This window comes from Leucoraja erinacea, chromosome 19 (genome assembly GCF_028641065.1).
Source record: "Leucoraja erinacea ecotype New England chromosome 19, Leri_hhj_1, whole genome shotgun sequence".
Classification (NCBI taxonomy): Eukaryota; Metazoa; Chordata; class Chondrichthyes; order Rajiformes; family Rajidae; genus Leucoraja; species Leucoraja erinaceus.
In genome coordinates this window covers 2,681,931-2,826,109 of record NC_073395.1, presented here as the reverse complement: position 1 = coordinate 2,826,109, position 144,179 = coordinate 2,681,931, and the positions used below count along the sequence as shown (strand labels likewise).

Here is a 144,179-nt window from a genome sequence, read left to right as displayed (position 1 = left end):
GTGGAAACAGGGCCCTTCGGCCCAACTTGCCCACAACGGCCCACTATGCCCCAGCTACATTAGTCCCACTTGCCTGTGTTTGGTCCCCTAGTTTAAGGAAGGACATTTCTTGCTATTGAGGGAGCCCAGCGTAGGTTCACAAGGTTATTTCCCGGGATGGCGGGACTGTCATATGCTGAGAGAATGGAGGCAGCTGGGCCTGTACACTCTGGTAATTTATAAAGATGAGAGGGGATCTTATTGAAACATATAAGATTATCAAGGGTTTTGACACGCTAGAGGCAGGTAACATGTTCCCGATGTTGGGCGGAGTCCAGAACCAGGGGCCACAGTTTCAGAATAAAGGGCAAGCCATTTAGAATGGAGATGAGGAAATACTTTTTCACACAGAGTTGTGAGTCTGTGGAATTCTCTGCCTCAGAGGACGGTGTAGGCCGGTTCTCTGGATGCTTTCAAGAGAGAGTTAGATAGGGCTCTTAAAGATAGTGTAGTCAGGGGATATACAAGATACAAGATACATTTAATTGTCATTTGGACCCCTTGAGGTCCAAACGAAATGACGTTTCTGCAGCCACATAGACCCAAGACACAACATAATTTACATAAACATCCATCACATTGCTGTGATGGAAGGCCAAATAAACTTATCTATATGGGGAGAAGGCAGGAATGGGGATGATCAGCCAAGATCACATTGAATGGCGATGCTGGCTCGAAGGGCCGAATGGCCTCCTCCTGCACCTATTGTCTTGTCTATTGTCTATCAGAGGCATAGATGGGGTAGACAGTCATATTTTTTTATCCAGGGTGGAATTGCCAAAGACTATGTGAGAGGGGCAAAGTGTAAAGGTGATGCCCCCCTCCTGCACCTCTTGTCTATTGCCTATTGTCCATATCCCTCTAAACCTGTCCTATCCATGTACCTGTCTCACTGTTTCTTAAATGTTGGGATAATCCCTGCCTCAACTACCTCCTCTGGCAGCTTGTTCCATACACCCACCACCCTTTGTGTGAAAAGGTTACCCCTCAGATTCCTATTGAATCTTTCCCCCTTCACCTTGAACCTACTGTATATCCCCTTTTGCAACTAGGACTATTAGTAACGTAACGTAACCTAGAACGTAAATAATGAACTATACAGCAGATATTCTCTCAATCCCCCTGTCGTGTGTATAAACAATCTAGTAAGTGGCTTAGCAGTGGGTGCAGTCCACACCTCCTGAGACCAGGAGTAGCATCGGCATGGGCTTTGTGGAGATGAGATCAGCAAACTCATTACAGATCAAGCTTATAGCCTGATCTCCCCGCACTGTGACTTTGTGCAGTGGCCAGGAACGCATTTACTCAGCTGTGTAATTACATTGCAACATCTATTTTGTTTTTAATAGCAACGGAGTTTGATCAGATATATACGAACAGGAATTTCACATCCGTCTGCAATTCCTGCAGCGATGCTGATGCAGCAGAGTGGTGTAGCGGTAGAGTTGCTGCCTCGCGGCGCCAGAGACCCGGGTTCGACCCTGACATAGAAACATAGAAACATAGAAATTAGGTGCAGGAGTAGGCCATTCGGCCCTTCGAGCCTGCACCGCCATTCAATATGATCATGGCTGATCATCCAACTCAGTATCCCGTACCTGCCTTCTCTCCATACCCTCTGATCCCCTTAGCCACAAGGGGCCACATCTAACTCCCTCTTAAATATAGCCAATGAACTGTGTGGCCTCGACTACCCTCTGTGGCAGAGAGTTCCAGAGATTCACCACTCTCTGTGTGAAAAAAGTTCTTCTCATCTCGGTTTTAAAGGATTTCCCCCTTATCCTTAAGCTGTGAACCCTTGTCCTGGACTTCCCTAACATCGGGAACAATCTTCCTGCATCTAGCCTGTCCAACCCCTTAAGAATTTTGTAGGTTTCTATAAGATCCCCTCTCAATCTCCTAAATTCTAGAGAGTATAAACCAAGTCTATCCCGTCTTTCTTCATAAGACAGTCCTGACATCCCAGGAATCAGTCTGGTGAACCTTCTCTGCACTCCCTCTATGGCAATAATGTCCTTCCTCAGATTGGAGACTAAACCTGTACGCAATACTCCAGGTGTGGTCTCACCAAGACCCTGTACAACTGCAGTAGAACCTCCCTGCTCCTATACTCAAATCTGACTGCGGGTGCTGTCTGTACGGAGCTCGCACGTTCTCCCCGTGACCTGCGTGGGGGTTTTCTCCAGATTCCTCCCTCAGATGTACAGGTTTGTAGGTCAATTGGCTTCTGTAAATTGTAAATTGTCCCTAGTGTGTAGGATAGTGTTAAGTTTAAGAAGGGACTGCAGATGCTGGAAAAATTGAAGGTAGACAAAAATGCTGGAGAAACTCAGCGGGTGCAGCAGCATCTATGGAGCGAAGGAGTGGGTGACGTTTCGGGTCAAGACCCTTCTTCAGACTGATGTGGGAGTGGGGGGGCGGGAAGAAGAAAGGAAGAAGAAACTGCACTTGAATTTGGTGGCCTTGCACCCTGCTTGAAGAGGGGGAGAGCTGGGAAGGGATGGAGAAGGAGGGAGAAAGCAAGGATAGTGTTAATGTACGCAGTGATCACTGGTCAGCGTCGACTTGATGGGCCTAAGGGCCTGTTCCCAGGGCTGTATCTCTAGAGTCTAATGCAGTTTCTCTCACGATGAGTGCACATGCCTCCACTTTAATTCCTACTTCTTTAGTTGTACACTAAACGTTAAGGAAGCGAGCTCTGGCAAAATCTCCAAAGGAAACATGAGGCAATTACTCCACATTGCCAGTGACAGCTATGTGGTGACACGTTTTCCTAACATACTGTAAGAAACTGATAGAAAATAACAAATGCTTTTCATGCCCGTCAAATACAGATGGTGTTTGCACAGATTGCAGGCCAGCGCTGTTCATGCTGAACGACGGCTCAGTCTCCACCTGTGTGGAGTTTGATTGCATCGCACGCATCTCGTTCGAGTGTTGCACCTCACTTCCACATCCCAGCGATGTGCTGGGCCATTACTCAGCCGATGCAGATGAAGTCTCAGCGTTGGCTAGTGGTGAAAGAATCAAAGGGGAAGATGTTGGATGGAGGATAGGGTGTACGTTTCCTGGGTGTAGGGGGGGAGGGAGCAAGACAAGGGGGGGATGGGACTGATGGTGTTGCGGTGCTGGCAGCTGCCACCGTCTCAATGGGCCGAGTGGCCTCTTCCCATGTCGTATTAACCACGTTAGTGTGAGGAGGTTTAGGAAGTGGACTTTGCCAAGGGAGGGAAGGGGAGGAGAACTTCTCTCCAGAGATGCCGCCTGTCCCGCTAAGTTACTCCAGCATTTTGTATCTATCTTGGGTGTAAATTAGCATCTGCAGTTCCTTCCCACACGTTTCATCTGCTCCACTGTGAAATCTACTCAAGGTGGGCCCACTTTGACGAAGTTCTCCTCCTCTCTCCGGCGAGTCTGAAGAAGGATCTCGACCCGAAACATCACCTATTCCTTCGCTCCAAAGATGCTGCCTCACCCGCTGAGTTTCTCCAGCATTTTTGTCTACCTTCGATTTATCCAGCATCTGCAGTTCCTTCTTAAAGCTTATAAAAATGTAATTATTACATCAGAGCTAGTGAAATTAAACCTCTACTCTGCATGGAAGCTAATAAGGCTTGATGAAGGAAGGCATAACCCTCAAAACAAAAAAGTACGAGTTTAATAAACAATAGAAATGCAAATAGTTCTCAAATATGAGGTGGGGCCTCATGATTTTACAGGGAGCAACACTCGGTGAGTGTCCAATCTGGATGTCTGGTAGTTTTCCCTATTCCTGCTTATATTCCCGGGATGGCGGGACTGTCATATGATGTTAGAATGGAGCGGCTGGGCTTGTATACTCTGGAATTTAGAAGGACGAAAGGGGATCTTATTGAAACATATAAGATTATTCAGGGTTTGGACACACTAGAGGCAGGAAACATGTTCCCGATGTTGGGGGAGTCCAGAACCAGGGTCCACAGTTTAAGAATAAGGAGTAAGCCATTGAGAACGGAGACGAGGAAACACTTTTTCTCACAGAGAGTTGTGAGCCTGTGGAATTCACTGCCTCAGAGGGCAGTGGAGGCCGGTTCTCTGGATACTTTCAAGAGAGAGCTAGATAGGGCTCTTAAAGATAGCGGAGTCAGGGGATATGGGGAGAAGACAGGAACGGGGTACTGATTGGGGATGATCAGCCATGATCACATTGAATGGCGGTGCTGGCTCGAAGGGCCGAATGGCCTACTCCTGCACCTATTGTCTATTGTTTATTCTCGTGTCAACCGTTGAACCTTGAACGGCAAGGCCCGCGATGAACTCACAGATTCTCAAACCCACCCCTCCACCCTTGCTCCTGTCCGCTCGTCATAGTAAATAACCCTGTGGACAACATTTTAAATGATTTTTCTTCAAACAACCGAAGGAAGTGAGTTACTGTGTTGTTGCTTCTGGAGTAATTTCCTGCCAAGGTTTATGTGAATCTAAGAGAGATAAGGGGAAGTTTCTAGGCCACACTCATTCAACCGTGGGAATATAACATGACTCAGAGAAACTTCAAGTGATCTAGAAGTACATTTGAGTTGACACATTTATTATTTAAGAATGATGCAGTCGTCTCCAGTGTTTTTATTTTTACTTTTCCACACAGGCAATAAAGCAGAATATTGCGGATCCTGTAAATCTGGAAGAAAAGCTGAAATTGGTGTAAGGACAACTAGAGCAGGGCCGACGGAATCTGTGATGAGAGGAATGATCCGGGTCGATGAATGCTTATATATACTCTATATGAAACGTCCATGTAGGCAAACACACAGGCAGTGAGGAAGTGAGGTGGGGTGGCGTGGGAGGGCAAAGAAATCACTGTTAAAGGCTTAAAGGATAAGGACATAAATACAGTGCAGGTAGGAACTGCAGATGCTGGTTCAAACTGAAGATAGACACAAAATGCGGGTCATAAATGATAGTAGTAGTATTAGACCATTCGGCCCGTCATGTCTACTACACCATTCAATCGTGGCTGATCTATCTCTCCCTCCTAGCCCCAATCTCCCCGCCTTCTCCCCATTCAATGCGATCATGGCTGATCATCCACAATCAGTACCCCGTTCCTGCCTTCTCCCCATATCCCCTGACTACGCTATCTTTAAGAACCCCATCTTAGGATGTACATGGTAAATGGTAGGGAATTGAAGAATGTAGGTGAACAGAGGGATCTGGGAATAACTGTGCACAGTTCCCTGAAAGTGGAATCTCATGTAGATAGGGTGGTAAAGAAAGCTTTTGGTGTGCTGGCCTTTATAAATCAGAGCATTGAGTATAGAAGTTGGGATGTAATGTTAAAATTGTACAAGGCATTGATGAGGCCAATTCTGGAGTATGGTGTACAATTTTGGTCGCCTAATTATAGGAAGGATATCAACAAAATAGAGAGAGTACAGAGGAGATTTACTAGAATGTTGCCTGGGTTTCAGAAACTAAGTTACAGAGAAAGGTTGAACAAGTTAGGGCTTTATTCTTTGGAGCGCAGAAGGTTAAGGGGGGACTTGATAGAGGTTTTTAAAATGATGAGAGGGATAGACAGAGTTGACGTGGATAAGCTTTTCCCACTGAGAGTAGGGAAGATTCAAACAAGGGGACATGACATGAGAATTAAGGGACTGAAGTTTAGGGGTAACATGAGGGGGAACTTCTTTACTCAGAGAGTGGTGGCTGTGTGGAATGAGCTTCCAGTGAAGGTGGTGGAGGCAGGTTCGTTTTTATCATTTAAAAATAAATTGGATAGTTATATGGATGGGAAGGGAATGGAAGGTTATGGTCTGAGCGCAGGTATATGGGACTAGGGGAGAATATGTGTTCGGCACGGACTAGAAGGGTCGAGATGGCCTGTTTCCGTGCTGTAATTGTTATATGGTTATATTATATGGTTATCTAGTGCTCTCTTGAAAGTATCCAGAGAATCGGCCTCCACCGCCCTCTGAGGCAGAGAATTCCACAGACTCCAACTTCTCCCTGTAAACTAACACCCCTTTAATTCCATTAGCATCCTGCATTATAAAATGGCGAAGGTAGAGAAGGGATGCTAGAAACATAGAAACATAGAAATTAGGTGCAGGAGTAGGCCATTCGACCCTTCGAGCCTGCACCACCATTCAATGTGATCATGGCTGATCATCCAACTCAGTATCCCATCCCTGCCTTCTCTCCATACCCCCTGATCCCTTTAGCCACAAGGGCCACATCTAACTCCCTCTAACTTATAGCCAATGAACTGTGTGGCCTCAACTACCTTCTGTGGCAGAGAATTCCACAGATTCACCACTCTCTGGGTGAAAAATGTTTTTTTTCTCATCTCGGTCCTAAAAAGATTTTCCCCCTTATCCTTAAACTGTGACCCCTTGTTCTGGACTTCCCCAACATCGGGAACAATCTTCCTGCATCTAGCCTGTCCAACCCCTTAAGAATTTTGTAAGTTTCTATAAGATCCCCCCTCAATCTCCTAAATGCTAGCGAGTACAAGCCGAGTCTTTCCAGTCTTTCATCATATGAAAGTCATGACATCCCAGGTATCAGTCTGGTGTTTTTGGTTGGACTTTGTTTGGGACTGAGTTGTCAAGCACAGGGTGGCTTGGCTGAAGGCTCATTATAGAGCATTCTTGGATGGATGGATTTAATATGTGCAATATGTACAATAGCCTTTGGATCTCGCATCTAATGAATCCTCCCAGTAGACACAAGGGTATTACAGTTCTACTCACCTAATACGCTTGGACTCACTGAGAAGATTACAACCATTCTTCATTAACCAGTGGCGGAAAACACTTACACCATTAGTTTAAGAAAGAACCGCAGATGTGGGAAAAATCGAAGGTCGGCAAAAATGCTGGAGAAACTCAGCAGGTGAGGCAGCGTCTATGGAGCGAAGGAATAGGTGACGTTTCGGGTCGAGACTCGACCCGAAACGTCACCTATTTCTTCGCTCCATAGACGCTGCCTCACCCGCTGAGTTTCTCCAGCATTTTTGTCCCCCTACATCATTAGTTTAGTTTAATGTAACTTATTGTCACGCGTACCGAGGTACAGTGAAAAGTTTTTTGTCACGTGCTAACCAGTCAGCGGAAAGATTATACATGATTACAATTGAGCTGTCCACAGTGTACAGAAACTGCATGATAAAGGGAATAACGTTTAGTGCAAGGTAAACCCAGTAAAGTCCAACTAAAGATACAGCCTCAAAGCCCTGTCTCACGGTACGAGTTCATTCCAAGAGCTCTCCCGAGTTTGCCCTGATTCGAACTCGGAGATTTACGGTAACGGCCACTCGTCGGTACTCGGGGCTCTCGTGGACATTTTTCATCATGTTGAAAAATCTTCACCAGTCTTCCCGTGCTTACCTGCCGTTAGCGAGTCTTCCCGAGTACCTTCCCGAGTACGTCCCCGAGCTCCGACGTACCCGCTACGTTCATTCTCCATGCTTACCACGAGTTTGATTTTTTAAAAACTCAGGAGAGCTCTTGGAATTAACTCGTACCGTGGGACAGGGGCTATTACGCCAGAGCAGTAGGCATAAATAAGTCTCCATCCTAGCTTTGATCTTAACTGTTAGCCTCTGATTATAATATTAGCATTTTATACCTTGAGGAATGTCACACACCACTGTGCTGATTGCAGAACGGATATTACATTGCATGATTCAAAGTTGCGTGATTCATTCTTGCTATTGAGGGAGTGCAGCGTAGATTCACCAGGTTAATTCCCGGGATGGCAAGACTGACGTATGATGAAAGAATGGGGCGACTTGGCTTATAGTCGCTGGAATTTAGAAGGATGAGAGGGAATATCTTGTAGAGACATATAAAATTCTTAGAGGATTGGACAGGGTAGATGCAGGAAAAATGTTCCCGATGTTGGGGGAGTCCAGAACCTGGGGTCACAGTTTAGGAATAAGGGGAAGGCCATTTAGGACTGAGATGAGGAAAAACCTCTTCACCCAGAGAGTGGAGAATCTGTGGAATTCTGTGGCACAGAAGGCAGTGGAGGCCAATTCACTGGATGTTTTCAAGAGAGAGTTAGATTTAGCTCTTAGATCATATTGAATGGTGGTGCTGGCTCGAAGGGCCGAATGGCCTACACGTGCACCTATTCTCTATGTTTCTACGTTGCAGTAACCTGCTGGTCCTTTCGTCAATGTGTAGGAAGGAACTGGAGGTAAACGATAGACACAAAATGCTGGAGTAACTCAGCGGGACAGGCAGCGTCTCTGGAGAGAAGGAATGGGTGACGTTTCAGGTCAAGACCCTTCTTCGAACTCAATCTCATTCTTCAGACTCATTCAGGTCCTTTACTCAATCTCATCGGCCATTACTGTTGATGAGTGTGCAATGAAACAGACTTTGCTATCAGGATGGAACAAGCTGAGTCCTACAGGACTTTCATATGAAGAAAGACTGGATAGACTCGGCTTGTACTCGCTAGAATTTAGAGGATTGAGGGGGGATCTTATAGAAACTTACAAAATTCTTAAGGGGTTGGACAGGCTAGAGGCAGGAAGATTGTTCCCGATGTTGGGGAAGTCCAGAACAAGGGGTCACAGCTTAAGGATAAGGGGGAAGTCTTTTAGGACCGAGATGGGAAAAACATTTTTCACACAGAGAGTGGTGAATCTGTGGAATTCTCTGCCACAGAAGGTAGTTGAGGCCACACAGTTCATTGGCTATATTTAAGAGGGAGTTAGATATGGCCCTTGTGGCTAAAGGGATCAGGGGGTATGGAGAGAAGGCAGGGATGGGATACTGAGTTGGATGATCAGCCATGATTATATTGAATGGCGGTGCAGGCTCGAAGGGCCGAATGGCACCTATTTTCTATGTTTCTATGTTTCTACTGGTTTCCAAAGTGGAGGCAGCAGAATTTGAGTTAACATTATAAAAGCTGGGTCCCTCCGTTCAACCATGTTCTCTCCGTTTGCTGCTTACAGTCAGGCAGAGATCCACCGAGACCTGGGGATGGAAATTACATTTTAATTGCTTCTGTTACGGCATTATGTTCTCCATGGCTTACTCTGAAACTAATCTGTTGTATCCTGGGAATCTGGCTGTGGTGATTAAGCTAACTGTTTACTCAAGGGAGACACCGTCTATGACTGTGTTCTGCGCACAGAGGCTTTAGAGGTCAGATAGACAGGTTTTCATGCCTTTGTTTTAAATTCAGCGTGTAAAAGAATGGGGGAGATAGATGGAAACATAGAAACATAGAAAATAGGTGCAGGAGTAGGCCATTCGGCCCTTCTGAGCCTGCACCGCCATTCAATATGATCGTGGCTGATCATCCAACTCAGTATCCTGTACCTGCCTTCTCTCCATACCCCCTGATCCCTTTAGCCACAAGGGCCACATCTAGCTTAAATATAGCCAATGAACTGGCCTCAACTACCTTCTGTGGCAGAGAGTTCCAGAGATTCACCACTCTCTGTGTGAAAAATGTTTTTCTCATCTCAGTCCAAAAAGACTTCCCTCTTATCCTTAAACTGTGACCCCTTGTTCTGGACTTCCCCAACATCAGGAACAATCTTCCTGCATCTAGCCTGTCCAACCCCTTAAGAATTTTTGTAAGTTTCTATAAGATCCGCCCTCAATCTTCTAAATTCTAGCGAGTACAAGCCGAGTCTATCCAGTCTTTCTTCATATGAAAGTCCTACCATCCCAGGAATCCCAGTCTGGTGAACCTTCTCTGTACTCCCTCTATGGCAAGAATGTCTTTCCTCAGATTAGGAGGAAGCCTTTTCTTGGATCCTCCTATTTCTTTCCCCAGGTCAGGGCTTCTGTAGAAGCCGGCTTCAAACTCAACCTAGACTGGTACTAGAGTGGAAACAAGGAACTGCAGATGCTGGTTTACAAAAAGAGACACAGAGTGCTGGAGTAACTCTGCGGGTCAGGCAGCATCTGTGGAGAACTTGGATAGGTGACGTTTCACAGAGTGCTGGAGTAACTCAGCGGGTCAGGCAGCATCTATGGAGCTAAGGAAATAGGCAACGTTTCGGGCCGAAACCCTTCTGGGTTTCGGCCCGAAACGTTGCCTATTTCCATAAGGATTTTGGCCCCGAAACGCTGCCCATTTCCTTAGCTCCATAGATGCTGCTGCACCATAACTCAGTGGGTCAGGCAGCATCTGTGGAGAACATGGATAGGTGACGTTTCACAGAGTGCTGGAGTAACTCAGCGGGTCAGGCAGCATCTGTGGAGAACATGGATAGGTGACGTTTCACAGAGTGCTGGAGTAACTCAGCGGGTCAGGCAGCATCTATGGCGCTAAGGAAATAGGCAACGTTTTGGGCCGAAACCCGTAAGGGTTTCGGCCCGAAACGTTGCCTATTTCCAGAAGGAGTTCGGCCCGAAACTTGTTGATGAGATTGTGTGAGAGAGAATGAGTTGCGGGGGTGTCAGGGAATAGGAGAGGGGAGTAAAATTAATGCAATGATACCCCTGGCAGCTGACATGGACCAGATGGGCCGAGTGGCCTTGTATGCAATTCAATGAAATGGTGAAGCATCTTTCACATGAAGGTTGATGGGAATCTGGAGTCCGTTCTGTGAAAGGCTGTCGATTCAGGTGAGACAGCACCGTTCCGTTTTGGATTGATGGATACTGATACTGATAAATTGAAAGGACGTCGAACTTCTGGGCAGATCAGTCACGGTCGGACTGAAGGCAGCCAAGTCGGAGCAGCTTTTCGGGTTGATTTAGTGTGCTCAAGTGGACAGAGATCAGGCGCAAGATATTAGAGGAGCAGAACTCCATTTGCGAGAGTGATTAGTGCCAAGGAGCAGAGGATAGATCAATCTGAGAGAGGGCTAATGGTTTATTAAAAGCATATTTATTGCAAATTTAATTGGAGCTTCCTGAAGTTTGCCAAATGAACACAGAGAAAACAATGAACATCCCGAGAGCTGGGAGGTCTCGGCAACGTTATAAAGGAACAGATCAAAAACAAAAGGCAGACGCAACGGGTCAGACTGCATCACTGGAGCATCTCTGGAGCAAAGGAATAGGCGGCGTTTCGGTTCTTGCTATTGAGGGAGTGCAGCGTAGGTTCACCAAGTTAATTCCCGGGATGGCGGGACTGTCATACGTTGAATGAATGGAGCGGCTGGGCTTATATACGCTGGAATTTAGAAGGATGAGAGGGGATTTTATTGAAACAAATTTAAGATTATTAAGGGTTTGGACACACTAGAGGCATGAAACGTGTTCCCGATGTTGGGGGAGTCCAGAACCAGGGGCCACACAGTTTAAGAATAAGGGGTAAGGCATTTAGAATGGAGATGAGGAAACACTTTTTCGCACAGAGTGTTGTTAGTCTGTGGAATTTCCTGCCTCAGAGGGCGGTGGAGGCCGGTTCTCTGGATACTTTCAAGAGAGAGCTAGATAGGCTCTTAAAGATAGCGGAGTCAGGGGATATGGGGAGAAGGCAGGAACGGGGTACTGATTGGGGATGATCAGCCATGATCACAGTGCATGGCGGTGCTGGCTCGAAGGGCCGAATGGCCTCTACTCCTGTACCCATTGTCTGTTGTCTATTGTCTTCACTATTATTTTTCTCCAGAGGTGCTGCCCGACCCGTCTAGTTACTGCAACTGTTGTGTCTATCCAGGAACTGCAGACGGTGTAAACCAGTGTCTGCAGTTCCTCCCCTCCAGATTATAAACTCAGTTTGCACACTGCCTTAACATGGGGACTCTGAAGAACACCGGTGAACCTCCACTGACAGAGACATTCTGGCTCCATCATGAAGTATTGTTTTTACCTGGCACTGTTCACCACGCTGAGCACTTTGATTAAAGATTGAAAGGGCTTCCTGCGAGAATCTTCCTCGCCATCTGTTCGAGAATAACTGGGTTTACGCGAGGAACTGATAACAGCTGCGCTGTTTCACCCACGTGGATGGAATTCAAGAGCGTTGGAGTGTTGCAAAATTAATTTGCTATTCTTCCTTTCAATATTGGGTTGCGTTAGGTTCCCACACCATTCATTACAAAGATCCTTGCCATGGATATCCACAAGATCCCTCATCAATATGAATAACAATGCTGTCACTCTGTAAAGATGCCTTTTACTGCAGGGGAAAACGCCGACCTAATTTAAGAACAAATAAGAGTTCTCTGCTACCTTGCTTTAGGCATGGTTTACAAATTGCAGTTCGATTATTCCACAGAATCTCAGTGTATTTGAACGCTCTCGTCTCTGGACACTCTCCCTGTGGTTCCACGAGAAGAGTTAGTGTCACAGAGTTATACAGTGTGGAAACAGGCCCTTCGGCCCAACTTGCCCATACCGGCCAACATGTCCCAGCTACACTAGTCATGGAGTGATACAGTGTGGAAACAGGCCCTTCAGCCCAACATTTGTCTATTGTCGAATGTGCGGGGATCGCTGGTCGGCATGGTCCCGATGGGCCGAAGGGCCTGTTTCCGCGCTGTATCTCTAAAACTAAAACTAAAAAAATTAACACTATCCTACACACACTGGGGACAATTTTTACATTTCTACCCAGCCAATTAACCGACAAACCTATGCTTCTTTGGAGTGTGGGAGGAAACCGAAGATCTCCGAGAAAACCCACGCAGGTCACGAGGAGAACGTACAAACTCCGTACAGACTGCGCCCGTAGTCTAGGCAGCAACTCTACCGCTGTGCCACCGTGACCTGCCCAGTTTGTGGCAGACGTTATACAGAATGCAGAGGTTTATTGGCATGGACATTGTGGGCCAAAAGGCACGTTCCAGTGAGGAACTGTGAACAGCTTCAGGAAACAGAGGGCTATTGACTGATGCCTACATTGCCTGTAGTTGACAGGCCTTATATGCTAACCAAATCCAACTTCCGTGGGAAGATTTGATCTATACACCTTGAAGGAAAATCAGGCGGAGAAATTCAACTCAAGGTTTCCAAGTTAATGCCCACAGACATCTTGTTTTCCTGTTGCAACGAATGTGGCGCTGCAGCTGGCAAATTGCAGTTGGCAGTAGCCTTAGACATGGCAGCGGTGGCGGGTGGAGAAGAGGTACCGTGCTGGCAAGCGGATTTGGGGGCTCACCACCTGTAACCTCGGAGACGCCTGGGGTTCAGAGGTTGGCAGCGGGAGGTGCCCGCGGACACGGAGTCTGAGCGGTGGAGCGTCACAACGGCTGGGAAGGCGGATGAAGGGTCTCCAGTCGTCTTGGACTCCACGCCACTGGATCCTGACCCAGATCTGTCAAGGACCGTGTGTGTGTGTGGTGGCTGTCTGTGCACCAGTCTCCCCACGTTAAACAAAGTCACGCACAGGCCTCCTCCAACCCTGGGGACACCCACAGCCAGCTAATAGACAATAGACAATAGGTGCAGGAGTAGGCCATTCGGCCCTTCCATCCAACACCGCCATTCAATGTGATCATGGCTGATCATCCCCAATCAGTACCCTGTTCCTGCCTTCTCCCCATATCCCCTGACTCCGCTATCTTTAAGAGCCCCATCTAGCTCTCTCCTGAAAGCATCCAGAGAACCGGCCTCCACCACCCTCTGAGGCAGAGAATTCCACAGACTCACAACTCTCTGTGTGAAAAAGTGTTTCCTCATCTCCGTTCTAAATGGCTTACCCCTTATTCTTAAACTGTGTGTGGCCCCTGGTTCTGGACTCCCCCAACATCGGGAACATGTTTCCTGCCTCTAGTGTGTCCAAACCCTTAATAATCTGATATGTTTCAATGAGATATCCTCTCATCCTTCCATGACCGAGGTGGGGGGGGCTAAGAACAACACTGCCCCAGAGCCCTACGATCCACCTTAAACCTATGTTCTCTGGCCCTCGTTTGCCCTACTCTGGGCAAGAGATTGTGCATTTAGTTATGTCAGGAGCAGAGCTGTGGGGCCAATGCTACACTCCACGTTGACAGTCTACTATCGGGTTATGTTTAAACCATGACAGCGCTCTGTGGTATAAGACAGAATGACGTGGGGACTGTCCAATCTGCTGCATACAATGACTAAAACTCAGTCACCAAGGCAGCTGAGTGGTGGAGTACAGACTACAGACGCACGTGCTTGTGAATGTGGAAACAGCTTCATTATATATCAGCAGCTATTGATGAAATAGATATTTTTTGTTTAAGAGGGAACTGCAGATGCTGGAGAATCGAAGGTTACACAAAAAAGCTGGAGAAACTCAGCGGGTGCAGCATCATCTATGGAGCGAAGGAAATAGGCAACGTTTCGGGCCGAAACCCTTCCGGGTTTCGGCCCGAAACGTTGCCTATTTCCTTCGCTCCATAGATGCTGCTGCACCCGCTGAGTTTCTCCAGCTTTTTTGTGTAACCGATGAAATAGATATCATCCTCTGTCTAGTGAGAGGCGATTTTAGTGATGTGGTTTGGCAGAAACATGCTTTTCAAACTTTCAGACATTGTACATGAAACATAGAGAATAGGTGCAGGAGTAGGCCATTCGGCCCTTTGAGCCAGCACCGCCATTCAATATGGTCATGGCTGATCATCCATAATCAGTACCCCGTTCCTGCTTTCTCCCCATATCCCTTGATTCCGTTAGCCCTTAGATCTCTATCTAACTCTCTCTTGAAAACATCCAGTGAATCGGCTCCATCTGCCTTCTGTGGCAGAGATTTCCACAAATGTATATATATATATATGTATATATTTATACAATGGTATATGGACACACTGCCCTGTTCTGTATTCATGCCGTCTATATTCTGTTGTGCTGAAGCAAAGCAAGAATTTCATTGTCCTATCTGGGGCACATGACACTAAACTCTCTTGAATCTTGAATCTTGAGATTCACAACACTCTGGGTTAAAAACCTTTTCCTCATCTCAGTCCTAAGTGGCCCACCCCTTATTCTGAAACTGTGACCCCTGGTTCTGGACTCCCCCAACATCGGGAATATCGACAATATCAAACTGTGACCTTCACAAGGAGAACGTGCAGACTCCACATGGATAGTATTTTGAGCATCAGGGTAGGGCAGCTGGTGGAGCCGCTGCCTAACAGCGCCAGGGACCCTGATTCACTCACTTCACTCGCCCCCCTGCAGGAACTATACAACAGGAGGTGCAACTCCAGAGCAAATAAAATCATGGGAGACCTCTTCCACCCCTGCAACGGACTGTTCCAGCTGCTACGGTCAGGCAAACGCCTCCGTTGCCATGCGGTGAGAACGGAGAGGTTGAGAAGGAGTTTCTTCCCAGAGGCAATTCGGACTGTAAATGCCTATCTCACCAGGGACTAACTCTACAGAACGTTTTTCCTTCCATTATTTATTATGTAAAAGAATATGTGTGTTATGATTGTGTTTATAATTTGTTTGGTTGTTTTGTTGTTTGTCTTTTGCGCAAAAGTCCGCGAGCATTGCCACTTTCATTTCACTGCACATCTCGTATGTGTATGTGACAAATAAACTTGACTTGACTTGACTTGACTTGACTTGATTCGATCCTGACTTCGGGTGCTGTCTGTGTGGAGTTTGCACGTTCTCTTTGTGACCACGTGGGTTTCCTCCGGGTGCTCCGGATCCCTCCTCTCCCCATCTTCAAGACGTAAGGGTATGTCGGCCTTGTCGGCACTCTTGACTCTGCAGAGACCAGTGGAAATGAGCCCAGACTTAGCTCAGATTATCATTGGTATTATTTAATTATAATGGCAATTAAACTCTGCCACCGACCTTTTGCCCAGACTCGGAGAAAGTGGCAGTAATTGTAATCATTTTATGGTCGGAAGCATATGGAGAGAGGCTGCTTTCTTGTTCTCCACATTTCCAATTTTAGTTTTCATCGCCAGGGGTTACAGGTAAAATTGGGAAGGATGTAAAAATGTCTGCAATATGATCCTATCTGTTTCCTTGCCAGAGAAAAGGAGATTAAAAACGACTTCCACATTAATATATTCAAACGTGCTGCTTGAGCTTATACCTAACGCTTCTTCATGTGCCACTCCACGTGTTGCAACTGCCTGCCACAATTATACACTGATCCTCGTGAATCAATGAGGGAATTGGTGAGGAAGCTGTAGCCTGCCACCGTGTGAATTGTCTAAGATAGACACTGAGTTTGCTGGAGTAACTCAGCGGGTCAGGCAGCGTCTGTGGAGAACATGGATAGGTGACGTTTCACAGAGTGCTGGAGTAACTCAGCGGGTGCAGCAGCATCTATGGAGCTAAGGAAATAGGCAACGTTTCGGGCCGAAACCCTTCCGGGTTTCGGCCCGACACGTTGCCTATTTCCAGAAGGTTCAACCCGAAACGTTGCCCATTTCCTTAGCTCCATAGATGCTGCTGCACCATAACTCAGTGGGTCAGGCAGCATCTGTGGAGAACATGGATAGGTGACGTTTCACAGAGTGCTGGAGTAACTCAGCGGGTCAGGCAGCATCTGTGGAGAACATGGATAGGTGACTTTTCACAGAGTGCTGGAGTAACTCAGCGGGGGTCAGGCAGCATCTGTGGAGAACATGGATAGGTGACGTTTCACAGAGTGCTGGAGTAACTGTGTTGGTCAGGCAGCATCTCTGTGGAGAGAAGGAATGGGTGATGTTTCGGGTGGAGACTCTTCACAGTTGCTGGTTTACCAAAGAAAGATATAAGGTGCTGGAGTAACTCAGCGGGTCAGGCAGCATCTGTGGAGAACATGGATAGGTGATGTTTCACAAAGTGCTGGAGTAACTCAGCGGGTCAGGCAGCATCTCTGGAGAACATGGATAGGTGACGTTTCACAGAGTGTTGGAGTAACTCAGCGGGTCAGGCAGCATCTGTGGAGAACATGGATAGGTGACGTTTCACAAAGTGCTGGAGTAGCTCAGCGGGTCAGGCAGCATCTGTGGAGAACATGGATAGGTGACGTTTCACAGAGTGCTGGAGTAACTCAGCGGGTCAGGCAGCTTTTCTGGAGATAGGTGACATTTCGAGTCGGGACTTTTCCCTTCCGAATATAAAATCATGTTTGCTGTGTATAAGAAAGAACTGCAGATGCTGGAAAAATGGAAGGTAGACAAAAATTGTGGAGAAACTCAGTGGGTGAAGCAGCATCTATGGAGCGAAGGTGGCATTTTGACCCTATTCCTTGCTCCATAGATTCTGCCTCACCCGCTGAGTTTCTCCAGCATTTGTGTCTACGTTGTGGGGGCATTGATAGGGTAAAGGCACAGAGTCTTTCATCCAGGGTAGTGGAATCATAAACACGAGGACACATGTTTAAGGTGAGAGGGGCAAGTCTCCAGTCTGAAGAAGGGTCTCGTCCCGAAACATCACCCATTCCTTCTCCCCAGAGATGCTGCCTGTCCCGCTGAGTTACTCCAGCATTTTGTATCTATCTTCGGTTTAAATGCATTTTGTTGTCTCTGTACTGTACACTGACAATGACAATTAAAATTGAATCTGAATCTGAATCTGAAACCAGCATCTGCAGTTCCTTGAATCCGCTGTAATTACTGTTTAGTTGATCCCTCGGTTTTGGACGGGAAATTGCTTCCATTTTACAATAAAGGGCCAAGGGGAAGAAATAGCACGAACAAACAGAGGTGAATTATCCTGACATCTCCTTTCAACTCCCATGACTGGTCTCCCTTTAACCCTCTGAATTAATAGAGCCCCTGTCCCACTTAGGCAATTTTTTCGGCGACTACAGGCGACTAGGCCACATGGTGCGGGGTGACGCCTGTATGGTCGTGAGTCGTCTCCTCAAGTCACCTAAAGAGTCGTAACGTTTCTCTGGTCCCCGCTGGATTTTGAAATGTTCAAAACCTTTCGGCGACTGTGAGCTTGACGGAGCTTGTCTTCCCCTGTCGTAGGTTGTTGCATTTTGTGTCTATCTTCGGTGTAAACCAGCACCTGCTGTTCATTCCTGCACTGTTACTAAAGCCCCGTCCCACTTTCACGACCTAATTGGCGATCTCTGCCCTTGACACATACTCGCAGCATGGTCGCCACGAGGTTGTAGGAGGTCTTCGTAACTCTTCCTCGTGAGTGGTCTCCGCTAACGCCTGGCCTCAAGTAGGTCGCGGCGTTTTTTTCTAGCCTGATAAAAAAGGTCCACGAGTAAAAAAAAGGTGGGCATGGAAAAATGTGATACTTACTAAACAGGCCCCTTCTCTAGCTGTTTTTAAATCACTCCTGAAGACATATCTATTCTCCATGGCCTTTGTAGACCAGTGAGGTGTTGAATTGTTTATTAACTTTATTTGCTTGGTTTTGCTGCGTTGTTCGTACTTGTGTTTTATGTTTTTTAATTTATTGTTTGGATTTTTGTATGTAATTTATGCGCCTCGTGTTAGTTGTATGTTCTGTTGTTCTGCCTGTTTTATGATGTCTTGCTTGTTTTCTTTTTTCTGTACAGCACTTTGGTCAGCTTTGGTTGTTTTTAAGGTGCTTAACAAATAAAGTTATTATTATTATTATTATTACTACTGGTAGGTAGGTCGGTCGTGATGGTAGTCGGAGGTCGATAACTGGCCCGAGAAAAAAAATGCAAACATGACATCATTTTATCTTGTGATAATTTTCCACTCGTAGCCAGTCGTAGTTGGTCTTAGGTGTGAAAGACTGAGGTCGAGGGGAGGTTGTAGACATAGTCGTCGGAGGTCTTTTACTTCGGCAAGTCAACACAAGTTTGACATTTTTTTCAACCTGTCTAGGATCTTCTAAACTCGTGTAAGTGGGACAGGCCGTTAACAACGTGCGTGTCACCTTTATATTTTATTTTTTGTTGCAGTAACGAAGCCATCTCTCCCGGAGGCGACTCGGTGAACTCCGAGGCAGACGGCCCAGTGAAGAGCGCAGGTGAATGTGAGATGATGGTCGTGGCGACGGAGGCTGCCGGGCCGGACAGCGCCGGCGACCCGGTGAAATGCCCGTCGGCCGAGGCCAAGGCTTGCCGCATGGTCCCCCTCTCCAGCGCAATGCTGCAGAAAGCCAGCTTGCACCACACCGCCTCACCCATGAGAATGCAGCGTGGCAAAGGGACAGCAGCCTGCTCACACCAGCCGGCCTCCGACTACGAGTTGTCCCTGGATCTGAAAAACAAGCAGGTATTACCCCCGGCATCGCACACAACGCACCTGCACTACAAAAACACGGGCGGCACAAAATAATAGTGCCAGGAAAATGTCACGCTGGGCACAAGAACTAAATTTGGGCACAAAGAGACCTCTTTCATTTTAAGAAAGAGGCATCTTTTTATAAAGTCAAAACAAGGAACTGCAGATTACACAAAAAAGCTGGAGAAACTCAGCGGGTGCAGCAGCATCTATGGAGCGAAGGAAATAGGCAACGTTTCGGGCCGAAACCCGGAAGGGTTTCGGCCCGAAACGTTGCCTATTTCCTTCAGGATTTCGGGCCTTAAACATTGCCTATTTCCTTCAGGGTTTCAGCCCGAAACGTTGCCTATTTCCTTCAGGGTTTCAGCCCAAAACGTTGCCTATTTCCTTCGCTCCATAGATGCTGCTGCACCCGCTGAGTTTCTCCAGCTTTTTTGTGTAACCTTCGATTCTCCAGCATCTGCAGTTCCCTCTTAAACACAAGGAACTGCAGATGCTGCTTTACAAAAAAACAAGATGCAAAGTGCCGGAGTAACTCAGCCGGTCCGGTGGAATACCTGCCGGCAAGGTATCAGGTCAGGACACTTCTTCAGACTAAAGAAGAAGGGTCCCGACCTGAAACGTCACCTATTCATTTTCTCCAGAGATGCCGCCTGTCCCGCTGAGTTACTCCAGCATTTTTTTTGTCACCTTTTTTATGGAATTATCTCCCCAAATGCTGTGACCTGTCTTAGTATTGTACTGCACTCAGGGCATAGAGATGTACAGACACAGGGAAACAGGCCCTTCAGCCCACCTCATCCATGCCGACCCAGTTGGCATCCTGGGTTGGTCACATTTGCTTGCAGTTGACCCATGTTCCTCCAAACCCTTCCTCATCCCATCCATTGTGTTCATTAAGCTGGAAAGAGTGCAGAGAAGATTTACGAGGATGTTGCCAAGATTCGAGGGCCTGAGCTATGGAGAGAGGTTGTGCAGGGCTATATTATCTAAATGGTGGCCGACTAGGAAAAGGGGAGATGCAACGAGACCTGGGTGTCATGGTACACCAGTCATTGAAAGTAGGCATGCAGGTGCAGCAGGCAGTGAAGAAAGCGAATGGTATGTTAGCTTTCATAGCAAAAGGATTTGAGTATAGGAGCAGGGAGGTTCTACTGCAGTTGTACAGGGTCTTGGTGAGACCACACCTAGAGTATTGCGTACAGTTTTGGTCTCTGAGGAAGGACATTCTTGCCATAGAGGGAGTGCAGAGACGGTTCACCAGACTGATTCCTGGGATGTCAGGACTGTCTTATGAAGAAAGACTGGATAGACTTGGTTTATACTCTCTAGAATTTAGGAGATTGAGAGGGGATCTTATAGAAACTTACAAAATTCTTAAAGGGTTGGACAGGCTAGATGCAGGAAGATTGCTTCCGATGTTGGGGAAGTCCAGGACAAGGGGTCACAGCTTAAGGATAAGGGGGAAATCCTTTAAAACCGAGATGAGAAGAACTTTTTTCACACAGAGAGTGGCGAATCTCTGGAACTCTCTGCCGCAGAGGGTAGTCGAGGCCAGTTCATTGGCTATATTTAAGAGGGAGTTAGATGTGGCCCTTGTGGCTAAGGGGGTCAGAGGGTATGGAGAGAAGGCAGGTACAGGATACTGAGTTGGATGATCAGCCATGATCATATTGAATGGCGGTGCAGGCTCGAAGGGCCGAATGGCCTACACCTGCACCTGCTAGAGGTCTGGTTTAGATCCTGACCTCTGGTGCTGTCAAAGTGGAGTTTGCACGTTCTCCCTTAGGTTTCCTCTGGGTGCTCCAGTTCGCTCCTATGTCACAAATACGTGCGGGTTTACAGGTTCATTAGGCCTGCAAATTCACAGGGGCAGAGCAAGGAGGGAAGAGACAATGACTCTGGGACTTTAAACTGTGTTGAGTGTTTGTTTTGTTATTGCTCTATGTTATGACTGCAGGCTAAACCATTTTGTTGCACTGAAAAGTGCAATGACAATAATATTGACAATAATATCCAATCCAATCCAAATTGCCCCAAGTGTGTAGGGAGTGGATGAGATAGTGGGATAACACAGAACTAGTGTGTTTTTCACACAGGGAGTTGTGAGTCTGTGGAATTCTTCGGAGGTAGGTTCTCTGGATGCTTTCAAGAGAGAGCTAGATAGGGCTCCTAAAGATAGCGGAGTCAGGGGATATGGGGAGAAGGCAGGAACGGGGTACTGATTGGGGATGATCAGCCATGATCACATTGACTGGCGGTGCTGGCTCGAAGGGCCGAATGGCCTACTCCTGCACCTATTGTCTATTGTCTATTGTGTGGAAACAAAGAACTGCAGATGCTGGGTGTTGCAATCTGAAGAAGGGTCCCGACCCAAAACGTCACCCATCATTTTCCTCCAGAGATGCTGCCTGACCCGCTGAGTTATTCCAACACATTGAATCTATCATTTTATAGAACTAGTGTGAATGGGTGAATAATGGTCAGTGCCGGACACAGTGAGCCGAAGGGCCTGTACCATCTTTCAATTCAATCTCACTGCTTTCTTCACATTCCCAATTTTCCCGCTTGTATTATGCATCCAGATTGCAACTGAAGTTATTTTCTCTGAGTTGGTGATTTTTAGGGATTAGCAGAGACAATTCTCCCCTGGGCAACTGAACCATCCCTATCAACATCTAGAGAGTGGCTCTGAGCTACTATCCACCTCATTGGAGACCCTCGGTCTCTCTTTAGTCAGACTTGAATCTTGCACTAATCATTATTCCCTTCGTCATGTAACTGTGCACTGTGAACGGTTCGATTGTAATTGTATTTGGTCTTTCCGCTGACTGGTTAGCACGTAAATAAAAAGCTTCTCACTGCACCTCGGTACACTGGACAATAAACTAAACTAAACTAATTACACTGGCAATTTTTCACGGTACCTCGGTACTCATAACAATGAACAAAACTAAATTAAATTCACAATGCAACAGCAGTCCGACTGTGGAATGAGAGTCAGTGGATTTGTAGCAGTGTGTATGGCCATTTGCTGAATGGCTGCTCTCTTCATGTCCTGCATTTGGGTCAGTTTTGCTCTGTGTGTTAATATTTCATGCCCAGCCATGGGAAACTGAGGACTTGCGCTGTGCTAGCCGTCGATTCTCTACCCTCTCTTTCCTCCTCACAGTATGAATATCAGGAAGGGAAAGACTGTGTTTAGCAGCTTTGATGATCAGCAGTAGTTCTGCCTGAGCTGACAGCGCTGCCTGCGTGTCCGACATCGCCTCCTCTCACTGCAGCTGCGTGGGATCGGAGCGCTCCAATTACCCTCTCCTCCTGGCATGCTCCTGGCCAAATCTCCGCTGCTCCTCCTCCACTCCTTCCCTTCAATTATCTGTGGCTTCTTGCATGAACAGACTGCTTGTCATTTGCATTCACCTCCTGACTTATGCGACTGTCTATGGGACATCCAAACCACTTCTTTAAACCGCTCACAGGGAGAAAATTGCCCTGTGATGGTGGCATGAAATGGTGCGAATTAATTGAACACAAATCCACGCTCATTTATGTAGGAAGGAACTGTAGATGTTGGTTTAAACCGAAGATAGACACAAAAAGCTGGTGTAACTCTTTGTATCTCTGGAGAGAAGGAATACAGTCAGTGACATTTCGAGCCTCTTCCCCCCGACTCTCAGTCTGAAGAAGGGTCTCGACCCGAAACGTCACCTGTTCTTTCTCTGCTGCCTGACCCGCTAAGTTACTCTAGCTTTTTGAGTCTATCTTAGTTTAGTTTAGTTTAGGGATACAGCGCGGAAACGGGCCCTTCTGCCCACCGAGTCCGTACCGACCGTCGATCCCCACACATTAACACTACCCAATACACACTAGTGACAATTTACATTTACACCAAGCCAATTAACCTACAAACCTGTGTTTAAAAGTTAAAAGGGAACTGCAGATGCTGGAGAATCGAAGGTTACACAAAAAAGCTGGAGAAACTCAGCGGGTGCAGCAGCATCTATGGAGCGAAGGAAATAGGCAATGTTTCGGGCCGGAACATCTACAAACCTGTACGGGTTTGGAGTGTGGGAGGAAACCAAAGATCTTGGAGAAAACCCTCTGGGAGAACGTGCAAACTCCGTACAGACAGCGCCCGTAGTCGGGATCGAACCCGGGTCTCCGGTGCTGCAAGCGCTGTAAGGCAGCAACTCTACCGCTGCGCCACCGTGCTGCCCCACACTCATTTGATTTAAACCTCCAGTTTAAATTCCATTTGGAATATTTTGGAGGACCAAGAAACCAAGAAACCAAGAGTCCGCCATCTAATTTTCTTCTTCATTGAATCCTTGTTTGAAATATTTTCTGACTCCAAGAAATATCATTGCATGGGAACATTTAATCACATTTGCAACTTTCATTTGAATTTTAAATCCGTTTATATTATGCTAGGTTTTGGTTCTCAGCTGATGGATAACTTAAGACAATTTAATTGCTTTTCTTCCCTTTCTTCCCTCACTACCAATTTAGATTTTGAACAATGATTAGTGTCCACACATGTAACATGAATTGTTCATTTGTACCTGGGTCAGTCATTTAGATTATGATCTTTTATCAATTCTTTTATAAATATGAAAATTAACTCAATCTGCGGTTAATTGAATAGATGCAGCGATGATTTTGCAGCAATTCCTACGTGTAGTTTGTGGGGCAGTACGGAAACAGGCCCTTCGGCCCGCTGCCGCCCTGCAAGCCATCGATTACCCGTTCACACACCAGTTCTACCACATCCCACTTTTTCGTCCATTCCCCCTACACACCAGCGGCAATATAAATACAAGCCCACGCATCTTTGGGACTTGGGAGGAAACCCATCCGGACACGGGGAGAACGTGCAAACTCCACACAGACAGCACCCGAGGTCAGGATTGAAGTCGCGCCTCCGGTGCAGTGATGCAGCAGCTCCACCCACATGCGGCATAGTACTCGTACAATCGATTAATACATTCTTTGAATGTCCCTTCTTTTATGTCTCTTTACTGGTCTGGAAATACAGTTGCTCGTTTTTGATAATTTTATTTACCCGCAGGCATTGTCTTGTTATTGAGGCAGCAGTTCAGCACGCGGCACTATTTGCTGCCTGGGATGTGTTCAACACTAGGCTGGAGACTCTTGCTCCGTGGGGTGATTCAAAGCTGCAACTTTTACACTGCATTTGTTTGCGTGTAACCCAACTCACGTTCGAGGGTCAGAGCCAGCTACAACCTTCTGGCAGCATTGCTGGGATCATGAAATTCAAGACCACACATGCAGCTTATTTTCTCTCGTTATCCTCTCTATGGTCTGAACCGCTGAGTTACTCCAGCACTCTGTGAAACGTCACCTATCCATGTTCTCCACAGATGCTGCCTGACCCGCTGAGTTACTCCAGCACTCTGTGAAACGTCACCTATCCATGTTCTCCACAGATGCTGCCTGACCCGCTGAGTTACTCCAGCACTCTGTGAAACGTCACCTATCCATGTTCTCCACAGATGCTGCCTGACCCACTGAGTTATGGTGCAGCAGCATCTATGGAGCTAAGGAAATGGGCAGCGTTTCGGGCCGAACCTTCTGGAAATAGGCAACGTTTCGTGCCGAAACCCTTCCGGGTTTTGGCCCGAAACGTTGCCTATTTCCTTAGCTCCATAGATGCTGCTGCATCCGCTGAGTTACTCCAGCACTCTGTGAAACGTCACCTATCCATGTTCTCCACAGATGCTGCCTGACCCGCTGAGTTACTCCAGCACTCTGTGAAACGTCACCTATCCATGTTCTCCACAGATGCTGCCTGACCCGCTGAGTTACTCCAGCACTCTGTGAAACGTCACCTATCCATGTTCTCCACAGATGCTGCCTGACCCGCTGAGTTACTCCAGCACTCTGTGAAACGTCACCTATTCATGTTCTCCACAGGTGCTGCCTGACCCACTGAGTTATGGTGCAGCAGCATCTATGGAGCTAAGGAAATGCACAACGTTTCGGGCCGAACCTTCTGGAAATAGGCAACGTTTCGTGCCGAAACCCGGAAGGGTTTCGGCCCGAAACGTTGCCTATTTCCTTAGCTCCATAGATGCTGCTGCACCCACTGAGTTACTCCAGCACTCTGTGAAACGTCACCTATCCATGTTCTCCACAGATGCTGCCTGACCCGCTGAGTTACTCCAGCACTCTGCGTTTTTTGTTGCTCTCATTTGCTTCATTGATTTTATGTCCTTTTGAGACTGAGCTAAAGTTGATTATTTTTTAAATATGGCGTGAGGTCAAACAGAATGTAATTGCTGTGTGTAAGGGGATATATCCAGGCAAGAGGTCTGTTAACGTCTTTAGATGTGATTTTAATTTGGTTTGGCTGCTAAGGCTGCTGTTCTGCTTCAAAGATTCTGATTCCTCTGCCGATGTAGCATTCTCTTCTGGCGGAACCAGACAGCATCTGCGGAAAGAGATATAGAGTTAACATTTCAGGTCAACGACACTTCATTGCAGAAAAAAATGTTCCCCATGTTGGGGGAGCCCAGAACCAGGGGTCACAGTTTAAGAATAAGGGGTAGGCCATTTAGGACTGAGATGAGGACCAGAGAGTTGTGAATCTGTAGAATTCTCTGCCACAGAAGGTAGCGGAAGTTTTAAAGATACAGTTAGATATGTTCGCTCTTTGGGCTAACGGAATCAGGGGGCATGGAGAGAAAGCAGGAACGGGATACTGATTTTGGATGATCAACCATGATCATATTGAATGGCGGTGCTGGCTCGAAGGGCCGAATAGCCTACTGCTGCACCTATTTTCTATGTTTCATCCGCAAGTGAATTTTGTTTTTCATTCCATTCCGCTGGGCATTTGCAGCATTTTCTGCTTTTATTTCCCATTTCCAGTATCTAGTTTATTTATTTTTTTAAAGTCAAGTGTTTTCTGTTGCTGAGGGAGTTTCTTTGTTAAGTCAGTGTTTGCGAGATGAAGAGAGGAGAGTGTTCTTGAGAAGAGAAGTGGAGAGGGGGTTACCTCTTCACTGAATGCATCAAATCCCCATCGTGACAAGAGCTCAGTTTAAATCCAGCAGATGATGTAATTGACCAAGTGGCTTAAGTGCTCATTAAATAAAGCAACAGTTGTACTGCAAATAAAACTCGTGGTTGTATCTTAAATTCACCATTATGTTTAGAGAGATACAACATGGAAACAGTGCCCTTCAGCCCACCGAGTCCAGGCCTGTTCACACTAGTTCTGTTAATTGCACCACTCCCCAATAATCATCTTGTGAAGGGGGCATTTGATTGATGATTGATTGATTGATTGATTGATTGATTGATTGATTGATTGATCGATTGAAAGCAAGGTAGCAGGTCCTTCAGCACATTCCGACATTCAATCTCTCATTTAACTAGCTGTTTAAGAAGGAACTGCAGATGCTGGAAAATCGAAGGTAGACAAAACAATGCCGGAGAAACTCAGCGGGTGCAACAGCATCTATGGAGCGAAGGAAATAGGCAACGTTTCGGGCCGAAACCCTTAAGGAAATAGGCAACGTTTCGGACCAAAATCCTGAAGGAAATAGGCAACGTTTCGGGCCGAAACCCGGAAGGGTTTCGGCCCGAAACGTTACCTATTTCCTTCGCTCCATAGATGCTGCTGCACCCGCTGAGTTTCTCCAGCATTTTTGTGTACCTTCGATTTTCCAGCATCTGCAGTTCCTTCTTAAAATTATTAAGGGTTTGGACACGCTAGAGGCAGGAAACATGTTCCCAATGTTGGGGGAGTCCTGAACCAGGGGCCACAGTTTAAGAATAAACCATATAGTTTAAACCATATAGAACGGAGGTGAGGAAAAATGTTTTCGTACAGGGAATTGTGAATCTGTGGAATTCTCTGCCGAAGAGGGTGTTGGGGGCAGGTTCTCTGGATACTTTCAAGAGAGAGCTAGATAGGGCTCTTAAAGATAGCGGAGTCAGGGGATATGGTGGAAATGCTGGAGAAACTCATTTGCGGGTTTCGGCCCCGAAACGTTGCCTATTTCCTTCAGGGTTTCGGCCCGAAACGTTGCCTATTTCCTTCGCTCCATAGATGCTGCTGCACCCGCTGAGTTTCTCCAGCACTTTTGTCTACCCACTCAAATAATTTAGCTAGTTTTAGTTTTCGCTTAGTTTAGAGATGCAACATGCAAGCAGGCCCATCGGCCCACTGAGTCCATGCCAACCCAACCAATCACCCATTTGCACTAGTTCTGTGTTATCCCACTTTCCCATCCACTCCCTACACACGAGGGGGCAATTTACAGAGGGGCCGACCAACCTACAAAACCCGCACGTCTTTGGAGTGTGGGAGGAAACCGGAGCACCCGGAGGAAACCCACACGGTCACGTGGGGAGAGCGTGCAAACTCCACACAGGCAGCACCCGGGGTCAGGATGGAACCTGGCATGCGAGGCAGCGGCACTACCCGCTGCGCCGCTGTTCCGCCCTCGGTTTTGCCCGCAACTCCGTCAGCTTGCCGCAGTCTTTGCTTTTGAAACTAGAAGCTAGATGCAGGAAGATTGTTCCTGATGTTGGGGAAGTCCAGGACAAGGGGTCACAGCTTAAGGATAAGGGGGAAATCCTTTAAAACCGAGATGAGAAGAACTTTTTTCACACAGAGAGTGGTGAATCTCTGGAACTCTCTGCCGCAGAGGGTAGTTGAGGCCAGTTCGTTGGCTATATTTAAGAGGGAGTTAGATGTGGCCCTTGTGGCTAAGGGGATCAGAGGGTATGGAGAGAAGGCAGGTACGGGATACTGAGTTGGATGATCAACCATGATCATATTGAATGGCGGTGCAGGCTCGAAGGGCCGAATGGCCTACTCCTGCACCTAATTTCTATGTTTCTATGAAAACCGGGGGGGGGAGGATTGACAAGCTGAGGAAAAACAATCAGGAGCAACTTCTTGTCCTGATATGTGCTCCCGTCTGATCTCGTATCTTTTAATGGAATTTGTGCCCAAAATCTCCCCTAACAAACTGACTTTTCTGACAGTGAAATGCTTCTTTTTGATGCCCGTACAAGTGCACATGCCTGCAGGCTAAACAAGCCAGCGCACCTCTTGAGTAGGATTAGGTGCAAATGTTGGAGAGGTTGGCAAACAAGTGGCGTGGCTGCCAATTTAATTTCTTGCATCTGACACTTCAGGCAATTGTAATCCTGCATGCCTGTCAAAAAAACAAATAGAAAAACAGGTGAAGGTGGCTGTGGAATTTGTCCACGTCTGCTGAATGTGCGGGTCTAACATTAAAGTAAGTAAGTAAGTAAGTTTCTTGGCCAAGTATTCACATACAAGGAATTTGCCTTGGTGCTCCGCCCACAAGTAACAACATGACATACAGTGACAGTTACGAATGACTCAGAAAATACAAAACATTAATAACAATAAAACATTAATGATAAAACAGAAACATGCAGTGCTGGGATAAAGAGAGGGAGAGTGATCTTTAAAGGAGGCAGTTTGGTCGCCTAATTATAGGAAGGATGCCAACAAAATAGAGAGAGTACAGAGGAGATTTACTAGAAGCTTTACTAGATTTACTAGAAGCATTCGGAGTGGCGGCGCGGCTCTGGCTGCAGCGGCTCACCGGCGGTCCCGTTTGTTTTGTGTTTTTTGTGTTGTTTATTTCGTTTGGTTAGTCTAGTTTTTGGCTTTTAGTTTGCGTTTAGAGGGCGGGGGGTTGAAACGGGGTTTGCAGTCTCCCCCTGCGGGGGAATACGACCTTTTTGTCGTATTCCCCTTCTCTGCCTCCGTCTGCGCTGAGGCCTAATGGAGCTGACGACCTCGAGGCTCCGGAGGCAGAGCCCACCAGGACTCGCTCTGGGCTCGCTCCCGTGAGGGTGGTCCGGCTCAGGACTGGAAGAGGCTGGGACGCTCCCGTGAGGACGGCCAGCCTGAGGGTGGAACGAGGCTCCCGTCGGAGCGGCCGAGCTCAGGAAGGTGCGGCGCTGGCAGCCCAAGGGAGGTTCGGCGCCCAAGTCGGGGCGGCCCGGTCCGGGGGAGGTTCGGCGCCCATGTTGGGGCGGCCCGGTCCGGGGGAGAAGCGACGCCCAAGTCGGGGCGGCCCAGCCTGAGGCTGAAGACGGCACAGTACTCACGTGAGGGTGGCTGGGACGGTGTTCTGGCGGTGGTGGCCTGAGTCCGGGGTTCGGCCGCGGGCCAGCGGCTGCGTCTGCAGGACTGGTGGGCGGCAGCTTCAACCTCCCCGGGCCGCGGTGTTTGAGCCGCGGGACTGTTCTTAACATCGCCCGGGGGGCGGGTGGGGGTATCGCCCCAGCGCAGAGGGAGAAGAGGAGGGAAGAGACTGCAGACCTAAGACTTTTGCCTCCATCACAGTGAGGAGATGCTGGGTGGACTCACTGTGGCGGATGTTAATGTGTGTTTATGGTTGTTTTTATTGTATTGTATTATATGTATGACTGCTGAAATTTCTTTCAGACTTCGGTCTGAATGACAATAAAGGCTATCTAATCTAATCTAATCTAAGGTTGCCTGGGTTTCAGCAACTGAGTTACAGAGAAAGGTTTATATTTGAAGATTACTTGGCTTGACGTTAATGTTCCTTGTGTAGAATAGTGTTAGCATGCGGGGATCGCTGGCCGGTGTGGACTCGGTGGGCCGAAGGGCCTGTTTCTCTAAAAAACCACAGGAATGTTATAATTTTGCAGCATTTTCTCTCGTAACATATGCGTGATGGCACTGTGTGAGACGGTGGACATAGACATGCTTTTCATCCCCTGCTCCATTGTCCAAGGGTTGCTATCACTGAATAACAGATTGCCGTAAGCCCATGGCCACGCTCCGGGTAGATACCATATGTTAAACTCAACACTGAAAATAATTGTTCACAGTGTACTTGCTCATGCATGTTTATGTTGACAATTAAATAAAACCACGGCTATTTAATTATGCCGATTACTCTATCTGAACTTTGGAATCATTGGACCCACATGCAGAATAATTCACTTAAAGGCATCCAATGAATTTCCAATTCACCGTCTTGATACTTGCTAATCTGCCCATCGCTCCCCTAATATGTCCGATCATGATATTGAGAATGATCACACTTTTAAAAGAGACCCTAAGTTGGACATTCAGTTATTCTGCAGCGCACTCCAAAAAGAACTGCTCCATGAAGGCGAGGATAAGACTTTTGAGAGTCAGTGAGAAGCTGGATATGGTCCGGTAAAGAACCATCAATAAGGGCAATGTAAATTAATTTTAATGAGCAAGGCATTTGTGAAATTTGTGCAGAAAAGGCCTTGAAGCTTCCTAGCAGGGCTTATCTGCATATTCCTTCAATTAAATGCTTCGGTTCTCTTCAGCGTGCACGCCAAACCGACAAAAATGGAACAGTTCCTATAAAAGTGCTGATGAGAAGCAGCCAGAGGAGTAAAGGTGACTTCTGTACTTCACATACCTCCACTGGGCTCTCCCAGACAAGTGTTGTGACCTTCCCAATATGGCAGCCGGCATGACTGGGCACTCTACCACACAAGTGTTGTGACCTTCCCAAAATGGCAGCCGGCATGACTGGGCCTCCACCACACAAGTGTTGTGACTTTCCCAAAATGGCAGCCGGCATTGACCTTCCCAATATGGCAGCCGGCATGACTGGGCCTCCACCACACAAGTGTTGTGACCTTCCCAATATGGCAGCCGGCATTGACCTTCCCAATATGGCAGCCAGCATTGACCTTCCCAATATGGCAGCCAGCATGACTGGGCCTCCACCACACAAGTGTTGTGACCTTCCCAATATGGCAGCCGGCACAACTTGCACAACAAGAGCATGCGTGAAGACACAAGGAACTGCAGGCGCTGAAACCTTGAGGAAAACACCTTGAGGAACTCAGCGGGTCAGGCAGCATCTGCGAAAGGAATGGACAGGCGGAGTTTTGCGGGACCCTTCGACAGATTCACAAAGCCCTAATCAGGTTCTCCAGGGATGCCACCTGACCTGCTGAGTTACTCCAGCACTTTGTGTTTTACTGAATATTCCAGCATCAGCAAGTTCCTTGGGTATAACTTAACATGTTGGCTTTTGTTGGTCTGAGAGTGGGAGGCAGTGAGGTAACCAAGCAGGGTCTCGACCCAAAACATCACCCATTCCTTCTCTCCAGAGATGCAGCCTGTCCTGCTGAGTTACTCCAGCTTTTTGTGTCTTCGGTAAGCAAGCAGGCTGCCATTCAGTTTTCTCCACATACAATTATAGGCATGGTGTGGAATGTGGGGATGGTTCCAATTTTGCACTTGTCGCAGTAAATTTGGCCTGAGCAAAAGGTCATAAGGTCATAAGTGATAGGAGTAGAATTAGGCCATTTGGACCATCAAGCCTACGTCACCATTCAATCATGGCTGATCTATCTCTCCCTCCTAACCCCATTCTCCTGCCTTCTCCCCATAACCCCTGACACCTATACTGAACATGCACAACATTAAGTGTTTAAGAAGGAACTGCAGATGCTGGAAAATCGAAGGTAGACAAAAGTGCTGGAGAAACTCAGCGTGTGCGGCAGCATCTATCGAGCGAAGGAAATAGGCAACGTTTCCTTTTTCGGCAAAACCCTTCTTCAGTCTGAAGGGGTTGCCGAAAAATTTCAACATGTTGAAAATCCAGCGGCAACCAGAAAAAGGTACGACTCTTTGGGCGACTACTCACGACCAAACAGGCGTCACCCCGCAACACGCCCTTAACACGATGGAAGTCCGTTACAATGACGACAAAGGGCCAAGAATCACAAAGAGACTCTTCAGAAACAAAAACCAGAAAGCAAGTGCTGGAGGCGAGATAAGGACACCGCACGGTGCCTGGTTTAAAAATTTGAAGGATGCCACACTTCACCTGGAATATCCAAAGTGCCATTGTTTTGGTATTGCATTGTATTGTAATGCATTTTAAACATCAATAGCTTTCTAGAGGTTGCTGATGGATTTATAAAATGTAAGCGCTTGTAAGATGTCAAGATTGAAAATAGTTTAATCAGTTGCTTTTTCATCTTTCTGCTGCCAGCGTATTACTGAAGTATTTTTTATTTCTCCGGAGAGATGGCAGCTTTGTGATCAGTCCCTGCATCTCAAGAAATAATAAATGGGAATATAAAGAATTTATACTTTGAAACACTGCGCCTGAAGATGAGGCGGTCTTGTGTGGCTGTTGCTTGGAAAGGTCAACGGCAGCCCATGAACCTTGTGACCTCCCTTAAACTGTAATTCCATGCACTACGATCTTTAATAGTTTCTTCCTTTGTCACCTTGAAGTAACCGGCAGCAATAAAGACAAAGACACAAAAACAAAGAAAGAAAGAAAGAAAGAAAGAAAGAAAGAAAGAAAGAAAGAAAGAAAGAAAGAAAGAGAGAAAGAGAGAAAGAGAGAGAGAGAGAAAGAAAGAGAGAGAAAGAGAGAGAGAGAGAGAGAGAGAGAGAGAGAGTGAACGAGACAAAGAGAGATAGAGAGAGAGGAAGGGAGACAAAATGGGACACCTCCCCACTAGCTGTGTTCCCCTGTTGCAGTTTTCCTGATAACAGCTGGGAAGAAACTGTCCCTGAAAACGGAGGTGTGCGTTTTCACACGTCTATAACTCTTGCCTGATGGGAGAGGGGAGAAGAGGGAGTGGCCGGGGTGCGACTGGTCCTTGATGATGATGCTGGCCTTGCCGAGGCAACGTGAGGTGTAGATGGAGTCAAAGGAAGGGCGGTTGGTTTGTGTGTGACACACAGGCATTGATGGTGAACGCTGAACCACAGGACTGTGAAGCTCAAACAAGATCAACACGGCAATATGAAGCAGTAACCCACGCAAACCTCATCTCCCAGTTGGAGACCATCAAAGGAGATCATCTATCAGAGGATCTTGCCTTCAAGCCTGTCCATAGCAACAGCCTGCAATTGTTCAGCCTCTTTAATATGACAAAATATAAGATTGTTATGGGCTTGGACACGCTAGAGGCAGGAAACAGGATTATTATCAAAATGGTGGCCGATTGGGAAAGGGGGAGATGCAGCGAGACCTGGGTGTCATGGTACACCAGTCATTGAAGGTAGGCATGCAGGTGCAGCAGGCAGTAAAGAAAGCGAATGGTATGTTAGCTTTCATTGCAAAAGGATTTGAGTAGGAGAGCAGGGAGGTTCTACTGCAGTTGTACAGGGTCTTGGTGAGACCACACCTGGAGTATTGCGTACAGTTTTGGTCTCCAAATCTGAGGAAGGACATTATTGCCATAGAGGGAGTGCAGAGAAGGTTTACCAGACTGATTCCTGGGATGTCAGGACTGTCTTATGAAGAAAGACTGGATAGACTTGGTTTATACTCTCTAGAATTTAGGAGATTGAGAGGGGATCTTATAGAAACTTCCAAAATTCTTAAGGGGTTGAGCAGGCTAGATGCAGGAAGATTGTTCCCGATGTTGGGGAAGTCCAGGACAAGGGGTCACAGCTTAAGGATAAGGGGGAAATCCTTTAAAACCGAGATGAGAAGAACTTTTTTCACACAGAGAGTGGTGAATCTCTGGAACTCTCTGCCACAGAGGGTAGTCGAGGCCAGTTCATTGGCTATATTTAAGAGGGAGTTAGATGTGGCCCTTGTGGCTAAAGGGGATCAGGGGGTATGGAGAGAAGGCAGGTACGGGATACTGAGTTGGATGATCAGCCATGATCATATTGAATGGCGGTGCAGGCTCGAAGGGCCGAATGGCCTCCTCCTGCACCTAATTTCTATGTTCTCTATGAAACGTGTTCCCGAAGTTGGGGGAGTCCAGAACCAGTTTAAGAATAAGGGGTATTCCAATTAGAACGGAGATGAGGAAACACTTTTTCTCACAGAGAGTTGTGAGTCTGTGGAATTCTCTACCTCAGAGGGCGGTGGATGCCGGTTCTCTGGATGCTTTTAAGAGGGAGCTAGATAGGGCTCTTAAAAATAGCGGAGTCAGGGGATATGGGGAGAAGGCAGGAGCGGGGTACTGATTGGGGATGATCAGCCATGATCACATTGAATGGCGGTGCTGGCTCTAAGGGCCAAATGGCCTACTCCTGCCCCTATTGTCTATTGTCTATCGAAACTTCAAGGTCCCTTTATGACCATAACCCCAGAAGGAAACTAGGGAGCAGCAAAGGATTTTGTGGAAGGAGTCATTTATTTTACGGAGAATATTGAACGTGGTGAGAGATGCAGAATGTTTGAAATAAACATCGTCTTTTTCATGCTAATTAATCATAAGCTTAATGTGAATTCTTTCATTCTTTCCCCGGGAGATTTTGTATGCTGATGTTGATATCTCTGCCCCTGACAGTGAGTGGGGTTGCTGAAGTCACTGCGGGCTCTGATGCCTTTGAGGGTGTTAATGAATGAAGCTAACTCACTGATGACGTGTCACATCTTACAGAATTAAAGGAAAGAATCCATTAATTTCTCGTCCGTTCGACAAAAAAACAAAACAGCTCCAATCTTTTTAAAACCAGGATTTAAAAAAAAAAATTTAGGCGACATAATAACGTATAAGATTTAAAAATTGGCAATATTGCAGGAGTGGCTATTGGCTTGAGTCCAGAGATTTGACAACAAACAAAAATCTCTCAATCCCTAAACTCATTCGTTTAATTCACAGGTCAGTATTTTATTTGGCATTTGGTGAACCTTTATTAATCCAGCTCTTTAAAAGGAGACCGGTCTTAAGGGCCTGTCCCACTTAGATGATTTTTTAGGCGACTGTCAGCGTTGAAGCAGGTCGCCAAAAAAACGGCAACTGGACCCCCCATGACAATGTCTACAACAGTGTCTACAACAACCTTACACCTAGTCGACGGCAAGCTACAGCAAGCTATGGACAACCGGCGACCCCATCAGGACGTCGGCCTATGACCACACCTACCGACGTCCACACAAGCGACAACCTACAACAACCGAAGTCAACCTACGTCCACCCGCGACAAGCAACAACAAACCACGACCCTGTTGGCAACAACCTACGACAGGGGAAGACAAGCTCCGTCAAGCCCACAGTCGCCGAAAGGTTTTGAACATTTCAAAATCCAGCGGGGACCAGAGATACGTTACGACTCTTTAGGTGACTTGAGGAGACGACTCACGACCATACAGGCGTCGCCCCGCACCATGTGGCCTAGTCGCCTGTCGTCGCTGAAAAAATTGCCTAAGTGGGACACTGAGGCTTTATTAATTCAGAGGGTTAAAGGGAGACCAGTCATGGGAGTTTAAAGGAGATGTCAGGATAATTCACCTCTGTTTGTTCGTGCTATTTCTTTCCCCTGGCCCTTTATTGTAAAATTGAAGCAATTTCCCGTTCAAAATTTCCAAAACTGAAGGATAAACCAAACATTAGTTGCAGCGGATTCAAGGAACTGCAGATGCTGGATTAAACCGAAGATAGATACAAAATGCTGGAGTAACTCAGCAGGACAGGCAGCATCTCTGGGGAGAAGGAAAGGATGACTTTTCGGGTCGTGACCCTACTCCTGACTGATGTCAGGGGAGAGGGAGATACATAGACAAGGAAGTGTAAGGTGTGAAAATAAGACAAAGGGAATGGAGATCAGGGAAAATACAGGATAGATCATTGTTAGCTGGGAGAATGTAATAACAAATTAAACAGATAAAATGTAGTGGGAGGACAGTAAGACTGGTCAGAAAACTGGGAAGGGGGAGGGATGGACAGAGAGAGAGGAAAAGCAAGGGTTACTTGAAGTTAGAGAAGTCAATGTTCATACCGCTGGGGTGTAAGCTACCCAGCCAAATATGAGGTGCTGTTCCTCCAAATTGCGCTGGGCATCACTCTGACAATGGAAGAGGACCAAAATGCTCAGTGGGTGAGACAGCAACTCTGGAGAACATGCTTAGGAGTTTATGAATCTGAAGAAGGGGCTCAACTTGAAACGTCACCTACCCACGTTCTCCACAGATGCTGCCTGACCCGCTGAGTTGCTCCAGCACTCTGTGAAACGTCACGTCACCTATCCATGTTCTACACAGATGCTGCCTGACCCGCAGAGTTACTCCAGCACTCTGTGAAACGTCACCTATCCACGTTCTCCACAGATGCTGCCTGACCCGCTGAGTTACTCCAGCACTCTGTGTCTTTTATTAGATACAGCAGAATGATTTTTGGAGAAGAAAGTAAAATAGATGAGAGAAAATAGCGACTGGAGAAATATCTGCTCTCTCAGCTTTAACAATTGATTTAGTTTTTCATGGAAGTCATCTTAAAGTTATCCCCTTCTTTGAAAATGTCAGTTCATATATTGTCTGTTTTTTCCAGTTTAAATAATTCAATAGTCACTCCTCTTTTTTTGTTTTGTTTTGTTTTGTTGCTGGATATTAATTTTAAAAGATACATCTTGAAGATATCACTCGGATGAGTGTAGAGTGGGGAGATAATGTTCCTGATCATTTTGTAGTGTAAGTGGCCCCTTTACCCTAACATCATTCAGACAGAGAGCAAGGGCTACAATTGTAAAGGCTCTTCAATTTTGAGGAAAGCACAGGATTCCTAGATAATGATTTGTGGAAGATTTATTTTTGCTCAAATAAACCTCCTGACATCATTCAATGAGGAAGATTGTTTGTGTAGGAGTGCTGGCTGAAACCGAAGATAGATACAAACAGCTGGAGTAACTCAATGAGTCAGACAGCAACTCTGCAGGGAAGGAATAGGTGACGTTTCGGGTCGAGACCCTTCTTCAGACTGGAGAGTCAGGGGAAAGGGAAACATGAGATATAGAGAGATATAGAACAGGTGACTTTGCAAAACAGTAATGATGATATGGTTCACCAGATTAATTCCCGGGATGGCGGGACTGTCATATACGTTGATAGAATGGAGCGGCTGGGCTTGTACACTCTGGAGTTTAGAAGGATGAGAGGTGATCGTATTGAAGGATATAAAATTATTGAGGTAGACAAAAATGCTGGAGAAACTCAGCGGGTGCAGCAGCATCTATGGAGCGAAGGAAATAGGCGACGTTTCGGGACGAAACCCTGAAGGAAATGGGCAACGTTTCGGGCCGAAACCCGGAAGGGTTTCGGCCCGAAACGTTACCTATTTCCTTCGCTCCATAGATGATGCTGCACCCGCTGAGTTTCTCCAGCACTTTTGTGTACCTTCGATTTTCCAGCATCTGCAGTTCCTTCTTCCTTCTTAAAAGGGTTTGGACACGCTAGAGGCAGGAAACATGTTCCCAATGTTGGGGGAGTCCAGAACCAGGGGCCACAGTTTAAGAATAAGGGGTAAACCATATAGAACGGAGGTGAGGAAAAAACGTATTCGTACAGGGAATTGTGAATCTGTGGAATTCTCTGCCTCAGAGGGCGGTGGAGGCAGGTTCTCTGGATGCTTTCAAGAGAGAGCTAGATAGGGCTCTTAAAGACAGCGGAGTCAGGGGATATGGAGGAGAAGGCAGGAACGGGGTACTGATTGTGGATGATCACATTGAATGGCGGTGCTGGCTCGAAGGGCCAAATGGCCTAGTCCTGCACCTATTAAAGTTCAAGTTCAAGTGAGTTTATTGTCATGTGTCCCTGTATAGGACAATGAAATTCTTGCTTTGCTTAAGCACACAGAAAATAGAAGGCATTTACTACAAAACAGATAAATGTGTCCATATACCCTGATCTAAATATATACACACATGAATAAATAACTGGTAAAGTGCAAATAACAGAAAGTGGTTATTAATAATCAGCTATTGTCTATTGTCTATCAGAGGCATAGAAACATAGAAACATAGAAATTAGGTGCAGGAGTAGGCCATTCGGCCCTTCGAGCCTGCACCGCCATTCAATATGATCATGGCTGATCAACCAACTCAGTATCCCGTACCTGCCTTCTCTCCATACCCTCTGATCCCTTTAGCCACAAGGGCCACATCTAACTCCCTCTTAAATATAGCCAATGAACTGTGGCCTCAACTACCCTCTGCGGCAGAGAGTTCCAGAGATTCACCACTCTCTGTGTGAAAAAAGTTCTTCTCATCTCAGTTTTAAAGGATTTCCCCCTTATCCTTAAGCTGTGACCCCTTGTCCTGGACTTCCCCAACATCGGGAACAATCTACCTGCATCTAGCCTGTCTAACCCCTTAAGAATTTTGTTTAAGAAGGAACTGCAGATGCTGGAGAATCGAAGGTACACAAAAAAGCTGGAGAAACTCAGCGGGTGCAGCAGCATCTATGGAGGGAAGGAAATAGGCAACGTTTCGGCCGAAACCCCTTCTTCAGAGGTGAGAAGGGTCAAAGTGCCTAAAGGTAGATGGTCACCCGCTGAGTTTCTGCAGCTTTTTTAGTGTACCTTAAGAATTTTGTAAGTTTAGGGTAGGCAGTCAGATTTTTTTATCCAGGGTGGAAATGCCAAAGGCTAGAAGAGGTGAGAGGGTCAAAGTGTAAAGGTGATGGTCTCCGCCTGCACTTAGTGCCCAGGCTGCATAGTTATTGTGTGTGGATACTTGCAGTGAGGATGGCATCTGATGTTGCACCCTCTCCTGTTTCAGATTGAAATGCTGGAGCATAAATACGGAGGCCACCTGTTGTCTCGCCGGGCTGCGTGCACCATCCAGACGGCCTTCCGCCAGTACCAGCTCAGCAAGAACTTTGAGAAGATCCGCAACTCGCTGCTGGAGAGCCGCTTGCCCCGGCGCATCTCCCTGCGCAAGGTCAGGATGCACAACGCCGACAGCCTGATGGAGGGCTACAACTTTGCGGGGATCCCCCTGGTGCGCTCGCCCTCGCTGCCCGCCAGCATCAGCGGGTGCGCTGACAGAGCTGGAGGACTCGTTCACCGAGCAGGTCAAGTCTCTGGCCAAGTCCATCGACGATGCCCTCAGCTCCTGGAGCCTGAAGACCATGTGCTCGCTGCAAGACGGCAGTACCTACCAGTTCACCGAGACCTTCAGCAGCGGCTCCGTGCAGGAGGGGGCGGCGGGCGAGACGGAGAGGGGAGGGCAGGAGGGCATCGGAGAGAGGCTGGACGACAGCAGCCTTGCCCACAGCAGCAGCACGCTGATGATGGCCTTCAGAGACGTCACCTTCCACATCGAGAACAAAAACATGTCTGTCTCCTCGCTGCTCGAGTCTGCTTCCGTTGCCATGGCGAACTGTGACACCGCACAGTCAGTTGTGGAGCAGAGCTCTCCTGCAGCGGTGGTGGGTGATCACGGCCAGGAGGGGGAACGGTCCCCCGATGCTGAGCTGGGGCAAGAGCAGGCGCTGATGGCCAACAACTACCCTCTCACCCAACTGAACATCAACCTCAACTCCAACGGACTAGGGGGTGGGCTGATGGGGCCGGGCCAGCTCAGCCTGCAGAAGATACAGATGGACCCCCATGACAACGGCATCCTGCAGGACCACCCGCTGGAATCCAGCCGCCTGGACCGCGTGGAACAGCTGAGCAGCGGCAGCACCACCTCCATCTCGGCCAAGTCTCCATCGGAGGTTTCCTCCAAGGAGGCCCTGCACGCCATGATACTCAGCATGCCCAGGTACCACTGTGACAACCCGAGCGGATGCAAGTCCCTGTCCACCGATACCATCCGAAAACGCCTCTACCGCATCGGCCTCAACCTCTTCAACCTGTAAGTAAGCGCCCGGCACAAGACTTTATCCAGGGACACTCACCAGCACAATGTCACACAGGCATAGGGGGGGTGGGTGGGGGGGGGATGGTGAGAGGCATCTCCTTTTCCATACGACTGAAAAGCTGCCTGGAGGAGGTGTGTTGAATTGTAGGTGTCTGCACAGTGGCCCCACAGCAGGTAGACCAGAGTCCTGGGTTCCATCCTGATCTCGGGAGCTGTCTGTGTGGAGTTTGCACGTTCTCCCTGCGACCACGTGGGCATCCTCCGGGCGCTCCGGTTTCCTCCCACGTGCGGGTTTATAGGTTAATTGTCCCTCAGTAAATTGCCCCCTAGTGTGTAGGGAGTGGATGGGAAAATGGGATAACAGTTGGATGATCAGCCATGATCACATTGAACGGCGGTGCAGGCTCGAAGGGCCGAATGGCCTACTCCTGCACCTATTTTTCTATGTTTCTAACATAGAACTAGTGTGAACGTAAGGTCGATGGTTGGCGTGGACTCGGTGGGCCGATGGGCCGGTTTGCATGTTGTATCTCTAAACTAAACAAAACTTAAAACTATTTAAATGGGTGATTGAATGCCGGCATTGACTCGATGGGCTGAAGGGCCTGTTTCCTTGTGTTCAATCGATCAATCAATCAATCAATCAATCAATCAATCAATCAATCAATCAATCAATCAATCAATCAATCAATCAATCAATCAATCAATCAATCAATCAATCTAGTGCCACCTACTCAAGATGATTATTGGGGAGTGGGGCTCATGAAACTCCCACCTCTGAACCTTGAAAAGTTGTACTTTGTCCTATTTTAGGGAAGTTCTACAGAAGGTCATGTCTGGCGTGAATCAGATTTTTAAGCGTATGTTTCCTCCAATTTTCCATCTAGTCCAGTATAGTTTGGTTTAGTTTAGCTTAGGATTAGTGCAGAAACATGGCCTTGGGCCTACCTAGTCCACGCCGACCAGCGATCCCCACACACTATCCTACACACACTAGGGACAATTTACATTTGCCAAGCCAACTATCCTACAAACCTGTCCGTCTTTGGAGTGTGGGAGGAAACCAAAGATCTCGATGAAAACCCACGCAGGTCACGGGGAGAACGTGTACAAACTCTGTACAGACAGCGCCCGCAGTCAGGATCGAACCCGGGTCTCCGGCGCTGTAAGGCGGAAAATCTACCGCTGCGCCACCGTGCCTTCTAGCTTAGTTAAGTCAACAATTAGTTGAGTTGAGTTAGTAACTTAGTTACTAACTTAGTACTAGTAACTTAGTTGAGTTAACAATTTCATTGGATGAGAGTTTCTCATGGAAACCGCGCTAATCACGTGCCATTCTCAGCCTCCATCGCTCACATCTATTGGGCCTTGGTTCAATTTACCAGTTAAATCTCCCTTTACCACCTGTTCAACATGCAGATTTGTCACCAAACTACAGGGCAAATGAACAGATTCATTTGGCAAAGAGTGGCTACAATGTGAAGCATCTTTTTGGAATCCTGATGCAGAAACTGCGCGCGGATAGAAAGCAAGTTAATAAAAGAAAATAAGCAGCAAATGGACCTGTCTAATACAATCAGTTTGATGAAGCGTCACTTAGTGCACTAAGTCCGACTCAGTCATGACTGAGGTGCTGCAATATTGATGGTTTATCTTGACAAATGGATTTAACAGATACGGTTTCATTTCCAACTTCACAATATCTCGCTTTTCCGCATATTCTTGCTCTTCGTTAAATGGACGGAGCGGGCGTAACAAAATAAAATCTCTTTACGTCACTGGGCTCAAGGCAAGATGGCTGAGAATCAGTTTGGTTTAGTTCAGAGATACAGCGCGGAAACATAGAAACATAGAAACATAGAAATTAGGTGCAGGAGTAGGCCATTCGGCCCTTCGAGCCTGCACCGCCATTCAATATGATCATGGCTGATCATCCAACTCAGTATCCCGTACCTGCCGTCTCTCCATACCCTCTGATCCCCTTATTCACGAGGGCCACATCTAACTCCCTCTTAAATATAACCAATGAACTGGCCTCGACTACCCTCTGCGGCAGAGAGTTCCAGAGATTCACCACTCTCTGTGTGAAAAAAGTTCTTCTCATCTCGGTTTTAAAGGATTTCCCCCTTATCCTTAAGCTGTGACCCCTTGTCCTGGACTTCCCCAACATCGGGAGCAATCTTCCTGCATCTAGCCTGTCCAACCCCTTAAGAATTTTGTAAGTTTCTATAAGATCCCCCCTCAATCTCCTAAATTCTAGAGAGTATAAACCAATTCTATCCAGTCTTTCTTCATAAGACAGTCCTGACATCCCAGGAATCAGTCTGGTGAACCTTCTCTGCACTCCCTCTATGGCAATAATGTCCTTCCTCAGTTTTGGAGACTAAAACTGTACGCAATACTCCAGGTGTGGTCTCACCAAGACCCTGTACAACTGCAGTAGAACCTCCCTGCTCCTATACTCAAATCAAATCAAACCCTTCTGCCCACTGGGTCCGTGCCGACCAGCGATCACCCCCCGCGCGCACACTGACACGATCCTACACACACAAGGGACAATTTCCAATTTTACCGAAGCCAATTATACCCACAAACCTGTACGTTTTTGGAGCGGAGAAAATCCATGGATTTTCTCCGCTCCAAAAACGTACAAAGTTACTGTGTGAACTCTGTTTAACCTTTGGCTGTCGGGATAATTTGAATTCAGATAGCCCTTGCTTTCTCTCTCCATCCCCTTCCCTTCCCAGTTCTCCCACCAGTCTTACTGTCTCCGACTACATTCTATCTTTGTCCCACCTCCTCCCCTCATCAGTCTGAAGAACTGTCTCGATCCAAAACATCGCCCATTCCTTCTCTCCAGAGATGCTGCCTCACACGCTGAGTTACTCCAGCGTTTTGTGTCCACCTTCGATTCGATCCAGCATCTGCAGTTCCTTCTTACACATTTTTCATTGTGTTTTGTGGTTATTGTTAAATAGAAAGAAAATAAAAGAAAACTCATCAGAGTTTGTAATCCATTGTCATCCATTAGATTTCCCTCCGAAGGTGGAACTGTGGCATAACATCAGTACAACCTTGTAGTTACACTGCATCGAGGAGGCACAGTGACAAGTTAGTGTATGATCCTTGACCCTAGTGGCAATGAAATCTAACAATTATCTTTAAGTTTCTCCTGTGTTTTATCTGAACCTCCTGCTTAGTTTAGTTTAGAGATGCAGCACGGAAACAGGCCCTTCGGCCCACCGGGTCCGCGCCGACCAGCGATCCCCGCACACTAACACCCACCAGGGACATTTTTTACATTTTCCAAGCCAATTAATCTGCATACCTGTACGTCTTTGGAGTGCGGGAGGAAACTGAAGATCTTGGAAGAAAACCCAAGCAGATCACGGGGAGAAGGTACAAACTCTGTACAGACAGCGCCCGTAGTCGGGATCGAACCCGGGTCTCCGGCGCTGCATTCGCTGTAAGGCAGCAACTCTACCGCTGCACCACCATGACTGCCCTTGAAGATCTGTTTGATAATTTGTCATATCTCCAACATATAATGCATTAATTACTGCCTAATGCCAGAGCTAGAGTCATACAGCACGGAAACAGGCTCGTTGACACAAATCATCCACGTCCCTCTAAGCTGGTCCCATTTACCCATGTTTGACGCATATCCTTTCAAACCTTACCTGTCCATGTACCTTGTCCAGGTATTTTTAAATTGTCGTTATTGTATTGGCAGCACATTCCATATGTAAAGTGCTCATTCTAATCTTACCCCCAGTCTATTTTCAGTCAAAAACCACTGAATCAAGCACTTACGCAACTAATCTGTATTTTGACAAAACACAATTACAGTTCAACTACTGTACCTAACCACCGCGGGTTCCATCCTCGTATCTGCCTGATCAAGCCCTCTAAGCCTCGCTCAAACAGAGACACTCCAGAAAGTCACGCAGTCCCCAGCGCTCTCCCAGAAGATCGACGCGGGTCCTCGTGGTCACGGACTTTTATAGGTCCCTGGATCGCGAGGGGCCGAACCACATGGGGGTGGTCTCTTTACAATCCAATTACAGATAACCTCAGGCATTTCCCTAACACAATAATACAGTGGCTAATACATTGTATTCAAACAGTGTTTCTCGGAGGAAGCGAACCTCGCAACATTTACCCTGATATGCAAGAAAACCAGAAGAAGGCTCAATACCTCATCCAGTCAACAATCAGTAACATAAAGCTTTGCAGCATTATTTACAATTATTTACAAGGTGATTGTCTGGTTTGCAGTCATCTAATCCATTCTATGCATTTTGCACCTAATTACCAGGGTCTGCAGATGTTCCCATTCTCTTCCTGCAGCTCAGATCTGCTCTCTAGACAATCTGGCACCACTCTGCAGCTTGTCCCAGTTCTACAGAGAGCACTTTCAAATTGACCAAATGGCCCAGCAGCCCTGAAACATAGAAACATCGAAAATAGGTGCAGGAGTAGGCCATTCGGCCCTTCGAGCCTGCACCGCCATTCAATGTGATCGTGGCTGATCATCCAACTCAGTATCCTGTACCTGCCTCCTCTCCATACCCCCTGATCCCTTTAGCCACAAGGGCCACATCTAACTCCGAAGCCTTTACTCAACTTTACAGTCCTAGCCTCTCCAATCTGGATAGGATTAACACACACACGTTCTTATTAAATTTGCCCCTCTCACCTTAAATCCACACCCCCGTGTTTGTGATTCCCCTAACTTGGGTAAAAGACCGTGCATTCACCTTATCTATTCCCCTCGTGATTTTAATACACCTCTTGTGCCCCAAGCAATAAAGTCCTAGCCTGCCCATCTTGCCCCATAAACCCAGGCTATCAAGTCCTGGCAACATCCTCATGAATCTTCTCTGCACTCTCTCCGACTTAATAACATCCTGATCAAACCTGACCATAAATAGCTGTGGAGGCCCTCGATGGATATTTTTAAGGCAGAGATATTTGAGATTCTTGATTAGTACATGTGTTAAGGGTTATGGGGAGAAGGCAGGAGAATGGGGAGAGATAGATCAGCCATTTTTGAATGGCAGAGTAGACTTGATGGGCCGAATGGCCTACTCTTGCACCTATTTTCCATGTCTCTGTGTCTATGTTTCTGTGTTTCGATGTCTACCTGGCCCTGATTGATGTCTTTCCCTTATTCCTGCTGGAAATCTCTGAACGCTCTCGTGTTAAGTGAGGGCCACTATCATGTAAACCATTTAAACAAAATACTTGTGTGGGAGTTGCAATTAAGGACGAGCAATTTAACTGAAGTTTGATGCTCTGCCATGTTTTGCAATGATTTTCAAAAAATCACTATTTTTCTTTAATAAAGGAGACTATTTAACGTCACTGGCCACTTAAGTTGATGGAGAAAGCGTAATTAGTTCATGGATGATCTAATGGAGCTGGTGACACAAGGAACTGCAGGTGCTGGTTTACAAAGAAGAGCACAGAGTGCTGGAGTAACTCAGCGGGTCAGGCAGCATCTGTGGAGAACATGGATAGGTGACGTTTCACAGAGTGCTGGAGAAACTCAGCGGGTGCAGCAGCATCTATGGAGCTAAGGAAATAGGCAACGTTTCGGGCTGAAACCCTTCCGGGTTTCGGCCCGAAACGTTGCCTATTTCCAGAAGGATTTCGGCCCGAAACGATGCCTATTTCAGATTCAGATTCAGATTCAGATTCAGACTCAATTTTAATTGTCATTGTCAGTGTACAGTACAGAGACAACGAACTGCATTTAGCATCTCCCTGGAAGAGCGACATAGCAAACGATTTGAATAAATAATAATAAGTGTCCAGGGGGGGGGGGGGGGGGGGGGGGGAGAACATGGATAGGTGCTGGAGTAACTCAGCGGGTCAGGCAACATCTGTGGAGAACATGGATAGGTGACGTTTCACAGAGTGCTGGAGTAACTCAGCGGGTCAGGCAGCATCTGTGGAGAACATGGATAGGTGACGATTCACAGAGTGCTGGAGTAACTCAGCGGGTCAGGCAGCATCTGTGGAGAACATGGATAGGTGACGTTTCACAGAGTGCTGGAGTAACTCAGCGGGTCAGGCAGCATCTATGGAGAACATGGATAGGTGACGTTTCACAGAGTGCTGGAGTAACTCAGCGGGTCAGGCAGCATCTGTGGAGAACATGGATTGGTGACGTTTCGGGTCGGGACCTTTCTTCAGACTGAACTTAGAAGGGCGTGGATGATTCGAGTCGACGAGCCTGTTTCCGTGCTGTATGCCCCTGTGGCTCTGGCATTAGGCAGTAATTAACGCATTATATGTTGGAGATATGACAAATTATCAAACAGATCTTTAAAGGCAGTCACGGTGGCGCAGCGGTAGAGTTGCTGCCTTACAGCGAATGCAGCGCCGGAGACCCGGGTTCGATCCCGACTACGGGCGCTGTCTGTACAGAGTTTGTACGTTCTCCCCGTGACCTGCGTGGGTTTTCTCAGAGATCTTCGGTTTCCTCCCACACTCCAAAGACGTACCGGTTTGTAGCTTAAATGGCTTGGTAAATGTAAAAACTGTCCCTAGTGGGTGTAGGATGGTGTCAATGTGCGGGGATCGCTGTGTTGGAACGGGAAGGGGTGTTAGAATGGTTCATCAAAGAGCTCCATCTATGGAGGACAAGGGTAGGCAATGTATCTGTGTTGGTTTGGTGGGATGATTGCCTTGCATTTGTGATTTCCTTGTCTATGCGGGTGACAACTTGCTTGTTCGGCCAGAGAACCTGATATTGGGGCATCTTGTTTGAAGAAGGGTCCCGACCCGAAACGTCGCAGGTCCATTCCCTCGCACAGATGCAGCCCGGCCCACTGAGTTCCTCCAGCACTTTGTGTTTTGCTTAAGGCTCCTGCACCTGCAGTTCCTCGTGATAGGTGGAGGTAACAGGAAGAAGAATGGACAAGTCAACGATAGAGAGACATCAGACAATAGACAATAGGTGCAGGAGTAGGCCATTCGGCCCTTCGAGCCAGCACCGCCATTCAATGTGATCATGGCTGATCATCCCCAATCAATACCCCGTTCCTGCCTTCTCCCCTGACTCTGCTATTTTTAAGAGCCCTATCTAGCTCTTTCTTGAAAGCATCCAGAGAACCGGCCTCCACCGCCCTCTGAGGCAGAGAATTCCACAGACTCCCCACTCTCTGTGAGAAAAACTGTTTCCTCGTCTCTGTTCTAAATGGCTTACTCCTTATTCTTCAACTGTGTGGCCCCTGGTTCTGGACTCCCCCACAATGTGTCGCTGGTATAGAGCACTCTAGAGGATCTAGAGCAGGCGGGCATTGGGAGAAACACCAAACACTCAGAGAATGTAGGTAGGCACAAAATGCTGGAGTAACTCAGCGGGACAGGCAGCATCTACGGAGAGAAGGAATGGGTGACGTTTAGGGTCGAGGCCCTTCCTCGGGCTCTTGTTCCTTGTGTCTCCACGGGACATGATATTGTGCCTCGCAGCTTCACATGACCTCTTGGCCTTTTCTTTCTCTTCCAGCAATCCTGACAAAGGGGTTCAGTTTCTGATTGCACGAGGGTTCATCCCCGACACGCCGATCGGAGTCGCCCACTTCCTGCTCCAGCGGAAGGGCCTGAGCCGACAAATGATCGGAGAGTTCCTGGGCAACAGCAAGAAGCAGTTCAACAGAGACGTCCTAGAGTGAGTCACAGCGAGATGCTTCATCTACCTCCCCCTCCCCCTCCCCCACCCCCCATCCAATATCAATCTACTCAAATCGGTCACTCATTCACCTTTCAAAGTCGCCCCCCCGCCGTTAACTCAAAGCAAACAATGCCAGCATTTATTTCAAGAGGGCTTGTGTGCACAAACAGGAATGCAACGCTCCCATGCTGAGAAACTGAAGGAAGGAATGATACTTTATAGTCACAGTGAGATTCTTTGTTCTGCGCAGGTGAGATATGCAAAGAGTCACTACATAAAGGGCGCTGACAACATTACAAGGTATCCCACGCCAGGCCCCCCTTTGTTCTCCTCCCCCCCACACCCCACACCCCCATGGCGATCCCCCCCCAAGACGAGTCCTCCAATATTCGGTACTCTGGCATTGCTTTCTCTTGCTTCCACCTGTTGCACTTGTGTTTGCCTCGATCGCATCGATGTATCGTGTTATCTGATTTGATTGCCCAGCCCACAAACAAATGCTTTTCACTGTACCTCTGTACACATGACAATTATAAAGATAAACCTTAGTTACAATCATCATAACATCGCTATTACTAGGACTATGGCCGTTAGTGCACCTTGATGGCGTTCGACAAGGTTCCACATGGTAGGCTGCTCTGGAAGGTTAGATCGCATGGGATCCAAGGAGAGATATATCTGAATGGATAGCCAATTGGTTCCATTGAAGGAAGCAGAGGGTGATGGTGGAATGTTGCTTCTCGGACTGGAGGCCTGTGACTAGTGGTGTGCCTCAGGGTTCCGAGCTGGGCCCATTACTGTTTGCCATCTACATCAATGATTTTAATGAGAACATACAGGGCAAGATTAGCAAGTTTGCTGATGATACAAAAGTGAGTGGTTTTGCAGAGAGTGAAGATGGTTGTGAAAGATTGCAGCAGGATCTGGATCGATTGGCCAGGTGGGCGGAGGAATGGTTGATGGAATTTAATACAGAGAAGTGTGAGGTGTTGCATTTTGGGACGTCGAACAAGGGCAGGACGTACACAGTGAATGGTCGGCCTCTGGGTAGTGTTGTAGAGCAGAGGGATCCCGGAGTACAGGTGCATGGTTCCTTGAAAGTCGGGTCACAGGTAGATAAGGTGGTCAAAAAGGCTTTTGACACTTTGGCCTTCATCAGTCAGAGTATTGAGTATTGAAGTTGGGAGGTCATGTTGCAGTTGTATAAGACGTTGGTGAGGCCGCATTTAGAATAATTGTGTTCAATTCTGGACACCATGTTATAGGAAAGATGTTGTCAAGCTTGAAAGGGTTCAGGAAAGACTTATAAAGATGTTGCCAGGACTAGAGGGTGTGAGCTATAGGGAGAGGTTGAGCAGGCTGGGTCTCTATTCCATGGAGCGCAGGAGGATGTGGGGAGATCTTATAGAGGTGTACAAAATCATGAGAGGAATAGATCGGGTAGACGCACAGTGTCTCTTGCCCAGAGTAGGGGAATCGAGGACCAGAGGACATATAGGTTCAAGGTGAAGGGGAAAGGATTTAGTAGGAATCTGAGGGGTAACTTTTTCACACAGAGGGTGGTGGGTGTATGGAACAAGCTGCCAGAGGAGGTAGTTGAGGCTGGGACTATCCCAATGTTTAAGAAACAGTTGAGCAGGTACATGGATAGGACGGGTTTGGAGGGATATGGACCTAGTGCAGGCAGATGGGACTAGTGTAGCTGGGACATGTTGGCCGGTATGGGCAAGTTGGGCCGAAGGGCCTGTTTCCACACTGTATCACTCTATGACTAGTGTAGCTGGGACATTGTTGGCCGGTATGGGCAAGTTGGGCTGAAGGGCCTGTTTCCACACTGTATCACTCTGTGACTATGTATTTGGTTCTGCGGACACCGTTGGATGTGCAGTGCATCAGAACCCATGGAAAGACACACGGGGCTTGTAAAATAAAAATTAAACTCATAAAAATTGTTGCAGGAAGTAACTTTTACCAACACAGCACTTTAGCAGAGTGCTGCAGTGTGCAGATGCAAACTTCTTAAAAGCTTCTGTTGCAGCTTTACTTAAAGCAACTCCATTAAACACTGCACTAACAGCAATGAAGTCAGAGCGTCTGAAATAGAAGCGCAGCTAAAGGCTGTTCAGCGCATTCTCTATCGCTGGAGATCAAGGGCTGGTCTATTATGTGTGTGCCTGCCCCCAGATCTCTTCTTTCCATTAATATCCAAAATTGGAGGGGCTATGGTGAGCTATGGTGACAGGTCCGGGGCAGTCTGGAGCAGGGGGCTGAGAGGGGGATATAATGCAGGAGTGTAACATCATGAAGGGAACAGGGTGAATGGACAGTGTCTTTTACCCTGAGTTGGGGAAACTAGTGGACACAGGTTTAAAAGGTGGACAAAATTGCTGGAGAGACTCAGCGGGTGCGGCAGCATTTATGGAGCGAAGGAAATAGGCAACGTTTCGGGCCGAAACCCTTCCGGGTTTCGGCCCGAAACGTTGCCTATTTCCTTCAGGGTTTCGGCCCGAAACGTTGCCTATTTCCTTCCGGGTTTCGGCCCGAAACGTTGCCTATTTCCTTCAGGGTTTCGGCCTGAAACGTTGCCTATTTCCTTCGCTCCATAGATGCTGCTGCACCCACTGAGTTACTCCAGCTTTTTTGTCTACCTTCGATTTTTGCAGCATCTGCAGTTCCCTCTTAAACAATCCCACGGATGGCACTGGTCAAGTTAGGTGATATCTGGCTTCATGAACCCAGCAGTGGTTCAGGTGGTGTGGAAACATTAACCGCTGGCCCGCAGCTTCTTGTCAATGTGCTTATCCCACCCTTTACCCCCCCCCCCCCTGCCTACCTTACATTCTGGAGAAGACACAGAGTGCTGGAGTAACTCAGCAGGTCAGGCAGCATCTGTGGAGAACATGGATAGGTGACGTTTCACAGAGTGCTGGAGTAACTCAGCGGGTCAGGCAGCATCTGTGGAGAACATGGATAGGTGACGTTTCACAGAGTGCTGGAGTAACTCAGTGGGTCAGGCAGCATCTGTGGAGAACATGGATAGGTGACCTTTTGGGTCAGGGCCCTTCCTCAGACCCTACTTTTAGATCCTGACCTGAAACATCGCCTATCATCTGTGGAGAACACAGATGCTGCCTGACCCCTGAGTTACTCCAGCACTACTGTGAAACGAAACGTCGCTATCCATGTTCTCCACAGATGCTGCCTGACCCGCTGAGTTATGGTGCAGTGTCATCTATGGAGCGAAGGAAATAGGCAACGTTTCGGGCTAAATCCTTCCGGGTTTCGGCCCGAAACGTTGCCTATTTCCTTAGCTCCATAGATGCTGCCTGACCCGTTGAGTTCCTCCAGCACTCTGTGAAACGTCACCTATCCATGTTCTACACAGGTGCTGCCTGACCCGCTGACTGAGTTACTCCAGCACTCTGTGTCTTCTTTTGTCAACCAGCATCTGCAGTTCCTCGTTTCTGCTCTGCTGCGTTCTAATTCTAGAAGACGGGGAACGGCCGAAACAAGTGATGATGCTGGAGCTTGGGGGAGAGTTAACTCGAGGAGATAGTATGAGATTGAAAAAATAGGTCAAGCATTTGAGGGACAGTTGTGTCACCCGGGGTGTTGTCTGGGTATTCTCCAAATCTCTTGCAACGGTGACTGACAGACACTGGGAGAGCCCCCGCGGGGGGTTTTAAAGAAAGGAGAACTTTAAAACGATGAATAAAATTAACCGCGATGTGAACCAAAGCACAAAGCAGCCCAAGATAAAGGGTTTCTTCAGCGATATCCGGGTAGGTTGAGGCCTAACCAAGTCCTTAACGACTCATTCACGAGAGTTAATGCTGATTAACGAGCGGGCTGAGGGAACGTCAGGCCTGATTTTGTAATCCCTCGCTCAAACCTAGAAGTTGTTACAACTCACCAATGCATGATAATATGCTCTACATTAGTGCTGGCTGCTCAAAGGTGATGTTGCCTCCAGGAGCCCGCGACTGACTTGCTCGCAGAGCTGCCACTTTGATTATCGGGCACGGAGGCAGAGAGACAAGCCTGCTTCTATTTTTACCCCGTGTTGCATCTTTAGCGAGTCTGGTTTTCCACTCCCATCGTGTTCCGCTCCTCTCAGCCCGTCGTATCTCTCCTCTTGAGCCCCCCCCCCCCCCTCTTGCCCCGGTTACAGTAGCCCACCATCTGACATCACCGCAGACCTTGTTATTCCAAGCCAACTCCATTTTGTAAAGAAGTTGGGATTGGGATCAGAAGGTCAGAAGTGATAACAGCAGAATGAGGCCATTCGGCCCATCAGGTCCACTCTGCCGGTAGAGAAAAATGCTGGAGAAACTCAGCGGGTGCAGCAGCATCTATGGAGGGAAGGAAATAGGCAACGTTTCGGGCCGAAACCCTTCTGGGTTTCGGCCCGAAACGTTGCCTATTTCCTTCAGGGTTTCGGCCCGAAACGTTGCCTATTTCCTTCAGGGTTTCGGCCCGAAACGTTGCCTATTTCCTTCCTCCTTAGATGCCCGAAACCCGCTGAGTTTCTCCAGGGTTCGGCCCCTACCTTCGATTTTCCTTCATCTGCCGTTCCTTCTGAAACGTTGTCTATTTCCTTCAGGGTTTCGGCCCGAAACGTTGCCTATTTCCTTCGCTCCATAGATGCTGCTGCACCCGCTGAGTTCCTCCAACACTTTTGGCTACTTTCGATTTTCCAGCACCTGCAGTTCCTTCTTAAACACAAAGGCCACTGTGACTTTCAATCATGGCTGATCTATCTCTCAGTCTCTTGACCCCATTCTCCTCCCCGTAAGCCCTGACACCCAACATAGACACAGTCAGGGTGGCAATTTAAAAATAAATTGGATAGGCATATGGATGAGAAGGGAATGGAGGGTTATGGTATGAGTGCAGGCAGGTGGGACTAAGGGAAACAAAGTTGTGTCGGCCCGGACTTGTGGGGCCGAGATGGCCGCCATTCAATGTGATCATGGCTGATCATCCCCAATCAGTACCCCGTTCCTGCCTTCTCCCCATATCCCCTGACTCCGCTATTTTTAAGAGCCCTATCTAGCTCTCTCTTGAAAGCATCCAGAGAACCCACCTCCACCGCCCTCTGAGGCAGAGAATTCCACAGACTCACCACTCTCTGTGAGAAAAAGTGTTTCCTCGTCTCCGTTCTAAATGGCTTACTCCTTATTCTTAGTAGTAGGAGTTGAGATCATAAGGCCATAAGTGATAAGAGCAGAATTAGGCCATTCGGCCCATCAAGTCTACTCTGCCATTCGATCATGGCTGATCTATCTCTCTCTCTTGACCCCATTCTCGTCCCCGTAACCCCTAACACCCGACACAGAGATGGCCAGGGTGTCATACAGCATGGAAGCAGGCCCTTCAGCCCCACTTGTCCATGTCGGCAAAGATGTCCCACCTCAGCTGCAGCAGGTAAACCAGCGACCCCCTAACTCCATGGATATCCTCCAAGTATCTCACTACCGTTACAGCCGATGTCCCGGGAGAAACTGCTTTCGATGGATATTGCCCGATGGCAGGGGCTGTGGGAGTGGGACTTCTCTCCACAACCATGGGCCTTCACAGTGGTGCAGCGGGTAGAACCGCTGCCTCACAGCGCCAGAGGCCACGGGTCGACCCTGGCGTCGGGTGCTGTCTGTGTGGAGTTTGCACGTTCTCCCTGTGACCGCGTGGGTTTCCCCCGGGTGCTCCGGTTTCCTCCCACATCCCAAAGACGTGCGGGTTTGTAGGTTAATCGGCCCCTCTGTAAATTGCCCCCTAGTGTGTAGGGAGTGGATGAGAAAGTGGGATAGCATGGAGCTAGTGTGAGCGAGGATCGATGGTCGGCATGGACTCGGTGGGCCGAAGGGCCCATTCCCATGCTGTGTCTATCCATCAATGAATCAATTCAATCAGTCATCACCGAAATCCCGGTTATTTTGCAATAACCAACCTGATCTCCCGGTGGCTCAGCAATTCAACTCCCCCCTCCCATTCCCAATCCGACCTTTCTGTCATGGGCCTCCTCCGTGGCCAGAGTAAATTGGAGGAGCAGCACCCCTTATTTCGCTTGGGTAGTTTACACCCCAGCAGTATGAACATTGACTTCTCCAATTTCAGGTAGTCCCTGCTTTCTCCCTCCTTCCCCTCCCCTTCCCAGCTCTCCCACAGCCCACTGTCTCCACCTCTTCCTTTCTTCTTCCCGACCCCCCCCCATCCCCACATCAGTCTGAAGAAGGTTCTCGAACCGAAACGTCACCTATTCCTTTGCTCCATAGAAGCTGCCTCAACCGCTGAATTTCTCCAGCATTTTTGTCTACCTCAGAAATACTAACAGTAACTAACAAGCATAAGAGAGGGCTCTTAAAAATAGCGGAGTTAGGGGGATATGGGGAGAAGGCAGGAATGGGGTACTGATTGTGGATAATCAGCCATGGTCACATTGCATGGCGGTGCTGGCTCGAGGGGCCGAATGGCCTACTCCTGCATCTATTGGTTATTGTCCATTGTCTAAATGGCTCCTACTGCCTTGTTCAAAGAAGCACATTTTCTTCAGGGGAACGTTCTGAGAATTGCTTTGGTAAAATGAAAGCTGTTATTCCCCACTGCCTACTCCTTGGATACAAGGGACTTCTTCAAGTGCAACAGTTCTTTGAACTTCCCATCCCTTGCTCCCCTGGCTAATTCAGCACTGCTTGCACATAAAAACAAACAAAAATCTTCGGTGATCTGGTCGCAACATGGAAGACAGACCAATCCCGTTAAGTGCCGTTCAGTGCGATATTTTTCCTCCCGTTCTGAAGCTGCCGCGTGGCTGATATTACGTAAGGAAATCTCAATACTCCGACTTGCTTTAGTTTCTCCTCGGGGAAGTAGCAGGAAGGTTCCATGGTGGGAGGAAGCAGTACTTTGCATGCCATACTTCATAGAAACATAGACAATAGGTGCAGGAGTAGGCCATTCGGCCCTTCGAGCCTGCACCGCCATTCAATATGATCATGGCTGATCATCCAACTCAGTATCCCGTACCTGCCTTCTCTCCATACCCCCTGATCCCTTTAGCCACAAGGGCCACATCTAACTCCCTCTTAAATATAGCCAATGAACTGTGGCCTCAACTACCTTCTGTGGCAGAGAATTCCACAGATTCACCACTCTCTGCGTGAAAAAAAAAATTCTCATATCGGACCTATAAGACTTCCCCCTTATCCTTAAACTGTGGCCCCTTGTTCTGGACTTCCCCAACATCGGGAACAAACTTCCTGCATCTAGCCTGTCCAACCCCTTAAGAACTTTGTAAGTTTCTATAAGATCCCCCCTCAATCTTCTAAATTCTAGCGAGTACAAGCCGAGTCTATCCAGTCTTTCTTCATATGAAAGTCCTGACATCCCAGGAATCAGTCTGGTGAACCTTCTCTGTACTCCCTCTATGGCAAGTACAAAGATGGTTCACCAGACTGATTCACTTACTTCAGCTTGTATAGTGGGAGTCAGGGGATATGGGGAGAAGGCAGGAACGGGGTACTGATTGTGGATGATCAGCCATGATCACATTGAATGGCGGTGCTGTCTTGAAGGGCCGAATGGCCTACTCCTGCACCTATTGTCTATTGTCTATTGTCATGCCGGATAGACTTTGGAAAATGTTAATGCAACAATTCTTAGGTGATTGAGTCTTAAGTTAACAATGCACTCTCAAAGCCTGCCTGAGGGAAAGGGAATGTATTGAAAGCACAACGGGCCCTTGGGGTGGGTGAAGTCATTTAGGAAGGATGAGAGAACTCATTATTGATTGATGCTTTAAAAGAAGAGAATAAATTGCGTTTGTGTGTTTTTCAATATCTGCCCTTTCCCTTTGCGAGGCAGGCGGCTCTCCACAGGGATTTCAACAGCAAGGCAGAAATAGAAGAGGACATTTTCTGTATCAGTTGAACCCTGAGATTAAATTATTGTGGATCTCACGGAAAGGCATTTCTCATTATTTATAGTGAAACAGACAGCCAATCTTTCTGTGTTTATCTTCTCTAGACGGCCCTGGTTTTCTTTGTCACCTTTGCTTTCTCTTTTTCTGAGGATAAGGTCACAGTTTCGTCCTTAATTCAGTCGGTTAAATCAGTGAGTAAGTCAAAGGATCTACCCGGTGCTGTAGGTGATCCCTGGTATGTGCCGAAGATGGCCACAACATGCTGGGGTAACAACTGCGGGACAGGCAGCATCTCTGTGTAGAGGGGGTGGGTGACGTTTCAGGTCGAGGTCCTCCCTCAGACCCGAAACGTGTCCCCATTCCTTCTCTCCAGAGATGCTGCCCGTCCCATTGAGTTACTCCAGCATTTTGCGTTTAAACCAGCGTTCCCACAACATCTTGTATGTGCCTCTTGGTTGATCAGCTGTTGCGGGGATAGAGCTGATGTACATGGCCTGAAATCACCTGTGTGTTATGAGAGGAAAAATCAACCAATCTACTCTCTGGCGAACAATTTTTTTTTCCCCTTAGTCCCACCTGCCTGGCACAGTGCTCATTCCACACCGCACTCTCGGATAAAGATCATGTTGCTAAACTTCTGTCCCCTCATTCTCAGCATGTCCTCTTGTTTGAAGACTCAAAGGGAAAAGTTCCACTCCAGTAAAGACCTCTATCAGTGCGTGGAGACCTAACTTTGCAACGTTCTCTAACTGTGACCCAGGCAACACGTGGGTTTCCTCTCAGTTTCCACCTATAATGGGCCCAAATTGACATGATTTGGGCCTTGTAGATTTTAAATTAGATCCCAGCTTCTATAGACAATAGGCTAGCATACCAGGAGTAGGCCATTCTATATGGATTTCCCATCGAGCCAGCACCGATCCCCATTCACTGTATTCTTCAATACCAGTACCCCGTACGTCCTATTTTGATTTGTCCTCCCCAGGTGTATCCCCTGACTTATCACTATCATTTATGAGAGAGCCCTATCTACTCTCTGGCGGCATCTTGCAGCAGGTAGCTACCTCCAGTGAGACCCGGTTCCTCCACCCGCCCTCCCTGTGACCGCGTGGGCAGAGAATTCCACCTACATCCCAGACATGTCATCAAGTCATCAAGTCAAGTCAAGTCAAGTTTATTTGTCACATACACATACGAGATGTGCAGTGAAATGAAAGTGGCAATGCTCGCGGACTTTTGTGCAAAAGACAAACAACAAAACAACCAAACAAACTATAAACACAATCATAACACACATATTCTTTTACATAATAAATAATGGAAGGAAAAACGTTCAGTAGAGTTAGTCCCTGGTGAGATAGGCGTTTACAGTCCGAATGGCCTCTGGGAAGAAACTCTTTCTCAACCTCTCCGTTCTCACTGCGTGGCAACGGAGGCGTTTGCCTGACCGTAGCAGCTGGAACAGTCCGTTGCAGGGGTGGAAGGGGTCTCCCATGATCTCCGTTCTAAATGGCCGACCCATGTCTTTGGAGTGTGGGAGGAAACCGAAGATCTCGGAGAAAACCCACGTGGTCTCGGGGAGAACGTGCAAACTCCGTACAGACAGCGCCCGTAGTCGTGATCGAACCCGGGTCTCCGGCAACGCAAGCGGTGTAAGGCAGCAACTCTACCGCTGCACCACCGTGACCGCCCCTACAATTACACTTGAGTCCAATTACAACATTGAATAGACATTTGGATGGGTACATGGGATGTAAAATAAAGGGGGGGGGGGGGGGGCAAATGGGACGAGTTGAGACAGGCATCTCGGTCTGCATGTGTGAGATGGACCGAAGGGCATGTTTAGATGCTGTTTGATTTTATTGTTGCGTATTGCAATATTTTCTTGTCTAACATCCATTTATATTAATGCATTGTGGAGGGTTCAATAACAAGTGATTTTTTTTTAAACATTGCACTGTTAACAAATGGATGGTTCCATTAACAAGTGATGGTTGGCCATTTGCTTGTGATGAGAATGAAAACTTACTCACAAATAATTTCAGAAGTGATGGATGAGATGCAGGTCGGTCCAATGTCCTACACAAACTAATGACCTCCTTTCAGTAATAGCATGTCATTTACTACCTGATGGGAGGATCCAATTGATCATGCCACCATGGGGCGCCGTGCGATTGGCAGCCCCGCCAGTAGTCCGTCTGTTTTTTTGTCTTTTTTTAATTTTTAGTGTGTGTTAAAAGTGTTTGTAAATGTTCTCTGGTTTGTTTTATTTGGGGGAGGGGGAGAGGGAGGGAGAGGAGAGGGGGGGGAGGAGGGGGGGGGGGGGGAAACTTTAAAAAAAAATTCTTGCCTGCTGGAGATGCGATAGATTTCCGGATCGCATTCTCCGGCCACTCTGCAGCCTACCATCGATGGAGCTGGAGGCCACCACGGACTGACCTTGGGCCCTACTTAATATGGGAGTCGATCCCTTGCCTGGAATCACTCCAACCGCAGCCTGCGGACTTTACATCGGGAGCTCGCAGTCTCGACTGAGGCCGTGGATGTCGGGAGCTCCAACTAACGCAGAGGCACCACCAGCCCCGACGCGGGGTCCGATTGCCGGCCCGGGGAGCTGACATCCCCCCGATGCAGGAGCTGTTCGCCCCCAATGCGGGGGGTCCAAATGCCGCCGGCTACTGGAGTCAAGATCGTCCCGTCACCGGAGGCTCGTGGCCCCCGACCGCGGGAGAGCAAAGAAGGGAAGGGATTGAACATTTTTTCACCTTCCATCACAGTGAGGAATGTGGAGGAGTCACTGTGGTGGATGTTTATGTTGAAATGTATTTTGAGTGTTCTGTTGCTTTTTATTTGTATAACTGACTCGGCAAATGTAATTCCTCGTATGTTGCAAAACATACTTGGCTAATAAAGTATTGTCGTGCTTGTGATTATAACCATGCATCCTCTGCTTGCTTCCAGTTGCGTTGTCGATGAGATGGACTTCTCTAACATGGAATTGGATGAAGCACTGCGCAAGTTCCAGGCTCACATCCGAGTGCAAGGAGAGGCGCAGAAGGTGGAGCGGCTGATCGAAGCGTTCAGGTAAGGACAGTAGTTAGTTTTAAAGCTCCTGGTACAGTATTGAGGCACAGGTGTCTCTGCAGTGGCTGGAACCTTGAGCTAAACACCAAGTGCTGGAGGAACTCGACAGGTCAACCAGCATCTTGTAGCATGAACCTGAGGGGTGGGTGTATGGAACCAGCTGCTAGAGGAGGTAGTTGAAGCAGGAACTATCACAATGTTTAAGAACCAGTTGGGCAGGTACATGGATAGCACGGGTTTGGAAGGATATGGACCAAGCGCAGGCAGGTGGGACTGGTGTAGCTGGGACATTGTTGGCCGGTGTGGGCGAGTTGGGCTGAAGGGCCTGTTTCCACACTGTTTCACTCTATGACTATTTATGGAAGAAAGGGACAGGCAACACATCAGGTTGGGAACCTTCTTCAGCGTGTCAGGCCAAAGAGCCTGTTGGGTTACTTGGAGTAATATTATCTTGTTCTACATCCATTAAAATTAATGCATTTCAAATATTTCAATAACAAGTGTTTGTTTTTTTTAAAAAGCGCTGTTAAAAAATGGATGGTTTGGTTGAAGAATGGTCTTGTTTCGGGTAGGTTGAAGAAGGGTCTTGTTTCGGGTTGGTTGAAGAATGGTCTTGATTCGGGTTTGGTTGAAGAATGGTCTTGATTCGGGTTGGTTGAAGAATGGTCTTGTTTCGGGTTGGTTGAAGAATGGTCTTTTCGGGTTGGTTGAAGAATGGTCTTGTTTCGGGTAGGTTGAAGAATGGTCTTGTTTCGGGTTGGTTGAAGAATGGTCTTGTTTCGGGTTGGTTGAAGAATGGTCTTGTTTCGGGTTGGTTGAAGAATGGTCTTGTTTCGGGTAGGTTGAAGAAGGGTCTTGTTTCGGGTTGGTTGAAGAAGTCAAGTCAAGTTTTATTCGTCACTTGTCAGCAGCGGTACAATGAAAAAAGAACACACAATGCACAATAAAAATATTCACAAACATCCACCACAGCATTCATCACTGTGGTGGGAGGCACAAAAGTTGCCCAGTCCTCCTCCATTTCCCCCTGGTCGGGACCTCAACCCTCCACAGTCGCTGCTGTGGGCATCCAGATATTCAGGCAAGGTAAGTCCAGATAAGTCCTGAATTGGTGCCTCCTCACCATGGAAAATGTTGTCTCTCCGTGGAGGAGGTGACTGAAGGGGTTCCCCCCTTACCCCCCCCTCCCTTAAATCACTTAAATGTTTAAAATTGTAGGTCTATTTAAAACTTCCTTATGGATTTAAAAGTAAGTTCAAGAATAGAAAATATCAAAAAAACATATTTTATTAGATAAGGCAAATCTTCATGAGGATTTCTGCTCAAAACACAATCGATTGAATTGATTGATAAATTGAAGGACACAGCATGGAAATGTGCCTCTGGCCAACCGAGTCCACGCCGGCCATCGATCACCCATCCACACATTAGGTATTTGCGCACTTTGCGTTCTGCAAATCAGTACGGAAGGACATATTGCCATAGAGGGAGTGCAGAGAAGGTTCTATCACTGATTCCTGGGATGTCCAGGACTTGTCTTTGAAACCAGACTGGATAGACTTGGTTTATACTCTCTAGGAAAAGGAGATTGAGAGGGGATCTTATAGAAACTTACAAATTCTTAAGGGGTTGGACAGGCTAGATGCAGGAAGATTGCTCCCGATGTTGGGGAAGTCCAGGACAAGGGGTCACAGCTTAAGAATATAAGGGGGAAATCCACTTAAAAACCTAAGATGAGAAAACTTTTTTCGCACAGAGAGTGGTGAATCTCTGGAACTCTCTGCCACAGAGGGTAGTCGAGGCCAGTTCAATTGGCTATATTTAAGAGGGAGTTAGATGTGGCCCTTGTAAGGCAAATCTTCATGAGGGTATGGCTCAAAAGGCAGGTACGGGAACTGATTGATGATCATTGAAGATCACATTGAATGGGCGGTGCAGGCTCGAAGGGCCGACCGGTCTACGCCTGCCATCGATAATTTTTATGTTTCATGTAGGTATTTCAATGTTATCCCACTCTCTCATCCACTCCCTACACACTAGGGGGCGATTTACAGAGGAGCCAATTAACCTACAAACCCGCGCATCTTTGGAACGTGGGAGGAAACCGGAGCACCCGGAGGAAACTCATACAGTTACAGTGGGAGAATGTGCAAACTCCGCACAGACAGCACCCGTAGTCAAGATTGAACCCGGGTCTTTGGGGCTGTGGGGCAGTATCATCAAGGACCCACATCATCCTGGCCACACACTCATCTCCCCGCTACCTTCAGGTAGAAGGTGCAGGAGCCTGAAGACTGCAACGTCCAGGTTAAGGAATAGCTACTTCCCCACAGCCATCAGGCTATTAAACTCAACTCAAACAAAACTCTGAACATTAATAGCCCATTATCTGTTTATTTGCACTTTATCTGTTTTATTTATTGATGTGTGTATATATTTATACAATGGTATATGGACACACTGATCTGTTCTGTATTCATGCCGTCTATGTTCTGTTGTGCAAGAATTTCATTGTCCTATCTGGGACACATGACAATAAACTCTCTTGACTTGACTATTGCAATGTTTAAGAAACAATTGGACAGGTGCATGGATAGGACATGATTTGGAGGGGTATGGGCCAAATGCAGGCAAGTGGGACAAGTGCAGATGGGATGTGTTGGCCAGTGTGGGCAAGTTGGGCCGAAGGGCCTGTTTTTCACTCTCTATGACAATAAACTCTCTTGAATCTTGGATCTTGAATCTTGAATCAACTCTACCACTGCGCCACCATGCAGTGTTTCTGCATTGGCACCGGTGAAGATGGGGATGTTTTTGGGTGTCTACCCCTCCCTATCGTTGTTTAGTGGTACACTTTCATTCATGAAAGCATGTGGCGCAAGTCCAGAACTCTGATCTGATGTGTTGGGGGGGTTATCGGGCCACTGCTCTGTTAACAGCAAGCTGTTTGCAATGTTTTAACATCCTGAGTTGGCACTTCATTTTTAGCTTTGGCAGATGATGCCTCTCTCTTGTTCATCTACTCCACTGGAAAAAGGATCCAGGACTTGGCTCAGCAGTAACGGGAGGCTTAAAGGCGAGGTGGAATACATATCTGGCAGCACATTGTGCCAGTCAAGTGCCCAGTATCACCTCATTGGAGGTAGACAAAAAGTGCTGGAGAAACTCAGCGGGTGCAGCAGCATCTATGGAGCGAAGGAAATAGGCAACGTTTCGGGCCGAAACCCTGAAGGAAATAGGCAACGTTTCGGGCCGAAACCCTGAAGGAAATAGGCAACGTTTCGGGCCGAAACCCTGAAGGAAATAGGTAACGTTTCGGGCCGAAACCCAGAAGGAAATAGGCAACGTTTCGGGCCGAAACCCTGAAGGAAATTGGCAACATTTCGGGCCGAAACCCTGAAGGAAATAGGCAACGTTTCGGGCCGAAACCCTGAAGGAAATAGGCAACGTTTCGGGCCGAAACCCTGAAGGAAATAGGCAACGTTTCGGGCCGAAACCCTGAAGGAAATAGGCAACGTTTCGGGCCGAAACCCTGAAGGAAATAGGCAACGTTTCGGGCCGAAACCCTGAAGGAAATAGGCAACGTTTCGGGCCGAAACCCTGAAGGAAATAGGCAACGTTTCGGGCCGAAACCCTGAAGGAAATAGGCAACGTTTCGGGCCGAAACCCTTCCGGGTTTCGGCCCGAAACGTTGCCTATTTCCTTCGCTCCATAGATGCTGCTGCACCCGCTGATTCTCTCCAGCGCTTTTGTCTACCTTCGATTTTCCAGCATCTGCAGTTCCTTCTTAACCACCTTATTCGATCTGTTTGCAATGTGTCCCATCTAGTATAGTGGTAACCATTTGTGAACACTAATGGGCCCTGTCCCACTTGGTGAATTTTTTCTGCGACTGCCGGCGTCATATCAGTGTCGCCAAAAGATTTTGAACATTTCGAAAATCCAGCAGCGACAAAAAAAAATGCTGCGACACTTGAGAAGACAAGAAGGCTCATCAGCGTCTCTTCTTCCTGAGGAGACTGAAGAAGGTCCATCTGTCTCCTCAGATCCTGGTGAACTTCTACCGCTGCACCATCGAGAGCATCCTTACCAACTGCATCACAGTATGGTATGGCAACTGCTCTGTCTCCGACCGGAAGGCACTGCAGAGGGTGGTGAAAATTGCCCAACGCATCACCGGTTCCTCGCTCCCCTCCATTGAGTCTGTCCAAAGCAAGCGCTGTCTGCGGAGGGCACTCAGCATCGCCAAGGACTGCTCTCACCCCAACCATGGACTGTTTACCCTCCTACCATCCGGGAGGCGCTACAGGTCTCTCCGTTGCCGAACCAGCAGGTCGAGGAACAGCTTCTTTCCGGCGGCTGTCACTCTACTAAACAACGTACCTCGGTGACTGCCAATCACCCCCCCCCCCCGGACACTTATTATTTTTTTTTTTATTCAAATCGTTTGCTATGTCGCTCTTCCAGGGAGATGCTAAATGCATTTCGTTGTCTCTGTATTGTACACTGACAATGACAATTAAAATTGAATCTGAATCTGATCTGAATCTGAATCTGAGAAAACACCGGGGCGTTAATATGTCATCACGCTGCGAAATTCTCGGTGACCCTGATACGCCAGTCAATGATGCCGGCAGTCGCCGAACAAAAATCGCCAAGTTGGGGCAGGCCCTTTATGTTGACACAAGGACCTGCAGATGCTGGTTTCAGTCAGGGTTCCATCAATAGGAGAGTTGTGTAGCAGTCGCAGGCTATGTAGGTTTTTCTGCAATGTTGCTTTCTCCCCCAAAACTCAATATGGCAGATGAATCTTTCTAAAATCCAGCTTCCCGGGATCGTCGGGAAGGTCTCGACTTGAAACGTTGTCCATTCCTTCTCTCCAGAGATAGAAACATAGAAACATAGAAAATTGGTGTAGGAGTTGGTCATTCGGCCCTTCGAGCCTGCACCGCCATTCAATATGACCATGGCTGATCATCCAACTCAGTATCCCGTACCTGCCTTCTCTCCATACCCTCTGATCCCTTTAGCCACAAGGGCCACATCTAACTCCCTCTTAAATATAGCCAAATGAACTGGCCTCAACTACCCTCTGTGGTAGAGAGTTCCAGAGATTCACTGCTCTCTGTGTAAAAAATGTTTTTCTCATCTCGGTCCTAAAAGATTTCCCCCTTATCCTTAAATTGTGACCCCTTGTTCTGGACTTCCCCAACATCTAAGTGAGCATGTTTAAAGGTCATATGCAGATGATGATGTCAATATTATCATTCTCTATCATCCTGTTTCTGTAATTATTATAGATGCTCGCAGACTAAATACAAATTCAAAAAAAATATATATAGCCAGTGAACTGTGGCCTCAACTACCTTCTGTGGCTGCACATCTTGTATGTGTATGTGACAAATAAACTTGACTTGACTTGACTTGACTTGAATTCCACAGATTCTCTGTGTAAAAAATGTTTTTCTCATCCCAGCCCTAAAAGATTTCCCCCTTATCCTTAAACTGTGTGACCCCTTGTTCTGGACTTCCCCAACATCGGGAACAGTCTTCTTGCATCTAGCCTGTCCAACCCCTTGCCTGTCCCGCTGAGTTTCCTCCAGCATTTTGTGTCTATCTCCAGCATCTTGGGCACCATATCTGAGGAAGGATGTGCTGGCTCTGGAGAGGCTCCAGAGGGGGTTTACAAGAACGACCCCAGGAATGAGTAAGAAGGAACTGCAGATGTTGGAAAAATCGAAGGTAGACAAAATTGCTGGAGAAACCCAGCGGGTGAGGCAGCATCTATGGAGAGAAGGAATAGGTGACGTTTCGGGTCGAGAATGAGACCTCATTGAAATATACAGAATAGACAAAGGCTTGGATGGAGTGGATATGGAGAGGATGTTTCGACTTGTGGGAGAGTCTAGGACCAGAGGGCATAGCCTCAGAATTAACGGGTGTTCTTTTAGGAAGGATATGAGGAGAAATGTCTTTAGTCAGAGGGTGGTGAATCTGTGGAATTCTTTGCCACAGACGGCTGTGGAGGCCACAAGTCAGTGGATATTTTTAAGGCAGAGATAGATAGATTCTTGATCAGTACGGGTGTCAGGGGTTACGGGGAGAAGGCAGGAGAATGGGGTTAGGAGGGAGAGATAGATCAGCCGTGATTAAATGGCAGAGTAGACTTGATGGGCCGAATGGCCTATTTGAGCTCCTATTACTTATGACCTTATAGTTTAGTTTAGAGAAAAGGCAGTTAATAGGCTCTTTGGTCCACCAAGTCCACAGCAGCCATCGATCACCCGTTCATCGAACCTATTTCTCCCCTCCCCTTCCATTATATTCCTTCAACCTCACTTCACAATTTGCAACTCTTCAATCCTGTTGTCTCACTCTCTGTGTTTTCATCTCTGGCCATTGTCCATCCGTCTGCAAGGGCGGTCCCGTCTGGGACAAACCAATTTAGCCCAAATTACGGGATGTCCCAGCTAATACGGGGCAGTTGACAACCCTACTGGAACGCACTACCAGGGGTGGTGGTGGGGTCCCTCTACGCAGGGATTCTCCCCCTCTACATTGGGGACCTGGGGTGGAGGGTATTGCACCGAGGTGTTCCCTGCAACTTGTTTCTCTCGCCGTTCACAAACTCGCCAGCCGCCTGCCACTGTTGCGGGCTGGAAGAGTCTGTGTACCACGGGTACATGGAGTGCGTGAGGCTACAGCCACTGTTTGAATATCTAAAGGGGCTGCTCCTTGCCTTCTGGCTGCATTTTTCACCCACCATCCTCATCTTTGGACACCCTGTGCGTAGGGGAGAGGGTAGGGCTGAAGATGTCCTGGTTGGGTTGTTCCTGGGCCTGGCCAAGATGGCCATCCGCGAGTCACGGCGCCAGACGGTGGGGGGCTCTACCCGTGCCAGCTGCCCGCCCCTTTTCCGGGGTAATGTCCGTGCCTGGGTGGGATTAGAAAGGGAATACGCCCTGTCTAGGGGCACCCTGAGGGAGTTCCGGGACCGCTGGGCTCCGCAGGGTGTTGAATGTATCCTCAATAAGGATTGTATCATAGTTGTATAGTAGTTTATTATGGATACATGTTTGTATTGTATTTATGGTGGTGGGTTCTGGCTTGTTTTATTGTAGTGTCAATATTATTTTTAATAATTGAATACATTTAGTTGTAAAAAAAAAAAAAAGGGGTGGTGGTGGAGGCAGATATGATAGTGGTGTATAAGAGGCTTTTAGACATGCACATGGACACATGCAGGGAACGGAGGGATATGGATCACAGGCATTCAGAGGAGAATAGTTAATCTTGCCATCATATTCAGCACAGACATAGTGGGCCGAAGGCCCTGTTCCTTGTTGCTGTGCTGTTCTAATGTGCCTGTCCCACTTACGCAACTTTTTCAACATGTTGAAAACCCAGCGGGGACCAGAAAGACGCTACGACTCTTTGGGCGACTGAGGAGACGACTCACGACCGTACAGGCGACATGTCGCGGGGTGAAGCCCGTATGGTCATGAGTAGTCGCCCAAAGAGCCGTACCGTATTCTAGTCGCCGCTGGGTTTTCCGGCGACCTGCTGCGGCTATGATGGGTGCCGGCAGTCGCCGAAAAAAAATCACGTAAGTGGGACAGGCCCTTAAGTCCTCTGTAGAGCGTTGGAGTCCGCATCATCTGTTTGAATATCCGTGGCGGCTGGTAAAGGCCCTGTCCCACTGTACGAGGTTGTTCAAGTGTTCTCCCGAGTTTAAAAAAAAATCTAACTCTTGGTAAGCACGTGGAATGTACGTAGCGGGTACGTCGGAGCTCGGGGACGTCTCTTAACGGCCCGTAACGCTAACGGCAGGTACTCGGGAAACGCGGTAAGCTCGTGAAGATTTTTCAACATGTTGTATCATGTCCACGAGAGCCCCGAGTACCCATGAGCGGCCATTACCGTAACTCTCCGAGTTCGAATCAGGGCAAACTCAGGAGAACTCTTGAATTAGCTTGTACAGTGGGACAGGCCCCTTAACAATTCCAATTCAAATTTGTAATTAGTCTGCGAGCATCTATAATAATTACAGAAACAGGATGATAGAGAATGATGATATTGACATCATCATCTGCATATGACCTTTAAACATGCTCACTTAGATGAATAATTAAACTGATTAGTGCAGACTATGTTGCTGAGAGAAAACGTTTGTACATTTGCATGCTGTTTATGAATTGAACACAATTCATGGTGATTGCTGCTCCTGTATTTACTTTGTGGGAAAGATATTCCTAGAATAAGAATGAGACCAAAAACTCAGCTTCAATTGCGATCCTTTTTCATAGCAAACCACAAGGATCTACGCAGGTAAACAAAAGTGCTGGAGAAACTCAGCGGGTGCAGCAGCATCTATGGAGCAAAGGAAATAGGCAACGTTTCGGGCCGAAACCCTGAAGGAAATAGGCGAAGTTTCGGGCCGAAACCCGGAAGGAAATAGGCAACGTTTCGGGCCGAAACCCAGAAGGGTTTCGGCCCGAAACGTTGCCTATTTCCTCCGCTCCATAGATGCTGCTGCACCTGCTTAGTTTCTCCAGCACTTTTGTCTACTTTAACATATAACATATATATATAAAACATATAACAATTACAGCACGGAAACAGGCCATCTCGGCCCTTCTAGTCCGTGCCGAACCTAGTCTCAGCTACCTGCACTCAGACCATAACCCTTCATTCCATTTTATAACTTGATGTTTGAGTATCTCTCTCTCCCACTGAAGGAAATAGGCAACGTTTCGGGCCGAAGCCCTGGAGGAAATAGGCAACGTTTCGGGCCGAAGCCCTGGAGGAAATAGGCAACGTTTCGGGCCGAAACCCTTCTGGGTTTCGGCCCGAAACGTTGCCTATTTTCTTCGCTCCATAGATGCTGCTGCACCCGCTGAGTTTTAGAAGATTGAGGGAGGATCTTATAGCAACTTACAAATTTCTTAAGGGGTTGGACAGGCTAGATGCAGGAAGATTGTTCCCAATGTTGGGGAAGTCCAGAACAAGGGGTCACAGTTTAAGGATAAGGGGGAAATCTTTTAGGACCGAGATGAGAACATTTTTTTTCACACAGAGAGTGTTGAATCTGTGGAATTCTCTGCCACAGAAGGTAGTTGAGGCCAGTTCATTGGCTATATTTAAGAGGGAGTTAGATGTGGCCCTTGTGGCTAAAGGGATCAGGGGGTATGGAGAGAAGGCAGGGATGGGATACTGAGTTGGATGATCAGCCATGATCATATTGAATGGCGGTGCAGGCTCGAAGGGCCGAATGGCCTACTCCTGCACCTAATTTCTATGTTTCTATGTTTCTATATTTCTCCAGCACTTTTGTCTGCCTTCGATTTTCCAGCATCTGCAGTTCCTTCTTAAACAAGGATCTCTGCAGTTGTGCAGGAATTGGGAAGCAAATGTCATCGATAACAAGAGTCAGGAAGTCAAGTTGCAGTTTTGTTAAGGACCTGTACAACTTACACGATTTCTTTTCAGCGACCCGTTATAGTCGCAGCAGCAGGTTGCCGAAAGTTTTCAACGTGGTGAAAATCCAGCGGAGACCAGAAAAAGGTACACGACTCTTTGGGCGACTACTCACCACCAAACAGGCGTTACCCCCGCGACAACATGCTGAAAATCCAGTCGCCCAAAGAGTCGTACGTTTTTCTGGTCGCTGCTGGATTTTCACCATGTTGAAACCTTTCGGCAACCTGCTGCGACTATGACGGGTGCCGGCTAGTCGCCGAAAAAAATTGCTTCTGTGTGATGGACTGGGCTACACCTACAATGGTGGGGAGTGTGGTGTGTGTGATGGACTGGGCTACATCTACACTGGTGGGGAGTGTGGTGTGTGTGTGATGGACTGGGCTACATCTAAAATGGTGGGGAGTGTGGTGTGTGTGTGATGGACTGGGCTACATCTACAATGGTGGGGAGTGTGGTGTGTGTGTGATGGACTGGGCTACATCTACAATGGGGTGTGTGTGTGTGGGCTTTGGTTACATAGACAGGGGGGGGGAGTGGTGTGTGTGTGGGACTGGGCTACATTTACAATGGTGGGGAGTGTGGTGTGTGTGTGATGGACTGGGCTACATCTACAATGGTGGGGAGTGTGGTCTGTGTGATGGACTGGGCTACATCTACAATGGTGGGGAGTGTGGTGTGTGTGATGGACTGGGCTACATCTACAATGGTGGGGAGTGTGGTGTGTGTGATGGACTGGGCTACATCTACAACTCTCTTTTGATCTTGCTAAAGCCTTTTTCTTCCTTACGATGACTGCGGTGGAAGATTAATAACCAGCTGAGCACATTATTAGGATTTTAATTAAAGCAGGTACAATAATCAGCATGTTATTTCTGAGCGCATTCCTTCGGGGTCTTGTTTCCAATAGAGGGCAGTTGTCGTATCTCATGCTGCTGAATTGATCAGATTTGTTGCCAGAGACTGAGGCAGAGCATTGGTCTTGTCCGCTAATGTCCGTGACTAACGTTGGGGGTTGTGTGTGCTTCTCCCAGCCAGCGTTATTGCGTGTGTAACCCCGACGTGGTTCAACAGTTCCACAACCCGGACACAATCTTCATCCTGGCTTTCGCCATCATCTTGCTGAACACAGACATGTACAGCCCCAACATCAAGCCCGATCGCAAGATGATGCTGGAGGACTTCATCCGTAACTTACGAGGTGAGTGTGGCCGGCTCACCTTATCTTAGCAAGTAGTTTGGTTTAGTTCTGAGACACAGCATGGAGACAGGCCCTTCGGCCCGGCCAGTCCGTGCCGACCTGCGATCCCCGCACACTAACACCATCCTGCCCACACCAGGGGCAATTTACAGAAGCCAAATCTGCACGTCTTTGTAGTGTGGTAGGAAACCGGAGCACCCGGAGAAAACCCACACGGTCATGGGGAGAACGTGCAAACTCCACACACACAGACAGCACCGGTGGTCAGGACCGAGCCGGGGTCTCTGGAGCTGTGAGGCAGCAACTCTACCGCTGCGCCACCGTGCTGCACAAGCAATAGGCACATTTCATTAATGCTAGATCATTGTTTCACAGTGTCCCACCACAGTTATTACTTTGCAGACGCAAGGAACTGCAGATGGTGGTTTACAAAAAAAGACACAAAGTGCTGGAGTAACTAAGAGGGTCAGGCAACATTTCTGGCAAAACATGGAGAGGTGACGTTTCCCATGGGGATCATTATTGCATTAATGGGTTCTGGAGTATGTAATATCATTGGAAAATAAAGTCATGCAACAGTGGGATAACATTAGCCCCCCCCCCCCCCCCCCCCGGTCACGGCTGATCGTGGATATCCCCAGGGTTGGAGGAGGCCTGTGCGTGACTTTGTTTAATGTGCGGAGACTGCAGGATGACTTGGATAGGCTGGGCGAGTGGGCAAATGTTTGGCAGATGCAGTATAATGTGGATAAATGTGAGGTTATCCATTTTGGTGGCAAAAATAGGAAAGCAGACTATTATCTAAATGGTGGCCGATTGTGAAAAGGGGAGATGCAGCGAGACCTGGGTGTCATGGTACACCAGTCATTGAAGGTAGGCATGCAGGTGCAGCAGGCAGTAAAGAAAGCGAATAGTATGTTAGCTTTCATTGCAAAAGGATTTGAGTATAGGAGCAGAGAGGTTCTACTGCAGTTGTACAGGGTCTTGGTGAGACCACACCTGGAGTATTGCGTACAGTTTTGGTCTCCAAATCTGAGGAAGGACATTATTGCCATAGAGGGAGTGCAGAGACGGTTCACCAGACTGATTCCTGGGCTGTCAGGACTGTCTTATGAAGAAAGACTGGATAGAATTGGTTTATACTCTCTAGAATTTAGAAGATTGAGAGGGGATCTTATAGCGAAACTTACAAAATTCTTAAGGGGTGGACAGGCTAGATGCAGGAAGATTGTTCCCGATGTTAGGGAAGTCCAGGACAAGGGGTCACAGCTTAAGGATAAAGGGGAAATCCTTTAAAACCGAGATGAGAAGAACTTTTTTCACGCAGAGAGTGGTGAATCTCTGGAACTCTCTGCCACAGAGGGTAGTTGAGGCCAGTTCATTAGCTATATTTAAGAGGGAGTTAGATGTGGCCCTTGTGGCTAAGGGGATCAGGGGGTATGGAGAGAAGGCAGGTACGGGATACTGAGTTGGATGATCAGCCATGATCATATTGAATGGCGGTGCAGGCTCGAAGGGCCGAATGGCCTCTACTCCTGCACCTAATTTCTATGTTTCTATGGTGCACAGACAGCCACCACACACACACACGGTCCTTGACAGATCTAGGTCAGGATCCAGTGGGCAATCCAGTGCAGCAGAAAAGAGTCTCTGGTCTCCTTGGATTCCATGCCACTGGATCACGACCCAGATCTGTCAAGGACTGTGGGGTGGCTGTCTGTGCACCAGTCTCCGCACGTTAAACAAAGTCACATACAGGCGTCCTCCGTGAGTGGACAGTCACCACTCGTTTCGAGCAAAGTCCCAACAGCGAGCAAGGTAGTCCACTCAACAAAAAAGACGTAGTGTGGTCATGGGCAGATTCACGGGTCATTTTCGGCCCCATTTCCGTAACCGGCTTCCGTCTCCGCACCAAAGATCCCGTAGCGGAGCAAAGATACTGGTGCGGAGACTGGAAGCTGGTTACGGAAACATCCTCGTAAAAATAAAAGTTATTTGGTAAAAATCTTCTCCTCATTTTCAGAATTTACATTTATTAACACAAACTGTTCCCCCCGCGACGTTGATTACACTGTGGGTCGGGTCGGGTCGGGTCCGGTTACTGAAATGGATGAAGAAAAGGCCCACGTTCTGCTCCGTTGCGTACTACACGTCAGCCCGTTGCATCTAGCAGGAGTGGTCTATCTTGCTCCGCTATAGGATCTTTGGTTTTGAGTGATCGCCGATGATGGTGATGATTTGGCTTGTCTGGGCATGGTTAGCATTTGAAATGCACCAAGTTTAAATCCTATTAAAACAACTTTAACAACAGGTGGTGGAGGCAGGTTCGATTTTATCATTTAAAAATAAATTGGATAGTTATATGGACGGGAAAGGAATGGAGGGTTATGGTCTGAGTGCAGGTGTATGGGACTAGGGGAGAATACGTGTTCGGCACGGACTAGAAGGGCCGAGATGGCCTGTTTCCATGCTGTAATTGTTATATGGTTATAACTTCAGACTGACGGCCATGTTTATGACTGTGGTCTGCATTATCCAGCCGCTGTTTTTGACTTCCCCTCCCTTTGTTTCCCCTATCCAGGTGTGGATGACGGTGTGGATATTCCTCGGGAGATGGTCATTGGTATTTATGAACGAATTCAACAGAAAGAATTAAAATCCAATGAAGACCATGTGACATATGTGACCAAAGTAGAGAAGTCAATCTCGGGGATGAAAACAGTGAGTTGACGGGATGTTTACAGATAATGTCTGACACTGTGCAGATATCCCATAGAGTCATGGAGTGATGGATACAGTGTGGAAACAGGCCCTTCGGCCCAACTTGCCCATACTGGCCAACGTCTCCCAGCTACACTAGGAAATAAGAGATCTGGGGGCAGGCACACACATAATAGACCAGCCCTTGATCTCCAGCGATAGAGAATGCGCTGAACAGTCTTTCTCTACGCTTCTATTTCAGACGCTCTGACTTCATTGCTGTTAGTGCAGTGTTTAATGGAGTTGCTTTAAGTAAAGCTGCAACAGAAGCTTTTAAGAAGTTTGCATCTCCACACTGCAGCACTCTGCTAAAGTGCTGCGTTGGTAAAAGTTACTTCCTGCAACAATTTTTATGAGTTTAATTTTTATTTTACAAGCCCCGTGTGTCTTTCCATGGGTTCTGATGCACTGCACATCCAACGGTGTCCGCAGCACCAAATACATAGAGTCATAGAGTGATACAGTGTGGAAACAGGCCCTTCGGCCCAACTCACCCATACCGGCCAACATGTCCCAGCTACACTAGTCCCACTTGCCTGCGCTTGGCCCATATCCCTCCAAACCCGTCCTATCCATGTACCTGCCAAACTGTTTCTTAAATGTTGCGATAGTCCCAGCCTCAACTACCTCCTCTGGCAGCTTGTTCCATACACCCACCACCCTCTGTGTGAAAAAGTTACCCCGCAGATTCCTATTAAATCTTTTCCCCTTCACCTTGAACCTGTGTCCTCTGGTCCTCGATTCACTTAACCATATAACAACCATATAACAATTACAGCACGGAAACAGGCCATCTCGGCCCTACAAGTCCGTGCCGAACAAATGTTTTTTCCCCTTAGTCCCACCTGCCTGCACTCATACCATAACCCTCCATTCCCTTCTCATCCATATGCCTATCCAATTTATTTTTAAATGATACCAATGAACCTGCCTCCACCACTTCCACTGGAAGCTCATTCCACACCGCTACCACTCTCTGAGGCAAGAGCAAGAGATTCTGTGCATCTACCTGATCTATTCCTCTCATGATTTTGTACACCTCCATAAGCTCACCCCTCATTCTCCTGCGCTCCATGGAATGGAGACTCAGCCTGCTCAACCTCTCCCTATAGCTCACACCCTCTAGTCCAGGCAACATCCTTGTGAATCTTCTCTGTACCCGTTCCAGCAAGGCAACAACTTTAACTTCCATTCCCTAGAGAGCGACCTCACTACCATTCCTCCTCTACAGTCAGTGATCTACTCTATGACACTTTCATAGCGGCCTGCTCTATGGCCAGCTGCAAATGTTCCTTGAACACACATTGTGTCGACAGTCCGGTGTATAAACAGATCGAGTGAAATCTAATATCAGGCCGAACAGCGAAATCACCAATGGTCAAACGTTTTGCTCTGCATTTAGCACCATTTCTTTCCATTTAAACAAAATTGCACTGGAGATACTGGGAACAAAAGTGCAGCATATTATGTGTGGGAGAGAGAGATACTCAAACATCAAGTTATTCAATGGAATGAAGGGTTATGGTCTGAGTGCAGGTAGATGAGACTAGGTTCGGCACGGACTAGAAGGGCCGAGATGGCCTGTTTCCGTGCTGTAATTGTTATATGTTTTATATATATATGTTATATGTTAAGGTAGACAAAAGTGCTGGAGAAACTCAGCGGGGGCAGCAGCATCTATGGAGCGGAGGAAATAGGCAACGTTTCGGCCCGAAACGTTGCCTATTTCCTTCAGGGTTTCGGCCCGAAACATTGCCTATTTCCTTCCAGGTTTTCGACCCGAAACGTTGCCTATTTCCTTCCAAGATTCGGCCCGAAACGTTGCCTATTTCCCTTCCAGGTTTCGGCCCGAAACGTTGCCTATTTCCCTTCAGGGTTTCGGCCCGAAACGTTGCCTATTTCCTTCCAGGTTTCGGCCCGAAACGTTGCCTATTTCCTTCCGGGTTTCGGCCCGAAACGTTGCCTATTTCCTTCAGGGTTTCGGCCCGAAACGTTGCCTATTTCCTTCGCTCCATAGATGCTGCTGCACCCGCTGAGTTTCTCCAGCATCTTAGTCTACCTTCGATTTTCCAGCATCTGCAGTTCCTTCTGAAACTGTTATCAAGTTATTAAATTGTCCACAGTGTCCAGCACACTCCAGTGGCCTCACCAGTTTTTTAGTATTGCTTTTGTGGGAGTAATTTTCCTTCTGCACGCTGGATCTTTACGATCCTGCTTTGCTGACCACTGCTTCCTATCTGGGGTGGACATTGCCACTAGCTTCACTTCATTGGCTTGAAGTGGGCTTTTTGCCCGGCTGCAAGGCTCGGGTTTGCCATCTAGTGGCCGTGGTGGGGGGTGACGAATAAATCGGGCCACAGCAAGAGGCAAAGAACACACACACACACAACGCAGAGAGTCTGAAGAAGGGTCTCGACCCAAAACGTCACCCATTCCTTCTATCCAGAGATGCTACTGTCCCGCTGAGTTACTCCAGCATTCTGTGTCAATCCAAAGTTTTATATAACCAACAATGCTTCGATATTTGATAGACAATAGACAATAGGTGCAGGAGTAGGCCATTCAGCCCTTCGAGCCAGTACCGCCATTCAATGTGATCATGGCTGATCATCCCCAATCAGTACCCTGTTCCTGCCTTTTCCCCTGACTCCGCTATTTTTAAGAGCCCTATCTAGCTCTCTCTTGAAAGCATCCAGAGAACCGGCCTCCACCGCCCTCTGAGGCAGCGAATTCCACAGACTCACAACACTCTCTGTGCGAAAGAGTGTTTCCTCATCTCCGTTCTAAATGGCTTACTCCTTATTCTTAAACTGTGTTAAGGCAAATGCAAAATACAAACAGGAAGTTCTGTATGAGTAAGACACTGTGCTTACTCAGCAGGTCAGGCAGCATCTGTGGAGGGAAGAACCTTGGGTGGGGACCCTTCTTCTGACATTGCAGTGGGGGAGAGAGTTGGAAAAGAGATGGGGGTGTGGGTGGGGGTGGGGGTAGGACAGTGCCAGGGAAGTGAGAGGTGGAGACAGGTAGTGACACAGGAGAGAGAGAGAGTGGGGGGCTGGGGAGGAGGGGGTGTGGCAGTGTTGTAATGAGAGCTGGCCAGCTAGTCATTGCTGGAGGCATGTGGGATGATCAGGCTGCTTGTTTGGTGCCTTAACAGGACCTGTCCGTCCCCCACCGACGGCTGGTGTGTTGCAGCCGGCTCTTTGAGGTCATGGACATGAACAAAGCACAGAAGCAGGCGGCCCACCAGCGGGAAGTGTTTCTCTTCAACGACCTGGTTGTGGTAAGAAACTCCCTCTTGTTGCTTACACACCCAGCAGGCATGGAGGCCCAGCATCTAGACTATAGACAATAGGCCATTCGGCCCTTCCAGCCAGCACCGCGCTTGTGACAATTTGGCAAAGTCCTCTGCACCAAATGGCAATGTGAAAGCAAAACATGGTCCAGTTTCCTCCCACACTCCAAAGGCGTACAGGTTTGTAGGTTAATTAGCTTGGTATAATTGTAAATTGTCCCTATTGTGTGTAGGATAGTGTCAGTGAGCGGGGATCGCTGGTCGGCGCGGACTCAGTGGGCCGAAGGGCCTGTTTCCGCGCTGTATCTCTACGGTGGAGCAGCTGATAGAGCTACTGCCTCACAAGGCCAGAGACCTGGGTTTGATTCTGACCTCTGGTGCTGCCTGTACTCAGTTTGTACATTCTCCCTGTGGCCACGTTAGTTTTCTCCGGGTGCTCTGATTTCCACCCACCCTGCAAAGACGTGCGTGTTTGTACGTTTATTTGGCCGGGCAAAATTGTGAAAATTGTCCCTAGCGTTAGTGCAGGGTCGTGTGTTAACAGCCCTGTCCCACTTAGGCGACTGTCAGGGACTAGTTTTCATGGAATTCACTTACAACACCTTGCGACAACCTATGTCGCCAAAAAACTTTCAACGTTGAAAATTTTGCCTGTAGTCGCCCAACAAATTGCCCATGTGGGACAAGCCCATTTATTGTATGGGGTCGGTGTGGGCTCATGGGCCGAAGGGCCTGTTTCCGTGCTGTGTCTCTAAAGACCTGATTTAATGAAGACTTAAGGGCCAGTCCCACTTTCCCCGAGCCACTCACAAATTCTCCCGAGTTTTCCCCTTGTTTCAAAGAATGCCCGTAGCAAGTGCGTAGGAGTCCGTGGATATATCGTTGCGGCTCGCTATGCCAGCCGTAGGTACTCGGGGAATCAGGTAAGTCGGGACGTTTCTTCCTAGTCGGGAGGAGGAGTTCGTAGATCACAAAAATCTTGATTTTTTTTTTAAGGTCCTTTCAATTTGGCAGAGGACTCGGGAAAGTAGGACAGGCCCTTTATCTCACAGACGGGGCTGTTTCATTGACGTATCAAAACACATACTGTACGCCACCAAAAAAGAATGCCACATGGTTGTCAAAGCACATCGGCATGCAATATACATTGGCGTTCCCTGGATTATGGATGAATGGTTTATGGACGGATCGGCTGATTTAATTTATTCTCTACATTACAGATACTTAAACTGTGTGCAAAAAAGAAAAGTTCTGCGGCGTACACCTTTTACAAGTCCATCGGCTTGCTGGGAATACAGATGCATCTCTTTGAGACGGAATGTAAGTGTTTGCGAGATCTGTTGGCTGATTCAAGCTGAGTTATACATAGTTACACATCCCAATCTCTACGGTTGGAATTGCTTTACTGAGATAATAGTCATAAGGTCATGTGATAGGAGTGGAATTAGGCCATTCTGCCCATCATGTCTACTCCGCCATTCAATCGTGGCTGATCCATCTCTCGCCCCTAACCCCATTCTCCTGCCTTCTCCCCATAACCCCTGACACCCGCACTAATCAAGAATCTGTCAATCTCTGCCTTAAAAATATCCACTGACTTGGCCTCCACAGTCTTCTGTGGCAATGAATTCTACAGATTCACCACCCCCTGGCTAAAGAAATTCCACCTCATCTTCTTCCTCAAAGAATATTCTTCAAGGTTAATTCCCGGGATGGTGGGACTGTCATATGCTGAGAGAATAGAGCAGCTGGGCTTGTACACTCTGGAGTTTAGAAGGATGAGAGGAAATCTTATTGAAACATGTAAGATTGTTAAGGGTTTGGACATGCTGGTGTTGGGGGAGTCCAGAACCAGGGGCCACAGTTTAAGAAGAAAGGGGAAGGCCATTTAGAACGGAGGCGAGGAAACACTTTTTCTCACAGAGAGTGGTGAGTCTGTGGAATTCTCTGCCTCAGCAGGTGGAGCAGGTGCTCTGGATGCTTTCAAGAGAGAGCTAGATAGGGCTCTTAAAAATAGTGGAGTCAGGGGATATGGGGAGAAGGCAGGAATGGGGTACTGATTGGGGATGATCAGCCATGATCACATTGAATGGCGGTGCTGGCTCGAAGGGCCGAATGTTGTCTATTGTCATTGTTCTATCTGGGACATTTGATACTCTGGTCCCTTGACTAATTCCTGAGTGTTTTGTCCACTAGTTTACCCTCACGGGATCACCCTGGTCTCATCGGTGTCTGGCTCAGAGAAGAAGCAGGCACTCAGTCTCTGTGCACAAAGCTCAGAGGAGCTGCAGAAGTTCATTGAGGAGCTGAAGGAGTCGATAGCTGAAGTGACAGAGATGGAGCAGGTTCGCATTGACTGTGAGTAGCTGTGTATCTCTGTGCTTGTGTTCATACCACCATGCTAACCTCTCACTTCAACCCTGCTGGTTCAAACAAACATCCTTTGTCTTTTGCTAATGTCACAATTGATGGTTTCAGGGCCAGTTAACACTGCACTATTTAGACTTCAGAGATTCAGCACGGAAACAAAAGTCTCACCGTGTCCGCGCTGGCCAGCGATCTCCCCGTACACGAGCACTGTCCTACACACGAGGGCCAATTTACAATGTTACCAAAGCCAATTAACCCTGCAAACCTGTACGTCTTTGGAGTGTGGGAGGAAACCAGAGCACCCGGAGAAAACCCACGCGGTCCACAGGGAGAACGTACAAACTCTGTACAACCAGCAACATAGTCACGATCAAACCTGGGTCTCTGGCGCTGTAAGGCAGCAACTCTACCGCTGTGCCACCGTGTCGCCCCTGAACATCTACAGGTCTACAACATCAGAGGGAGCTGAGAGGCAGCATCTTCCAGTGTCCAGTACTGCTGGTAAACAATATAGAAACATAGAAACATAGAAATTAGGTGCAGGAGTAGGCCATTCGGCCCTTCGAGCCTGCACCGCCATTCAATATGATCATGGCTGATCATCCAACTCAGTATCCCGTACCTGCCTTCTCTCCATACCCCCTGATCCCCTTAGCCACAAGGGCCACATCTAACTCCCTCTTAAATATAGCCAATGAACTGGCCTCAACTACCCTCTATGGCAGAGAATTCCAGAGATTCACCACTCTCTGTGTGAAAAAAGTTCTTCTCATCTCGGTTTTAAAGGATTTCCCCTTTATCCTTAAGCTGTGACCCCTTGTCCTGGACTTCCCTAACATCGGGAACAATCTTCCTGCATCTAGCCTGTCCAACCTCTTAAGAATTTTGTAAGTTCCTATAAGATCCTGCCTTAATCTTCTAAATTCTAGCTAGTACAAGCCGAGTCTATCCAGTCTTTCTTCATAAGACTGTCCTGACATCCCAGGAATCAGTCTGGTGAACCGTCTCTGCACTCCCTCTATGGCAATAATGTCCTTCCTCAGATTTGGAGACCAAAACTGTACGCAATACTCCAGGTGTGGTCTCACCAAGACCCTGTACAACTGCAGTAGAACCTCTCTGCTCCTATACTCAAATCCTTTTGCAATGAAAGCTAACATACCATTCGCTTTCTTTACTGCCTGCTGCACCTGCATGCCTACCTTCAATGACTGGTGTACCATGACACCCAGGTCTCGCTGCATCTCCCCCTTTCCCAATCGGCCACCATTTAGATAATAGTCTGCTTTCCTGTTTTTTTTAACCTCACATTTATCAACATTATACTGCATCTGCCAAACATTTGCCCACTCACCCAGCCTATCCAAGTCACCCTGCAGTCTCCTAGCATCCTCCTCACAGCTAACACTGCCCCCCAGCTTAGTGTCATCCGCAAACTTGGAGATATTGCCTTCAATTCCCTCATCCAGATCATTAATATATATTGTAAATAGCTGGGGTCCCAGCACTGAGCCTTGGAGTACCCCACTAGTCACTGCCTGCCATTGTGAAAAGGACCCGTTTACTCCTACTCTTTGCTTCCTGTTTGCCCGCCAGTTCTCTATCCACATCAATACTGAACCCCCAATGCCTTGTGCTTTAAGTTTGTATAATCATTTCTTATGTTGGACCTTGTCGAATGCCTTCTGGATGTCCAGATACACCACATCCACTGGTTCTATGCCCTATCCACACTACTAGTTACTCCTCGAAAAATTCTATAAGATTCGTCAGACATGATTTACCTTCGTAATGTCAATGTGAGCTATCTATTCTCTCCACAAATGCTGCTTGATACACTGAGTTATTCCAGCATGGTGTTGAAACTGAGATGAAAACCAGAGAGATGTGAATTTGTGGAATTCTCTGCCGCAGAAGGCAGTGGAGGCTAATTCACTGGATGAATTTAAAAGAGAGTTAGATAGAGCTCTGGGGGCTAGCGGAATCAAGGGATAGGGGGAGAAGGCAGGCACGGGTTACTGATGGTGGATGATCAGCCATGATCACAATGGATGGCGGTGCTGGCTAGAAGGGCCAAATGGCCTCCTCCTGCACCTATTTCCTATGTTGCTATGTAATCATATTATCAGCAAAACGCAAAGTGCTGGAAGAACTCAGCGGGTCAGGCAGCATCTGTGGAGGGAATGGACAGATTATGTTTCAGACGCAGCCTGACCCACTGAATTCATCCGGCACCTTGTGTTTTGACCAAATTCCAGCAGTGGACACGCTGGCACAACTGGTAGAGCCGCTGCCTCACAGTGCTGGAGACACAGGTTCGATCCTGATCTAGGGTGATGTCGGTGTGGAGGTCACATGACCGCCTGGGTTTCCTCCGGGTGCTCTGGATTCTTCCCACATTCCAAAGACGTGCGGGTTTGTAGGTTAAATGGCCCCTGGTCTGTAGGATAGCACTGTAGGTATGGGTGATCATTGGTCGGTGCGGACTCGCTGGGCCGAAGGGCCTGCTTCCACATTGTATCTCTAAACTAAAAGAGCATGCAAAGAGTCACCAGCGCCGTCTTGATATAAAAGTTAATAAGTTTAAATATATCTTAAAGATAGCGGAGTCAGGGGATATGGGGAGAAGGCAGGAACGGGGTACTGATTGGGGATGATCAGCCATGATCACATTGAATGGCGGTGCTGGCTCGAAGGGCTAAATGGCCTACTCCTGCACCTATTGTCTATTGTCTATTGTCTAAATAGGTGTGATTATAATGTATTGAAAGGCAAAGACAAAGTCTTGTGCAACCACACAAATATCTCACTGTAATAATACAAATAGTTTTTTCATTGCCTGGTATATAATTGGCTAACGCATTTATTCCAGTGGGATACCATCCAATTGCTTTTCATCTTTATAGCGGCGGTTTTTGCAACTTCTCAAAATCCAATTTTGACAGCCGCTAATTTGTCGGGCAGTATTAGAAACATAGAAACATAGAAATTAGGTGCAGGAGTAGGCCATTCGGCCCTTCGAGCCTGCACCGCCATTCAATATGATCATGGCTGATCATCCAACTCAGTATCCCGTACCTGCCTTCTCTCCATACCCTCTAATCCCCTTAGCCACAAGGGCCACATCTAACTCCCTCTTAAATATAGCCAATGAACTGGCCTCGACTACCCTCTGTGGCAGAGAGTTCCAGAGATTCACCACTCTCTGTGTGAAAAAAGTTCTCCTCATCTCGGTTTTAAAGGATTTCCCCCTTATCCTTAAGCTGTGACCCCTTGTCCTGGACTTCCCCAACATCGGGAACAATCTTCCTGCATCTAGCCTGTCCAACCCCTTAAGAATTTTGTAAGTTTCTTTAAGATCCCCTCTCAATCTCCTAAATTCTAGAGAGTATAAACCAAGTCTATCCAGTCTTTCTTCATAAGACAGTCCTGACATCCCAGGAATCAGTCTGGTGAACCTTCTCTGCACTCCCTCTATGGCAATAATGTCGAAAAGTACTCACGCACTCCACGAGATTCAGCGATATTAAGAAGTCTCCCAGTCTTGATTCATTGTTTTTTATTGAAGTAATACAAAACAATGAAATAACTCATAACTTTCCGTTTTTTCATGGCTGTACGGAACCATTCATGTCACATAAATCATTAAATAGCTTCTTCTTGTCGAAGTACATGGTGACGTGACGTGCGTGGTCATGGTAAGAAGCTCTCTCAACCCATGGCTGACATCAAACTGAAATTAACCAGGCTACTCGAGCCAAAAGCATGCCATCAAACCACATATATAATCCCACCCACATTAACCCAGGCAGATAATAATTAAAGGTAGCTAGACATGACGATAACAAACTTCCTTGAGCTTGATGGCTCCAACAATTTTCAAAAATTAAACTGCACAGGAAACACAATGATAAATGGACCCCTGCAGTGTCAGCTTTCTTGGGGCTGGTGGAAGAAATGATGGCAAATATTAAGATTCAAATTAAGATTAAATTCTTGACGGCATCTGTTGAGGATGAGTGAGTTGCGTTGGGTCATTTTGCTAAATAAACCCGGTCCTTAAATAAGTTGCTGCCTTACAGCGCGGAGACCCTGGTCCGATCCTGGCTACGGGTGCTTTCCTGTACCGACTCCGTGACCTGCCTGGGTTTTCTCCGAGAATGTCAGTTTCCTCCCACACTCTAAAGACGTACAGGTTTATAGGTTCATTGGCTTGGTATAATTGTAAAAAGATGGGTTAGTTTTGCTGTGCGGGGATCGTTTGGTCAGAGCGGACTAGGTGGGCTGAAGGGCCTGTTTCCGCGCTGTATCTCTAAGCAAAGAAAAAATGCAGCGATTGTGCCTCTGCCTGGGAGATAGATAATGAAAGCACAGAGCACTCAGCTTACCATGCTGGCATGCTGAGATGAAAGCTTGTGAAAGCTGGATTAGCATCCGACAAAGTGTTCAGGTTCAATGATGTTGGCACGTGCTGCCACCTCTCCCCCATATACACTGCATCTCATTGCCGCTGTCAGAGAATTGTCAATCCACAGGCCAGTACACTCAAACTAGTGATCTATCATCCCTTAAAGGAATTGTCAAACCAAATCCAATTTTACGCCATATTAATGAATTTCACACTAACATGAAACATGTTAATTTTTTCTGGCACCGCATCTTAAGGTACGAAATCTGGAGAAAGACAAACATAAATCATGTCCACAGATGGATAGGAAATCCAGAGGTCTCTGCACAAGAGAAGATCAAATACACACTGACACTGAGCCAATAAAAAATACGAAACCGCGTGGCTCCTTAGGCTTCTTAAGGGGTTGAACCCTGAAGGAAATAGGCAACGTTTCGGGCCGAAACCCTTCTGGGTTTCGGCCCGAAACGTTGCCTATTTTCTTCGCTCCATAGATGCTGCTGCACCCGCTGAGTTTTAGAAGAATGAGGGGGGATCTTATAGCAACTTACAAATTTCTTAAGGGGTTGGACAGGCTAGATGCAGGAAGATTGTTCCCGATGTTGAGGAAGTCCAGAACAAGGGGCCACACACACAGTTTAAGGATAAGGGGGAAGTCTTTTAGGACCGAGATGAGAAAAACATTTTTCACACAGAGAGTGGTGAATGTGTGGAACTCTCTGCCACAGAAGGTAGTTGAGGCCACACAGTTCATTGGCTATATTTAAGAGGGAGTTAGATGTGGCCCTTGTGGCTAAAGGAGAGAAGGCAGGTACAGGATACTGAGTTGGATGATCAGCCATGATCATATTGAATGGTGGTGCAGGCTCGAAGGGCCGAATGGTCTCTACTCCTGCAGTTATTTTCTATGTTTCTAAGATCACACTTTTAAGAGATTTGAGACAACAGATGCATTAAGGCATCAGAAGGTGGCAGCATTGTTGAACCCTTGGTTAAATTTGATAAGACTTGAGGAAGATTTATTCAACATTTTCACACGACATAAATTGCTCCCTCTCCAACCGTTATAAACATTATTTTACTTCTATATGGTGGAACGGACTTGACCACAAACAGGGACTTCAATTGTTGAAATTCTCAGCTCAGATTCTGTTTAGGTTTTTATTTTTCGAGTTTAGGAGAGTTTTGTTGCTCCCTTTTTTTCTCTTTTTTTTCTTTTTTTTTTCTCTTTTTCTCTTTTTGTTTTTTTTCTACATTTATAAGTTTTCTTTTAAACACTCAACTATATTTACATGGAGTCCGGGAGGTCTATATTCAATGTGTGTTTTGACACTGGACTCATATTCAGGTTAAACCTGTTATTAATGTAATCCTGATCCCTAATGTATCAATATCATTGTTATGTTTCTGGTTGTTTTTTGGGGGTTTTGTTTGGAAAAAAACGAATAAAAAAGATTTTAAAAGAAAGAAGGTGGCGGCTCTGTGTGTGTGTGTGTGCGGTTCCTTTAGAGGATCTATGCACCATCATTCCACCCCTTTATTAGAAACATAGAAACATAGAAATTAGGTGCAGGAGTAGGCCATTCGGCCCTTCGAGCCTGCACCTCCATTCAATATGATCATGGCTGATCATCCAACTCAGTATCCCGTACCTGCCTTCTCTCTATACCCTCTGATCCCCTTGGCCACAAGGGCCACATCTAACTCCCTCTTAAATATAGCCAATGAACTGGCCTCCCCTCAAAATCCCCTCTCAATCTCCTAAATTCTAGAGAGTATAAACCAAGTCTATCCAGTCTTTCTTCATAAGACAGTCCTGACATGCCAGGAATCAGTCTGGTGAACCGTCTCTGCACTCCCTCTATGGCAATAATGTCCTTCCTCAGATTTGGAGACCAAAACTGTGCGCAATACTCCAGGTGTGGTCTCACAAAGACCCTTTATTGTGTATCAATGCATGCACCTTGAGTACGTTCTGGCCTAAGGTGAAGGGGGAAAGATTTAATGGGGATCTGAGGGTTAACTTGTGGGACAGGCAGTATCTCTGGACAGAAGGAATGGGTCGGGACCCTTTTTCAAACTGAGAGTCAGGGGAAAGGAAAAAGAGAGATATAGAAACATAGGTGATATAGAATGGCATAGAACAAATTCATGAAAGATACGCAAAAACGTAACGATGATACAGGGAACAGGCCATTGTTAGACTTGGGCTAGGTGAAAACGAGTTGCAGACAATGAAATTCAACAAGATGACTTTGAGTGTTTAAGAAGGAACTGCAGCTGCTGGAAAATCGAAGGTGGACAAAAGTGCTGGAGAAACTCAGCGGGTGCAGCAGCATCTATGAAGCGAAGGAAATAGGCAACGTTTCGGGCCAAAACCCAGAAGGAAATAGGCAACGTTTCGGGCTGAAACCCTGAAGGAAATAGGCAATGTTTTAGGCCTGAAATCCTGAAGGAAATAGGCAATGTTTCGGGCCGAAACCCTGAAGGAAATAGGCAATGTTTCGAATGGCCCGAAACGTTGCCTATTTCCTTCGCTCCATAGATGCTACCGCACCCACTGAGTTTCTCCGGCACTTTTGTCTACCCAAGACGACTTTGGATGGGGGAGGAGATGGAGAGAGCGGGGAAAGCAAGGGCTATCTGAAATTAGAGAAGTCAATGTTCATACCGCTGGGGTGTAACCTACCCAAGGGAAATATGAGGCGCTGTTCCTCCAATTTGCGCTGGGCCTCACTCTGACAGTGGAGGAGGCCCAGGACAGAAAGGCCAGTGTGGGAATGGGAGGGAGAGTCGAAGCGTTTTGGTCAACGGGAGCTCAGGTAGGCCCAGGCGGACTGAATATCTTATTAACGCTTCATCTCAACTGTTGCCTCCAGGGGAGCTGGAAAAGCAACAGGGATCGAAAATCACCTCCACGAAGAACAACGGAGCACAGCTCAACATCCGGAACAAGCCAGCATCACCGCCAGGTAAGACTGCTTTGTTCAATACTCAAGGTGGCAGAGAGTCTGTGAGAGTATTGTGTGCAGTTTTAGGTCCCCTAATTTGAGGAAGGACATTCTTGCTATTGAGGGAGTGCAGCGTAGGTTTACAAGGTTAATTCCCGGGATGGCGGAACTGTCATATGCTGAGAGAATGGAGCGGCTGGGCTTGTACACTCTGGAGTTTAGAAGGATGAGAGGGATCTCATTGAAACACATAAGACTGTTAAGGGCTTGCACACGCTAGAGGCAGGAAACATGTTCCTGATGTTGGGGGGAGTCCAGAACCAGGGGCCACACAGTTTAAGAATAAGGAGTAAGCCATTTAGAACGGAGACGAGGAAACACTTTTTCTCACAGAGAGTGGTGAGTCTGTGGAATTCTCTGCCTCAGAGGGCGGTGGAGGCCGGTTCTCTGGATGCATTCAAGAGGGAGCTAGATAGGGCTCTTAAAGATAGCGGAGTCAGGGGATATGGGGAGAAGGCAGGAACGGGGTACTGATTGGGGATGATCGGCCATGATCACATTGAATGGCGGTGCTGGCTCGAAGGGCCGAATGGCCTACTCCTGCACCTATTGTCTATTGTCTGTTGAGTCAGCACAGCACTGTCTGTGAGTAGCGTGCTGCTGTTAGGTGTGCAGGCTGGTGATCTGAGAACACAATACATACGTGCAAGAAGGAACAGCAGGTGCTGGTTTAAACCAAAGGTAGACAAAAAAGCTGGAGTAACTCAGCAGGACAGGCAGCATCTCTGCAGAGAAGGAATGGGTGACTCCAGCTTTTTGTGTCTATCTTACTACATACCTCATAGACACAGCGGCCTGGAGTTAAATTGGGAGCAGGAGTTTTGGTTTACCAACTTGCCTCCCCTAACGAGATCGGATATTGTTGTGTCACTAGTTTTATAGAATTTTAGTTTTAGAGATACAGCGTGGAAACAGGCCGTTCAGCCCACCGAGTCTGTGCCGACCAGCGATCCCACACACACACACACACGAGGGACAATTTACACTTGTACCAAGCCAAGTAACCTACAAACCTGTACATCTTTGGAGCATGGGAGCAAACCGGATTTCTCGGAGAAAACCCACGCAGGTCACGGGGAGATCGTACAAACTCCGTACAGACAGCGCCCGTAGTCGGGATCGAACCGGGGTCTCGGGTGCTGCAAGCGCTGTAAGGCAGCAACTCTACCGCTGCACCACCGTCCATAAAGAGCTGCATCTGAAATGTAAACGTGTCAGATTAAAACTGGTGAAAAGAATTTGTTTTGCATCTGGAAATGTACAAACGCTAGTGCAGGAAGATTGATTGGGGAAGTTTTAAGGGGGAAATCCTTTTGAGAAGAACTTTTTCACAAAGAGTGGTGAATCTCTGGAGCAGAAGGTAGTTGTTTTGGTTTCCACGTTAGATGGCCTTGTGGCTAAGGGGATCAGGGGGTATGGAGAAGCGTCCAGTTGGATGATCAGCCATGATCATATTGAATGGCGGTGCAGGCTCGAAGGGCCGAATGGCCTACTCCTGCACCTGTTTATGTTTCTATCTGAAGCATCCTCCTGTTTATGCTCTTTCATTCACGTTCCTATTTGTGACTTCTGTAACCTTTAAGTCTAGTTTAGATTATTATTGTCACGGGTACCGAGGTACAGAGAAAAGCTTTTTTGTGGTGTGTCATCCAGTCAGCAAAAGACTATATATGATTTCAATTAAGTTGCCCCACAGTGTACAGATACAGGATAAAGGGAATAACGTTTAGTGCAAGATAAAGACCAGTAAAGTCCGATTAAAGATAGTCCGAGGATCTCCAATGATGAAGATAGTGGATCAGGACTGTTATAACCATATAATATAACCATATAACAATTACAGCACGGAAACAGGCCATCTCGACCCTTCTAGTCCGTGCCGAACACATATTCTCCCCTAGTCCCATCTACCTGCGCTCAGACCATAACCCTCCATTCCCTTCCCGTCCATATAACTATCCAATGTATTTTTAAATGATAAAAACAAACCTGCCTCCACCACCTTCACTGGAAGCTCATTCCACACAGCCACCACTCTCTGAGTAAAGAAGTTCCCCCTCATGTTACCCCTAAACTTCAGTCCCTTAATTCTCAAGTCATGTCCCCTTATCTAGTTGGTGTTATCTAGTTGGTGATAGGATGGTTCAGTTGCCTGATAACAATTAATTAATCTCTTTTGAGAAGCAAGGAGAGGGAAGGATTACATTTCATGTTTTTCTTTGTCCCGTACAATGCTATGTACGACAGTGATCGCAACTTCTACTGAAGTGTGGACGGCCGTTGGCTCGCTAGAAGCTCATCCGCCCTTTGGCAGGTCTTGTCTTTGGTCCTGCTGGGGGTCCACAGCCCCCTCCTCACCTGGCAAACCAGGTGGGGGAGACGGTTTAGTTGTCGACTATCCGACCATGGAGCAGGTAGCACGGGATTACATGGTATCCGTGGCGGGGGGGGGGGGGGAAACTCCCCCCGACCTGACCTGACTAGGCCTCGATCAGAAGGACTTGGGCCCCCTAAGCATCGTCGGAGAAAGCTGGGAAGAAACAGTCCCTGAATCTGGAGGTGTGCATTTTCACACTTCTGTACCTCTTGCCTGATGGGAGAGGGGAGAAGAGGGAGTGGCCGGGGTGTGGCTGGTCCTTGATGATGCTGCTGGCCTTGCCGAGGCAGCGTGAGGTGTAGATGGAGTCTATGGGAGGCTCATCATCTGGTTTTTGTCTCTGCAATGTTGCCAGGACATGTTTTACACCATCGAACAAAGGATGAGGCAACATTATCATAGCTTGCAGATATTATAATCCCACGGGCAGCCATTCCATGTGATTTTTGATCGTATCAACATAACATCAGAGATTACTTTGTGGATCATCCGTGTCATTTGAACACTTCAATTAACTTCCATCCTGTAACTTGCTTCCAAGTTTATTTTGTTCTATTATTCGATGCATAAACCTGCAAGCACATTAGAGATTTGAAATCATTTTCAAGAATCGATTATCCAATGATCATACAAATAATACTGTCTCAGTGTGCACTTGAGTGTGTTTGAAATTGGAGAAGTGGAAAACTGAAGTCAACAAATAAGTTATACAGTTCGGCTTATGTCCATATATTTTAATACAGCTTAGTTTATTGTCAGGTGTATCGAGGTACAGTGAAAAGCTTTTGTTTCGTGCTAATGGCCCTGTCCCACAGTACGAGTTCATTCAAGAGCTCTCCCGAGTTTAAAAAAAAATCAAACTCGTGGTAAGCATGGAGAATGAACGTAGCGGGTACGTCGGAGCTCGGGGACGTCTCTTAGCGGCTCGTAACGCTAACGGCAGGTACTCGGGAAACGCGGTAAGCTCGGGAAGACTGGTGAAGATTTTTCAACATGATGAAAAATGTCCACGAGAGCCCCGAGTACCGACGAGTGGCCATTACCGTAAATCTCCGAGTTGGAAACTCGGGAGAGCTCTTTGAATGAACTCGTACCGTGGGACAGGGCTTTATCCAGTCAGCAGAAAGACAATACATGATTACAATCGGTCCAATTACAGTGTATGGATACATGATAAGGGAATAACGTTTAGTGCAAGGTAAAGCCAGCAAAGTCCAGTCAAGGGTAGCCAGCGGTAGATAAAAACCTGGAGAAACTCAACGGGTGAGGCAGCATCTATGGAGCAAAGGAAAAGGTGACGTTTCGGGTCGAGACCCTTCTTCAGAAGGATAGTCTGAGGGTCACCAATGAGGTAGATAGTAGTTCAGCACCGCTCTCTGGTTGTGGTAGGATGGTTCAGTTGCCTGATAACAGCTGGGAAGAAGCTGTCCCTGAATCTGGTGGGTGCGTTTTCACACTTCTGTACCTCTTGCCAAGCAATTGAATGCTAAAGGTACGTAAGAAAGAACTGTAGATGTTGTTTTAAACCGAAGATACACACAGAATGCTGGAGTAACTCAGCGGGACAGGCAGCATCTCTGGAGAGAAGGAATGGGTGACGTTTCGGGTCGAGATCCTTATGCAGACTAGTTATGAATTTGCGATATAATTCCTGCTCCCATCATGAAAGGGCAAGAGATTGATTTGCGTAATTAAGGAAAGGAGTTGAGAATTGGAGTTAGACTGAAGATGGGGCTAACTGGAATGTGAGAAGAATGGATATGCTACATAGGGAAGGATGAAGGTAGGACAAGCTGCAAATGGGTAATACAGACATTAACAAAGTCACACCAATGCTCATGTTCAGTAAGAGAAAGTGTGAAATATAGCTTGGTGTAAAATCATTCAAGACAGATGAATTGAATATGACACAACATTGCCTTTACTCTTTACACTCCGATCACTTCAATAAAGATTAAGTTTCTATTATTTTTACATTTCTCTCTATTGTTTCATTAAGCACAAACCCTCTCTTCTCAGAGTAATTCATGGTCCTTAAATACAAGTGGTTTTTAATTGTGAGTCTGTCGTTTCATTATTCCCAGGATACAGATTTAGGGCAGCGTTGTGGCACAGCAGGTTGAGCCACTGTCTCACTGTGCCAGAGACCTGACTTTGGCTGCTGTCTGTGTGGAGTTTGCATGTTCTCCCTGTGATTATATGGGGTTTTCCTCCGGCTGCTCCGGTTTCCTCCCACATCCCAAAGACGTGCGGGTTTGCAGGTTGATTGGTCTCTGTAATTTGCCCCCTAGTGTGTAGGGGAGTGAATGAGAAAGTGGGATAACATAGAACTAGTGTGGACGAGGTGGGCCGAAGGGCCTGTTTCCGTGCTGTAACTCTAAACTCTAAACATTTATCTCCTCCCGCCTAGATTACTGCAACTCCCTTTACACCGGCATCAGCCAATCTTCCCTGTCCCGCCTGCAACTGGTCCAAAAGCCGCAGCGAGACTCCTGACGGGCACCCGTAAAAGGGACCACATCACCCCGATCCTGGCCTCTCTCCACTGGCTCTCTGTGCGGTTCTGAATACATTTCAAGATCCTCCTCCATGTCTACAAAGCCCTCAATGGGCTTGCCCCCACCTACATTAAAAGTCTGCTCACCCACCACTCCGCCTCCAGGCCCTTTAGATCGGCCGACTTGGGGTTACTGAATATCCCGCGGTCTAGGCATAAGCTCAGGGGCTACCGCACCTTTGCGGTTGCAGCCCCTAGACTGTGGAACGGCAGCATCCCCCTTCCCATCAGAACGAACAGCCCCCTCCATCGACTCCTTTAAGTTGCGAATAAAAACTTATCTGTACTCCCAAACCTTTCTTGACATCATCTGAGGGAGGGCTACATGTATGTAGTTTGTTTGTTATACTATTCTTATACAAATGTAAAGCACTTTGGCCAAAGAGAGTTGTTTTTTAAATGTGCTATAGAAATAAATGTGACTTGACTTGACTAAACTAAACAATTAAAACACGCAAACAAACAAAGGTAGACAAAAATGCTGGAGAAACTCAGTGGGTGCAGCAGCATCTATGGAGCGAAGGAAATTTCGGGCCGAAACCCTGAAGGAAATAGGCAACGTTTCGGGCCGAAACCCTTCTTCAGACAATTAAAACAAACATGTGTCTTACTTTGCATATGGAGAATACTGTGTTTAATTCCACGTGCCACACTGAAGGGCTGATGTATTGATCAAGAATCAATATCCAGTGGTAATTCTAGTACAGATTCGAGTCCAGCATAAAATAATTGGATATGGCGAGACTGCAAAGCTTTGATCTGTTGCAGATATTGTGGGCTCAGGCATGATCTACTTGAATGTAGACCTTACCGCCATGGGTGGCCCTACCAGGAGCATAGCTCCAGATGGCATCGCTCTCAGGATCTCAGGACCACACAAGCTTCTCCACCACGACACGGTGACAATCCACGGAGCAGAGAGACACGGACAGGAAAAGATTTGCAGTATCTGGGCTAAATGTGGGCAGATGGGACTAGCTTAGATCGGGCACCTTAGTTGGCATGGACAAGTTAGTCGAAGGGTCAGTTTTCCTGCTGTATGACACTATGACTATGAATGGCCAAGAGGCCACATACCCCAGTATCACCCTCATGTTCAGTCAGTCTTAGACTAACGTCACAGCTTCCGGTCAAATCAATCAATTAAAGACTTTATTGTCGTTCAAAAATGCACCAACAAATGCAAGTCTGAACGAAATGTTGTTGCACCTGGCTCAACGTGCAACATAAAATAACAAAAGGATCAAATAGATAAAAAGATAAAACAGATAATAGTGGCGGCACATTATATGGAATCCAAGAGTCTGATGTCTCGGGGGAAGAAGCTGTTTCAGAACCTGGCCGTTCTGCTCCTTGTACTGCGATACCTTTTGCCCGGGGGCAGCAGAGTGAACAGTCCATGATGGAGATGTGTGGGGTCTTTTATAATGTGGTTGGCCTTGGACAAGCAACGTTTGCACGCAATGTCCCGGATTGAAGGAAGAGAAGTCCCGATGATTTTGTCAGCCGTCCTCACCACTCCCTGCACGGACTTCCAGTCGGAGGCTTTGCAGTCCCCGAACCAGACAGAGATGCAGCTGGTCAAAATGCTTTCTATGGTGCCCCTGTAGAAAGTGGTGAGGACGGGATGGGGGAGGTGAGCTCTTCTCATCTGGCGCAGAAAGTGCAAAGTGCATCTCTTAACTAGTGATGCGATGTTTTGTGCAACTGTGCCTCGTATCAAACAGGAAGCAGAAAACTAAAACTAAATCTCCAGGGGAGGAAAGGGTTGATGTCTGTGGAGCAGTTTTTGCATGTTGTCAGTCTAGTGCCTGCACTCTGTCGACTAGAATAGCCCACTGGACAGTGGTCAGTATTTGAAGGCCAAGTGGCTGTCAGTATGCCCACAGCCTCAGATACATGGCCAATCACGAAATGGTTACAATTGCTGCTGGTGCTAGTGAAACGCAGATTGGAATGCATCAAGAAGCACTACTTACTTGGCTTTTGAAGCATCCTTGAGGGGGGACCTCATTAAAACGTACAGAATAATGAAAGGCATAGATAGAGTGGATGTGGAGAGGATGTTTCCACTGGTGGGAGAGTCTAGGACCAGAGGGCACAGCCTCAGAATTAAAGGGCGCTCTTTTAGAAAGGGGGTGAGGGGGAACTTCTTTAGTCAGAGGGTAGTTAATCTGTGGAACTCATTGCCACAGACGGCTGTGGAGGCCAAGTCAGTGGATATTTTGAAGGCAGAGATAGACAGATTCTTAAGGGAGTTAGATGTGGCCCTTGTGGCTAAAGGGATCAGGGGGTATGGAGAAAAGGCAGGAACAGGATACTGAGTTGGATGATCAGCCATGATCATATTGAATGGCGGTGCAGGCTCGAAGGGCCGAATGGCCTACTCCTGCACCTATTTTCTATGTTTCTATGTTTCTATGTTAATTAGAACGGGTGTCAAGGGTCATGGGGGGAAGGGCGGAGTGGACTCGATGGGCCGAATGGCCTAATTCTAATTCTACTCCTATGACTTGCAAACCTGTGAACTATGAAGGGTCCTGACCCGAAACGTCACCTCTCCATGTTTTCCAGAGACGCTGCCTGACCCACCGAGTTGCTCCAGCCCTTTTTTGTAAACCAGCATCTGCAGTTCCTTTGTGTTGTTCGTGAGGAAGATACGATCTGATCTCTCGCGGCTGGGCTGAAGCGGGTCTATCATACAATTGCAGTCTCTGGAGTCCACGGGCAATCCATCACCTGCCTGTTAGGTCCCTTCAGTTCATACAATCGATAAACTATTCAACAAGTAGTGAGTTGATTTTCTGACAATGACAGCAACATTAACTGCAATGACTGACCACTGCTGCTGCTTCCCCGGGACACTAAACAATTTAATTAGTCGGGAAATTGAGCGGAACTCTGCTACAAAATCAAAGCATATTAGAGAGCATGCTGTATAAAAATGACACTCTGATGGTTTTGAAATATGACTAGTGGCAGTGAGCAGAAACCACACGTTAGTGCAGTGAGAAGGCATCGTTCAACACTTCTAAGAGGGTGTGATAATGGGCCTGCACCAGGCTCTCATTATTTAAAATGAGCAACGGGATTAGTAGACTCCCCATGACTGATGTTGGGTGATTCATCCTGGCCGCTTGCTCCAAACCTTCCCCCTCACCCCCTTTCTAAAAGAGCGCCCTTTAATTCTGAGGCTGTGCCCTCTGGTCCTAGAATCTCCCACCAGTGGAAACATCCTCTCCACATCCACTCTATCTATGCCTTTCATTATTCTGTGCGTTTTAATGAGGTCCCCCCTCAAGGATGTTTCAAAAGCCAAGTAAGTAGTGCTTCTTGATGCATTCCAATCTGCGTTTCACTAGCACCAGCAGCAATTGTAACCATTTTGTGATTGGCCATGTATCTGAGGCTGTGGGCATACTGACAGCCACTTGGCCTTCAAATACTGACCACTCCCCAGTGGGATATTCTAGTCGACAGAGTGCAGGCACTAGACTCACAACATGCAAAAACTGCTCCACAAACATCAACCCTTTCCTCCCCTGGAGGTTTAGTTTTAGTTTTCTGCTTCCTGTTTGATACGAGGCACAGTTGCACAAAACATCGCATCACTAGTTAAGAGATGCACTTTGCACTTTGCACTTTCTGCGCCGGATGAGATGAGCTCACCTCCCCCATCCCGTCCTCACCACTTTCTACAGGGGCACCATAGAGAGCATTTTGACCAGCTGCATCTCTGTCTGGTTCGGGGACTGCAAAGCCTCCGACTGGAAGGCCGTGCAGGGAGTGGTGAGGATGGCTGAAAAAATCATCAGGACTTCTCTTCCTTCGATCCGGGACATTGCGTGCAAACGTTGCTTGTCCAAGGCCAACCGCATTATAAAAGACCCCACACATCTCCATCATGGACTGTTCACTCTGCTGCCCCCGGGCAAAAGGTATCGCAGTACAAGGAGCAGAACGGCCAGGTTCTGAAACAGCTTCTTCCCCCGAGACATCAGACTCTTGAATTCCATATAATGTGCCGCCACTATTATCTGTTTTATATTTTTATCTATTTGATCCTTTTGTTATTTTATGTTGCGTCGCTTGTGGCTGGAGAGACTGACGTGGGAGTGACAGTCTCTGTGGCAAAGGTCACATTTTGTTCCCGGAGTTTGTTGAAGTTGCTGCGCTCCTTTCTGAGTGCCTGCTTTGTCTGTCTCAGCGTTCATCAGTTTCTCTCCCCCCGTTTTGAGATGTTGGCTCAGGGTTCCTTCTCCACCTTGTGCGGTCGGCTGCAAGGTCTCCCAGGAACGAAACGTTGCCTATTTCCTTCGCTCCATAGATGCTGCTGCACCCGCTGAGTTCCTCCAGCACTTTTGTCTACCTTAGAGAAATATATGTTGCTTTGGAAGGCTGAAGCAAATGGGACAATGCTTACATGAAAGAATAAATGCAGATGTAGACAGGAGAACTGTGTCTTTCCTGTAAAATGACATATAATTCCATTTAGAAATGTGAAAAAGGTCGTGTTTTATTTGTGAATATATCGCCAGTGTGCCCCAAATTCCATCTCGCTTCCAGTGTTTCAGCTGCACCTCAGTAGGTGCAGGTGGCTTTGTGCCAACTCCCCTCCACTGGCCTGTCAGCAGCTTCTTCCCCCCCCCCCCCCCCCCCCCCCCCCCCCGCCCCCCACCCCAAGGGCTTCCTCTTACAAATTGGCACAGTGGCGCAGCAAGTCATAGAAACATAGAAAATAGGTGCAGGAGTAAAAAAAAAAAAATCTCATCTCGGTCCTAAAAGATTTCCCCCTTATCCTTAAACTGTGACCCCTAGTTCTGGACTTCCGCAACATCGGGAACAATCTTCCTGCATCTAGCCTGTCCAACCGCTTAAGAATTTTGTAAGTTTCTATAAGATCCCCCCTCAATCTCCTAAATTCTAGCGTGCACAAGCCGAGTCTATCCAGTCTTTCTTCATATGAAAGTCCTGCCATCCCAGGAATCAGTCTGGTGAACCTTCTCTGTACTCCCTCTACTGCAAGGATGTCTTTCCTCAGATTAGGAGACCATGGAGAGAGAAATCTATCCGCTGCCGGGTTGAGCCGCTGCCTCACAGCGACAGAGACCCGGGTTCGATCTTGACCTCTGGTGCTGTCTGTGTGGAGTTTGCACGTTCTCCCTGTGACCGCGTGGGTTTCCTCCGGGTGCTCTGGGTTTCCTCCCACATCCCAAAGGCTGTGCGGGTTTGTAGGTTAATTGGGCTGTAAATTGCCCCCTAGTGTGTAAGGAATGGGATAGCACGGAACTAGTGTGAACGGGTTGGTGTGGACGTGATGGGCCAAAGGGCCTGTTTCCAGGCTGTATCTTTCAATTCAATCAATCAAATTGGCCTGGTGATTTTGGCGGTAGAGTTGCTGCCTCACAGCGACGGAGACCCGGGGTTCGATCCTGTCTATGGGTGCTGGCTGTACGGAGTTTGTATGTTCTCCCCGTGACCTGTGTGGGTTTTTTCTTCCCACACGTTTAGTTTAGTTTAGAGATACAGTGCAGAAACATGCCCTTCGGCCCACCGAGTCCACCAGTGCCGACCAGAGATCTGCACACACTTTCACTACCCTACACACACTGGTGACAATTTACAATTATCTACACAATGGTAAATGAGACAACTGAAGAAATGTCGCCAGCTGACAAATCTGGAGATACCGGGCCTGCTTTCTGTTGTCCCACTGATAACAATAGACAATAGACAATAGGTGCAGGAGTAGGCCATTCGGCCCGTCGAGCCAGCACCACCATTCAATGTGATCATGGCTGATCATCCACAATCAGTTCCCCGTTCCTGCCTTCTCCCCATATCCCCTGACTCCACTATCTTTAAGAGCACTGTCTAGCTCTCTCTTGAAAGCATCCGGAGAACCTGCCTCCACCGCCCTCTGAGGCAGAGAATTCCACAGACTCACAACTCTCTGTGAGAAAAAGTTTTTCCTCGTCTCCATTCTAAATGGCTTACTCCTTCTTCTTAAACTGTGGCCCCTGGTTCTGGACTCCCCCAACATCGGGAACACGTTGTTTAAGAAGGAACTGCAGATGCTGGAAAATCGAAGGTACACAAAAAAGCTGGAGAAACTCAGCGGGTGCAGCAGCATCTATGGAGCGAAGGAAATAGGCAACGTTGGGTTTCGGCCCGAAACGTTGCCTATTTTTTTTGTGTACCTTCGGGAACACGTTTCCTGCCTCTAGCGTCTAGCGTGTCCAATCCCGTAATAACCTCCTCTATGTTGTACTTGTTGTAACCTGGAGAGGAGCTTCGACCACCGGCCCTGCGGTCTGCGGTGCTTCTGGCAGCGGCGCGGTGGGGACTTTAGATCTTCGACCGCCGGCCTGCGGCCTACACCGTATTGAAGCCGCGGTCTCCGGTGGGGAGGCACCGATTCAGGACTTACCTGGTCTGCACATCTGGACGTCCGCAGCGGCGACTGCGGAGGGTTGAGGTCCCAACCACGGGGGGAAATGGAGGAGGACTGAACAAATTTTTGTGCGATGAATGGATGTGGTGGATGTTTGTGTTAAATGTTTATTGTGTATTGTGTGTTATTTTTTGATTGTACCGCTGCTGGCAAATTCATTTCACTGCACTTTATGTGCACATGATGAATAAAACGGACTTGATTGACTTGTGCTGCGCACTCTGCTCCAAACTGGAGGGTAAATATGGTTCACTATATCAATAGCTTCGTATCTCACCACACACATGGGCTTCCCAGAGAAACATACCTCTCTGTTTTATTCCCAGCAACAACCCATGCCCCAAAGAGATATTCTTGCTGATGATCTATACGCCGGTAAAACCTCAGCAGAATAGCGGGTCACAGAATCATAGAGAGAGCAAACAGGCCCTTCGGCCCAACTTGCCCACACTGGCCAACACATCCCATCTGCACTTGTCCCACTTGCCTGCGTTTGGCCCATACCCCTCCAAATCATGTCCTATCCATGCACCTGTCCAATTGTTTCTTAAACATTGCAATGGTCAAGTCAAGAGAGTTTATTGTCATGTGTCCCAGATAGGACAATGAAATTCTTGCACAACAGAACATAGACGGCATGAATACAGAACAGATCAGTGTGTCCATATACCATTATATAAATATATACACACATCAATACAGAAACAGAAAAAGTGCAAATAAACAGATAATGGTCTATTAATGCTCAGAGTTTTGTTTCAGTTGAGTTTAATAGCCTGATGGCTGTGGGGAAGTAGCTATTCCTGAACCTGGACGTTGCAGTCTTCAGGCTCCTGTACCTTCTACCGGAAGGTAGTGGGGAGATGAGTGTGTGGCCAGGATGGTGTGGGTCCTTGATGATGCTGCCAGCCTTTTTGAGGCAGCGACTATGACAGATCCCCTGCCTCAACTGCCTCCTCCAGCAGCTCGTTCCATACACCCACTACCTTTTGTGTGAAAAAGTAACCCCTCGGGTTCCTATTAAATCTTTCCCCTTTCACCATTGTCACATCCGGTTCTCGACTTCTCCTACTCTGGGCAAGAGACTCTGTGCCTCTCCCTGATCTATTCCTCTCGTGATTTTATACAGATACATAGTTACATAGAAATTAGGTGCAGGAGTAGGCCATTCGGACCTTCGAGCCTGCACCGCCATTCAATACGATCATGGCTGATCATCCAACTCAGTATCCTGTACCTGCCTTCTCTCCATACCCCCTGATCCCTTTAGCCACAAGGGCCACATCTAACTCCCTCTTAAATATAACCAAAGATGTGAAGAGTTTGGAGTAAGAGCTCCCTGCATGCAGCATGAAATTACCCATATGTTCGCGTTAATGAAAATAAATTTGTGGGAATGCGTGCTTAAATTGTCAGTACACATTTCCTGTACTGTGCTGAAATGACAAATTGTAAAATTATCCCTTTAGTTTCTGCTGCTAGACTTACTGGAGAAGTTGCAGTGGCATCTGGTGAGATGACACATATTGTGCTGTCGTCTGAGGCAGTCTGAATTCCACGTTAGAGTTATGTTGCTAATTAAGTAATAAGCCTCTGTCATGTAAGTTAGAGCCGGCTTGCTTCAAAGGATAAGAGTTCTGCTACCGGATTCACAATGCCACCTTTCATTTACACTCTAAACTATCAGGTATTGAGGGGCATCAATGCTGTTTCAAATGGATATAACCTATCATAGAAACATAGAAAATAGCAGGAGTAGGCCATTCGGCCCTTCAAGCCTGCACCGCCATTCAATATGATCATGACTGATCATCCAACTCAGTATCTTGTACCTGCCTTCTCTCCATACCCCCTGATCCCATTAGCCACAAGGGCCACATCCAACTCCCTCTTAAATATAGCCAATGAACTGTGGCCTCAACTACCTTCTGTGGCAGAGAATTCTACAGATTCACCACTCTCTGTGTGTAATTTTTTTTTCTCATCGGTCCTAAAAGATTTCCCCCTTATCCTTAAACTGTGACCCCTTGTCCTGGACTTCCCCAACATGTGCTGCCATTGAAAATGGTGAAGGGTCCCGACCTGAAACGTCACCCATCCTTTTTCTCCAAGGATGCTGCCTGACCCGCTCAGTTACTCCGGCACTTTGTGTCTGTCTCCAGAAAATACTAGCACAAGGCAGGGAGGGAACAGCAACATTGATGCTATTCCCCTCCAAATCGCCAAGAAATCCATATCCGGGTGCAGCTCGATGAAAAGTAATCCCTCTAAGTCTAATATCTATGAGCGCAGATTAACAAAGACGGCTCAGCCAGACTTCAGCACCACGGACAGCTACATCTCACTGATGTATTCTTTGTTTTAAAGGCAAAAAAGAGATTGGAGAAAGCAAGACCAGTAACACCGCTGTAGAGGTAAGACACTCCTGCTTTGGAATAGGTCGATGTTTTTGCTTCATAGTGGTCTACAATTTAATATAAAACACACAGATCTGGCCTGGCCTGGCCTGGCCCTGGGACACACAACCCCATGTGGCTCTAGACTATAGACAATAGGTGCAGGAGAAGGCCATTCAGCCCTGGTTCTGGACTCCCCCAACATCGGGAACATGTTTCCTGCCTCTAGCGTGTCCAAGCCCTTAACAATCTTATATGTTTCAATGAGATGCCCTCTCATCCTTCTAATCTCCAGCTGGTTGTGAGAGGTCTCCAAAGAGTCGCAGCGTCTTTCTGGTCGCCGCTGAATTTTCAACATGTTGAAAATTTCGGCGACCTATCACGGGTGTCGGCAGTCGCCTGTAAAGGGGGGGACAGTCCCTTAAGTGAGCAGGACAGGCAGCATTGGCGGAGAGAAGGAATGGGTGACGTTTCAGGTCGAGACCCTTCTTCACGACTCGATACGTCACCCATTCCTTCTCTCCGGAGAGGCTGCCTGTCCTGCTGAGTTACTCCAGCATTTTGTGTCTGTCTTCAGTGCAAACCAGCATCTGCAGTTCCTTCCTGCACCACTTTGACCGCTCAGAAAATGAGGTCAGTTCCGTGTTCAACGGGTCAGTTCTCCTGGTTGATTTTCAGCAACGATTGCTCCATAATATTAGTAGAAACACAGGAACAAACAAATGGCGCTAAGAATGGTGCAGATTTTGTGCATGTTTCCAGTAGGCCGACCTCAGGACATAAAATTGTACAGAAATAACATGAGATTATTAAGGGTTTGGACACGCTAGAGGCAGGAAACATGTTCCCGATGTTGGGGGAGTACAGAACCAGGGGCCACACAGTCTAAGAATAAGGAGTACGCCATTTCGAACGGAGACGAGGAAACACTTTTTCTCACAGAGAGTGGTGAGTCTGTGGAATTCTCTGCCTCAGAGGGCGGTGGAGGCCGGTTCTCTGGATACTTTCAAGAGAGAGCTAGATAGGGCTCTTAAAAATAGCGGAGTCAGGGGATATGGGGAGAAGGCAGGAACGGGGTACTGATTGGGGATGATCAGCCATGATCACATTAAATGGCGGTGCTGGCTCGAAGGGCCGAATGGCCTACTCCTGCACCTACTGTCTATTGAAATTATTATAACAATTATTATTGAAAATCCCAGAATGTAATTTTATTTGTAATCCCCCCTCAATTATGTTTCCAAATATACAATCATTATTATAGACATTTTTATAGTGTATTTTTAAAACCCCCAATCATAGTTATTTCTAAAATTATTCCAATCATTATTATAACAATATTAAAGTATAATAAGTGTGATCATCTAATAATATTAAATATAATCTATTAACATAAAATAACTATAATAACATGTTACGTAGAATTATAAAAATATCATCAAATGATGATATTGGTTATATTATCATATAATAATTACTATTGCAGACTTATAATAGTTTGGTTAAAGTGTGAAAAGGGCAGTCATTGGCACATACTCTATCATTAAGGGTACACTTCCAATAATATTAGGTGATTGGCCAGTTCAGCCAGTCCTTGCTGGGCTCAGCTCTGGAGTGAGGAGTGAAGTGATCCAACAGAAAGTGGTGGAGTCCTTGGTCTAATTGTGTGTGCGACCTTGTTCCGAGGTGCCATCAAGTTTGCGCTGAGCTCTGTTAGCCTTGCCGTTGCTTGTCACAGTGGGATTAATGTTCTGTGCCCTGTGCTGCCGTCTGAGCCAAGAGTGCGGACGGCACTTCACATATCAGTAATTCAATGTGACCCGTGGCAGCAACTAATGATATTGAGGCTGATTACGTTGAGCACCTATAAAGAACTGTTTAAGTGTAATAAATAATGAGGAAATGAAGACAGACCATAGCTGAAGCAAGCGGCCATTCAATGAGACCAGTGTGGACAATTGAAACATCAATCAATCAATCAGTTTCAATCAATCAATCAGTTTTATTCGTCACATTGCACATAAAGTGCAAGTGAAATGAATTTGTCAATAACATATAAGATTGTTAAGGGCTTGAAACATATAAGATTGTTAAGGACTTGAAACATATAAAACCAGGGGCCACACAGTTTAAGAATAAGGAGTAAGCCATTTAGAACGGAGACGAGGAAACACTTTTTCTCACAGAGAGTGGTGAGTCTGTGGAATTCTCTGCCTCAGAGGGCGGTTGAGGCAGGTTCTCTGTGGCCCCTGGTTCTGGACTCCCCCAACATCGGGAACGTGTTTCCTGCCTCTAGCGTGTCCAAGCCCATAACGATCTTATATGTTTCAAAAAGATCCCCTCTCATCCTTCTAAACTCCAGAGTGTACAAGCCCAGCCGCTCCATTCTCTCAGCATATGACAGTCCCGCCATCCTGGGAATCAACCTTGTAAACCTACGCTGCACTCCCTCAATAGCAAGAATCCCTCAAACATCCAGTGAATTGGCCTCCACTTCTGTCTGTGGCAGAGAATGCAATTATTATTAATGCAAAAAAACCTGAAACCCTTCACGGAACCAAGACACCTTGTAGTTCACAGTTTAGTTAGTGTAGTCCTGTGTGTACACGAGTCTGATGGTTGTTGGCGACAAGCTGTTCCTGAACCTGGAGGTCACGGTTTTCAGGCTCCTGTACCTTCTTCTCGGTGGTAGGAGTGAGATGAGAGCGTGGCCAGGATGGTGTGGGTCTCTGATGATGCTGGCTGTCTTTTTGGAAGCAGCGCCTCTTGTAAATCCCTTCGATGGTGGGGAGGTCAGTACACGTGATGTACTGGGCAGTGTTCACCATTTGTTGTCATTTTCCTCGTTAGATAGTATTTGTCGACGTACCTTAGATGACTACCTTAGAAATGCTCCATGTCAAAGGGGCAGCACAGTGGTCCAATGGTAGAGTTGCTGCCTTATAGCGCCAGAGACCCAGGTTTGATCCAGAGTTTGTACCTTCTCCCTGTGACCGGGTGCTCCGGTTTTCACCCACCCTCCAAAGACTTGCAGGTTTGCAGCTTAATTGGCTTAAGTAAAAAATGTCCCTAGTGTGTAGGATAGTGCTAGTGTACGGGGTGATAGCTGGGTGGTGCAGACGCCATGGGCTGTTTCCACATTGTATTGCAGTCTGAAACTCTAAAGGTACAAAAATAACATATATTACACCACGGAAGGGCATCCCAGCGTAACACACAGTAAATGACACCCCCCCCCCCCCCCATGTCCTTGTCACAGGGTCCCACAATAACAATCCCTTGGTCAAATGACCTGAGTGACATGAGATGCGTCTCAACTGGTTAATATCCTCCCTCATCCACATAAAAACAGATTTTCAACTGTATTCCACCCACCGCAAACTAACATTATCAATTGAATTTCCAGACTATACTTTGATCGCTTTTGGTGATAGGTCCTCTTCCTTGTTCTTTTAAAAAATATACTTTTATTAGAAGCAAACACATATTATAAACAGGTACACAAAAAACCTGGAGAAACTCAGCGGGTGCAGCAGCATCTATGGAGCGAAGGAAATAGGCAACGTTTCGGGCCGAAACCCTGAAGGAAATAGGCAACGTTTCGGGCCGAAACCCGAAGGAACTGCAGATGCTGGAGAATCGAAGGTACACAAAAAAGCTGGAGAAACTCAGCGGGTGCAGCAGCATCTATGGAGCAAAGGAAATAGGCAACGTTTCGGGCCGAAACCCTGAAGGAAATAGGCAACGTTTCGGGCCGAAACCCTGAAGGAAATAGGCAACGCTTCGGGCCAAAACCCTGAAGGAAATAGGTAACGTTTCGGGCCGAAACCCTTCAGGGTTTCGGCCCGAAACGTTGCCTATTTCCTTCGCTCCATAGATGCTGCTGCACCCGCTGAGTTTCTCCAGATTTTTTCTGTACCTTCGATTCTCCAGCATCTGCAGTTCCTTCTTAAACACATATTATAAACATTTCATGTATATCAGTCGTACAATATTAATATTATCGATTGTGGATTGGTTCTGCTTCTAGTTTTTTTTTTTTAATAGATAGGAAATAAAGATAAGAGAGAAAGAGGGAAAAAAACACACAAATGTCAAGATAAAAAAAAAGAACGGAATGATTTACTAATAATACATCATTAGAGATAGGTTCGTGGATTATAAAGTATAACTTTCATCTAATCCTGAGTTCAAGCTTCAGTTGTGTTCCCATGCTGAATCAATCTACCCCTTCAAATAGTCAATCAATGGAGACCATATTCTAACAAAAAGTTCTTGTTTGTCCATTAAGACAAATCTGATTCTTCCCAGGTGTAGGGTCTCGGACATTTCCACAATCCACATTTTAATTGCGGGGGTCACTGGGTCTATCAAAAATGTTAGTATTAATTTTTTCCCAGTTATTATACTGTAGTCAAGAAAGTATCTTTGGCTTGTTGTGAGTGTTAGACTTTGTTCTGATATGCCAAGTATTATTAGTTTTGAATCGGGATCTAATTTAGTATTGATAACTTCAGAAATTATTCTAAAAATATCAATCCAGAAATGTTTGATTTTTATAGTTTACAAATGTTAGCCAGGTTAATGATGTTGCCATTTATCACAGATTGGAGAGATATGTTGGAACTCTCTTTCGGGTTCTGTGGATGTATTTTTGTGCCAGCAAATCAGGTTTGTTCTGTTGGCTAATAGAAACATAGAAACATAGAAATTAGGTGCAGGAGTAGGCCATTCGGCCCTTCGAGCCTACACCGCCATTCAATATGATCATGGCTGATCATCCAACTCAGTATCCCGTACCTGCCTTCTCTCCATACCCCCTGATCCCCTTAGCCACAAGGGCCACATCTAACTCCCTCTTAAATATCGCCAATGAACTGGCCTCAACTACCCTCTGTGGCAGAGAATTCCACAGATTCACCACTCTCTGTGTGAAAAAAGTTCTCCTCATCTCGGTTTTAAAGGGTTTCCCCCTTATCCTTAAGCTGTGGCCCCTTGTCCTGGACTTCCCCAACATCGGGAACAATCTTCCTGCATCTAGCCTGTCCAACCCCTTAAGAATTTTGTAAGTTTCTATAAGATCCCCTCTCAATCTCCTAAATTCTAGAGAGTATAAACCAAGTCTATCCAGTCTTTCTTCATAAGACAGTCCTGACATCCCAGGAATCAGTCTGGTGAACCGTCTCTGTACTCCCTCTATGGCAATAATGTCCTTCCTCAGATTTGGAGACCAAAACTGTACGCAATACTCCAGGTGTGGTCTCACCAAGACCCTGTACAACTGCAGTAGAACCTCCCTGCTCCTAATAGATGTCTGAAGTCTAACACTCTGGATAAGCACGTGCCATTGATGATATACTTAGGCTCCCCTCTCCAGAGCGCTAGCTAGCAAGAGGAAAAGCAACGTGTGAAATAATTGACGTTCACAGTAACAAAGTGTTGACTATTTCTAACCTAGGTGTCAATTCACAACAGACTTGAAGCCTACCAGCATAATGCAGTGGGGGACCAGGACCAACCAAGCATGCTCCTTGACGTCAAGCAAGACAACGCGATGGCATCCAGAGCCGTGGACCATCTCCCGGCAACATTACTCCAGTGCCAGCAGGTGGTGAACGTCATCGTGCTCCCCGCGCTACCCGACCAGGCGGACAGCCCGCAGAACGCCAGCCCCTCTCACCAGGCGGGGACGGGGGGCGGCAACTCCAACTGCTCCACGCCGCACAAGATGGCGGACGAGCGGCTTCAGGGGACAGCGGTGAACGCAGGCCAGCAGCCGCCCCTGCCGCCTCCACCCCCTCCCTACAACCACCCCCACCAGTATTGCCCTCCCAATCCTTTTGTACACAGACGTAGATACTCTAGTGGGTCGCGAAGCTTAGTGTAACCGTAAACGCTGCACAATTCTAAAGCCAGAGTAAGCACGTTTTGATTCACAGGTCCATGTCTAACTAAATTCTCCTCTGAAAAGTCCAATCATCTTCCCCCTATCAATCCAATGGTATTTTCTATTCTTTCAGTGGTATATTAACACCAGCATTCATGAGTCGAGTGTAGTTTAGACAATAGACAATAGGTGCAGGAGTAGGCCATTCGGCCCTTCGAGCCAGCACCGCCATTCAATGTGATCATGGCTGATCATCCCCAATCTGTACCCCGTACTTCCCTTCTCCCCATATCCCCTGACTCCGCTATTTTATTGCCAATCATAGTCAATATTGAGCAATTAATGTTATATTTTTCCAACCTTAGCTCTCCCCCGACCTCTAATCCCCTTTGCCCTAAGTTAGTTGTCCATAGAGGAGGTGGGGTAGATTATGCTTATGGCCCCTGCTGAGGACAACGGCAATGGTAGGTTTATCCATTGGGTGGTACAGCTGAAACACCATGCTCCTCACACCACACCTTCAGCTCACTGAGTGACTTCAGTCAGATCTGAACCATTCCATGCCTATCCAATGCTTTGGGCTAGTTACACATAGAGCATAGAACGTACAGCACAGGATCAGGCCATTCGGCCCACAATGTCTGTGCTGAACCTGATGCCGAGTTAAACTAGCCTCAATTACCTGCATGCGATTGATCCACATCCCTCCATTCCCTGCATAGCCGATCTAAAAGCCTCTTCAACGCCACTCTTATATCTGCCTCCACCACCACCCCTGGCAGTGCGTTCCAGGCACCCACCACCCTCTGTGTAAAACAAACTTGCCCCAAACATTTACTTTCAACTTCGTCTTTCAGGCCCATTCACACTTCTTCGAATCTACAACCTTTTGTTTGGTAATGGTGAACTAATGACCCAGGTTATCATAGATCCGCCTCATTACTTGTCCACGCATGATATCTGCTACCACCACCTGGAAAATCTGGGGGGATTATTTAGCCATCAGCCCTTAGCAGAGAGAGCGGACACACCTGACAAATCAACACAGACTTACTCTGGCTTGGAGACCCAAACACACAAAAATAACTTTACAATTATTGACAGCTAATTTTCTAGCGATTTAATGAACGTTTGATTGATGAAAATTGTGTATCTTTGGACATCAAGGGCACAGGTTTAATAGCTTAATTTATAGATTATAATACTCACCAAATGTTAAGGCAGTTTCATAGAAGTATTTCAACTTTATTGTGGATATTACAGATTCATAGATTACACTCACCTTCATCACCATTGCTGTTTATATGCTTTAGGTCGTCTAAAGAAAGCAGAGTAGGTTTTTATATTAAGTTTACATGCACAGCTGTTTTTAAATTTATAGATCACTTCTGTTTAGAATAGGTCTTCGGAAGTGTTGTCAAAGATATCATTTTTGATTCGAGTTAGAATACTTAACTTATCTCTACAGCAATGTATTTAACACAACTTAAGGGCAAGGGGTGAGAATATGTTGCCAGGACTCAGGGCCTGGACTGTAGGGTGGGCAGGCGAGGACTTTATTCACTGGAAAGCAGGAGGCCGAGGGGTGATCTTACAGAGGTGTGTACAATCATGAGGGGAATAGGCAGGGTGGATGCACAGAGGTAGGGGAAGCCAAAACAAGAGTAGATAGGTTTAGGGTGAGAGGGAAAAGATTTAATAGGAGCCTGAGGGACAACCGTTTCACTCAGGGGGTGGTGAGTATATGGAACGAGCTGCCAGAGGAGGTAGTTGAGGCCTGTACTATAACATCAATAACAGACACCAGGGCAGGTAAATGGATAGGAAAGGTTTAAAGGGACATTGGCCAAAAATGGCGGAATGGGACAAGCTTAGATGAGGCATCGTGGTTGGCGTGGGAAAGTTGTGCTGAAGTGTCTGTTTCCGAGCTGTCCGATGCTACAACTCTACGAAGAGCTCGATGGCTTGGTGTCCCAAAGAACAATTGGAGAAGGAAGAAAGAGAGAGCAAAGATTCTGCAGGGGAGGCCAGGGATGTATGTAGTTTGCGTTGAGATATCAAGGTACTGTACATAGAATAGAGTAACAGAGAGGCACGACATCTACTTTACTGTATTTACTGGATCACACACAGTTTTCTTTTGGAGAAAGTTTTCTCAAACTAGCTCTGCGCCGATTTGACTTCACAAATCATTCTGTAGGATTCTTTAAAAAAAACTCGGGTATAGAAAAAAATCATCTGTGGTCTCTGTGAGGTAAATTGGTACCTTGTTAGTTTTGACATAAGTCTGATATTTGGTCCATTAATGCACATTTTTCATTGATTCCCAATTCTCTCAACGGATGGCAAAACGATAGAGTTACAATATATAATCAATATTTTGTGATATATTTCAGTCCATGGTTCATTGTATGATAGGGTAGGTTGTGTGTTTGGTCAGAGCCTCTAGGGACTCTGACTTATATTGAAGGTATTATTTATTAATGTATGTAATATTTATTATAACAGAAAGAAAAGATATTTTGAACTTTTTGCTGAGGCATATTATTGTATAATTTAGAACTTTCCACATTGTGCATTCACTGGATTTCGTGTAGCAAGCTTCAAAAGCCAATGCTTAAGTTTTGTGGTACAATAGTCACATTTCTCATTGTAATTCGGATTTAAAGACAATCCCTTCTATACATTGAGAGTTTCCTCTCAATAAGGCAAATAACTCCTTGATTGTGTTACCAAAGGTTTTAGGTACGATGAAATATTCTGTGGTTTCAATCGAGTTGCTATCACTGACGTGGCTTAATTGATAGACTATTCTAGACAGTGGTGACGGCCTGTCCCACTTGGTAATTTTTTCGACGACTGCCGGCATCATTGACTGGCGTACAAGGTGACCGAAACATTCGCGACGTGATGACGTATTGGCGCGCGGCGTTTTTTCAAGTGTCGCAACATTTTTTTTGTCACCGCTGGATTTTGCAAAATGTTTACAATCTTTTGGCAAAACACTGATATGATGCCGGCAGTCGCTGTAAAAAATCGCCTAGTGGGACAGGGCCTTTAATTAGCCATCTGCATCTGCCGTAGCTTCTTTGAAGAACAGCGGGCAGGAGGTTTCAGCCGGCAGTCAGTCCTTTAGCAAGTCTCAGGTGTGAGTTGTCAGTGCAGGGGTCACCTCGTTCACCAAGATAGGCTTCCCCGGTGAAGCGGCCGTTCCAACCCCATCCTGGTCACCGTGGCGACTCTTTGCCCCCCCCTCCCCCCCCTTAACATAGGACACAGGTCCAACACCGATTCTCCAGCAACTGATGGTTCGGCAACTGATTGTTCTTTAACCCAGACAATATTGCAAGACCACACTGGGCAGCAGGAGATAGCATTGAGTGCAGAGCCCCCTTTATATTGCAATATTGCAAGACCACTCTGGGCAGCAGGGGATAGCATTGAGCATGGCGCCCCCTTTATATTGCAATATTGCAAGACCACTCTGGGCAGCAGCGGATAGCATTGAGTGCAGCGCCCCCTTTATATTGCAATATTGCAAGACCACACTGGGCAGCCGGATAGCATTGAGTGCAGCACCCCCTTTATATTGCAATATTGCAAGACCACACTGGGCAGCAGGGGATAGCATTGAGTGCGTGCCCCCTTTATATTGCCCTTTATCAGGACTAGTGCCTTTATCAGGACTAGTGCCACTATCCTGAAAGAGTTCATTGCTTCTATTATTGTAATTATTTAATTCTCTAGCAGTCCGTGATGCTTGAGATACACAGAAGGGATATAGTTTAGTTTAGGTCAGTGTAGTTTATTGTCACGTGTACCGAGGTACAGTGAAAAGCTTTTGTTGCGTGCTAACCAGTCAGCGGAAAGACAATACGTGATTACAATCGATCCATTTACAGGGTGCAGATACATGATAAGGGAATCAAGTTCAGTGCAAGGTAAAGCCAGTAAAGTCCGATCAAGGATAGCCTGAGGGTCGCCAATGTGGTAGATAGTAGCTCAGGTTCGATGTGTATTGTTGAATTATTATTACATGACCTCTGTTGGTCTGGCAAGGGTAATCAGTCAAGGCTCTGGAAGCATGGGGGGCTGGAAAATCAGTGGTGGAGCTTTTTATGCAACGTGGTGATTTTGTGAGGACCTCTTCACAATGTGAAGTTCCACCCCGCACCTAATGCCCATTTTAGATTTATTTTGGTGAATTATTCGTCTTGTGTTGAGTTTCACAGTTTTAAATCCACTCTTCCAGACAGGTGCAGAACCATTTAGTAGCGCTTTTCAACTTCTTGCCAAAATAGATAACCTGCCCGGCGATTAAAAATGTCAACGAGGTCCATTGTCCAACAGCACAAAGCACCTGGAGCAGCTTCTTAGGTCCAGTCTCGCCAAGCCACAAATGAAGGTGACAGAGCAGGTAAACTAACGCTGGCTTTGCCTCAAGGACTAAGTCAAAGGAATGAATACAGGTATTGAGGTGAAAAATTAGTCAGGGAAAGCTCGAGCTTGGAGCATTACAGGTGAAGGCAGAACATCCAACGCAGAGCGAGATAGATTCTTGATTACTACGGGTGTCAGGGGTTACGGGGAGAAGGCAGGAGAATGGGGTTAGTGGGAATGTGGGAGAGATAGAACAGCCATGAATAGACCTGATGGGCTGAATGGCCTAAGATTCAGATTCAGATTTTAGATTCAGATTCAATTTTAATTGTCAGTGTCAGTGTACAGTACAGAGACAACGAAATGCATTTAGCATCTCCCTGGAAGAGCGACATAGCAAATGATTTGAATAAATAATAATAAGTGTCCGGGGGGGGGGGTGATTGGCAGTCACCGAGGTACGTTGTTGAGTAGAGTGACAGCCGCCGGAAAGAAACTGTTCCTCGACCTGCTGGTTTGGCAACGGAGAGACCTGTAGCGCCTCCCGGATGGTAGGAGGGTAAACAGTCCATGGTTGGGGTGAGAGCAGTCCTTGGCGATGCTGAGCGCCCTCCGCAGACAGCGCTTGCTTTGGACAGACTCAATGGAGGGGAGCGAGGAACCGGTGATGCGTTGGGCAATTTTCACCACCCTCTGCAATGCCTTCCGGTCGGAGACAGAGCAGTTGCCATACCATACTGTGATGCAGTTGGTAAGGATGCTCTCGATGGTGCAGCGGTAGAAATTCACCAGAATCTGAGGAGACAGATGGACCTTCTTCAGTCTCCTCAGGAAGAAGAGATGCTGGTGAGCCTTCTTGTGGTATTCTGCCTAATTCTGCTCCTATCACTTATGACCTTATGATGTAACTGTGAAGCGATTACGTTTGATAGTCCGGCAGGCTTTGAAGAAGGGGGAGTGGGATGGAGGGGCTCGAGAACATGAGTGACAATGGGACACAATGTACTGGGGTAACTAGAACATGGAAGGTGACGTTTTGGGTCACGATCTTTCTTGAGGTAGCGTTGGAATGAGACGCCAGGGTGAATAATAAAGCTGGTGGGGAACGGGTGTTGTGGTGAGTGGCACTTGGTGTGACCAAGGAGATGAGCAACTGAGCTTTGGGACTGTGCCAACATTGTGCAGTGTAGAATGGACAAAGTGGGCTGGGATTGTACAAACCCAATAATGGTATGGGGAATGGTTTCAGGCGAGCTGTGGCAGGGTTCAGTGTAGGCGGTAGTAGGTGGTCTTAGAAATGGCATAGACAGGTGCTCCAAAGATCATCTCAAGGTAACAGCAGGAGAGATTGGTTACAACCAGTTGTCCAGACAGTAAAGGGCCTGTCCCACTTACGCAACTTTTGCGGCGGCTGCCGGCACCCGTCATAGGTCGTCGCAGGTCACCATGGTGAAAATCCAGCGGCGACCAGAACAAGGTACGACTGTTTGGGCGACTACTCACGACCATACAGGCATCACATGATGTGAGTCGTCTCCTCAGTCGCCCAAAGAGTCGTAGCGTCTTTCTGGTCACCGCTGGAATTTCAACATGTTGGACATTTTCGGCGACCGGCGACGAGCTACGACGGGTGCCGGCAGTCGCGGAAAAAGTCGCGCAAGTGGGACAGGGCCTTAACTGTGCCATTGGTCAAGTAATGTTTACAGTGGATACAGGGTATAACAGCCTAGGTATGTAGGTATCTCAGTACTTATTTGGAGGGAGTTTGGACTCACCTTGTGCTAGACATTGGACAATTTAAAGACAGTAGCGGGGTTATTGGATGTCAAATTGAATGCGTTAAAGCACGAAGATATTGAATCAGACTAGACTAAGCTATCGTCTGCTTTAAGTTGTCTTAATCACTTATGAACAATAAAACACACTGCCCGTCTACACTGAGAACTTAGAGAATTGAGTTCATTCCAGCGGCTAATAAGGATGAATGTGTTAATATTAAATATATAAGCCACTGAAGTAAATACGATTATACTTTTTCCATAATTTATTCAAATATCTTCTTAATTTATAATCTTGCACCTGAAAGCACTTTTACTGGAATGTCTGAGTGCATTGTTTACGGAATGGGGCGATTGTGAGCATTGTAGAAAGTTTACTGCTTTAGGAATTAGTAAATATTTTCAAAGTTGGTTTTTGCCTTCCTGGAAGCACAGACTCGTCATGTGGTTTCTGTAACGGTACCCTTATATTTTTTAAAGAAAATGTGCGTTTGGAAACAAAAAAAAAAGAAAAGGAATGTGTGCGAGAAATGTTGTGTTTTACAGCAGATTGAAGTGGTGAAGGTTACACAAAAAAGCTGTAGAAACTCAGCGGGTGCAGCAGCATCTATGGAGCGAAGGAAATAGGCAACGTTTCGGGCCGAAACCCTGAAGGAAATAGGCAACGTTTCAGGCCGAAACCCTGAAGGAAATAGGCAACGTTTTGGGCCGAAACCCGGAAGGGTTTCGGGCCGAAACGTTGCCTATTTCCTTCGCTCCATAGATGCTGCTGCACCCGCTGAGTTTCTCCAGCATTTTTGTGTAACCTTCGATTCTCCAGCATCTGCAGTTCCCTCTTAAACATTGAAGTGGTGAAGTCCAGGCGAGAACTGCAGCCAACACCCACTGTGTTACCAAGGAGTCCTTTTAGCGTTTGTCACAAGGGACTGCACTGCAGCAGCCGGCAGCGGCAGGGAACATATGCTGAGTGTATACCTGAGCAGGCGTTTACAACATGTAGTAGGTCCACATACAAATGAAGAGATGCATTTTGTCTTTGGGATGGGAAGAATGAAGACAAGGCGTGGATTTAGCGCTGGGCATAAAAGTACGACATCTGTACCAACCAACTGGAAGAAATTTGCCGTCGAGAGTCAAGAGTTTTGCCGAAAACGGAATGATGAAATTCTTACTTGCAGCAGCGTAACAAATCTGTAAACACAATACTCAGAGATTAACGGTGGACAGAAATGCTGGAGAAACTCAGCGGGTGCAGCAGCATCTGTGGAGCGAAGGAAATAGGCAACGTTTCGGGCCGAAACCCTGAAGGAAATAGGCAACGTTTCGGGCCGAAATCCTGAAGGAAATAGGCAACGTTTCGGGCCGAAACCCTGAAGGAAATAGGCAACGTTTTGGGCCGAAATCCTGAAGGAAATAGGCAACGTTTTGGGCCGAAACCCGGAAGGGTTTCGACCCGAAACGTTGCCTATTTCCTTCAGGGTTTCGGCCCAAAACGTTGCCTATTTCCTTCGCTCCATAGATGCTGCTGCACCCGCTGAGTTTCTCCAGCATTTTTGTCCACCTTCGATTTTCCAGCATCTGCAGTTCCTTCTTAAACACTCAGAGATTAACGTTAAGTATATATATTTTAAAAATCGCGATCACCCTCCTCCTCCTACCCCATGCACCTTCAATCAATCAATCAATCAATCAATCAATCAACCTTTATTGTCACCTTGCAAAGCAACAGTTGGACAGTGCAAAATCAGAAGACGTTTCCCAGGGAATCATGCCCCTGGGTAATATTGGCAACATTTGCTGAAACATACAAAATTACTGTTGACGCAAGGAACTGCAGATGTTGGGTTACAGAAAAGAAAAAGACGCAAAGTGCTGGAGTAACTGAGCAGGCAACTGTGGAGGACATGGACGGCCGATGTTTTGGCTTCAGGCTGGCATTCCCTCTCCAGCATTGGTGTCTCGGTTAATGTCAAATCGCTGTTGGCAGGGAAAATAATCATCTTCCCATCAGCGAAAATAAATATATTTGCTAAATCCAGGTGGATGACATGGGCCAAAGGTATACACATCAGCTGTGTGTGTGTGTGTGTGTGTGTGTAGATAAAAATCAAAGTCATTTGTCTCGAAATTAGAAGTGACTTATCTTGGTAGCTGGTTATGTCTTATTGTGACTTAATTGTCTTAATAATTGCGTGGGGTTGAAGGTGTAAACATGCGGTCGATGTTTGCATTGTGCTTCCCAATCTAATCGGCACACGTGTGTGTTACTGTACACCTGTCATTTATTTCTGCTTCATAAGCTGACCTTATTAAAAATACATTTTAGAAATAAACGCAGTTCATTGTAAAGGTTTTTATTTTCTGGAGGCCCACGGGCATTGTCCAGACTCTGCGTGTGTGTGCGTGTGTGTGTTTTGTTTTCTGTGTCTCCTTGCCTTTCCTACCTACCTACCTGTCGATAGAGATGAAGAACACAGACCCGGAGGCAAGGTAATCCATCCGTTCCTGTGCCCGGCTCCACTTCCCATCCAGGGAGATCCTGGTGGTAGTGCCACTGCCTCACAGCGCCAGAGACCCGGGTTCAATCCTGGCCATGGGCGTTTGTCTATGCGGAGTTTGCACGTCACTCCCTGCAACCACATGGGTTTCCTCCAGGTGTTCGGGTTTCCTCCCACATACATTCATTCATAAGTTCGAGGAGCAGGACGAGGCCATTCGGCCCATCAAGTCTACTCCGCCATTCAATCACGGCTGATCTATCTTTCCCTCTCCTGCCTTCTCCCCGCAACCGCCGACACCCTTATTAGTCAAGAAAAGAGTGTGGGTTTGTTGGTTAATCTGCCTCTGTAAATTACCCCTCATCCGTACAGGCAGCAGATGGGAAAGTGGGCTAATGCAGAACTAGCGTGAATGGGTAATCGATGGTCAGCATGGACTCGGTGGGCCGAATGGCCTACTCCTGCAACCATTGTCTATTCAACATCAGAGGCCACTGCCTCATCTCAAAAGTTGAGAGTGTTTAATTGTCATATGTATCAGCAATGGAACAATGACGTTTTTACCTGTAGCAGCAAAACAGGCCTGTAAATATAATGCACGTAAATAATGCGTCGTAAACAGAAAATCGATAATAAACACAATACTCGTGCAAACAAAACTATAGTCCTTAGTGCAGCAAGACACAGTCCATGGACACTCATATGTAGAAACAAAGAACTATAGATGCTGGTTTATACCAAAGACCATAGTCGAGGTTAGTGTTGTGTTATGTTCAAGAACCTGATGATTTTAGTTTAGTTTAGAGATACAGCATGGAAACAGGCCCTTCGGCCCGGCGAGTCCATGCCGGCCATCGATCCACACTAGTTCTATGCTATCCCACTTTCTCATCCACTCCCTACACACTAGGTGGCAATTCACAATTAACCTACAAACCCGCACGACTATGGGATGTGGAAGGAAACCAGAGAGCGTGCAAACTCCACAACGAAAGCACCCGAGGTCAGGATGGAACCTGGGACTCTGGCGCTGCGGGGCAGAGCGGCTCTACCAGCTGCGCCACCGTGTTGAGGTTGAAATGCATTGGAATTCCTGCTGACAAACATACACGTTTACTGTTGTAATGATGAACACAGTGGCAATCATTGATGTTCACACAGTAAACACATTGCCTTTGACGCTGGCATTATCCATGTTATAAAGTGTCATTTTGCCACCATGTGGTGGGATCATACTACTGCAGCTGACAGGGACAATAGCTGCCAGCATCTCCCTTGTATGGAAGTCACATATAGTCACATTAATATTGTTTAATAACAAAATAATTTGACTCAAAGCCATCATCCTAACCAGCCCTCATAACTAAGTGTTGTAGTAACTCAGAGGGTCAGGCAGCAGCTGTGGGGAACATGGATAGGTGACATTTCGGGTTGCCCACCAAGTCTATGCGGTTCCGATCTTATTTGGAGATTGTCATGTTTAATAGCCCAAGGTAGACAAAAATACTGGAGAAACTCAGCGGGTGAGGCAGCATCTATGGAGCGAAGGAATAGGTGACGTTTTGGGTTCTTTAGACTTCTTCTTGCGTATGGCATGCACAGCCTAAAGTTGTAGAACAGCTTGTTCTATTTGATCTTATTTGATTCCACACGCTGGGTTGATTGCATTCGTTAATACAGGGCAGACCGCGTGAAGTTTGCAATCTCCCACCCCTTCTTTAGACTGAGTGTCAGGGGAGAGGGGAGAGTTAGAGACATGGAAGAGTAAGGTGTGAAAACGACAGATCAAAGCAGACGATGATCGAGGAAATGTAGAATGGCTCAATGTTAGCCTGGGGGGGAATGCAACAACCAGACATACAAACAGACATACAAGACTAACCAGGACGACAGTAAAACAATGGTTGATATTAGTATTAATGCACGCCAGGCCCACACAAGCCCATGCACAATTTTATCATACCCGTAACACAGCCAGTTAGAAGACGTGCTTTGTGCTGGAAATTATAGAAGCAGCTACTTCTCCACAAAAAATGTGGGCCCAACTTTCACGGCCCGGGTTGTGAGACTGCGTACAGAGTTGTTACATTTATGTTCTTTCCAAGTCATCAAATTTCAGGAAAAGCTTGTGTCCTTTACACATCTTATATTAAAGACGTTATGGATTTGTTTTGGCCGCAGCGTACATGACATCGCTGTTACAATATGTTACGTTGGAGGATTATTAAGTCTGAAAACTTTGATGACATTTTTATTCCAACCTGCAATGCGTGTCTAAAGTTGCCACAACGCTGTCTGATTCAGTCCTTGACCCCAAGGGTAAATTATCAGCTTAAAGCTGCACCACGCCGCTCACTCCTGTAAAATATCATGAAGATTCCAGTCCGTGACACCAGTCTGAGGTTGAATCAGTGGGTCACAAGTTGTGGGGCGCTTTTTCATGTCTTTATTTAAACCCCCTTACTTTGTTATCATAGAGACACAAGGAAGGGTAACACGGTGGCGCAGCGGTAGAGTTGCTGCCTCACAGCGTCAGAGACACGGGTTCGATCCTGACTATGGGTGCTGTCTGTACGGAGTTTGCACGTTCTCCCCGTGACCTGCCTGGGTTTTCTCCGGGATCTCTGGTTTCCTCCCACACTCCAAAGACGTTCAGATTTGTAGGTTAATTGGCATTGGTAACGATTGTAAATTGTCCCTAGTGTGTGTAGGATAGTGCTAGTGGGTGGGGATCGCTGGAGGGCCAAAGGGCCTGTTTCTGCACTGTATGTCCACCCTTGTCTCTAACCTAAGCTGCAGATGCTGGAATCTTGCATAGAACTCAAAGTGCTGGAGGATCTCAGCGGGCCAGGCAACATCACTGGAGGACATGGAGAGGTGATGTTCAGGTTGGTACCATTCTTCAGAATCACAAAGAACTGCAGATGCTGGTTTACAAAACAAAACACAAAGGAGATGCCACAGAAATGGCCAGAGTTCACCTCAGTGTCGATTATGACTACATGGTAGAAAGCAAAGTGCTGGAGTAACTCAGCAGGTCAGGCAGCATCTGTGGAAGAAAAAGTGTCTGAAGAAAGGTCCTGGCCCATAACGTCAACTATCCATGTCCCTCCGCAGGCTCCTGTACCTTCTTCCCGATGTCAGGAGTGAGATGAGAGCATGGCCAGGTCTGTGGTGAATCAGCCACATTCATTGACTGTATTTAAGAGGTAGTTAGATGTGGCCCTTGTGGCTGAAGGGATCAGGGGGTATGGAGAGAAGGCAGGTACGGGATACTGAGTTGGATGATCAGCCATGATCATATTGAATGGCGGTGCAGGCTCGAAGGGCCGAATGGCCTACTCCTGCACCTAATTTCTATGTTTCTTTCGGCGAGAATCACGATGACCTTTTATAATACCATAACCTTCTGCGATTCTAAGAATCCTGAACATGTCGAGTGTCACAGTAAACACCAAGGCAGTTGTTTGCAATAGGTTTTATTATTTTACTGTTTGACTACATCATTACAATCACCTTAAACGCTCTATCGCTCAAAGTTAATTCACGTTAATCAACCCATTCGTAAAGGTGTATTGAGTATCATTTCTATTTTCACTTTAAGCAAGCTTGTAGGTGCAAATGAAACTCAGATCCTCGGAACAATCTGTGTCACTCCATCTGCCTTCTGTATCTAGAAGTGAAAAGTCTGGGTTAGTTACTGAATCTCTCACAGGTTGTTATTGAACAATGAATCATATTGACGTGTGAAATAGTTTCATTTGTTTTTCCTCTAGTTCTCAGGTGAGTTGACACCGCAGAGAGCGGACTGTCGGCTTGCATCATGGCTAGGTTTGGGAACAGCTCTACCCCAGACCACAAGAAATCCCAGAGAGTTGTACATGTAGCCCAGTCCCACACACACCACACTCCCCACCATTGTAGATGTAGCCCAGTCCCACACACACCACACTCCCCACCATTGTAGATGTAGCCCAGTCCATCACACACACCACACTCCCCACCATTGTAGATGTGGCCCAGTCCATCACACACACCACACTCCCCACCATTGTAGATGTAGCCCAGTCCATCACACACACCACACTCCCCACCATTGTAGATGTAGCCCAGTCCATCACACACACACCACACTCCCCACCATTGTAGATGTAGCCCAGTCCATCACACACACCACACACAGGCCACAGTCCTCACACCACCACACTTGACTCCATCTACACTTCACGTTGCCTCAGGAAAGCAGCCGACAGGCCCCTGACCAAGGAAGAACAACAAGGGAAGGACTTGAACATTATTTTTGCCTTCCATCACAGTGAGGAATGTGTAGGAGTCACTGTGATGGATGTTTATGTTAAAATGTGTTTTTGAGTCTGTTGCTTTTTTTTTAAATTGTATGACTGACCTGGCCAGTGAATTTCACTACACCAATTGGTGTATGTGACAAAAAATGAACCTTATGAACTTGTCCCACCCCAGTCATTCCTTCTCCTCCCCGCTCCCGTCTAACAGAAGCTACAGAAGCTTGAAAGCGCGCACCACCAGACTCAGGAACAGCTTCTCCCCCTCTGTTATCAGGCTTCTGAACGGTCCTTCCATAAGCTAGGGCACTGTCCGATTCACCTCTACCCCATTGTAGACATTGGACTCTGTGTATGGAACGATGGACTCAGCTACTTCTGAGACCCACTGGTATTTCACACATAGGGCACTATCTCTGTTGCTGTGGTTGATCAGTCAGGCTCTCCAATGGATCTGCAATTAGCCTGGATGAAGGTGCTTTGCAAAACCAGTCTAGAACATTAACTTACCTCCAGGGTTAAGGCTCACACAGTTCTCATTTTCATTCACATTGTCAGGCTGGTCATTGCTCCATTTTGTGAAATCTAACAGAGATCCGTCGCTCCACAGAAAAATGCCCTCCTGTGTGAGAAAATGCAGTATTATTCCAATGCCCTCGTTAAACGCTCACAGAGTGAACTCAACATGAAAAACACACACACACACACACACACACACAGTGCTGGAGGAGATGAAAGAAGGGTGAATAGACAACAGACAATAGGTGCAGGAGTAGGCCATTCGGCCCTTCCAGCCAGCACCGCCATTCAATGTGATCATGGCTGATCATCCCCAATCAGTACCCCGTTCCTGCCTTCTCCCCATATCCCCTGACTCCGCTATCTTTAGGAGCCCTATCTATCTCTCTCTTGAAAGCATCCAGAGAACCGGCCTCCACCGCCCTCTGTGAGGCAGAGAATTCCACAGACTCACCACTCTCTGTGAGAAAAAGTGTTTCCTCGTCTCCGTTCTAAACGGCTTACTCCTTATTCTTAAACTGTGTGTGTGTGGCCCCTGTTTCTGGACTCCCCCAACATCGGGAACATGTTTCCTGCCTCTAGCGTGTCCAAGCCCTTAACAATATTATATGTTTCAATGAGATACCCTCTCATCCTTCTAGACTCCAGAGTGTACAAGCCCAGCCGCTCCATTCTCTCAGTGTATGACAGTCCCGCTATCCCGGGAATTAACCTTGTAAACCTACGCTGCACTCCCTCAATAGCAGGAAGGGTCTCGACCCGAAACGTCACCTATTTCCTTCGCTCCATAGATGCTGCCTCACCCGCTGAGTTTCTCCAGCGCTTTTGTGTCTACCTCCGTGCTGGAGGAACTCAGCGGGCCAGGCGGCATCTGTGGAGTGGGTGGACAGGCGACGTTTCGGACCGGGGAAACTTCTTCGGACTTCAGACCCCCCAACCTGGACCATCAGCTGTCCATTTCCCTCTGCAGATGCTGCCTGACCCCACCGAGTTCCTCCAGCACTTTGTGTTTTGTTCAGGATTCCCGCATCTGCAGTTCTCAGTGTCCCCGTCCGATGTTGATAGTTGGCTTCAAACAGACGGTCACCTTTGTGTAAGATGGCGGCGCCTTGCGACAGCGCCCTCTGCAGCCCGTCTGTCCTTGTTTTCTTTTGTCCTGTTAAGTGTATGTTTTGGTTGTAGTTTATATATTATTTTTAGCTGTGTATATGTGGGGGGGGGGGGGGGGGGGGGGGGGGGGGGGGGGGGGACTTTTAAATCTCTTCCCTGTACGGGGGACTCGACCTTTCTTTGTCGGGTCTCCGTTGTTGCTGGGGTTGACAACGTGTAGGCAACGTTTCGGGCCGAAACCCTGAAGGAAATAGGCAACGTTTCGGGCCGAAACCCGGAAAGGTTTCGGCACGAAACGTTGCCTATTTCCTTCGCTCCATAGATGCTGCTGCTCCAGCCGCAGGCCCGGTGGACGGTGACATCGGGAGCTCGCGGGTCCCTGGTGGGAGACCGCTTTTCGGAGCTCCCGCAGCGGCAGCTTCTCCCGCCCAAATGGCGGGGTTAAAAACGCCCAAATCGCGGGGTTAAAAACGACTTACATCGCCCCGCGAGGCTTTAACGGCCGCGGGAGTTACCATCGGGAGAAGAAGAAAGAACGGGAGAGACAAGAGTTTGCCTTCCATCACAGTGAATCTCCAACCTCACTGTGATGGAAGGCAAACTCTTGTCTCTCCCGTTCTTGTATGTGTATATAAATTGTGTTAAGTGTGTGTCTTGCATGATTGCAGAAACGTAACTTAGGTTCAAATGACAATAAACAGTATCTTATCTTATCTTTTCGCACAGGATTCGGTGTGAATGTTACAAGAGGCTTGGTGATAGCATCACACACAGAAATATTAGGATACCAGCGGAGTATCTTTACCTCGTGGCAGTCACTGAGGCCAATCCAAGTGGCCGGTTGCAATGGGTCTTGCGTCTTGATCAGGTTTTGAACGAATTGATTGTGTTCATTCCAGTGGATGGAGGCGAGATGCCCGTGTGCCACATATTGCCGGCACTGAAGCTGCGGAGAAAAGGGACACAGTTTCAGAAGTTTACTGGTGTTTAAGAAGGAACTGCAGATGCTGGAAAATCGAAGGTAGACAAAAGTGCTGGAGAAACTCAGCGGGTGCAGCAGCATCTATGGAGCGAAGGAAATAGGCAACGTTTCGGGCCGAAACCCAGAAGGGTTTCGGCCCGAAACGTTGCCTATTTCCTTCAGGGTTTCGTCCCGAAACGTTGCCTATTTCCTTCGCTCCATAGATGCTGCCGCACCCGCTGAGTTTCTCCAGCACTTTTGTCCACCTCAGAAGTTTACCGGCTTCACCTTGCACTAAATATTATTCCCTTATCATGTGGCCCTTGCATTCCCTCTCTCTCCATCCCCTCCCCCGTCGTAGTTCTCCGACCAGCCTTACTGTCTCCGACTATGTTCTTTCTCTATTTGTTTTGTTGTAACTTTCTCCCAACTAACAATCACCTAATCTACCTTTTCCTTATGATCTCCATTCCCTTTGACCCGTTTTCACACCTTACGCTTCCCTATCTATGCACTTCCTTATCCATGTGTTCCGCCCCCACTCCCCTGACGTCAGTCTGAAGAAGGGTCTCGACCCGAAACGTCACCCATTCCTTCTCTCTGTGAGATGCTGCCTGTCCCGCTGAGTTTCTCCAGCATTTTTTCTGTCTACCTTTGATTTTTCCAGCATCTGCAGTTCCTTCTTAAACGATTTGTCTTTCCGCTAACCTGGTTAGCACGCAACAAAAAGCTTTTCACTGTACCTCGGTACAGGTGACAATAAGCTAACCTGAACTGAAGTCTCACTTGCTTCTCCCCCCCCAATTGCTATCTGTAATCAGTTTTACATTATTCAACATTCCAAGCATTCCTGATGCCCTTTCTAAGCTGCCCGCTGGTTTTTTTCTCCGAGGAATTACCATGGATATCTGCAAAGACCCTACAGCGAGCAGGATAGTCCACTCAACGAAAAAGACGCAGTGCGGTCATGGGCAGATTCACGGGTCATTTTCGGCCCCATTTCCGTAACCGGCTTCCGTCTCTGCACCAAAGATCCCGTCGCGGAGCAAAGATACTGGTGCGGAGACGGAAGCCGGTTACGGAAACATCCCCGTAAAAACAAAAGTTATTTGGGAAAAATCTTCTCCTCATTTCCAGAATTATAATTTATTAACACAAACTGTTCCCCCGCAACGTTGATTACACTGCGGGTCCGGTTACTGAAATGGATGAAGAAAATGCCCACGTTCCGCTCCGTTGCGTACTACACGTCAGCCCATTGCATTTAGCAGGAGTGGTCTATCTTGCTCCGCTATAGGATCTTTGGATATCAGCACAGGATTATAAAAAGTAGCAGACATCCATCACTTCAGTATACTGTCACTTGAGTATAGGAGCAGGGAGGTTCTACTGCAGTTGTACAGGGTCTTGGTGAGACCACACCTGGAGTATTGCGTGCAGTTTTGGTCTCCAAATCTGAGGAAGGACATTATTGCCATAGAGGGAGTGCAGAGAAGGTTCACCAGACTGATTCCTGGGATGTCAGGACTGTCTTATGAAGAAAGACTGGATAGACTTGGTTTATACTCTCTAGAGTTTAGGAGATTGAGAGGGGATCTTATAGAAACTTACAAAATTCTTAAGGGGTTGGACAGGCTAGATGCAGGAAGATTGTTCCCGATGTTGGGGAAGTCCAGGACAAGGGGTCACAGCTTAAGGATAAGGGGGAAATCCTTTAAAACCGAGATGAGGAGAACTTTTTTCACACAGAGAGTGGTGAATCTCTGGAACTCTCTGCCACAGAGGGTAGTTGAGGCCAGTTCATTGGCTATATTTAAGAGGGAGTTAGATGTGGCCCTTGTGGCCAAGGGGATCAGAGGGTATGGAGAGAAGGCAGGTACGGGATACTGAGTTGGATGATCAGCCATGATCATATTAAATGGCGGTGCAGGCTCGAAGGGCCGAATGGCCTACTCCTGCACCTAATTTCTATGTTTCTATGTTTCTATGTTTCACAGTACAAGATACAAGATACAATTTATTTGCCATTCCCTCCTATGTTAGAAAGTGCAGCGTTATTTCTGTAACAAGAACGTAATGTGAACAGATTGCTGAAGGAAGTCAGAGGGTCAGGCAGCAACTGTGGAGGGAGAATGGATAGGCAATGTTTCTCATGGGGGCTGAGGTCTGAACAAGGGTCCCAACCTGAGATGTCGTCTGTCCATCCCCTCTACAGTGTGCAAGTGAATGCTGGAGACAATGCCTACTAGGCTTCATCAAGTCACCTGCCATTGTAGTTCTAAGGTCCCAGCCTGCCCAACCTGTCCCTGTAGCTCAGGCCCTCGTGTCCTGGCAACATCCTCACAAATCTTTAAAAAAATATTTTCCAAAATGTATCGAGGCATTAGAAAGGGACTTTAAGGCACAAATTTATACTTGTAGGAAGTTCAAAAGAGCTTCTGATACTAGGTTAGGAGATGAAAGGGTGACTTCACGACTCAAATCCTACGGTATAAAAACATAGAGACATAGAAAAATAGGTGCAGGAGTAGGCCATTCGGCCCTTCGAGCCAGCACTGCCATTCAATATGATCATGGCTGATCATCTAAAACCAGTAATGTGTAAGAAAAAACTGCAGATGCTGGTAAAATCAAAGGTAGACGCAAAATGCTGGAGGAACTCAGCAGGTGAGGCAGCATCTATGGAGAGAAGAAATAGGCGACGTTTCAAGTCGAGATCCGAAACGTCACCTATTCCTTCTCTCCATTGATGCTGCCTCACCCGCTGAGTTCCTCCAGCATTTTGTGTCTATCTAAAATCAGCACCCCGTTCCAGCTTTTTCCCCATATCCCTTGTTTCCTTTAGTAGAATCAGGGGATATGGGGAGAAGGCAGGAACGGGGTACTGATTGGGGATGATCAGCCATGATCACATTGAATGGCAGTGCTGGCTCGAAGGGCCGAATGGCCTACTCCTGCACCCATTGTCTATTGTCTATTGTCTATTCCCCACCAGAATCAGTCTGAAGAAGAGCCCCGTCCCAAAATGTGGCCCAAACATGTCTTCCACATGTGCTGCCCGACCCGCGGTTCTTCCAGCACTTTGTGCTTTACTCAAGATTCCAGCTTCTGCAGTTCTTTATGTCTCCGTGTGGTCAGTAAAGTGGACATCCCATTCCTAGATAAGGCTGAGTTTGCATTCTCGAATTGGGGCAGAAGTCCCTTCAAGGGTAAGGTGGAGAATGGATTCTATTACATGCCAGAGGTTTCATTCTAGGCTGTGGAGCAGCTTCCAGTTTAGACTGCAGCAGAGACTCAAGCTTAGGATAAGACTGAGACTTTCACCATCATATATGGACAGGAGGAATTATCAAAGGAGGACCATTACTTAACAATTCCCATCAATAAAACGTACTATTCTTATTTGACTTGGTCAATGGGTCTAAATTCTACAACTCTCTCGTGTTAAATGCAAGAACACTCACAGCAAAGACTCAGCTAGTCTAGAAGACCTGCCTTCTGTGGCCCCATATCTGAGGAAGAGTGTGCTGGCATTGGAGAGGTTTACGAGAATGATCCTGGAAATGAGTAGGTTAACGTATGATGAGCGTTTGACGGCGTTGGGCCTGTACTCGCTGGAGTTTAGAAGGATGAGTGGGGGACCTCATTGATGCTTAACCAATAGTGAAAGGCCCAGAGGATGTTCCACTAGTGGGAATCTAGGACCAGAGGGCACGGCCTCAGAATAAAAGGCCGTACCTTTAGAACATCTTTACCCAGAGGGTGATGAATATCTGGAACTCATTGCCACAGACGGCTGTGGAGGACAAGTCATTGGGTATTTTGAACGCGGAGATTGATTGGTTCCTGATTAGCAAAGGTTACGGAGAGAAGGCAGGGGAATGGGGTTGAGAAGGAAATATAGATCAGCCATGACTGAATAGCAGAGCAGACTCGATGGGCCATTCGGCCCGATTCTGCTGCTATGTCTTACGATCTTATGGCCCACTTCTTAAAATTCTTAAGGGATTGGACAGGCTAGATGCAGGAAGATTGTTCCCGTTGTTGGGGAAGTCCAGGACAAGGGGTCACAGCTTAAGGATAAGGGGGAAATCCTTTAGAACCGAGACGAGAAAAACATTTTTCACACAGAGTGGTGAAACCTTTAGAACATCTTTACCCAGAAGGTGATGAATATCTGGAACTCTCTGCCACAGAGGGTAGTTGAGGCCACAGTTCATTGGCTATATTTAAGAGGGAGTTAGATGTGGCCCTTGTGGCTAAGGGGATCAGGGGGTATGGAGAGAAGGCAGGTACAGGATACTGAGTTGGATGATCAGCCATGATCATATTGAATGGCGGTGCAGGCTCGAAGGGCCGAACGGCCTCTACTCCTGCACCTAATTTCTATGTTTCTATGTCTATGTTTCCTCTTTAACCAGAACAATATCAGCACCACACCCCAACAATGATCAAAAACAAACGGTCGGGATTATGTTTTTTGCCTCACCTCTGCTTCCAGCCACGTCACCTTCACTTTGGGGAAGAATTGATAACAAGATGAAAGGTAGTGGTAATAGGTCCACCCAGGTAGACAGGGTTGTTTGTACTGCTGGCTTGGGGTGTCTCCGTGAGATTCAACCTTAATGGCGTGATTAGGATAAGAGTCATCCAGTCTTTGTTTCACCGTGGTGAAGTGCGGGTATGTCTTCTCGTAGTGTGTCGCCATCTCGGGGTGAGTTGGCGGCAACTCCTCGGGGATGAGTGGACGTTTACTCTTGGGGTGAGACCCGACCTCGGCGTAAGACACGGCTTTAACTTTGGAATATGCTACGGGCTCCAGTTTGGGGTTCAATGGGGCATCCACAATTGGGTAATGTGAAGCCACCATCTCAGGATAAGACGGAGGTTCCATTCTGGGGTAGAAGGGAGGGTCTAAAGAAGAGTTGGGTGGAGTGTCCATTGTAGGGTGGGGGATGGCTTCCACTTTGGCGTACAGAGGAGCCTCCATCCTAGGGTAAGGCAGTGAGTCTACCCTTGAGTTAGCCGGCCGTTCCAATCTAGAATAAGGCTTACGTTCTATATTAACATGAAGCGGTGTGGATATTCTTTTAGGAAAGGGGATTGGTGCCACTTCTGAATAAAGCTGGGATGTTCCCTCGGAGTTGATCAAAGATGTCCTCTCGTGATTTGGCAAAGGGGGAATTTCAGAGTTCAACATATAAATCACTGAACTATCCGATTCTTGAGGATATGTTGGAGTCAGTACATCGGGCTTAGAGTAAGGATCCACATCCGAGTTAGATGCAGCCTCCGTCTCCAGATAAGGACGCGATTCCATTTCGAAACTCAACGAAGCTGGTGCGTTATATGAAGCTGAGGATTCAGCTTCTGGAAAAGATGGAGAGCCCGCTTCGGAATAAGACGAAGACTCTGCCTCGGGATAAGGAGGACGGTCCGCTTCGGAATGAGACGAAAGAATCGTTTCGGGATAAGACGGAGGGATCTCGTCCATAAACGACGGAGAATTGGTCTCAGGATCCGATGGAAGATTCTCCTCGGGATAAGATCGAGGATTGACCTCAAAACGAGAGGTCGCCGACTCCTCCTGAGAAAACCGTGACGTGCCGAAAAAAGAGCGAGGGATGGCTTCCGGCTTGGACAACAGGGCCGTCTCAGTCGAAGGCACTTGCGCAAGGCTTGGCGGCACTGCTTCATAGACAGATTGTGCTGACCCTTCCGGATCAGGCGGGGATAGCCCGTTCAGGCGAGTTGAAGCCGCGCCCTCTGGAGAAAGTGGCGGAGTCACTTCAGGGTAAGCTGCTGAGATCTGCTCATAAAATGGGGGCAACACTTCATGAGAACTCAGAGCCACTCCGGCAGGCAGGTTGGAAGTCATCAATTGCAGAGATGGTAACGGTGGTAGATCGATGGAAGGCACGGGTGATTCAAGGGGGGATGGTCGTGGTGCCATCTCAGGTGGAGATACCATGTTGACCAATGGAAGAGGTGCCGCTTTAGGTGATGGGGTAAGTGACCCAGCAGGTGAAGTTGGAAGTGGCTGAGGGGCAGGTGCCACGTCTGGTGATGATGGAGGTGTCGCCTCAAGGGCTTGCGGAGATGGCACTTCAGGTGTTGAAGGTGCCTTGTTGGGTGAAGTTGGAGTTGGCACCTCGGGTGGTATTGGAGGTGACCCTTCAACTGATGATGGAGGTACCTGTTCAGATACTTGTGGATGCGCCACATTGACTGAAGCTGGTGATGGAGCTGGTACCTCAGGGGATGGTGGAGGCAACACTTCAGGTGAAGTTGGAGGAGGGACTTCAGGTGAAGTTGGAGGAGGGACTTCAGGTGAAGTTGGAGGAGGGACTTCAGGTGAAGTTGGAGGAGGGACTTCAGGTGAAGTTGGAGGAGGGACTTCAGGTGAAGTTGGAGGAGGGACTTCAGGTGAAGTTGGAGGAGGGACTTCAGGTGAAGTTGGAGGAGGGACTTCAGGTGAAGTTCGAGGTGTCTCTTCAGGTACTTGTGGTTGCACCGCAATGAGTGAAGATGGAGATGCCATTGGCGGTGGAGAAGCTATCTCAGCTGAAGATGGAGGTGGTACTTCAGGTGAAGGTGAAGGAGCTTGTTCAGGGGAGGATGGCGGTGGAACTTCAGGTGAAGGTGGAGGTGGTACTTCAGGGTGGGATGGAGGAGGTTGGTCAGGTGAAGATGGAGTTGTCACTTCAGGTACATGTGGATGTACCACAATTAGTGAAGGTGAAGATGCCATTGCGGGTAAAGGTGGTACATCAGCTGAAGATGAAGGAGGTACTTGAGGTGGAGATGGAGGAGGCACTTGAGGTGGAGATGGAGGTGGAGGTGAAACTTGAGGTGGACCTGGAGGTGGTACGACCGGCGAAGATGGAGGCAGAACATCAGGTGAAGATGAAGGAGGTACTTGAGGAGGAGATGGAGGAGGTACTTGTGGTGGAGGTTGAGGAGATACTTGAGGTTGAGTTGGAGGAGGTACATCAGATGAAGATGGAGGTGAGGCTTCAGGTGAAGGTGGAGGAGATACTTCAGGTGAAGATGGAGGAGATACTTCAGGTGAAGGTGGAGGAGATACTTCAGGTGAAGGTGGAGGAGATACTTCAGGTGAAGGTGGAGGAGATACTTCAGGTGAAGGTGGAGGAGATACTTCAGAAGGAAGAGGAGTAAGTTTTGGATCAGAGCTCCCAAATGAGGGGGGTTGTTCTACATCAGAAGCAGGCGGAGATACCATTTCAGGTGAGGCTGGACCATTGGCCGGTGCATCTGACACTGGTTGAGGATGAACTAATACAGGTGTTGTTTGAGGACCAGGCAGAGGTGCAACTTGTTGGGATGCCACCTCAGGTACTGACAGAGGTGCTGCTTCAGTCAATGGTGGATTGGATGCAGGTGGAGGTGCCACTTCAGCGAGTGGTTGCGCAGGTATATTGGGTGGAGATGGAGATGGAATCTCTGGTGGAGTTGCAGGTGGCACAGCCGGTGAAGGTGGAGGTGGAACGCCAGGTGAGGGTGAAGGTAACACGGTAGCAGGTGAAGATGCTGGTGGGAGTGAAGGTGGAGAGGGGGACTCTGCTCCACTTGCGGAGGGCAACATTGCCACCTGAGGTGGAGCTGGCAAATTGGGCGGGGATGGGGCTGGTACTTCAGATGAAGAAGGTGGCACTCCAAGTGAAGGTGGTGCTGGCGTTTCAGATGGAGGAGATGGAGATGGCTTTTCAGGTGAAGATGAAGGAGGCACATTGGGTGAAGATTGGGGTGAGCTCTCAGAAGGCAGTAATTCAGAAGATGGAGGTGGAACCTCTGGTGAAGGTGGAGGAGGGACCCCAGGTGAACGTGGAGGAGGGGCCCCAGGTGGAGGTGGGACTTCAGATGCAGGTGGAGGAGGTACAATAGGGGAAGATGGAGGGGGTACTACAGGTGTAGGTGGGGGTGGAACTTCAGGTGAAAGTGGAGGTGGCTTCACAGGTGTAGGTGAAGGAGGCTCCACAGGTGTAGGTGAAGGAGGCTCCACAGGTGTAGGTGAAGGAGGCTCCACAGGTGTAGGTGAAGGTGGGACTTCAGGTGTAGGTGGAGGTGGAACTTCAGGTGAAAGTGGAGGTGGCTCCACAGGTGTAGGAAGCTCCACAGGTGTAGGTGAAGGTGGGACTTCAGGTGTAGGTGGAGGAGATTCCACGGGTGAAGTTGGAGGAGGCTCCACAGGTGTAGGTGAAGGTGGGACTTCAGGTGAAGGTGGAGGTGGGACTTCAGGTGAAAGTGGAGGTGGCTCCACAGGTGTCAGGTGGTGCAGGAGGCTGGGACTTCAGGTGTAAGTGCAGGAGGCTCCACAGGTGTAGGTGAAGGAGGCTCCACAGGTGTAGGTGAAGGTTGGACTTCAGGTGAAGGTGGAGGAGATTCCACGGGTGAAGTTGGAGGAGGCTCCACAGGTGTAGGTGAAGGAGGCTCCACAGGTGTAGGTGTAGGTGTAGGTGGGACTTCAGGTGTAGGTGAAGGTGGGACTTCAGGTGAAGGTGGAGGCGACTCCACAGGTGTAGGTGAAGGTTGGACTTCAGGTGAAGGTTGGACTTCAGGTGAAGGTTGGACTTCAGGTGAAGGCGGAGTAGATTCCACAGGTGAAGTTGGAGGAGGCTCCACAGGTGAAGGTGGAGGTGGGGCTTCAGGTGAAGGAGGTGGGATGTCAGGTGAAGATGGAGGGGGTACTTCAGCTGAAAATTGAGGAGGTATAGATGAAGATGGTGGAGGCACAGGTGAAGGTGGAGGTGCAACTTCAGGTGAAGGTGGAGGTGGAGGTGGATTGTTAGGTGCAGATGCAGGTGGTGATCCATTGGCTGCATTTGGATGTGGTTCCTCAGGAGATGGTTGGTGTGGTCCATTGGGTGATGTTTGCGGTGTTAGTTCAGGGGGGGTTGAAGGTAGAATGGATAGAGATATAGCTTGCACTTCAACTGTAGGTGAAGGAGGTACTTCAGGTGAAGTTGGAGGTGGGACCTCAGGTGTAGATGGAGGTGGGACCTCAGGTGTAGATGGAGGTGGGACCTCAGGTGGAGATGGAGGTGGGACTTCAGGTGGAGATGGAGGTGGGACCTCAGGTGTAGATGGAGGTGGGACCTCAGGTGTAGATGGAGGTGGGACTTCAGGTGTAGATGGAGGTGGGACCTCAGGTGAGGTTGGAGGTGGGACCTCAGATGGAGGTGGGACCTCAGGTGTAGATGGAGGTGGGACCTCAGGTGTAGATGGAGGTGGGACCTCAGGTGTAGATGGAGGTGGGACCTCAGGTGGAGGTGGGACCTCAGGTGTAGATGGAGGTGGGACCTCAGGTGTAGATGGAGGTGGGACCTCAGGTGTAGATGGAGGTGGGACCTCAGGTGGAGATGGAGGTGGGACCTCAGGTGTAGATGGAGGTGGGACCTCAGGTGTAGATGGAGGTGGGACCTCAGGTGTAGATGGAGGTGGGACTTCAGGCGAGGATGGATTGGGCACTTTGGGAGCTGGTGCCACCTTGGGGAAGGCATGAGGTGACTCTTTGGATGCCAGTGACCCCACCTCTGCTGCCATCGGCTGCCCCAGTTTAGGGTTGTGTGTTGGCTCCATGTCGGGAGCAATGCGAGATATTCCCATTGAGGAAGACATTGTCTTCAGCTCAGGCAAGTCCTCTTCAGCATTAATCTGAGGTACCACTTCGGGGAAAGAGGAAAGCATCACGTCAGAAGGAGGAGGTGGTAACTCCCCCTGCTCTCCTTGTTCCAACTCATGATTTCTCTCGGGACCCGTTTCCTGATCAGGGAGTAATTCCATCATGTAATGCGGTCCTTCGGGATACGAACCAGATTCTTTCGCCTTTTCATTCTTGGTGAAACTTTGAGCTGATTTCTCCGGATAGTGTTGGGTGTAGCTTTGTTTGACGTCTGCGTAATCGTGGTAGAGTACCACCTCGGGGTAGGGGTTTCCCGACTCATGGTGTGGGTGCTGGACTTGTTCGTTGTTAAAGTAAGGATTGCCGAGTTTCTCATCGACTGGATGCGCTCGCTGTAATATCTGCCGTTTCTTCAACATGCCTGACATGTTGCGAATGTCGAACGCTGCAAGTACATTTTAAAAAAAAGCTGAATTAATCACAGGCTAGAAATTACAAGAAATATTCAAGGGTGCAGAGTGCTGGTGTAACTCAGCGGGTCAGATTCAGATTCAATTTTCAGATTCAATTTTAATTGTCATTGTCAGTGTACAGTACAGAGACAACGAAATGCATTTGTGGTCAGGCAGCATCTGTGGAGATCATGGATAGGTGACGTTTCACAGAGTGCTGGAGTAACTCAGCGGGTCAGGCAGCATCTGTGGAGAACATGGATAGGTGACGTTTCACAGAGTGCTGGAGTAACTCAGCGGGTGCAGCAGCATATATGGAGCTAAGGAAATAGGCAACGTTTCGGGCCGAAACCCGGAAGGGTTTCGGACCAAAACGTTGCCTATTTCCAGAAGGATTTCGGCCCAAAAAGTTGCCTATTTCCTTAGCTCCATAGATGCTGCTGCACCATAACTCAGCGGGTCAGGCAGCATCTGTGGAGAACATGGATAGGTGATGTTTCACAGAGTGCTGGAGTAACTCAGCGGGTCAGGCAGCATCTGTGGAGTACATGGATAGGTGACGTTTCACAGAGTGCTGGAGTAACTCAGCGGGTCAGGCAGCATCTATGGAGAACATGGATAGGTGACATTTCATGATGTGAACCGTCACCTGTCCATGTTCTCCACAGATGCTGCCTGACCCGCTGAGTTACTCCAGCACTCTGTGTTGTTATATGCAATATCTAGCATCTGCAGTTCCTTGTTACTTGACACAAGTTGAGTGCCACAATCTAAATGCTAGCAGTGTGGGAAATTTCATTCAACTTTGTCATTGATCAATACTTTAGAGATACAGTGCGGAAACAAGCCCTTCGGCCCACCGAGTCTGCACTGATTAGCGATCCCCGCACCTTAACACTATCCTACTTACATTAGGGACAATTTAAAAATTTTACCGAAGCCAAATAACCTACAAAACTGAACGTGGAGTGCACTCCGTACAGACAGCACCCGTGGTCAGGATCAAACACGGGTCTCTGGCGCTGTGAGTTAATGATATTTTGGAGCTTTTAACATTGAAACATTGAAGGAAGTTTCCCATAACTTCTAGAAAGTTCTGTACCATTCAGATGACAAATGTATTCTTGCTATTGAGGGAGTGCAGCGTAGGTTCACAAGGTTAATTCCCGGGATGGCGGGACTGTCGTATGCTGAGAGAATGGAGCAGCTGGAGTGTACACTCTGGAGTTTACAAGGATGAGAGGGAATCTCATTGAAACATGTAAGATTGTTAAGGGTTTGGACACGCTAGAGGCAGGAAACATGTTCCCGATGTTGGGGGAGTCCAGAACCAGGGGCCACACAGTTTAAGAATAAGGGGTAAGCCATTTAGAACGGAGACGAGGAAACACTTTTTCCTCACAGAGAGTGGCGAGTCTGTGGAATTCTCATCCTCAGAGGGCGGTGGAGGCGGGTTCTCTGGATGCTTTCAAGAGAGAGTTAGATAGGGCTCTTAAAGATAGCGGAGTCAGGGGATATGGGGAGAAGGCAGGAACGGGGTACTGATTGGGGATGATCAGCCATGATCACATTGAATGGCGGTGCTGGCTCGAAGGGCTGAATGGCCTCTACTCCTGCACCTATTGTCTATTGTCTATTGTATATACTTGAAATGAAAACAGTCATCAAAGCTTACTTCGTGAATGTTATTCGATTAAATGGATTAAAGGGTCATATCTCGCCAGAAATTATGAAAGATTATAAAACTTAATATTTTAGTTTCAATGCAAAGAGCATCTCAGTTGTAATTGTGAAGTTAGTGACACTGGACAAATACAAAAAAACAGATGAGAAACTTTCAGAGAATAAATGAAATTAGCTAAAAAAATAGAATCAGGATGGTTAATTTACAGAAAGGTGATTTTCCTAAATACTTATGTGAAAATAGTTGAGTACATGTCTTCCAAGAGGCTATGTAAATGAACAGGGGCAGAGTTGACCTGGGAAAATAACAGTGAAAGATTCTACTCAGGCATAACTTAGCACATGAAACATAGAAGAGTACAGCACAAGAACTGGCCCTTCGGCCCACAATGTGTGTGTCGAACCTGATGTCAAAACCAACTCTCCTCTGCCCATACGGGATCCATATCCCACTATTCCCTGCATATCAACGTGCCCATCCAAAAGTCTCTTAAATGCCACGTAATGTACCTGCCTTCACCACTAGCCCTGGCAGCGTGTTCCAGGCACTCACCGCCCCTTGTGAAAGAAGCTTGCCCCCGCACAAATCTCTTTAATGGCCCTGCCCCACTGTACGAGTTCATCCAAGAGCTCTCCCAAGTTTAAAAAAAAATCGAACCCGTGGTAAGCACGTAGAATGTACGTAGCGGGTACGTCGGAGCTCGGGGACGTCTCTTAACGGCTCGTAACGCCAACGGCAGGTACTCGGGAAACGCGGTAAGCTCGGGAAGTCTCGTGAAGACTTTTCAACGTGTCGAAAAATGTCCACGAGAGCCCCGAGTACCTACGAGCAGCTTTTAACGTTATTCTCCGAGTTCAAATCAGGGCAAATTAGGGAGAAGTCTTGAATTACCTCGTACAGTGGAACAGGCCCTTTAAACTTTGCCTCTCACCTTACAGCTATGCCCCTTTGGTACATCTCCACCCTGGTGAAAAGGTTCTGACTATCTACCCTATCTATGCCTTGCATCATTTTATATACTTCTCTCTCGAGTCTCCCCTTAATCTCTGGCATTCCAGAGAAAAACAATCCAATTCTGCCCAGAGTCTTCCTGTAGCTGCTGCCCCCTAATGCAGTCGTCATTCTGATAAACCTCTGTCTGCACCCTTTATAAAACAGGAATAGTATCTTCCGATTCTGATTTAATTGCTGGATAAGAACAGCCTTATTCCGTGGAAGAATCAAGATGCATGTCTACAAGGGCAACATATTCCACAACATTATCCCCATACTAGTCCCTACATCTAGAACATGCTAGTCGCATTGTTCTCTGTCTCCTCCTTACACTCTACCAAACCCCCACGCACAATGAGGCATCACACAGCCTTCTGTTTACACCAACACATTCATCACACAACAAACTTCTCACTAGATCTCCATGCACAGGTGGCAACAAATATACTAACCAGAGACCAGGCCTGAACTGTCATTGGATTATCTCTAAACGGACTTGATACAAAAAGCTGGAGTAACTCAAACCCCTGTCCCACTGTACGAGTTCATTCCAAGAGTTCTCCCGAGATTTACGGTAATGGCCACTCGTCGGTACTCTGGGCTCTCGTGGACATTTTTCATCGTGTTGAAAAATCTTCACCAGTCTTCCCGTGCTCACCTGCCGTTAGCGAGTCTTCCCGAGTACCTGCCGTTAGCGCTAAGAGACGTCCCCGAGCTCCGACGTACCCGCTACGTTCATTCTCCGTGCTTACCACGAGTTTGATTTTTTTTCAACTCGAGAGAGCTCTTGGAATGAACTCGTACCATGGGACGGGGCTTTCAGCTGGACAGGCAGCATCTCTGGGGGACTGAATGGGTGACGCTTTGGGTCGAGACCCTTCTTCAGGCTGGTGTCAGGGAAGTGTGAGGTACGCAGATAAGGAAGTATAAGGTGTGAAAACAGGACAAAGGGTATGGGGATCAAAGACAATGTAGAATAGATTATTGTTGGTCGGGAGAAGGTAACAGAGATAGCAAACAGAGATAAAATGGAGTTGGAGACATTTGATCGGACTTTACTGGCTTTACCTTGCACTAAACGCTATTCCCTTATTGTGTATCTGTACACTGTGAATAGCTCGGGCAGCATGGTAGCGCAGTGGTAGAGTTGCTGCCCTAAGGCGTTTACAGCGCCGGAGACCCGGGTTCGATCCCGACTGCGGGTGCTGCCTGTACGGAGTTTGTGCGTTCTCCCCGTGACAGCCTGGGTTTTCTCCGGGATCTCCGGTTTCCTCCCACGCTCCAGAAACGTACAGGTAAGTAGGTTACTTGGCTTGGTATAAGTGTGAATTGTTGCTGGTGTGTGTAGGATGGTGTTAATGTGCGGGGATCGCTGGTCGGCGCGGGCTCATAGAAACATAGAAACGCTGGTCGGCGCGGGCTCAGTGGGCAAAAAAAGATTGTGGGCAAAAAGCCATTACCGCCTTCTCTCCTCAGCTTGAAGTTACCAGAGGATATCTAACCTGGGCTCTATAAGCCAATTAACTGGCCTTTCTTTAGTCCTTAGCAGAGAGTTCCAGAGATACAGTGTGGGCAAAAACATTGTGGGCAAAAAGCCATTGACGGAACTCAGCTTGAAGTTACCAGAGGAGAAACCTGGGCTCTATAAGAATTACCGGGGATTTCTTTAGTCCTTAGCCATAGGGATACAGTGTGAAAACAGGCCCTTCCATCTAGCATGTCCAAAAGCGATGCAGGTTTGTAGATTGATCGGCCCTGTCTAAATTGCCCTGTGTGTGTAGGCAGTGGATGAGAAAGTGGGATAGCAGAACTAGTGTGAACGGGTGATCAATGGCTGGCATGGACTCGTGGGCTGAAGGGCCTGTTTCCATGCTGTGTCTCTAAACTAAACTAAACTAAACTAAACTGAACTGAATTCTGTAGGAAGGAACTGCAGATGCCGGTTTAAACCGAAGATAGACACAAAATGCTGGAGTAACTCAGCGGGACAGGCAGCATCTCCGGAGAGTTAAGGGGGAGTTGAGGAAAGGGTGAAGATGAGGAGAGTTCTTGGAATGTCTGCAACAAATGGTGAATGGATATGAGAAACATTATGGAACGTACGCCTATCTGTACTGTACAGACCAGCTTTTTTCCCCTCTGCCCCAAAATCCAACGAGGTCATGTTCCAAGGGACCCTGAAATTTAGATTTCCACTCCAATTCTACCCCATCCGAATGAGAAGATTTGTTCAAAAGATCAAGACAGTCCCTTGTCATTTTACACTTCTGCGAGAGGCACAGAAGTGTGAAAACACACACCTCCAGATCCAAATTTTTTATTTTTTTATTTTTTAATTCATATCTTGCACTTTGACTATGACAAGACGCTAAACTGCATTTCGTTGTACCTATACTTGTATCTGTGCAATGACAATAAAGTTGAATTGAATTGAATTATCAGGCAACTGAACCATCCTACCACCAACTAGAGAGCGGTCCTGGACTTTATTAGGCTTGTATTCACTGGAGTTTAGAAGGATGAGGGGGATATCTCATAGAGACATATAAAATTATAAAAGGACTGGACAAGCTAGATGCAGGAAAAATGTTCCCAATGTTGGGCGAGTCCAGAACCAGGGGCCACACAGTCTTACAATAAAGGGGAGGCCATTTAAGACTGAGGTGAGAAAAAACTTTTTCACCCAGAGAGTTGTGAATTTGTGGAATTCCCTGCCACAGAGGGCAGTGGAGGCCAAGTCACTGGATGGATTTAAGAGAGCGTTAGATAGAGCTCTAGGGGCTAGTGGAGTCGAGGGATATGGGGAGAAGGCAGGCACGGGTTATTGATCGGGGACGATCAGCCATGATCGCAATGAATGGCGGTGCTGGCTCGATGGGCCGAATGGCCTCCTCCTGCACCTATTTTCTATGTTTCTATTGCACTAAATGTTATTCATATTGTCCCCTTTATCCTGTATCTGTAAACTGTGGACGGCTCGGATGTAACCATGCAGTGTCGTTCCGCTTTTCACTGTACCTCGGTACGTGACATTAAACTAAACTAAACTAAATGAAAGAAAGCTAAAGTAAATATTAACAAACAGCCACATTTCCATCAACGTTAACACATTGCTAACTAGGCTCCCAGATATCCCGCTGTATTTACCTGCAGCATCGATTATGATCCATGCGCTGATCAGAAAAATGCTCCTCAATATCATGTTTGTATCATGAAGCCTGGAAGAGGAAATAAAGAAAACTTGACATTAATAAGTTCACAAACATTTCATGTGAAACACTAAATACCATTCCCTTTCCAGCATCTTTCCTCCATATTCCCCCGTCATTGTTTACATTTGGTCATTATATCTACATCAGGTCTATAGCACCTTTGAAAGCACACAGACTGAAACATTGGACCCCACTCTTCAGAAGCTTCTGAACGGTCCTTCCATAAGCTGGGATACTGTGTGATTCACCTCCACTGCATTGCGGACATTGGTGTGTGGAACTGATGCGCTACAATGCAGACCACTAGATTCTGCACTCTGTATCCTCCCCTCTGTATGCTCCACCTGTTGTACTGGAGTTTGACTTGATTGCATTTATGTACAGCATTATGTCAGCTGATTGGAGAGCGTGCAAAACAACGCTCGTCACTGTACCTTGGTACACGTGACAGATAATCATCAACCTCAACATGAACCTACGCTCATCTACACTGATACAAGAACTAGAATCATACAGATGGAAAGGATACGCTTCTACAACACCAAGGTACCAAACAACTTTTTAAGTGTTTGGGGACCATTTATCAACCATCTCAAAGTCCAATAATTTCATAATTTCATATTATCTGCAGTGATGTAGTCCTGTGACTTTTACTTCTGCTTTTGCAATGCATGAATGTGTAGCACCATGTGGATTGTACCAATACTGTTGTGTCTTGAGGCTTTGTTTTATTTATTTATTTAATTTTAATTTTTTTTAAAAAAATTTTAATTATAATTATTTGTTTTCCTTCCTTTTTTTTCCTGTTGTCTTTTTCAGTTTTTATTTTATTTATTTTTTGTTTGTTTGTTTTGTTAAAAAAATTTGTATAAAATAATAAAGAATATTAAAAGAGAAACTGAAAATCGTCAAAAAAAAAAAAAAAAAAAAAAGAACTATTAAAGAAGTATTTAATAGGCACAAGGAAATGCAGATGCCAGTTTACCAAAAAAAAAAGACACAAAGTGCAGGAGTAACTCAGCAAGTCAGGCAGTCTCTCTGGAGGTTGAAGAAGGGTCCCGACCCAAAACATTCCCTATCCATGTTCTCTTAAGATGCTGAGTTACTCCAGCACTTTGTGAAACGTCACCTATCCATGTTCTCCACAGATGCTGCCTGACCCACTGAGTTACTCCAGCACTCTGTGAAACGTCACCTATCCATGTTCTCCACAGATGCTGCCTGACCCACTGAGTTATGGTGCAGCAGCATCTATGGAGCTAAAGAAATAGGCAACGTTTCGGGCCGAAATCCTTCTGGAAATAGGCAACCTTTCGGGCCGAAACCCTAATTTTTAGCGCCATAAAACGTTGCCTATTTCCTTAGAAACATAGAAATTAGATGCTGCTAGGCCATTCGGCCCTGAGCCTTACTCCATTCAATATGACTCTGTGAAACGTCACCTATCCATGTCTCTCCACAGATGATCCCCTGACACCGCTGACATTACTCCAGCACTCTGCCAATGAATGCCTCAACTATCCTCTGTGGCAGAGAGTTCCACAGATTCACCACTCTCTGTGTGAAAAAAGTTCTTCTCATCTCGGTTTTAAAGGATTTCCCCCTTATCCTTAAGCTGTGACCCCTTGTCCTGGACTTCTTGACCAATCTGAAACATCACCTATCCATGTTCTGCACAGATGCTGCCTGACCCGCTGAGTTACTCCAGCACTCTGTGTGTGTTCCAGCTAGTATTTGCTTCTTGTTGGAACTGAGGGGTGGAGTGTGTGGATTGCCCCCGGTATAACAGTGTAGATGGAGTGTGGAGCAGCCATTGCAATACTCACTGTGTTCCCCAAGTCTTCTCGTCAGATCATTCATCAGCTCGCGTTCCAAATGGAATCATGAAGAAAGCTTCATCCCTGGGAACATGAGGTGTAACCTGGACCTTAAACAAAGGGGCAGAATCGCCCAACAATTGCTTTTAAATCAACTCTGCCGCGGAATCATTCGCCATTTTCGTCATCAGTCGCTCGTTAACTGTTTAATAGCCTGAAACACTTTGTGAAACAGAATCTCAGAACAAACTGTCTCTATTTAATGCAGGAGCCATTGAAAAGCACATCATGAAACAAAGGCAGGGAATAATTAACCATAATGTCAGTGCATTATGGATGTCTTTATCTTTGCCACTGTCAGTAGCCTTAGAGTCATAAAGTCATACAGCACGGATACAGGCCCTTCGGCCCAACATGTCCGTGCCGACCAATATGCCTCATCTAAGCCAGTCCCATTTGCCCGCCTTTAGCCCATGTCTCTTATTGTTAGTGTCAATGTTTGAACTTGGCCAGAATTGTGTCTGGGCATCGGGGTCAGAGCAGCGCCGGACACCAGGGTTCCATCCTGACCTTGGGTGCTGTCTGTGTGGAGTTTGCACGTTCTCCCCCTGACCGTGAGGGTTTCCTCCGGGTGCTCAAATTTCCTCCACATCCCAAAGTCAAGTCAAGTCAAGTTTATTTGTCACATACACATACAAGATGTGCAGTGAAATGAAAGTGGCAATGCTCGCGGGATTGTGCAAAAACAACAGAACAACGGAACAGAACCAGGATTTACATTTACAAAAAGACATGCGAGTTGGTCGGTTAATTGGCTTCTGCAATCGTACCGAGCGTGCGGGGAGTGGACGAGAAAATGGGACAACACAGAGCGAGTGTGGGCTCGGTGGACTGAAGGGCCTGTTTCCATGATCAATCAATCAATTTATCAATCAATCAATCGATTGATCAATCAAGGGGTGGCTGTAATAATGTGGAATGATGGAGCACATTGAGTAATGCAATGTGAAAAATATACATCTTCTAGATGCGCTGGGACACAACCTCAGTGATGTGATTCTTTGATTCTTAGAGCAGCTTGCATTGGAGCCTACCAGGGAGAAGGCAATTCTGGATTTAGTGATATGTAATGAACCGGATTTGATAAAGGACCTCGAGGTTAATGAGCCATTAGGAGGCAGTAGGTCAGGTTTAATCTACAATTGGAGAGGGAGAAGGGTAGATCAGAGGTGTCACTGTTGCAGTTGAATAAAGGGGATTATGGGGCTATGAGGGAGGAGCTGGCCAAAGTTGATTGGAAAGACACACTAGCAGGGATGACAGTGGAACAAAATGCCAGGTGTTTCTAGGAATAATACAGAAGGTGCAGGATCAGTTCATTCCTAGGAGGAAGAAAGATTCCAACTGAGTAAGGGACGACCATGGCTGACAAGGGACGTCAGGACAGTATAAAAATTAAAGCGAAGAAGTACAACGTAGCAAAGATGAGCGGGAAGCTAGAGGATTGGGCAATGTTTAAAGAACAACAGAAGATAACTAAAAAGACAATACGGGGATAAAAGATGAGGTACGAAGGTAAGCTAGCCAAGAATGTTAAGCAGGATAGTAAAAGCTTCTTTAGGTATGTGAAGAGGAAATGAATAGTTAAAACCAAAGCTGGACCCTTGAAGACCGAAAAGGTGAATTTATTATGGGCAACAACGAAATGGCAGATGAGTTGAACAGGTACTTTGGATCTGTCTTCACTAAGGAGGACACAAACAATCTTCCTGATATAGTAGTGGCCAGAGGATCTGGGATGACGGAGGAACTGAAGGAAATCCACATTATACAGAAAATGGTGTTGGTAGACTGATGGGACTGAAGGCAGATAAATCCCCAGGGCCTGATGGTCTGCATCCCAGGGTACTTAAGGAAGTGGCTCTAGAAATCGTGGATGCATTGGTGATAATTTTCCAATGTTCTATAGCTTCAGGATCAGTTCCTGTGGATTGGAGGGTAGCTAAAGTTATCCCACTTTTTAAGAAAGGCGAGAGAGAGAAAACAGGGAATTATAGACCAGTTAGCCTGACATCGGTGGTGGGGAAAATGCTGGAGTCAATTATAAAAGATGAGATAGCCTCACATTTGGATAGCAGTAACAGGATCGGTCCGAATCAGCATGGATTTACAAAGAGGAAATCATGCTTGACTAATCTTCTGGAATCTTTTGAAGATGTAACTAGGATAATTGACAAGGGAGAGCCAGTGGATGTAGTGTACCTGGACTTTCAGAAAGCATTTGATAAGGTCCCACATAGGAGATTAGTGGGCAAAATTAGGGCACATGGTATTGGGGGTAGAGTGCTGACATGGATAGAGAAGTGGCTGGCTGACAGTAAACAAAGAGTAGGGATTAACGGGTTCCTTTCAGAATGGCTGGCAGTGACTAGTGGGGTGCCGCAAGGCTCAGTGCTGGGACCGCAGCTATTTACAATATACATCAATGATTTGGATGAAGGGATTCAAAGTAAAATTAGCAAATTTGCAGATGACACAAAGCTGGGTGGCAGTGTGAACTGTGAGGAGGATGCTATGAGAATGCAGGGTGACTTGGACAGGTTGGGAGAGTGGGCAGATGCATGGCAGATAAAATTTAATGCGGATAAATGTGAGGTTATCCACTTTGGTAGCAAAAACAGGAAGGCAGATTACTATCTAAATGGCGTCAAGTTGGGAAAAGGGGAAGTACAACGGGATCTGAGGGTCCTTGTACATCAGTCTATGAAAGTAAGCATGCAGGTACAGCAGGCAGTGAAGAAAGCGAATGGCATGTTGACCTTTATAACAAGACTCATCGAATATAGGAGCAAAGAGGTCCTTCTGCAGTTGTACAGAGCCCTAGTGAGACCACACCTGGAGTATTGTGTGCAGTTTTGGTCCCCTAATTTGAGGAAGGACATTCTTGCTATTGAGGGAGTGCAGCGTAGGTTTACAAGGTTCATTCCCGGGATGGCGGGACTGTCATACGCTGAGAGAATGGAGCGGCTGGGCTTGTACACTCTGGAGTTTAGAAGGATGAGAGGGTATCTCATTGAAACATATAAGATTGTTAAGGGCTTGGACACACTAGAGGCAGGAAACTTGTTCCCGATGTTGGGAAGTCCAGAACCAGGAGCCACAGTTTAAGAATAAGGGAGTAAGCCATTTAGAACGGAGATGAGGAAACACTTTTTCTCACAGAGAGTGGTGAGTCTGTGGAATTCTCTGCCTCAGAGGGCGGTGGAGGCAGGTTCTCTGGATGCTTTCAAAAGAGAGCTAGATAGGGCTCTTAAAAATAGCGGAGTCAGGGGATATGGGGAGAAAGCAGGAACGGGGTACTGATTGGGGATGATCAGCCATGATCACATTGAATGGCGGTGCTGGCAGATCCGTTCCCGTGGCCGTCTCCCCGCAGCCGACTTTGCGGAACGTTCCGGCAACGTTGGACTCCTGTGTGTGGGATTGGTGTGTGGGTAGGTGGGTCAATGAGAGCCTCTATGTATGTTATGTCTTGTGCTGCATGTTCTATGTTGGACCCCCTCGAAAACGAGATGACTGTCCATCTCAAGGGGTTAGCCATGAATAAACTTGTTTCAAACTCCTCTCGGAGACCGGGACCTCTGCCGGCCCGACAACACGGATAATTCCGGAAAGGCTTCTGGAACTGAGGGCGCCGGAAACTCGGTGGTGGAGCTGTGTAATGTTATCTGATCTGATCCATCTCCAGGCCTAGCGTGCGAGGCTGAGGTTTCATGGCAGTGTTGGGCCCTCTCCTGGTGTCTATGCTTAGTGGCGTTTAGTGTCAATGACTCATTCATTCCCACCTCATCCATTGTTCAGTTGAGCTGGTGACACAGTGAATATAGAAATAAAATAAAAAGCAACATCAAATGTAACAGACAGCTGACGGCAACATTTAAATACAGAGTACACAAGCCATATTATTATTCTTTTTTCCTTATTTTTTCTTTTTCTTTATTCTCTTATTTCATTTCTCTCTATAGGCAAGGCAAGGCAACTTTGTTTATATAGCACATTTCATACACGAGGCAGACTCAAAGTGCTTCACATAAAAACATGTCATACAATAAAATGAAATAATAAAATGAAATAAAATAGAACTAAAAGAAAAGAAAAGCAAAATTAAAAATGCATTATAAAAAGTGCAAAAGTTAAAAGTGCAATGTAGTTAAGATTTAGCTGAAAGCTAAAATAAACATAAAAGTTTTCAGTCTTGTTTTAAAAGTGGTCAAAGTTGAGGCAAGTCTTAAATCTTCAGGAAGTTTATTCCAGCTACTTGTTGCATAGTAACTAAATCCTGCTTTCCCATGTTTTGTATTTAACATAGAAACATAGAAACATAGAAAATAGGTGCAGGAGTAGGCCATTCGGCCCTTCGAGCCTGCACCGCCATTCAATATGACCATGGCTGATCATCCAACTCAGTATCCCGTACCTGCCTTCTCTCCATACCCTCTGATCCCCTTAGCCACAAGGGCCACATCTAACTCCCTCTTAAATATAGTCAATGAACTGGCCTCAACTACCCTCTGTGGCAGAGAGTTCCAGAGATTTACTCTGGGAATCACTAACAGATTGGTTTCAGAAGATCTTAGCGGTCTAGAAGGCTTATATAGTGGAAGCATGCCAGTGATATACTTTGGTCCTAAATCATGTAGTGATTTATAGGTGAGCAGCAGGATTTTAAAATCAAGGGGTTATCAAGGAACTATAGCTCTATCTATGTCAAAAATGTTTTACTAAAAAATAGAAGCTTTGTGTATATGTAATTGGTAAGCAAATTGTGTTTTGGTTATTATATGTATATGCTTCTAATAAAAATATTACTTAAAATAAATAAATACACCCTTGTGTAGATCATGTGGATTGATTGATTATCTGGAGTTTTTATGGTCGGCATGTCAACTTTCTCATCCTCATCCATCCCAGCTCTCCCACAGCTCCCCCCACCACATCAGTCTGAAGAAGGGTCTCGACCCGAAACGTCACCCATTCCTTTGCTCCATAGATGCTGCCTCACCCGCTGAGTTCCTCCAGCTTTTTGTCATCCTCTTTTAATGGGATCAGCATTGGAAAGAGTTCAGAGACGGAGCTGGAACAATTGTTTGATGTGAAGTAGGCAGAAGAGCAAGTGGTCTGTGGGGTTAAAGTGCTTCCTGTTCTCTCAGCTGCGACATGAATGAGTGAGTGAGAGGATCATCGCTCCGTTTTCAGTACATTGGACAATTAAACACTCTTCACCCTTGACAAGTTGACTGCTCCTTGCACCTGTGTGGTTGTGTGCCAAGACCATTGGGAATACGATGGTGTGTGTAGGTCCGTAACCTGCTTGGCACATCGGTGGGCAATCACCTGGCCCAGTTTGTGTAGTCAGCTGCAGCCTCTCACAGCAGCTACCCGCTACCCCCTAGTCTAATCACAGACAGACACAGAGTGCTGGAGTAACTCAGCGGGTCAGGCAGCATCTGTGGAGAACATGGATAGGTGATGTTTCACAGAGTGCTGGAGAAACTCAGTGGGTCAGGCAGCATCTGTGGAGAACATGGATAGGTGACGTTTCACAGAGTGCTGGAGAAACTCAGCTGGTGCAGCAGCATCTATGGAGCGAAGGAAATAGGCAACGTTTCGGCCCGAAACCCTGAAGGAAATAGGCAACGTTTCGGGCCGAAATCCTGAAGAAAATAGGCAACGTTTCGGGCCAAAACCCTGAAGGAAATAGGCAACGTTTCGGGCCGAAACCCAGAAGGGTTTTGGCCCGAAACGTTGCCTATTTCCTTCAGGGTTTTGGCCCGAAACGTTGCCTATTTCCTTCAGGGTTTCGGCCCGAAACGTTGCCTATTTCCTTCAGGGTTTCGGCCCGAAACGTTGCCTATTTCCTTCGCTCCATTGATGCTGCTGCACCCGCTGCGTTTCTCCAGCATTTTTGTCTACCTTCGATTTTCCAGCATCTGCAGTTCCTTCTTAAACACAAAGATAGTCCAAGGGTCTCCAAATAGCAAGATAGATGTAGCAACAGTGATATATGTACCGAGACCAAGGCCTGTGGAATGGATACCCTTTTGTGGCTGTAGAAAAGAATACAGAGTTCGGTATTAGATTTGATAGACAGCAGGTAGAGGCACAAACTATAATGTTAAGCTTAAGTGTGGCAGAATCTTTTTGAAAAGGTGGTGATGTCAATGGCATAGCCCCAAGGTGAGAGGGGGAAA

General features: G+C 47.1%; 3 protein-coding genes across 3 annotated transcripts; 2 read left to right on the top strand and 1 right to left on the bottom strand.

Moving 5' to 3' along the window:
* The first annotated feature begins 18,768 nt into the window (after positions 1–18,768).
* LOC129706532 (IQ motif and SEC7 domain-containing protein 3-like) lies at positions 18,769–19,144 on the top strand. Its single transcript, XM_055650896.1, has one exon. The coding sequence runs from the start codon at positions 18,845–18,847 to the stop codon at positions 19,142–19,144; it is 300 nt and encodes a 99-aa protein (XP_055506871.1). The 5' UTR covers positions 18,769–18,844.
* A 19,468-nt stretch (positions 19,145–38,612) lies between these two features.
* LOC129706087 (IQ motif and SEC7 domain-containing protein 3-like) lies at positions 38,613–107,532 on the top strand. The gene is given in 12 exon segments (XM_055650059.1): positions 38,613–38,867; positions 38,869–39,695; positions 47,221–47,382; positions 58,265–58,387; positions 68,899–69,065; positions 71,647–71,786; positions 74,983–75,108; positions 76,341–76,440; positions 77,317–77,478; positions 84,778–84,870; positions 98,665–98,711; positions 104,152–107,532. Coding segments are annotated over 12 exon segments (2,625 nt in total). The 5' UTR covers positions 38,613–38,618; the 3' UTR covers positions 104,581–107,532.
* Positions 107,533–128,413: 20,881 nt separating this feature from the next.
* Positions 128,414–130,198, bottom strand: LOC129706529 (uncharacterized). The gene has a single exon (XM_055650893.1). It carries the CDS (start codon positions 130,196–130,198, stop codon positions 128,414–128,416), a length of 1,785 nt encoding a protein of 594 aa, XP_055506868.1.
* Between the last annotated feature and the right edge of the window lie 13,981 nt (positions 130,199–144,179).

Coding starts and splice junctions, on each gene's coding strand:
- LOC129706532 (XM_055650896.1), top strand. CDS start 18,845: ATGATGGTCGTGGCGACGGAGGCTGCCGGGCCGGACAGCGCCGGCGAC.
- LOC129706529 (XM_055650893.1), bottom strand. CDS start 130,198: ATGTCAGGCATGTTGAAGAAACGGCAGATATTACAGCGAGCGCATCCA.